General features: G+C 32.3%; 9 protein-coding genes across 11 annotated transcripts in view; 2 read left to right on the forward strand and 7 right to left on the reverse strand.

Annotated features, from left to right (window-relative positions):
* Positions 1-2,480, reverse strand: part of LOC125819983 (protein STRUBBELIG-RECEPTOR FAMILY 7-like) — a 7,827-nt gene extending 5,347 nt beyond the window's left edge. Inside the window, exons 1-6 of the mRNA XM_049499393.1 lie at positions 2,191-2,480; positions 940-1,072; positions 764-835; positions 614-679; positions 466-537; positions 292-363 (exon numbers count right to left, since the gene is read on the reverse strand). Coding sequence (XP_049355350.1) covers positions 292-363; positions 466-537; positions 614-679; positions 764-835; positions 940-1,072; positions 2,191-2,284 — 509 coding nt within the window. The 5' untranslated portion in view covers positions 2,285-2,480. The remainder of the gene's footprint in view (positions 1-291; positions 364-465; positions 538-613; positions 680-763; positions 836-939; positions 1,073-2,190) is intronic.
* A 39,097-nt stretch (positions 2,481-41,577) lies between these two features.
* Positions 41,578-56,724, forward strand: LOC125820310 (triacylglycerol lipase OBL1-like). Its single transcript, XM_049499750.1, has 5 exons — positions 41,578-41,665; positions 53,511-53,855; positions 54,732-54,973; positions 55,059-55,092; positions 55,627-56,724. Exons 1-5 carry the CDS (start codon positions 41,578-41,580, stop codon positions 56,538-56,540), a joined length of 1,623 nt encoding a protein of 540 aa, XP_049355707.1. The 3' UTR covers positions 56,541-56,724.
* Positions 56,725-57,624: 900 nt separating this feature from the next.
* On the reverse strand, positions 57,625-65,056 carry LOC125820147 (uncharacterized protein C630.12). The gene is made up of 13 exons (XM_049499572.1): positions 64,700-65,056; positions 63,586-63,645; positions 63,302-63,480; positions 62,894-63,029; positions 61,224-61,320; positions 60,599-60,658; positions 60,404-60,504; positions 60,026-60,060; positions 59,871-59,928; positions 59,599-59,673; positions 59,372-59,529; positions 59,016-59,282; positions 57,625-57,950 (listed from the first exon to the last, which is right to left on the reverse strand). Exons 1-13 carry the CDS (start codon positions 64,823-64,825, stop codon positions 57,710-57,712), a joined length of 1,593 nt encoding a protein of 530 aa, XP_049355529.1. The 5' UTR covers positions 64,826-65,056; the 3' UTR covers positions 57,625-57,709.
* A 2,900-nt stretch (positions 65,057-67,956) lies between these two features.
* Positions 67,957-76,343, reverse strand: LOC125820077 (vacuolar cation/proton exchanger 3-like). The gene is made up of 12 exons (XM_049499491.1): positions 76,278-76,343; positions 75,896-76,200; positions 75,721-75,788; positions 75,603-75,631; positions 74,687-74,883; positions 74,310-74,522; positions 73,911-74,045; positions 73,508-73,624; positions 73,382-73,435; positions 72,727-72,843; positions 72,473-72,566; positions 67,957-68,496 (listed from the first exon to the last, which is right to left on the reverse strand). Exons 2-12 carry the CDS (start codon positions 76,163-76,165, stop codon positions 68,486-68,488), a joined length of 1,305 nt encoding a protein of 434 aa, XP_049355448.1. The 5' UTR covers positions 76,166-76,200; positions 76,278-76,343; the 3' UTR covers positions 67,957-68,485.
* A 1,101-nt stretch (positions 76,344-77,444) lies between these two features.
* LOC125819959 (ATP synthase subunit epsilon, mitochondrial) lies at positions 77,445-80,573 on the reverse strand. The gene is made up of 2 exons (XM_049499366.1): positions 80,330-80,573; positions 77,445-77,747 (listed from the first exon to the last, which is right to left on the reverse strand). Exons 1-2 carry the CDS (start codon positions 80,511-80,513, stop codon positions 77,719-77,721), a joined length of 213 nt encoding a protein of 70 aa, XP_049355323.1. The 5' UTR covers positions 80,514-80,573; the 3' UTR covers positions 77,445-77,718.
* A 1,632-nt stretch (positions 80,574-82,205) lies between these two features.
* On the reverse strand, positions 82,206-84,280 carry LOC125820067 (exocyst complex component EXO70A1-like). Its single transcript, XM_049499482.1, has one exon. The coding sequence runs from the start codon at positions 84,267-84,269 to the stop codon at positions 82,299-82,301; it is 1,971 nt and encodes a 656-aa protein (XP_049355439.1). The 5' UTR covers positions 84,270-84,280; the 3' UTR covers positions 82,206-82,298.
* A 5,430-nt stretch (positions 84,281-89,710) lies between these two features.
* Positions 89,711-101,340, reverse strand: LOC125820495 (KH domain-containing protein HEN4). Of its 3 annotated transcripts, none has more exons than XM_049499937.1 (9): positions 100,572-101,340; positions 93,292-93,666; positions 92,779-93,030; positions 91,866-92,070; positions 91,691-91,779; positions 91,540-91,589; positions 90,400-90,439; positions 90,086-90,256; positions 89,711-90,002 (listed from the first exon to the last, which is right to left on the reverse strand). In XM_049499937.1, the coding sequence occupies exons 1-8, from the start codon at positions 101,283-101,285 to the stop codon at positions 90,113-90,115; spliced, it is 1,869 nt and encodes a 622-aa protein (XP_049355894.1). In that variant the 5' UTR covers positions 101,286-101,340; the 3' UTR covers positions 89,711-90,002; positions 90,086-90,112. The 3 variants fall into 3 exon arrangements, 2 of the variants coding, with proteins under 2 accessions (XP_049355894.1, XP_049355893.1); XM_049499936.1 differs by having other exon boundaries at positions 90,331-90,439; XR_007442514.1 differs by lacking the exon at positions 90,400-90,439.
* A 1,859-nt stretch (positions 101,341-103,199) lies between these two features.
* On the reverse strand, positions 103,200-112,785 carry LOC125820497 (V-type proton ATPase catalytic subunit A-like). The gene is made up of 20 exons (XM_049499938.1): positions 112,536-112,785; positions 111,693-111,819; positions 111,440-111,495; positions 111,286-111,342; positions 111,058-111,169; positions 110,920-110,957; positions 110,687-110,788; positions 109,952-110,008; positions 109,776-109,847; positions 109,586-109,687; positions 109,408-109,470; positions 109,197-109,329; positions 108,620-108,726; positions 107,754-107,948; positions 107,586-107,672; positions 107,356-107,460; positions 104,313-104,410; positions 104,149-104,227; positions 103,810-103,898; positions 103,200-103,621 (listed from the first exon to the last, which is right to left on the reverse strand). The coding sequence occupies exons 1-20, from the start codon at positions 112,611-112,613 to the stop codon at positions 103,507-103,509; spliced, it is 1,872 nt and encodes a 623-aa protein (XP_049355895.1). The 5' UTR covers positions 112,614-112,785; the 3' UTR covers positions 103,200-103,506.
* A 24,739-nt stretch (positions 112,786-137,524) lies between these two features.
* On the forward strand, positions 137,525-139,107 carry LOC125820018 (AAA-ATPase At5g57480-like). The gene has a single exon (XM_049499436.1). The coding sequence runs from the start codon at positions 137,548-137,550 to the stop codon at positions 139,105-139,107; it is 1,560 nt and encodes a 519-aa protein (XP_049355393.1). The 5' UTR covers positions 137,525-137,547.
* The last annotated feature ends 5,072 nt before the right edge of the window (positions 139,108-144,179 follow it).

A 144,179-nucleotide genomic window follows, 5' to 3' on the forward strand; every position in this document is an offset into this window, starting at 1 on the left:
CTTTGAGGTTTTTAATACTTGCTTAAGAATAAGTACAATCTAAGTAGCAACTAAGCTCAATTGGCATAATTCAATACTTTGGCAGCAGACCAAAGACATGACTCACTTCTGCACAGTAATGTGGGAAATGGAACAAGTGTGTTTAACCTCTTTCTCAAATCGAGACAACTTAAATAATAGAATAAGTGTACTTTCATCATAACATATGAAAACAGCAAACTATTCTCATTCAGATCATAATTAGGCAATATGAAAACTCTGATGTAATAACAGGAGATGAATAGGCCTTACAATGTGTTGAGTGCAGAGAGCGAGTCAAACGAGACAACCACTGATCCTTGAATTTGATTGTGACTGACATTTCTACAACCAGACATAAACATTGCAAAGAATCATAAATAGCCCCGAAGAGAATGAAGAGGACCAAGTACTTAAGCAAATATCAAATTTAAGCATTTCACTTACAAGTACTGGAGGGAGGTCATCTGTGAAATGGAATATGGCAGGCCACCACTAAAACCACTAGAAGCAAGGTTTCTGCAAGGCAAGTTCTAAGAAAGATAAGAGGAAGAAAATAGAACCTGCAAGGAGGAAGATTTGCAAATAAACATACAATCTTTGCACATTTGGAGGAAGCTGGTAAGGTAACTGGCTCCCCATATTGTTATTGCTTATGTCACTGCAACATTCACAAAGATGACCACATTCAGGAATTCAACATAAATCCAATTAATAAGGAACAAACGAAGGCCATTTATCTTACAAATTGGTCACAGATTTTAGACTATCTAGCTGAGACCCCAATGAACCTGAGAGCCCAAGACCTGACATCTTGCTGAAGGAAAATGAAAAGAAACGAATCATTAGTTTACTTAGTCAATAATTCCAAAAAGTTGAAACAACATGGAGATGAAGACTAAAAGGAAGACCAAATCCCACATTTCAGTAACTTTATTGCCCGAGCAGGTAATGCCTGTCCAGGACTCTCCACAAGGATCACCGCCATTGGCACTCCATTTTGTCAGCTGCCCTGGTGAGTTTAGGGTGGTATACAGGACTCTCAGAACAGATGCTGAAAACCAAAGCGAAGTCAACTAGATTATTTTGAAATCAAGACATATGTGATTGTGTAAGGAATTTTAATGATAAAGAAATAGTTATATATGGACAGAGAACGGCTCAAGAGACAGATTTTACATAGGACAATCTGTTAAAAGAATGTGCAGCTACGGCAACTTGCCCAGCATGGTACAAAGTAGCGAGCAACTTAACCAAACCATTACTGTGAAACACTTTGGATCATCAGGAGTCCAAAAGTAAATTATATAGCTTTATTAAGTTTTTGATCAACTTCAAACTAATTGATTTTTGTCACCCCTTACCACATAAAGTAGAAAACATTATCCAGTAATTGCTTATATAAGGCTGGCAATAGTAACTAAAACCAATCACATTCACAAACCACAAGTTACTGTAAGGATTTACCTTTTCCCCAAACTTGTTCAATTTTTAATGAAAGAAAATTATTGTGCAAAGGTTGACGTTTTCTATAAGCTATTAAGTGCATCTTCCCGAAAGAGTCTCCCCTCTACCTCCACGAGGTAGGGGTAAGGTCTGCATACACTCTACCCTCCCAAACCCCAGCTACAGGATTTCATTGGATATGTTGTTGTAACTATTAAGTGCATCGGCAACAGTAAATACAACAATTACAATAACTATGACTCAATCTAGTCGACAAGACTAAGGGGTTGTTCAGCCATAAGTAATGAGTATTTCCCATACTCGAAAGTGAAGACTACCATTGATGCAGCCCAAGCAAGACTTATTATATCCATCATTTTCAAAGATTTCTTTTTTATGATAACCACAGTGTCCGAGCCAGCTTGTGTGCAACTAACTAATTCCAAGGATACCTGCCACCTCCCACCAACAACATGTACCACATAACTCTAACTACCAAGCCTAGACCTAGTGTTTTCAAATGCTATTTTCTTTTCAATATCATGGGGCTTCAAAGAAACAAGTTTTTTCAGTTGGGTTTGTTCATTTCATGATTTGTCAAGACTCAAGCCCACTCTCAGCTAAATTTTTCCTTGAGAACAAGAAAACTGGAACTTGTACTTACTACTTCACATACTAAAAAACAAATAAATAAAGAGAATGATGAATAAATCAAAAGGGGCTAACCATCAGATGGATCTGTATCACCATTAACAAAGCTTGAAAAAATCGCCAAAATGGCCACCAACAGTACTACTGCCAGTAGCAACAACAACCTCATCTCTCCCACACCAACAACACAAAATTACACAGAAAGACTCTTTTTTGAGTGAGAAAAAGACACTAAAAGAAGAAAAGGGTCAGATGCTTTTGCCATTCTAAAGAAAAACCACTATTCAGCTACAAGAATCCAAAGCCACACACTTTTTTACCATTTTTTGTTTTGTCACACTGTAATACATCACTTTAATTTGAATTTTGTTGGTTTCTGGTTGAAAAAAGTATAAGAGGGAAGGATTAAAATAATTAATTTGGAGATTTTGTGTTGGCGTTTGATTAGTGGAAGGTGAAAGCAAAGCAGAGAATATTTGTCAAATTAATCAATGATTGCCCCCCACCCTGTAGTATTCTTGTCTCTATACATTTTGTTGTATTGGTGGCTACAAAATTACAATTATATGCTCAATAGTTACCGGTTCGGGTTCGGGTTCGGGTTCTGAGTAGGTAAAAATCTTTAATATCCTATGAGATCAAATGCGGCGCAAATTTGGGATAGTCGAGTTTCAACATGGGTACCAAATATTGGGTGGAAATCAAAAAAAAAAAAACCTAGTTAATATATTATCACACTGCCTCATTTGCAAACATTAACAAGTCGTTAAATGCAAGGTATAAGGTATAGTAATTTCAAGAATAAATGCAAAACTATTTTACTCCTTCATCCAACAATAGTTGTCTACTATACATTTTTAGGATGTCCAACAATATTTGTCCGCTTTATGAAATCAATGAATAATTTTACATTAAGTTCCTAATTTACCCTTATCATTAGTTATAGTCATTTTTCTATTACATTTTTCAAAATATTGTATTTACTATATTCAAAGGGTCCTCGGGGTATAAGATAATCAAACCATCAATAATAGTAACATAAGAATGAAACTTTTTGGTAGTAACCATAGCATTTCGTGATTCATTGGTAAATTGATTTTGATTCTCTATTAACCAATAGGTGATACAGTAAAATTATCATTCTATTTATAGTTTTTTGAAAAGTGTGTAAAATTAATAGTGGACAAGTATTGTTGGACAAAGGGAGTATCATGTGTTTGGTTGGAGGTGTTAGAATTATCTATCCCACCATTGATTGTGAAAGATGTTCTACTAGAAATATTCTTGTTATTGCTTCGATTCATATTCCCCAAAAAATGGATCCCGCTCTAATAGCTCTGAATAAATTAAATACATATGAAGGCTTCTTATTCCACAACAACGAAAACATTTTTTCAATCTTTCATATACTACGGGATTTCACTTGGAAAAGGAAATGTTCCATACTAACAGATTTGGGTCCATAACCATGGGTTCCAATGCACGAGATCTTGTAGCACTTACCAATGAGGTTCTATCGATTAGTATTACACAGAAGAAATCAATACACTTAGTAATGAGATAAGATATCTTATACACATAGTGAAATAACTTATCATGTGATAACTTATTCTAAGATAGTTACTCGTTCCCAATCAAGTTACCCCTAAGGAAATTAGCAAAATTATTATACCATCAAATAATTACTTCTTGGCCCCTTCACTAAGAGATCAATTATTTTATTCTGCTCTCTACGTGTATATATATGTTGCTCATTTATGTGTGGAAAAAATTACAATGAATATATATTATATATGACTTCATAATTTTAAAAATATAATGACTTCAATACAATTTTTTAAAAAGATTTCGAACTAAAATTCTACATTGACCTTTGTTAAAACCTTACACCTCTCATAATAGATTTTTTTTCTACCTGAATTAAGATAGTTAAGTTAATGAATTTTAGATATCAAATGCTTGTAAAGAAATAAAAAAGAATTTAACTCCAATAATGTATTTTCTTACTTTTTAGATACACTATATAATTCTATTAAACATCGATCCAATGAGAAAATTACAATTATTTCTTCATTTAGTAAAGAAAATCATATATAAAGTTATTTTAAAATATACAAATATTATATATCTATATATCAATTTGATTCTATTTTTTCTTACTCACCAAATCGAATCAAGCCTAATTAATTTTCTTTTATCAATTTGATGTGATTTTTTTATTTGATTTATACATCCTTACGTGTATCCCTTATTAATTATTGGTTTTATAGCCTCACTTGGCTAATATTCTGATTTAATAATTACCATTAAATAAACAATATATCTGTGAATGGTAGAATAGCTATGGTGCAATGGATAGAGTTTTTTTTTTTTTTAAAAAAAAGAAGAAATCTTAAGTTCGAGCTTTAAATATGATAAAATTCTTGATAGGGAGCGCTTCCCCCTACCCCTTCCCCTGAATGAAACTCTACACAAAATAAATTTAAATTAATGGAGCTCCAAAACAAATACCGAACATTGAATGAATTAAAAAAAAAAAGCCTTTGTCACTTTCCATACACTTCTTCACAATTAAGTTTCATATAGGGGCCTCTGCATTGGGTCCACTGGGTTTCGAATGGAAATCGAAAGCAAAAAAAAATAAAAATATTCGTTTTAATTTGTTTGTTCTATTTTAATTTTGTATGAAATTAAGAAAGCATTTTTAAAAAAATCTATTCATCTTAAATTAAAGATATATTATATTTATTAAAGTATTTTTCAATCTCATGATCTTTAAATTAATGATATATCAAAGTATTTTTAATCTCATGATATCAAGTGAAAAATTGAAATTAAAAAGTTACTAAAAAAAGAGGCATTCACTTTTAAACGAAGTAAAAAAAAAATAGGACAAACAAATTGAAACAGAAAAAATAATAGCAATCTCATTATCTATTTATATATTCATTGCGTCTCCAAAAGAGTGCGGGCAGTGGTCAACTGAAGTGAAGGTAAATTTTAGTGATTAAAGCTCAAATCTCAATAAATTAAGATAAAAAAATAAGAATTAATTACATTAAATATCTCTTATGACTATGTTTTGAATACACTTTTCTGTATTTTAAATCAAACATATATACCCCGTGCAAATAATGTGGCCTGTGGGTGTAAAATGATAATTAGTGATCACTCAGGTCTCTTACACAAATATAAAACATTAATAATACTCTTTTTCTTGTGAAAATATGCATTTATTATTTATAATTGCTGGTAAATTGGAGCAGAGTAAATTTCACTCATTGATTTTCATATTGAAGAAGAATTTATTTTCCGGTCAGTGCAAAATTATATCTCCTCAATTTTGGATGTGTACAAGTAAACACATGCGTCAAACATGGCATCCTATGTGTCAATTCACATCCCTATGTGGCGTCCTACGTGTATTCAGTGGCGGATTCAGAAATTTTGTATCATGGGTGCTCAACTATTTTTAGTTCGGAAATTACTACATATAATGAGTGCTCAGTTAATATATTTCATTTTTTTCACCCAGTTAATATATTTCATTGAATTACTAAATTTTGTACATAAATAATAATGTTATCACAAAAGGCAGTGGGTGCTTAAGCACCCATAAGTCACAACATAGGTCCGCCACTGCGTGTATTATGCCACATAAGATGTGTGTGTCTACTTGTTTAACTTTATACAAGTTTAAGTGTCTTGTGCACATCCAAAGTTGGAGAGCATAAGTGTGAGTTGAAGGTAACTTAAAGAGTATGTTTATGTATTATGCCTATTTTGAATTACAAAATTCGATTATCACTAGGAAAGAAATAACTTCACTAGAATGTTCTATTTATATAAAAGTTTTCTACTCCCTTCATTCAAAATTACGTTTTACTTATTTCTATTTTTTACTTTTATTTTTACTTGTCATTTTTGACATATCAAGAAAATACAACATAAAATTTCCTATTTTACCCTTAATTTATTTACTTGAACTTTTTGAATTTGCAAATGGTCAATTTCAACAAGTACCAATTAATAGGGGTAATATGGTAAAGTCACTACGCTAATTAATGTTTTCTTAATGAGTCTGTCAAGTTAAAAAGTGACAAGTAATTTTGAACGGAGGGAGTAACATTTTCACGTGTTATTCAATACTCCCTCTATCCCTAATTACTTGTCCACTTTTGAATTGACACACCTATTAAGAAAATAATTATTGACATAGTGAGTTTACCATTTTACCCCTATTAATTATGAATTGGTGAATTAAAAACTTAAGATTTTCAAGAAGTTATACATTTTCAAAGTAATTAATTCAGAGTATAATATGTAAAAAAAATTGTCATTTCTTAATTTGTCAAAATGGACAAGTAATTAGGGACAACTAAAAAAGGAAAAGTGGACAAGTAATTAGGGACAAAGAGAGTAGTTATTTATACCAGCTTTGTATGGTTAATTGTTTTCGTACTTCCTCATTTCAAAAAGAATGAACTACTTTCATTTTTAGTCTGTTTATAAAAGAATGACCCTTTGCTTTTTTGGCAACACTTTAATTTCAATTTTTCACGTGGCATGTTTAAAACTACAAGATTAAGGGGTAATTTGATACATTTGACATAATTTTGATTTAAGACCACACGATTCAAAAGTCTTTTTTATTTTCTTAAACATCATATCAAGTCAAAATAAATCTTTTTTTTTTAAAAGGGGAGAAGTCATAATTATTCCTTTCTCTACCGAACTTACCGTAATTACGAAGGTTTTGGCATATAAAAGAGGTGATCTTAGATGCAATTTGTTATACCCACATTTTTTGGAGAAAAAAAAACATAAGTAATAGTTTATTAAAATTTATTACATATGCATAACAATATTAATTAATTATAGTTATAGTATAACAATATATTTACTCTCGTAGCAGATTCTAACATTAAAATAGTGATACTTAGGTGTGTTTGATACAAAGAAAAATATTTACTACATTGTAAGTGATTTTTTATTGATGTTTTGTTATTTTTTTAATTAGAAATAAGAAAATATCATCTCAAGAGTATTTAAACATAATTTGAACAAATACTATGACACTAGATTCGACTACGACCCCGATCCCTGACTCCCGATCTGACACATGACCTGACTTTATATTAAGACTTGACTCCCGATCCCGACTCGAGACTTGGGAGTTTGAATCTCTAAATTTTAGCAACACAAGTTACATTTGTTTTTTTTTGTTTACACTTCACTTAAAATTAAACTACTTAAAAAGTCAAGATAATAAAGAGTACAATCTTATTTATATTCGATGTTTATACTAAATTAATAGGATATATAATATGCATTTGCATAGACTTTTAGCACTTAATAATGATTTTAAAATTTATATTGCTCATGAGCCAGGGACGGATCTGCAGTAGAGTTAAGGAGTTTCCGAGAACCCCCTAACTTTTCCCGAAACCTTGTACATTTATTTTGAAAAATTAGTTATACGTATAAGATTTTCCTGCTAATTTCGAAGCCGGTCTCAACCAACTGGCCCCGGACTCTCTCAACCCTGGTGAACCCGCAACCCCCCTATATATTGCGGAGCCTCCGATCATGGTGGGTGACTGCGGGAGATTAATTTCAAGTCACTGCTTCGAGAGCTGCCTACAAAAGAGTTTCAGCTATGCTTGACCATCATACCATTCATAAACGAGATTGATAGATGAATTGAGGAATCCAGCATGCACGAGCCCATAAACAAAGTCTGTGGTTGGTCCAGGGGCCTTGGAGGGCCCTGCCAAATCACTGAGAGATGTTGTTTGTGGGGTCGAATCCCCACAGAGGCATTTTTAGGTGACTATATACCCAAACATAAATAATGAACTACTTAATTAATAAACCATTGCTTTGTCCTATCTAGGCCATGGAAATCCATTTCCTTGAAATAATTGTGGATATCCTCATCAGATTACATGTTCCGTCTCTTCTTCGATTCAAATGTGTAACATTAATCTCAGATTAATACTTTAAGGTGAAGCATTACAATTTTTTCTTTCTCTTTTTAATTTTTTTCCTTTTTAAAAACATAACTTAAGTCACCTTAAATATATCGTTAACAAAATATTACATTACCCAAATTTCAATATTTTAAATTAACTTTGAAACCAAAAACTGAGTGTTTTAAATATAATTGCTTATTGGGAACCCACAAATTTAAAATCTTGAATCTGCCTCTTCATAATATTGTCTCTTTATTTCTTCATCTGGATTTGAATCCTATTTATGTGGTTATATTAACAAAAACACTCTGGAATATCTAATTTGATTTAATTCCGTTAATTAAAATAGGACGAAATAACATTGATATTGGCAAACACATTTTGAAACCACAACTGGCAAGTTAATAAACTTATAAAATAAAAGGTTGTAGCATTACATCCAAAAAAAAAAAAAAGTGTCATCTATCAAACATAAGCTAATACTACATAAGTAATTTTAGAGAGATCAAATTTTCTGTGTAAACGTATCCTTGTAGGAAGGCCAATTCATATGGTCCTTTGGATGTCCTAAACTCACAATTTACATCAGTGTGTCTTGATAGTAGTGTAGCACTTCACCATCCGCAACATATATTTCGGTATGACGAAAAATAGATGAGTCTCTCGTTAACTAAATAATTCAATCCAAGATCCCTTATCACCATAGTCTTTTATTATCCATAACTTAAAAGTGTCCGACTCCGTATCTCGGCTACTACAATAAGCACTTGAAATGGCACGTGTTATGTGAATCCCACCGGAAATATTGCATATGAAATGCACCACGAACAAATGTCAAGTACAATATTATGCACCGGAAATTAGAATAAGATATATTTGTCTAGTAAAATCAGTAATTAGCCAAGTGATTAGATTAATTAGGGACGTGTTTTGGGATATGACCTACTATTATGACTTTGAAAAAGTTTCTTATAGCCTAAAATGGGTCAAGACAAAAAAGAAATAGTTTTAATTACTAGGGGTGGCAATTGGACGGGTCAAAATGGGTCAAGACTCAATCCAACCCAAATTTGCTTGGATCAAAATGGATTGGGTCGAAACGGGTTAGGTAACGAGTTAGTAACATGTCATAACCTATAACCCCGCTCAAATTTTTACGAAGTTTTAACTGTTTTATTTGTCAAAGTTATATATATATATAAAGCGGGTTCTTAACTTTTTCATGTGTATTTATTTCTTTATATTTTAAATTCATTTATGAAAAATGCATTTTGGACCGCACACCTTGAAGGAAAAAAGAAAAGAAAAGAAAAGAAAAAGCTTACGTTAAAAACTTATTTATTTTCCCAAAGTAAAATGCTAACCAAACACTACTATAGACATATTGTACGGAGTTGTATTATATATACGGAAAAGGGTAAAAAATACCCTTAAACTATCCAAAATAGATCATATTTACCCTTAAACTATATTTCGGCTCAAAACTACCATTCCCGTCCAACTATTGGGTCAAAAGTGCCCTTCTTATTAGCGGAAGTTGTTAAATGCCATGTGGATGCCACATTGCATGTCAATAGGGTTCCACTGCCACATAGACTAAACGAAAAAGGGTAAAAAATACCCTTAAACTATCCGAAATAGATCATATTTACCCTTAAACTATATTTCGACTCAAAACTACCCTTCCCGTCAAACTATTGGGTCAAAAGTACCATTCTTATTAACTGAAGATGTTAAATGCCATGTGGATGCCACATTGCATGCCAATAGGGTTCCACTGCCACATAGACTTATAAATCCCTAAATCCTAATTACTCTTTTTTTCCCTCATTCATTATTTTCCATGAACGATTTCACCCCTTCTCCCTGATTTCGCGGCTAGGGTTTCACGGTTTTCTTCGTGGCTGGGTTTCAAAGTGGATATTCGTGGCTGTTGGTTAGTAAATCATTTTTTCTTATTTTATTATGTTTTCGATTTCAAAGCATAATAGTTAGGATTTCACAACTTTCCCCTCATTTCGCGGCTAGGGTTTCATAGCTTTTTTCGGGGCTGGGTTTCAAAGTGGATATTAGTGGTTGTAGGTTAGTAAATATTTTTTCTTATTTTATTATGTTTACGATTTCAAAGCATGATAGTTAGAATTTCACAACTTTTCCCTCATTTCGCGGCTAGGGTTTCATAGCTTTCTTCGGGGTTGGGTTTCAAAGTGGATATTCGTCGTTGTAAACATAATAAAATAAGAAAAAAGATTTACTAACCTACAACCACGAATATCCACTTTGAAACCCAGCGACGAAGAAAACTGTGAAACCCTAGCCGCGAAATGAGGGAGAAGGGGTGAAATCGTTCCTGGAAAATAATGAAATGAGGGGAAAAAAGAGTAATTAGGATTTAGGGATTTAGTCTATGTGGTAGTGGAATCCTATTGGCGTGCAATGTGGCATCCACATGGCATTTAACAACTTCCGTTAATAAGAAGGGCACTTTTGACCCAATAGTTTGACAGAAAGGGTAGTTTTGAGCCGAAATATAGTTTAAGGGTAAATATGAACTATTTTGGATAGCTTAAGGGTATTTTTTACCATTTTCCTTTTAGTCTATGTGGCAGTGGAATCCTATTAGCGTGCAATGTGGCATCTACATGGCATTTAACAACTTCCGTTAATAAGAAGGACACTTTTGACCCAATAGTTTGACGGGAAGGGTAGTTTTGAGCCGAAATATAGTTTAAGGGTAAATATGAGCTATTTCGGATAGTTTAAGGATATTTGTGACCATTTTCCGTTATATATATAACTCTCCATAAAACACTCATGTAACCCTAATAATCAGAGCAAAGGGGAAGCTCGAAAGATGGGGAAAATGGCTAAATCTTTCAAATCACTGCTCAACTTTGACTGTTTTTTTGTATCAAAAAAGAAGAAGAAGAAGAAGATAGTAGGGGTGAAGCGTATAAATGTTGATCCGGTGAGTTTTAAGTTTTATTTTAGGCAATCTATGACTCCTATATACACAAACATAAATAATGAACTACTTGCTTTGTCCTATCTAGGTCATGGAAATCCACTTCCCCGAGGAAATAATTATGGATATCCTCATCAGATTACATGTTCCGTTTCTTTTTCGATTCAAATGTGCTTCAAAATTTTGGAAAACATTAATCTCAAATCAATACTTTAAGGCGAAGCGTAACAATTATGCCAAGAATAATAAAAAAATTCTTATTACCGGATTGATCCCTGGGACTGGGACTCATATTTCATATTATTGTTCTTCTTTATCATCGTCTCAACCATTACAAAATCTTTGTTGCCCTTCAAACCATGCATAAACCATGCGATTACATGATATTATGTTGTTGCGATGGCTTGGCTCTTCTTTGGTGTCCACGTGGTGACCATTTACTGTGGAACCCATCCACCAATGAATCAGTACAACTTCCTAATCATGAAATACATCCCTATTCGGTAGCACTTATGGATTGGGATATGAGTGATGACTATAAGATTCTTAGTGTTGAGCACATGAGTAATGGTCCCGAACGACCCACCAAAATCCTTGCACTAAAGAGTGGTTCTTGGAGAAAAATTGGTAACCATTCTTGTGGCTTTCGCAATAAAATTTGTTCGCGGTGCATTTCATTGGCTTAGTAAGGATAGTTTACTTAAGTATATTATGATTTCATTTAATATATCAAAGGTGTATGGAGAGATATCGTTGTCGGAGGAAATTTGCAATATTTTCAATGTAAATTATGTAAGATGTGTTGTATTAGAAGGAATGCTTTGTGCTTATTGTAATGGCCGAGAAGGGGGATTGAACACTTTTAAGTTATGGGTAATGAAAGACTTTGGTGTCAAGGAATCTTGGACTAAATTATTTACTATACGAAAGACCCATATATTTTTGGTCATACCAGTATATATGTTTGAGGATGGTGAAGTGTTACTCTACTACCAAGAGGATGGTTTTTATGGTGACTTTAGGGACATCCAAAGGACCGTATGAATGGTTGCCTTCAAATAGTACCTTACTATAAGGATTTGTGTATACGGAAAGTTTGATCTCTCCAAAATTACTTATATTAAGTATTAGCTTATGTTTGATCAAGTTAACTTTTTTTTTTCTTTTTTGCATGTCATGCTACAAGCCTACAACCTTTATTCTTATTAAGTTTATTAATAATCCAGTTGTGGTTTCAAAACGTGTTTGCCAATGTTGTTGGTTTTGCTTATTTCAAAATGTGTTTGCAATCCTATTTTAATTAACTTAATTAAATCAAACTAGATATTCCAATGGTTTCATGCATTAATATCTCTATTACTTTAAAATTAAAGGAAAATGACGATTAACATGAATGAAAATTGGATTAACTTATGCCAGAATATTGCCATACATGCACATGTCTGTCTAATTAAGGCCTCATTATAAAATGTACAATGTCACACCCAATATATACCGATGCTATGCTTTCAGTACTATTACTGCTGCTCATCACAATTTTCACGTCAAGGAATTTCTGTGCACAAATCCAACTGTCTGACAGTGGGCCCCACCTAGAATATATTCTTTTGTTTGTTTGTTTGTTTATTGTTTTAGATTAATTTTGCTTCCCAATTTTTGTCTTTTTCTATTTACCAAATAAGTTTTGAAATTGCATTGCATAATGAATAGTAGAGTATTTAAAATACCAAAGGTAAAATAGGCACAAAGAAGTAAATTATTTATTTATACCTAAAATTAGAATATGGCAAAGCTCTTTAGCAAACAATACTATCCAGGTAAAAGAATGTTGACGGTAAAAGACTACGCCAAAAGGGTATGCGATATGATTATTTCAACGGGTTCTTTTACCTATTAACACATTAGTTTTCAAATCATTCTTACTCTAAATATATATTCACTACCAGAGCAAACATAGGATACTGACAAAGAAATCACATCACCCCTTTGTTTTCTTAGGGGCTATCATAACAACGATATACAGAGCAATGAAAATAAAATTCCAGCTCAGTTTGTTCATGCTTCAATTTCAATTGTAAACATACGTAAGATACAAACAAATTGGGACAATACTAACAAAGACTTTTCAAGTATGTACTTCCTATTATGTATATTGTTTAGGCATATAGTCGAACAATGACAACAACATATATCTAGTGTAATCACATAAGTGAGCGATGTAATTATGTTTGGTTAGGATTTTAATTTGGGAAAATACATATGTACGTGCTTCTCGTAATAAAACTTTTTTCCTCCTTCAAGACGTTATTAAGGAGGTTCAATATCCGCTATATATACTATGATTTAATTGCATATCTTATGTCGATTGATACATGAAAGTCTGGTAAAATCTTTTACACACTTTCGAGGCACTAAAAATGACATTTATATTGACAAGTATTCAAATTTTGATTTTGTTTCTCAACCTTATAAACGTAATTAAAACACATTTTGAGCTATAAGAATCTTTTTCCACTAATAATATTAGGTCATATCCCATAACAACAAGGCAATTTGATCAAAATTCAAGTAATTAACTTCACCTCCCTAATTAAACTGATTTTACGGGTAGTTTATGTTGAATGGTTAACAAAAACATTGGAATATCTAGTCTAGTTTACAAGTTGAATTATCATATCATATCATAGAACAAAAAAAAAGTTTACAAGTTGAATTACGATTTTGCCCCTACTATAAATTAGAAGAATGTTAGACAAAAGTTAGATTACCATTTTACCCCTACATTAAATTAAAATGTTATAAGCTATTAATAAATTAAATATTAAATAATAATTTTATTATATTATTATACTAATGTTAGTCGGCATATACCTGCTTGTTTGTTTTATCCATTTTTGACTTTTGATTTTCTTCCTAATCTAAATTACTCTCCCATTACCTTTATTGGTATATATAATAATTATATTAAAGAAGGTGAATGAAGAGTTGCACGGTATTAATTATGAGAGAAATGTTCACTTATAGCTCCTACCTAGCTAATTAGTTATGTAATTTTAGGCTTTCGGCATTTCAAGCCTAAACAAAAGCTTGATGTTGGTGTGTTACGTTTGATCGTAAAATCTTCGATCGCTTGATATATATATAATGATTCTATTAGTACATACACTATTATTTTAACGAAGAAATTTTCAACTCTCCCCTTCAAAGTCGAAGATATTCACGTTTGAGACGAAACCACAATTAAAAAGGTGGAGAAGAAGATGTGGAATATCGTGATGGAAAATAAATTAATTTATACATTGATAAATTTTAACTTTTAATCTATTTAATTTTGGCACTGTAAAATTATTTTTGCCACGTGATTTTATTTTTCTTTTGGGAAAAGAGCGTGTACGTAATACAAACAATGGCCATATAATATTATCCACGGGTTATCTCAATTAATATCAATACTAGCTAGGGACCGGGAGTGAAAAATACTATTGTGGTAAAATAAAGGGACCAAGGTTTACCCTATAAAAGGAATGAAAACCCCCCTAGCTTATATTAAGTAAGTATTAGCTTATGTTTGATCAAGTCAACTTTTTTTTTTTTTTTTTTTTTTTTGCATCTCATGCTACAACCTTTATTCTTATTATTAAGTTTATTAACAATCAATTGTGGTTTCAAAACGTGTTTGCCAATGTCGTTGGTTTTGCTTATTTCAAAATGTGTTTGCCAATATTAATCTTATTTCGTCCTATTTTACTTAACGTAATTAATTCAAACTGGATATTCCAATGTTTTTGTTAACCATTCAATATAAACTACCCGTAAAATTAGTTTAATTAGGAAGGTGAAATTACTTGAATTTAGACCTTTATATAGATATCGATCGAACATCAAGTGAAAATCAAATAAAAAGATTAAAAGAAGAAGGAAGGAATCGACAGAAGTTTGATTATCTCACGTAGTTTTTGTTGCTATACTAATGTCTGTTTTAGAATTTAAGATGTATATGTTTAATTAGGAGTATTTGTTTTCATTATTTTCTGTTTTATATAATTATGTAAAAATAACTCGTACTTATACTCCCAACATCTAAATTTATGTGGTATTTTGAGATTTAAACAAATCTATCTTTAATTATGATTTTATGCTCTCTCTGCTCCTATTTATATGTTACTTTTTTAGATTTCATGTGCATTAAAAAATTAAATAAGTTTACTATTCTATTGTTATTTAATGTTTTTTTGAAGTCAAGTTTTCAATCAATGAACATTGATTAATTTATTTAGTTTTCAAGGCTATAATAACTCACAAGGGTAAAATAGGAAGAATGGTGTCATATATGCATTGATTTTGTGTAATGACAAATATTAAAAACCATATATCAAAAACTTTTTTTTTGGTAGAATTATCAAATCAAATATTATTCATTTGATTATTTCATCACATCATCAATATTCATAGATTAGCTAATATCTTAAACCAAATATAAAGAACAAAATCATTTTTCCAACTTATGATTAAAAACATCCTTTAAAAGGATAATAATAATAATAATAATAATAATTTTTAACAAGCTAAACAATATTATTTTTTTCAAAAAATAAAAGGCACACCAAATACGCACATATATAATTTAGTCCACTAAGAAAAAACATTAGAAATGGATCATTAAATTAAACAAAAAAAAGATTGACATTCAAAAAAGAATTTAAAATTCAATAAAACCCCAACAATTTTTTTTGCTTTTGAGCTAAATAATTTAAAACCTAAAAAAAAAGCCTCAAATATATGGAAAATCCATCAATTTCTCATAAAGAGAATTAAGTTTTGCTTATGTATGAAGTGGCCACACCAAAAGATACAAAGTCACTAGTCTTGTGAAAAAAAAAAGTTTAGTTAATGTATGTTTTCACTCTAATTAACTTTACTTACCAAGTTACATTAATGTGATAATATTTACTTACCAGCCTACTTATTAACAGATAAGGATGACTAAACAAGGAATATGAATACTAGCTAGGGACCGGGAGTGAAAAAAACTATTGTGGTAAAATAAAGGTGCACCCCTATAAAAACCCCCCTCATATATACTCCTTGTTTCCAAAAACCTTCAAAGATATTCCTCATCCAAAATGGTCAAGTGTGACATTTGCCTTGTTTATAATCCAAATTCAGAATGTCTGGGCGAGAATTGCCTCTTTGTCAACTATGGGATTGCTCTTAAGGTGAAAAACGATGCTGTTTTCAGGGCAAAGTTTGAAAAACTTAATGACATCCTTTCCATTCAATCAATCGAGCTTTTAATGGAAATCATGTATGTGAGTTTTCCTCTCTTTTTTTTTTTTTTTTTTTTTTTTTTTTTACTGTTAGCTCAAATGCTAGTTTTATCTAGTTAAAAAAATCATCTTTTCTATTTACAGGCAGACAGTTGCTCTGGCTACTGTTTCCGCCGCCGCTGCTTCTGGCTCGAGTTCGGGTTCGAGGACCAACATTGCCTCTGGTTCGAGGCCCAACAGTTCGACTGGTCTCAAAAAGGTGTGGAAAAACACCAAAAAAATTTTCAAAAAAAAGAGCGACTAGCGTAGTAGTAACAGAACTGGTGGATGTTTCTTGTTTTTGTTGGATTAACACGGCTAGCTGTAATGGTTTAATTCCTGATGGTGTGAGTCTAATCTTTCAGTTATGTAGTAATTAGAGAAAGAGATCAATTGGTGGATGTTTCTTGTTTTTGTTGGATTAACACGGCTAGCTGTAATGGTTTTTGTTGGATTAACACGGCTGTAATGGTTTAAGTATTTCATTAATATCTCTTAACTTTTTTAATTATTTCATTCCAGAGTGATGGATTATTAATTATTGCCATACATGCACATGTCTGTCTATCTAGAGAATTAAGGCATAATATCTTTTTGCTCATCACAATTTTCAGGTCAGTGTACTATTAGTGGGAAAATGATGAGAAAATGCCCTCAAAGTTATGTACCTTTTTATACTCCTACCTAATTAGTTATGTAATTTTAGTCTTTCAACAAAAGCTCAACCTTGTTTGGCCATAAAATCTTCGGTCACTTGGCATATATAATGTCGACACATTATTATTTAACAAAGAATTTTTCAAAAAAACACTTAACTCTCCCCTTCAAAGCCAGAGATATTCACGTTTGAGACGAAACCACAACTAAAAGGTATTTAATTTATACATTTGAAATTTTAACTTTTAATCTATTTAATTTAATTTAATTTAATTTGCCACTGTAAAATTATTATTTTCACGTGATTTTTATTTTTTTATTTTTAAAAAAGAGCGTACAGTGTACGTAATACAAACACTGGCCATATGATATGGTATTAGTCATAGCTGGAGGATCCAACTGTCTGCCAGTGGGCCCCACGTAAGAATATATTCTTTTGTTTGTTTGTTTATAGTTTTAGATTAAATTTGCTTAATTGATTCCCAATTTTTGTCTTTTTGTAGTTTAACATTTGCCGATTTCTAATATGATTTAAATTAAATTCATGATATGTGTTCATTTATTAATTAATAAGCTACTCAAAATGAAATGTTTGGCCAATAGACCACACTTTAAATTGAATTGACAAGTCTTCAAATTTTGATTTTGTTTCTCAACTTTAAAAACGTAATTAAACACATTTTGAGCTATAAGAATCTTTTTCCACACATAATATTTGGTCATATCCCATAACAACAAGGCAATTTGATCAAAATTCAACTAACTTCACCTCCCTAATTAAACTGATTTTACGGGTAGTCTATATGTTGAATGGTTTACAAAAACATTGGAATATCTACTTTGATTTAATTCCGTTAATTAAAATAGGACGAAATAAGATTAATATTGGCGAATACATTTTGAAATAAGCAAAACCAACAACATTGGCAAACACGTTTTGAAACCACAAGTGGATTGTTAATAAAAATAATAAGAATAAAGATTGTAGCATGACATGCAAAAAAAAAAAAAGGTGACTTGATCAAACATAAGCTGCTACTACTTACTTAATATAAGTAATTTTGGAGAGATCAAACTTTCCGTATAAACAAATCCTTGTAGTAAAGTACTATTAGAAGGCAACGGTTCATATGGTCCTTTGGATGTCCTAAAGTCACGATAAAAACTATCCTCTTCGTAGTAGAATAGCACTTCACCATCCGCAAACATATATATTGGTATGACCAAAAATATATGGGTCTTTCGTATAGTATATAATTTAGTCCAAGATTCCTTGACACCATAGTCTTTCATTACCCATAACTTAAAAGTGTCCATTCCCCCCTCTCGGCCATTACAATAAGCACAAAGCATTCCTTCAAATACAAAACATCTTACATAATTCACATTGAAAGTATTGTAAATTTCCTCCGGCAACGATATCTCTCCATACACCTCATTTGATATATTAAATGAAATCATAATATACTTAAGTAAACTATCCTTACTGAGCCAATGAAATGCACCACGAACAAATGGCAAAGAGTTTTTACATGGTATAATTTTATTGCGAAAGCCACGAGGATGGTTACCAATTTTTCTCCAAGAACCACTCTTTAGTGCAAGGATTTTGCTGGGTCGTCCGCGACCATTAACCATGTGCTCAACCCTAAGAATCTTATAGTCATCACTAATCGAGTCATATCCCAATCCGTAAGTGCTACCGAATAGGGATGTAATTTCATGATTAGGAAGTTGTACTGATTCATTGGTGGATGGGTTCCACAGTAAATGGTCACCACGTCGACAGCAAAGAAGAGCCAAGCCATCGCAACAACATAGTATTATGTAATTGCACGGTTTATGGTTTGAAGGGCAACAAAGATTTTGTAATGGTTGAGACGATGATAAAGAAGAACAATAATATGAAATATGAGTCCCAGCCTCAGGGATCTGGGACAATCCGGTAATAAGAATTTTTTTGTTATTCTTGGCATAATTGTAATGCTTCACCTTAAAGTATTGATCTGAGATTATTGTTTTCCAAAATTTTGAAGCACATTTGAATCGAAGAAGAGAGGGAACAGGTAATCTGATGAGGATATCCACAATTATTTCTTCGGGGAAGTGGATTTCCATGGCCTAGATAGGACAAAGCAAGTAGTTCATTATTTATGTTTGTGTATATAGGAGTCATATATAGATGGCCTAAAAATTAACTTAAAACTCACCGGATCAACATTTATACTCTTCACCCCTACTATTATATTCTTTGACAGCTTCCCTGCGATTAAAAATTTGAGTTTTAGCCACATATAGTCAACAACGTGTAATCTCAGAAGTGGATGTGTAATTTGAACAAAAAAAAAGAAGAAAAATACAACAACCTGGAAAAATCTTCTTCTTCTTCTTCTTTTTTGATACAAAAAAACAGTCAAAGCTGAATAGTGATTTGAAAGATTTAGCCATTTTCTCCTATTCTGTATTATTAGGGTTACATGAAAGGTTTTTATGGAGAGTTATATATATAAATAATACAACTCCGTACAATTTCACATGCGAAAGACTTGTGGTTTTGTTGGTGTTTAGTTGATGGTTGAAAAAAATTAGAGTAATTATATAATAGTGGTTTTAAATACAAATTATATTTTCTTTTGTATTTTATAATTGTTGTTGTCTTTCGGTTTTGCTATTATATTTATATCCAACTTTGCTACTTAACCAGAAATAAAACGAGAGAAAGCGAAAAAATAGAGGAAAGAATTATTTATTTAATTTGTTATGAAATATTTTAGGTTAAATATGAAAAAGTCAATATGATACCTATATATAATTAATTAATGCAAGAATTAATTAGGTTACTAGCAAAGCCAGAAACTTTGCTAAGGGATCGGAGGTAAAAAATTAATACTTTATAATTTATATACTTCATATAATTTTTTATATGTACAATATAAGTTTTCGATCAAAGATGTTCAACTTAAGTTTTCTTAGGGAGAAGTTTTTCTTGTGGGAAAGTTGTTACAATTCCCACGTTTTTAAGTTATGCTTCTTTGACAACCAAACGTACCTAAGCAATTAATTTTGTAAGGCTTATTTTAGAGGGAATTAGTATAATTTTTCCTGTGGAAAAGCCGATTGTTACAATTCTTATATTTTTAAGTCTCGAGAAATAAAGCGTGACAAGTAAATTTATGTACCATCAAATCATGTAACGGTTGAAATCGAAACAATTACTATATCAAAAAATGAGGATTGTTTTCAAAATATTAATGGTACCACTAATATTTTGAGAACAAATCGAAACACACCCTATTAAGTTTCAAATTCTCACTAGTACTCATGACCAACTTTGCCTAATTTTGACTAATGGTGTTTTCTTTTTTTTCACGCTGATTGTATGTACACCCCTAATAAATATCCTAAATAGATTCAAACTTTGATTTTTTGGTTTACTAAAATATCGAGACCTTAAAATCGAGAACTAATTGAACACCAAAGTTTTTCTAAAAATAGAACCGAAATCAAATGTAAGTTAATATTCAGGTAATTTTGGAGAGAAAACTTTTCTAATTCTCACGTTTAAAGATAAATTAATCATAAAATGTACACTAGAAGAAAAATATAAAGGGAGAAACTTTATTTATATATATTAATTATTTTTAATCTTTATCAGAATTCAGAACCCAGGTGTTCATCATCACCATGCTACATATAAATGGTCTAGTTCAAACGGGCCAAAATCAATCTTTACTGGACCTCCTTTAAAGCCCATCTCAATTCTGCCTCCTGTATCTGCCTTTGAGCCCATGCATTACTTGACCTTTGCAATACCCTATAATTAATACATAGTAAATTATGATATTAACGATACAAGAATAAGTATGGTTAAAGACAGAACGTTCTTAATACACGAAACTAGAAGTAGTAGATCAGAAATAATTTCAGCATAACTAATATCAACATTAATAATACAATATATTCGGTACTGTTCTTATACACTCTACCAAACGACACTTCACTGCAAGTTGTTACTTATGCCCACCAGCACATGCAAATGGTGGCGAAACTTGAACCCGAGCCTACAATTGGCTACATGTTTGGGTCGCTTCTCTACCCAAATGGGCTCATAGCTTTTGGTTTTGAAATGCCAGCTAAAGCTACAAGCTCGACCCCAAAGAACATTGAACAAGAACTTAAGGGACATTGACCCCGAGCTAGAGCTTGAATTGCAAGCTAAAGGCCAGAGCTCGAACAAGGACTTGAGTGTCATTAAGCTCGAGCTAGAGCCCGACATCGAACATAAGTTTGGCTTGAATATCGAGTAATTTCCCACGGGAGATGAGATTATGCCTTTTGATGTTGAGCAGCTAGTTATAGCCATAACCCCGACCCAAAAAAACTCTGAATAAGATTTTGAGGGTTATTGCTAAGTTGACATGCGGTAACGGAACAAACAATGAAAATAAAGTCATATGTGAATAGAAGGTATTTTTAGATCTTTTGCGGTAGTCATCAAAAACATTTTTGACACTTTTCTTGGAATAAAACTACTCCATAATCCAAGGACCATTTTGACGATTTTCTCCAACAAAAACAACAAATTGAAAGAAAAAAAAAAACGCTTCATCCCGAAGCTACGAACGCGCTGAAGGACTAAGCAGAGAATGAAGAAGCTGTGTATATAGAAACCTTTATCAACTACGCGCCAATTATCTCACGCTCCGACGACCGTATTCACTACGCGCCGCCGTGCACACTCTTCATCTACGAATGTTACCAAATCAAACTTCGAATCAGCTCTCAAGGACCTACGAGGTCTTCTACGGGACGCCGATTTCGTCGCCATCGATTTGGAAATGACCGGAGTCACCAGTGCTCCTTGGAGAGAATCGCTAAGGACTCCGCCTAGAAGTTCGTCGTTGTTCAGTTCGGTGTTTGTCCTTTCCGGTGGGACTCACACAAGCAATCTTTTATCGCTCATTTGTAAGTCTTCACTCTTACTTTTGTACTTTTGTAACTAATTTGGATTTGATGCATACTTAATTGATTGATTTGATGTCTTTTGTCCATAGTTAAATGTTTATGAGAGTTCAAATTACGGCATAATAAATAAACAAAACTCTCAAACTTGATCTCAGCTGACAAGTATGTACTCCAACTTTGAGAGTGCACGTCTAGACATGTCAAACTCGTCTTAATTGTGTTAGTTGAACACTCCAACGATCACCTAGATACCTCCGAAATTTATGTGCCACGTCAGCGTAGGATGTCCATCCGAGACATAGTGAGGAGTTGGAGTGTTTAGTTGTCGGTTGAGATCGAGTTGAGGCTCTAAATGTGTATTCTCAAAGTTAGAGTGCTTACTTGTCAAGTTTGAATGTGTATTATGCCTAAAGTTAAGGAGTACCGTCGGCATTCTTTCTGTTGGAACCTGTGTGCCCACGTAGCGAACTCAAGTGAGCATTTCGTTGTCTTCAGAAGGCAAACTTTGTTTCTTTTGCTTTTGGTGGAATACAAATTATCGCCTATTGAGCAGCAACCGGTTTATTTGACTTAGAAATGTCGCTTATTTCAGTTTCTATTTCAATTTTCTTTTAGAATGGTAACATTTTTGCAATTTCAATATCAATTACGCTCTATTTGGGGCGTCCATTTCAATACGGTTAGAATAGATGTGTTTTTAGGGGCTCCAAGCAGTCTAGATTGTCTTCATTAGTTAATGATACATTTTGAATTCTCTAATATGATACTCTAATTTCTCTTTGGCAGACATAACTTCTATATATTTTCACAGCAAGAAATTCCTGTGAGTTTCTTTGCCAAACAACATCACTTGATTTCTTGGCCAAATACCAGTTTGATTTCAATTTGTGCGTATGTGAAGGTAAGTCTCTAACACCTTGGTTCATTCTCTAGGAAAACTTAATGAGATCGTAGCACGTTGCGATTTGGCAATTTTATTTTAGCTGCTAGTTTCAACCTATATGAGTCCACATCGGCTTGTCTGAGTCATATGAGGTAGGCTCAAACTCTGACTGAACTTGTCTATATTCCTGTGACTCAAGTTGTGATGGCAATCCTGAGATTTTGGTATACCAAATCAGATGAGATCTTTTGCTACCTTTTGGGTTTTAACTTTCTCTTCTTACCAGAATTAAAAAGAAAGGTTTAAACCATGAAATCACGAATACCAGCAAACCCATGTCAACTTTTTAAAATGCTACCATGAACTTGTATGTTTACCCAGAAGAACAAATATGGAATTCATTTATTTGAATAAAGTTCCTTTGATGCATCCAGAGTCAAAGTGCATTCTTTTACGAGTTTGTGATGCATGGACTGTGAGCCTGAGAGTTCTCAGTCGAGATATCGGTTCTGCCCCCTTTGTTATATAACTTCAGTTTGATTTACCTACAATGGGCAGTCTCTTTGAATTACATTGATTTTTCTCTCGAACTTTGGATACTTTATGTTGAATCCTGCACTTGATCAATCATCAGATAGAAAGTTTTTCATAAGTGGTATGCCACAAATATCATGAGTTTCATCTCCAAGTAGGTGTCTGGTGTGCTGTCAAACTTGATTGGATTTGGTTGGTGAGGTGTTATACTTTGTTGAGTATGGAGCGTTTTGGATTATAAATTTTCAGACTTTCACTATTTAGATTTTTATAAGAGTTATGTACACATTGAGTTTCAATTTTTGGTAGCTTAATTATATCTTCATTTCTTTCATTTTTGAGAGTTTACACTTCTATGTAATCTCAGGAATCTCTTATTTATCCAGAAGCCAAGAAGATGAGGCACTAGAACGTATAAGTTTAATATACATGGATGAATCATCAGATTCCCTGTTTGGCTTGAGAGAAGATGCAGACTTCCCATTGGTTAGGATGATAGATATTCTATTTGCTGAGAGAATGAAGAACACAATAAGGGAATAGCGTGATAGTTTGTTAAGGAAAGCAGTAGCTCTGAAATTAAACAAATATCAACTGATCCAAGTCAGAGGTTTCAAATGGTTTTCTTCAAGACCCATCCATGCCTTGTCCTTAGTGGTTATACTTCTCGCCAACTAAGGGTGATTAAAGGGGTAACGAGCTCCTCTTCCATTTTATTCTTTTCTTTTTGTACTATGATCAACTTATGATGTGAGACTGTGAGAGCATCTTCTGATGTTCTAGTACTAATTGATGTTCTAGTTCTAGACTGTGAGAGCATCTTCTGGGGCTCAGCATCTCTGATAAATCTGGTAAAGTTCTAGTACTAATTGATATTGTGGGCATATATTGCTTTGCTAAAAGTCACAGTAGAGTTAGCATTCATTATTTTCGTTTGATATTTTCAGGATTTGTCTCACCCCTTTCTGGCGTACTCTATTCAAGGTTTGCATGTTCCCATCATGTGATAACTTTACCTTAGTATTTGAGATCTTGTTGTTCTTACTTTAATTATCAAACTTTGTTTGGTAAACTATATAACTTCACCTTAAACATCAAATGAACCATCTATTTGCAACAGTGAGCAAATTAGACTTGACGCTTCTTCAGAATGCTCATTGATTTATTGTCTGTTCTGATTGCTAATTTGGTGGTGCAGCTTTCAACAATCTGAGATTACGACTTGGAAGTTCTTTGCAAAATCGGATAATATATGATGTGGGCAATTTGGAGTTGCCTTGCCATCTATTTACCAAGCAAGGGGATGAGTTGTTTGGATTTTCAAATGGATGCTTACGTATGGATAAATGGGATGAGCTATATAGGTTTTTCAATAAGACTGGGTGAGTTATTAACTTTTGGGCTGCATTGTTGTTCCAATTTTCTTCTCGGAGTATGTCATAACTTAAAATTCTATGGAATTTGTTAAAGGCATAGTATGACATAAATGTGAGTGTAATCTCTCTAACAGTACTCACTTCAATATGGTATTAGTGCCAAACAAAGGTCCTGATTTCAAGTCTTACCATCACTTATTAACATAAACTAGTTCCACATGCTTGGCAAAGAAAAAAAGAGCATTGGGCCTGCATGTGAGGAGTGTGTTAAGCCATAATGAGAAAATAAAAGTGTCCCCTATCTATTAATCGCTCAGCTTTTACATGAGGTGGTCACTCACTTCAACAAAGTTCATTCCACTTTCACTGCTTATGCTGCAGAGCACTTGTGACCTTTAGCCTGAATGCATTGCGAGGGAGGCAGCGGACCAGTAAGCGTGTCTGGGAAGGGAATTGGGATTCCAGCAACGCCCATGATTTCATAGATTACACTGTTTCCAAGGGCTACCAAATACACTCATGGGAATTTGGTATGATTGCTGACAATTTCCTTTTCTCTTTTTTGGTAAATCACCCTTGTTTAATAGAAGTTGGATTTCCTTAAACAATGGTTCCGCTTGGTTTGCAGGAAATGAGTTGAGTGGTAAGGGGATTGGTGCAAAGGTTGATGCTGAACAATACGGAGAATATGTTATACATCTTAACAATCTCATAGACCAATGGTATAAGCATTTCCAACCCCGACCACTTCTCTTAGCATTAGGAGGATTCTATGATAAAGAGTTGTTCGAGATGTTCCTTGAGATGTCAGGGCCAGGCACTGTCGATGCCTTGACTCATCATATATATAATCTTGGTCCAGGTAAGCTAGCATTAAATTTTATGGGCAGCTTGGTGCTCTATGAAAGCCTCTATTAGCTTAGAAAATCTAGTGCTATGACGATCACATCAAATCTAAGGATTGGCAACGTTTTCTTGGATCGATTTGTTTCAGTTTATAAAGCGTTTTTTGCGTCTTCTACAAAAATCATTTGTTACTTGTAATGTGGCACTAGTTATTGACTTCATTAGGAGGTTGGGAACCATCTAGTAAAAGAGAACTAGTTGGTGGAACGAAATTAGATAAATTCAAATTTATCAATCGACATTATCATTGACAGCACATTTCGTTAACATAAATGTTAGTATTTGTTTCTTTTAAATTTGAATTATGAACAGCTGCTCTGATAGTTGTATTTTTAATTTATCTATCTTTCTCTTGCAAGTGTTAGTGAGCTGGTCTATTTGAGTAAAAATTTACATTACTACTTGTGTTCTCTAGATTCAGGGCCGTCTTAATTACTAGGCCACTAAAGCCGTCGCTTGGGGCCCCATATTTTTGGGGGCCCCCATTTTTAAAAAAAAAAATCTTATATATACTCAATTTTTTTTATATATATATACTTGTAAATTTGTTTTTTAAAAAAAAGGTGCAAGAAGTGAAAAAAAAAACGTGCAAGAATAAAAATAAAAAAGGAAAAGGTAAAAGTACGTTAGTTTTTACTTTTTAATTAAGGAATGAAACAATTTTTGGGAATACTAAACGTGTGCAAGAATAAAAAATAAAAAGAAAAGGTAAAGTGACGTTAGTTTTAATTAGGGTCTAGGGAATTGAACAATTTTTGGGAATAATTTCCTAGCTTCCTTATTTATCTCCCAAGACTTTAACCATATATTATTATATACCTTAATACTCATCTTTTTTATTCTCTATTTTATTATTTTAATTCTCAATATTGAACTCTCTCCTACAAAATCTTTTGATTTACTGTTGCTTAATGCTTACAAGTTACAAGTTATAAAAGAAGAAAATTTGCTTTTGGGTGTAGAAAAGTTACAAGTTATAAAAGAACAAAATTTGCTTTTGGGTGACTTCTTCAGATTTCAAGAAGTGCAACAAGCAATCATTATATTGAAGGTGTCAAGAAACACACCACTATTTCGATATTGTTATATCAACTTATCAAATCCGCGAGTCAGGTTTTATTATTCTAACTTTAATTTATAGTTTTTCTTAAAAATTGTTATTGTTGATATTCTTAGTTCATAAGCATATATATTCTTGTTTTAGTTATTATTACAATTTATTCAATTTAAATATGTCAACTAGAAATTATGATTCCGGTTTTACAAAAAGAGAGAAAACGAGAAAACTTGAAGAATTAAATAAATCCCAAAAAGGAGCCCTTGATAGATTTATAACAAATAATAAAAATTCTGAACCAAAAAATATTGGAGGATGTTCTTCAAATGAACAAAGTCACTAATCGAATTGAGTTAGATGATAATAACATCCAAGAAGAAAATCTAGAAGAAGTTGGTTGTGAAAAATGTGACATAGTTCCCAATAATCAAGAACTCCTAAGTCATTTAAATAGTTGCATCCCTAAAAATATATATGACCCAAGTCAATGGAATAATATAGATACAAAATTGAGAGATCTATTAGTAGAAAAGGGACCAATTAGAATGTCTGATATAAATTTTCCAAAGGATAAACACTTAAGACATTTTTCTACAACACACTATATTCAAAAATTGGCAAACGGAGAAAAACATGAAAGAAAGTGGTTAATTTACTCTAAGGATTTGGATAAAGTTTTTTGTTTTTGTTGTAAATTATTTAGCATAACTTCTATTGTTTGTAACAATAAACTAGCTAGTGAAGGTAGTAATGATTGGAGAAATCTTAGTGCTAAGCTCAAAGCTCATGAAGTAACGAACGAACATATTATTAATATGAGCTCGTGGATTGATTTAGAAATGAGATTGCATAAAAATAAAACAATTGATAAAGATGTGCAGGAACAAATTAATAGAGATAGAGTACACTGGAAAAATGTGTTGTCAAGAATTATTGTTGTGATCAAAACTCTTGGGCAAAATAATTTGGCATTTAGGGGAACAAATGAAAAGATCTATCAAGAAAGTAATGGTAATTTTTTAAGCTTAATTGAAATGATTGCTGAATTTGATCCAGTTATGCAAGAACATATTCGACGAATTAAGCACGACGAAATTCATAATCATTACCTTGGACATAATATACAAAATGAATTGATAAACTTATTGTAAATGGACCATTTTGACCCATTTTCTCCTAATGTTTTGTGAACAAGCAAATGACGCGCGTGAATGTAATAATTTACTTCCCAAAACCAATTAAAAAATGTCACGTTTCAGTTAATTTCTCTATTAATTAATTAAATTATAAAATACACCTTCTCCAATTTTTTGAGTTTATTTTCATGTCTGCTATCAAATTCATCTACAAATGGCAACTTCATCCGGAAACGTCGAAGACAAAAGGATATAGTGACCCTGACCTATCTTTATTTTTCTAATGGTGGATGGGTCTATCGGCTTCAACCGTCGCCGGAGCTCAATATCGTATAAAATTCATATCATGAAGAAAACAGGCGATGTTGTCGATGTATTCAATGTCGGAGAGTTTGATTATTCTTCTCATATTCAAGATGAGTGTTTAGCTTCCATTTTCTTAGCTCAGGTGACCGGAAAAGTTCTTCCTTCGTTTGTCGTTGTTGGCATCGTTTCGAAGGGCAGAGCCGTCATCGTCTCTCGCGTAATGCTCAGTCAGAACTTGTGGCTGTTGTTCCTTTGATTTTTTCTAGGTTTGATTCGGTAGCGAAACTCGCTTTGAAATGTCATCGTCGATCTAGTATTTGTGATTTCTTCAACAAGATCACTTTTAATAATATTTAAATTTAATTAAAATGGTCAAAGGGGGTGAACATCATGCACACCTTCAGAGATGCTAAAATGGGTCAAAATGGCCTATTTACAAATATATTTAATACTTTTGTGGGGTAATTGGACGCCCGCAAAGTTAAGGTGTCTTTTGGAAAATTCGAAACAATTTCAACGGTGACTTGATGTTTTTTCTCTTAATTAAAGGTTAAAACAGATACTCACATGGCAAAGGTTCAGAAATTTGTAAGGCAATGGCTATTTTTTCAATCTGCAGATTGTATACATAACAAGAGGCTGAAATTAAAGGATCAATTATATCTTACCAATCCAATAAAAGGGAGCATAAGTCAGTCTAATAGAAGACACACCTACCCCACCAACTTATGGGAAGAAAACATACAAATATAGCCAAACTAATTAATGTATATAGTAGGCTCATGAATGTACTTCAATACTAAAAAGTAAGAAATAGAAGCAGAACATGCAACAAAAGTAGATTTTATATGAATTGACTCTACCAAAGATAGTTTTTTTTAATTAAAGATGTAATAGCAAAAACAGAATTTGGGCCAAAGGCTTGTGCCATACAAGCTCTTATCTCACTCGCTTTTAGTTTAGATGGCAATCCCCATAAAAGAATGATGCTAGGAAATGAAATCTCCTGGTACCGACTTTTGAGGTTACTAGAAGCTGACTTTGTTGTACATTTCCCAGTACTTAGATCATTGACGTCTCCACTAAGGTAAAGGCGATTGATATAATTTTGAAGCTTTGTCTCCTTGGTTAAATCTCCAGCAAGCACATGGAGGGTGAAACCAATTCCATGTCAAGAGTAAATTGAGGTCAAATCCTGAAACAGAAATTTTCTGGTTTTATGCAATGGAGTAAATTGACTTAAAAATCTAGACACACAAGTAGTAATGTAAATTTATACTCAAATAGACCAGCTCACTAACACTAGCAAGAAAAAGATAGATAAAGTAAAAAATACAACTATCAGAGCAGCTGTTCATAATTCAAATTTAAAAGAAGCAAATACTAACATTTATGTTAATGAAATGTGCTGTCAATGATAATGTCGATTGATAAGCTTTCCTTAACAAACTATCACGCCATTCCCTTATTGTGTTCTTCATTCTCTCAGCAAATAGAATATCTATCATCCTAACCAATGGGAAGTCTGCATCTTCTCTCAAGCCAAACAGGGAATCTGATGATTCATCCATGTATTTACGTTCTAGTGCCTCATCTTCTTGGCTTCTGGATAAATAAGAGATTCCTGAGATTACATAGAAGTGTAAACTCTCAAAAATGAAAGAAATGAAGATATAATTAAGCTACCAAAAATTGAAACTCAATGTGTACATAACTCTTACAAAAATCTAAATAGTGAAAGTCTGAAAATTTATAATCCAAAACGCTCCATACTCAACAAAGTATAACACCTCACCAACCAAATCCAATCAAGTTTGACAGCACACCAGACACCCACTTGGAGATGAAACTCATGATATTTGTGGCATACCACTTATGAAAAACTTTCTATCTGATGATTGATCAAGTGCAGGATTCAACATAAAGTATCCAAAGTTCGAGAGAAAAATCAATGTAATTCAAAGAGACTGCCCATTGTAGGTAAATCAAACTGAAGTTATATAACAAAGGGGGCAGAACCGATATCTCGACTGAGAACTCTCAGGCTCACAGTCCATGCATCACAAACTCGTAAAAGAATGCACTTTGACTCTGGATGCATCAAAGGAACTTTATTCAAATAAATGAATTCCATATTTGTTCTTCTGGGTAAACATACAAGTTCATGGTAGCATTTTAAAAAGTTGACATGGGTTTGCTGGTATTCGTGATTTCATGGTTTAAACCTTTCTTTTTAATTCTGGTAAGAAGAGAAAGTTAAAACCCAAAAGGTAGCAAAAGATCTCATCTGATTTGGTATACCAAAATCTCAGGATTGCCATCACAACTTGAGTCACAGGAATATAGACAAGTTCAGTCAGAGTTTGAGCCTACCTCATATGACTCAGACAAGCCGATGTGGACTCATATAGGTTGAAACTAGCAGCTAAAATAAAATTGCCAAATCGCAACGTGCTACGATCTCATTAAGTTTTCCTAGAGAATGAACCAAGGTGTTAGAGACTTACCTTCACATACGCACAAATTGAAATCAAACTGGTATTTGGCCAAGAAATCAAGTGATGTTGTTTGGCAAAGAAACTCACAGGAATTTCTTGCTGTGAAAATATATAGAAGTTATGTCTGCCAAAGAGAAATTAGAGTATCATATTAGAGAATTCAAAATGTATCATTAACTAATGAAGACAATCTAGACTGCTTGGAGCCCCTAAAAACACATCTATTCTAACCGTATTGAAATGGACGCCCCAAATAGAGCGTAATTGATATTGAAATTGCAAAAATGTTACCATTCTAAAAGAAAATTGAAATAGAAACTGCAAAATGCGACATCTCTAAGTCAAATAAACAGGTTGCTGCTCAATAGGTGATAATTTGTATTCCACCAAAAGCAAAAGAAACAAACTTTGCCTTCTGAAGACAACGAAATGCTCACTTGAGCTCGCTACGTGGGAACACAGGTAAATGCAGACGATACTCATTAACCTTAGGCATAATACACATTCAAACTTGACAAGTAAACACTCTAACTTTGAGAATAGACATCTAGACGTCTCAACTCGATCTCAACCGACAACTAAACACTCTGACTCCACACTATGTCTTGGATTGATATCCTATGCTGACGTGGCACATAAATTATGGAGGTATCTAGGTGATCGTTGGAGTGTTCAACTAAATGAAGACAAATTTGACCTGTCTAGATGTGCAATCTCAAAGTTGGAGTACATACTTGCAAACTGAGATCAAGTTTGAGAGTTTGTTTATTTATTATGCCGTAATTTGAACTCTCATAAACAATTAACTATGGACAAAAGACATCAAATCAATTAAGTATGCATCAAATCCAAATTAGTTGCAAAAACACAAAAGTAAGAGTGAAGACTTACGAATGAGCGATAAAAGATTGCTTGTGAGAGTCCCACCGGAAAGGACAAACACCGAACTGAACAACGACGAACTTCTAGGCGGAGTCCTTTACTTTGAGGTAATGAATATCATACCGGTCGAAATCGAACGATTCTCTCCAAGGAGCACTGGTGACTCCGGTCATTTCTAAATCGACGACGACGAAATCGGCATCCGTAGAAGACCTCGTAGGTTCTTGAGAGATGATTCAAAGTTTAATTTGGTAACATTCAAAGAGACTGCATGGAGGCGCGTAGTGAATACGGTGGTCGGAGCGTGATATAATTGGCGCGTAATTGATAAAGGTTTCATTCAGAGCCGTCTTAACCCCTAGGTCACTAAAGCCATCGCTTGGGGCCCCATATATTTTTGGGCCCCCATTTTTAAAAAATAATTACTTATATATGTTTTTTTTAAAAAGAAAAAATTATATGTACTATGAGTGCTATGATTTCTACCAAGGAAATTACATATGAGATGAAAATAAACATGCATTTCTTAAGAAACAATTTGATGAAAATATGGATAGCGAAATCACAAAGTCTTTGAAGAATCTTTTAGAATTGATTGTTTTATATATGTAGAGTAGATAAACCTATTTTTTCACTTCAAAATAGATTTGAATCAATTGAAGCATATGAAAATATTTTTGATTCTTATTTAGTGGTAAAATATTGAAATCACTAGATGATGATAATTTTAAAAAATATATTGTCTTAACCTTGAACATTCTTTAACACGTAATAGTTATTTTGATATTGATGGTTTAGATTTATTTTATGAATTAAAAGTGTTAAGAGAAATAATACAAGTAGAAGATAATGATCTAATGAAAATATTCAATCAAATAAAAAAACTTGATTTTTTTCCAAATACATATATTGCTTATAGAATAATGTTAGCAGTTCTTGTAACCATTGCCTAAGTGGAAAGATGTTTTTTTTAAAATTAAAATTGATTAAATATTCTTTAAGATCAACAATGTCTCAAGAGAGATTAAATGAATTAGCTATATAATCATTTGTAAAGGAATTATTAAAACAAATTGATTATAAAACATTACATAATGACTTCGCATCCAAAATAGCTAGAAAAGTAGATTTTAAAAAAAGTATATATGATGAAAAAAATATATTAGGGCCCCTCTCTTAAGTATTGCTTTAGGCCCCCAATGTTGTTGAGTTGACCCTGGTTTCAATATACACAACTTCTTCATTCTCTGCTTAGTCCTTCATCACATTCGTAGCTTCGGGATGAAGGGTTTTTTTTTTTCAATTTGTTGTTTTTGTTGGAGAAAATTGTCAAAATGGTCCTTAGATTATGGAGTAGTTTTATTTCAAGAAAACTGTCAAAAATGTCCTTGATAACTATGTATCATCTAAAAATACTTGTATTCACCTGTTCTTTTATTTCATTGTTTGTTCGTTACCGCATGTCACCTTAGCAATAACCCTCAGAATCTTATTCAGAGTTTTTTGGGGTCAAGCTCGTGACTTTAGCTGGCAATTCAAAACCAAAAGCTATGATCCCATTTGGGTAGAGAAGCAAACTTGTCTCCAATTGTAGGCTCGGGTTCAAGTTTCGCCGCCATTTGCATGTGCTGGTGGGCATAAGTAACAACGTGCATTGTAGGGTCGTTTGGTAGAGTGTATAAGAACAATACCGAATATATTATATTAGCAATGAAAAGACCATTGGAATATTTTGTCAAAGAGGCTAAAGATAAGCCTTTATTTTGGCTAATAACGAAAAAGAAAAAAAAATACCATTCGTCAAAATTAGGCAAATTCAACTATGCTCGAGTTCACAATCAAAAGTTGGTCATAAGTACTAGTGAGATTTTGAAACTTAATAGGGTGTGTTTCGGTTTATTCTCAAAATATAAATGGTACCATTAATATTTTGAAGACAATCCTCATTTTTTGAATTAATAATTGTTTCGATTTCAACCGTTACATGATTTAATGATACATAAATTTACTTGTCACGTTTCATTTCGCGAGACTTAAAAAAATAAGAATTGTAATGATCGGCTTTTCGACAGGAAAAATTATACTAATTCCCTCTAAAATAGGCCCTACAAAATTAATTCCTTAGGTACGTTTGGTTGCCAAAGAAGCAAAACTTAAAAACGTGAAAATGGTAACAACTTTCCCACAAGAAAAACTTAAGAAACCTTAAGTTGAACATCTTTGATTGAAAATTTATATTGTACATATAAAAAATTATATGATATGTTAGTGAACCAAAAAAATAAAATTTGAATCTATTTAGGATATCTATGATAACTACGTACCATGAGTATTCTAAGTGAAATACAACACCTAAGTCTTTATCCTAACACTGCCAAACCCCCCAACACTAGAGTGATTGGTTTTCTTGGTTAAAAAGAACAAAAAAAAACTTTAGTTCAATAGTAGAAGTATGTCAAAGATGTCTTCAGCAAATAACAATATTTTTGGTTTTTCTGTATTAATTTAAAATCAAACAAGCCTACATCAGTTGTCTTTTCGTTGGGACACATAGTTGGACATTCTTTTTCTAATTCATTTTTGCGAAGTTTATTTATTGTTTCTTACTGTTGATACTTTTCATAAATATCAAGAATTGAACCGAAGTAATTTGGTTCGGTATTCGGTGCACACTATTGAAAATTTTAAATTTGAAAGAATCAAATGTCCACACATACTATATTCAGAAATTATAGTCTCTCAATTATTGATTTTTCACTTACAAAGATCGACAATTACTATTTTAGGTGATACTTCTATTTAATTCTATTGGTATGAAATTTTTTATTTTAAGCCATTTTTTCAAAAATAAGAAACTATTCATTATATTGACTCGCCCTACTTGACCTAACACGCTAAAAATATATGGTCTCGACAAAATTATGGAATATTTGTTAGATTAGAAGGAAAAAAAAAAGTTACGAGGAGAAAACATTAATTGACACTCATACATACGTGTTGTTTCTAAATGATCTAGACCTAAGATTAATTAATTAAGAATGCGCTGAATTTAATAATTTATCAAAGTAATAATTAATTGTTAAGCAGTTCTACACTGAATGACTGAAATATGATTCTAAATGAAAATTGGATCGTAGTTATAATAAGAAATAAATTAAAAAATAGACCATGAGGAGATACCCATGCATGGATCTTCAATCGGAAAATTATATTCAAGCTCGGCACCAACTTTTAGTAGGATAATAATAAGGATAAAGTGTGGTCTATTGGCTAATCATTTCATTTTGAGTAGCTTATTAATTAATAAATGAACACATATCATGAATTTAAATCTTATTAGTTTCATAAAGTTGAATTTTGGATTTTGCGATTGAAAGGTGAACCAAAATATTAAGCTAGCTAGGTGATCCGGTGGACTAATCAATGCGTCTAGGCTAGTCCGACTATTGCCATAAAAAAAACAATACTATTTATTTTCTATAAAAATTATACAAAATGCATGCATGTCTATGTGACAATTAAAATAATCACTTATGTACATGTTTTTTAAATTAAAACTCATAATGCATTATAGAGTATTAATATGCATGGGGTGAAGCATATTGCTCAAAATCTGAATCCGGAGCCCAAAGGGTTAAAAAAAATGTCAAAAATTCCAAAAGGGCACATCACTTTTTATTCTAACCAAAGGGGCAAAATCGCTGCGTCAGCAGCGATTTTCCTCTGACAAAATGACGAAATCGATGCACTGGCAGCGATTTCGTCTAAAAAATTTTTTTATTTATTTTTATTAAAAATCGCTGTTGTGGCAGCGATTTTGTAAAAAAACAAAAAATAAAGTAAATTTTTTTTATTATTATTTAAAAATCGCTGTTTTTCTTTAAAAAAACTAAAACGGCACATCAAAAAAAAATTAACCAAAAGGGCTTCTGACAAAACAAAAATAAAAATCGCTGCATATTTTCTCAAAAAAAAAATAACTTTTTTTCTTCAAAATCGCTGCTATAGTTTTTTTTTAATTTAATATTCTTTTATTATTATTTATGATATATACTTCAATTTTTCTCATGCTTCAACAATTTTATTGAGTATACTGTCGTCTTGTTTATCATTTTTATATTTTTAATAAGTAATAATAGGCATGAAAATAATAGCACTCGGCATGAAAAACGCTGCCCCTGCAACGATGTGTAAGAAAAAAAATTTGACTTAAAATCGCTGTCAGAGCAAAAAAAGAAAAAATTTTTTTTTTACCATGGCAGCGATTTTTAATAATAATAATAAAAAAAAAATTAACAAAATCGCTGCTGTGACAGCGAAAAAAAAAAGAATTAGACGAAATCGCTGCTAGATATTGTCAGAGGAAAATCGCTGCTGACGCAGCGATTTTGCCCTTTTGGTTAGAAAAAAAAGTGATGTGCCCTTTTGGAATTTTTGACAATTTTTTTTGCCCTTTAGGCTCCGGACTCCTCAAAACCTCCCCCCGCCATCCTCACTCTGAATCTTTAATTTGCGTCATTGTATATGTCCTTGATCAACCTAGTGTGCGCTACAAGTACACCCCTAACCTCCAAAGAACCTCTCTGAAAACTTTGTCGTAAGATTAGTTATAATTCTCTACATTAGTTTGTGCAATTAATTTCTGGCAATGCAGAGGATCGAGTAGGAGCATTATAGTTCCATTTTAATTCTTTGAAGCTATACTAAACATATGAGCAAGTTAATTACTTACTTATTATTCGACAAATTAAACACAATAAAAATATTTGAGAGACGAGAAACATATATAAAACACAACCAAATTATCCGATAAAACAACATAACATAAGGATTCAAATTAAAAAGCAATTGCAAAACATAATTATCCAACTACTTGATGCATGCAATCCTGCTAATTTCCTTTTCCTAATTAATTTTCTAAATTAAGTTGATAAGCAGCAACCTAGAAGGCAGGTGCAAAAACATTGAATAACGGGGCCAAAGAAAGCCTGGACGGCTTCCCAACACGTCCCATTGGCGGCAGCGTCAGCGGCAGCGGTGGCAACAGCATCAGCGGCAACGGCAGCGTCAGCGGCAGCAGCAGCATGAGCAGCGGCAGCGATCTCACCAACAGCAACCGCTCGCCTGAAAATAAAAATTGGTGTAAAACTACATAATTAACTGCTAGTATGAATAATTTGAATCAAACAGTAATTAAATTAAAGGCTCCACCGATCGAGTTATCGGAACATGATATACCGTACCAGAAAAAGAAGCAGAAAGGGACTGATCGAACCCAAACAATATAATATTACTACCAGCGATCAATAACAAATTAAATACTACTATGATATTTTGAGTAGATTCACAACAACATATATCCATAAAAATATGATTTTTAAATTAATACAACAAATTAAGCTACTATATAATAACAAAAATGTCATCTTTAACTAACAGGAAACAACAACACATCCATAAGATTATGATTTTTAACTTAAAACAACAAACTTAAACAATAAAAATTTCATCTTTAACTGTAAAACTAACGGGAAACAACAACATATCCATCAAAATATGATTTTTAACTTAAAACAACATGAAACTAAATAAGCTAGCTACTAATAACAAAAATGTCATCTTTAACACTAAAACTAACTGGAAACAACAACATATCTCCATAAAAATATGATTTTTAACTTAAAACAACATGAAACTAAATAAGCTAGCTACTAATAACAAAAATTTCATCTTTAACACTAAAACTAACTGGAAACAACAACATATCTCCATAAAAATATGATTTTTAACTTAAAACAACAAACTTAAACAATAAAAATGTCATCTTTAACTGTAAAAATAGTGAAACAACAACATATCCATGCATATTTTCAAATTTTTAACTTAAAACAATAAAAATTTCATCTTTCAACTCACATGAGCTCCATACGAACATGGACGGACTCAATCGACGACGACGCCGTAACAAGTTCCTCGAACTTCGCTTTGAAAGCAACATCATCGTTGATCTTTTGAACTATGCCATATTTGACAAAGAGGCAAGTGTCACGGACTTAGAGTCTTACTAAAGCTCCGTGCGGCACTTGACAACTTAAATCTTTCACGATCTTGTAAGCTCAAGTAAACCCTTTGAAACCAAGATCGCTAAGAGAATGAAAAGGAAGACTTAGAGAATTTTGGAAGAAGGCTTATATTGCTTGGAAGAATGCTTTACACTTTATTTCTTGGTTGCTTGCTTGGATGGTGTCTTGCAAATGAGGGGCACCTCTATTTATACTACCTCCTAGGGACTAAAATGTAATTAATATTTATTTTACAAGTCCCTAAACTATTTACACTTTGGTCCCTCCCTGGAATCTTCTACTAATTCTAGGAAATTCTAAAACTTTCCAAGAAAATATCTAGTCCCTCTTCTAGAATTCTCTAGAATCTCTACACATTCTAGAGAATTCTAAGGCTTTCTTGGAAACTATCTAGGACCTTCCATTGCCTTCTAAGTTATTCTAGAGAATTCTAGGGAATTCTCTAGCCTTTTTGAATAATCTAAAGGGTTCTAGAGTCTTCTGGAAACCTCTCCACAACTCTAGACCCTTCCGCCCCTATTCGGACACAAAATTTCACTGTGATGTGGTGGGACGTGACACAAGTCTCAGCAACACATGTTGAATCTGGATTAAAACCAACACAAAATTCACACACTACCATTTTTGAATTAAGGATATTTTGCTTGAGCGAGAATACTTGGAAACAATGAAATGATGAGGGTATATAAGGGTTTATAGGGACTATTTGGAAACAATGTTGATAAAATGTAAGGACAATTTTGATTAAAAAAAATAAAATCTCAACCGTCTCTCTCTCTCTCTTCTACGTACTAACAACGAGAATATTTTCATCTCAAATAGTACTATGTCCAACGGATAATGAAAACAGATTTTTTTTTATAGTGGATTTTCATCATAATACTTTTTTATTATTCTTGGGTTATAGCAGTGATCTAAATTCAAGTTCTGACCTCCTAATTAATTAAGTTGAATGGTTAACAAAAGCACTCTCCAATATCAAATTTTATTTAATTCCCTTAATTAAAATAGGACGAAATAACATTAACATTGGCAAACACGCGGTTTTGAAATAATAAGCAAAACCAATAATAATATTGGCAAACGCATTTTGAAACAACAAACTGACAGGTTAATAAACGTAATACGAATAAAAGGTTGTAGCATGACATAATTCACATTGCAAATTTCCTCCGGCATCAATATCTCTCTGTATAACTCATTTGATATATTAAATGAAATCATAATATATTTAGATAAATTATCCTTAACGAGCCAATGAAATGAACCACGAACAAATGTCAAGGATACTTTGTAAATAAACTTAATTAGATGAGAAAATGCATCTACCTGATAATTGAGGATATAATATGTAAAAATAATTGTCCTTTCTTGATTTGTCAAAATGGACAAATAATTAGGAACAACTAAAAAAGGAAAAATGGACAAATAATTAGGGACTATGGGAGTATATAAAAGTCATTCACCGACTAAAAAGACTCTCCTTTAGTTCTCTTAATAACATAATCTAATTCAATTATAATATTTATAAAATATTTCTTGTTTTTTTACCATATATTAGTTCATGGAATGTCATGATGGTGTGAGTCTAATCTTTCGTACCTTTTTATACTCCTACCTAATTAATTAGTTATGTTATTTTAGTCTTTCGGCATTTCAAGCCTAGACAAAAGCTTGACGTTGATGTGTTTGGCCATAAAATCTTCCGTTACTTGGCATATGTAATAATTTTATTAGTCGACACATTACTAGGTTAAATAAGGGAAATGATTTGATATATACTACTACTATATATTATTTTATTTGTAGGGAGTAAATCATGGGAATTGTAGTTCACATATTGATTATCCAAATAAAATTCAGTTAAAAATAGAGCCAAAATGAATAAATAAGTACATACTCCAATCAATTCAAAACTTATTTGCTAACTACAAAAAGACAAAAATTGGGAATCAATTAAGCAAATTTAATCTAAAACTATAAACAAACAAAAGAAATACTCTACGGGTTTTACAATTAGGTAGGGCCCACTGTCAGACAGTTGGATCCTCCAGCTATGACTATTTTGGATTCTCCTATTATTTATTTATATTGACCTTTGATTCATAATCGAAGACTACATGCACGACCAAAGACGACTATCAGAATCTAGAGTCAGTGAATATAGAAAAAATGTGATTTTTATTACATATGCATATTTTAATTTTAATATTTTTGCTCAAAAATGTATAATTCGAGTAAAAAAGTGTTGAGTTTATTTCAAATTCCGCTCGCAACTTTTCATTTTGATAGGAATAAGTATTTGCAGCTCTATCACAATTGACTTTAAAATAGTCATTCAAGACAAAAATAGGAAACTATACTTATACTCATTTGTCCAGACAGTGAACTCCTTAGCGAAATGTTACATACACTATCTTACAGATATGATGATTTAGACCACTAAAAGAAATTCGTACAATCAAAAGATAATATCATTGAAGAGCATGAGAGAGACATGATTTGAACCTACATAGAAAACCTATCTTCAACAAGTTTGTAGTTTGTCGCTTTTCACCATTCGACCACTCTCCCCCCCCCCCCTTCTCTGATGAAGACCCCCTAATGGGTTAATTATAATTCTAAGACTTGAATCCATAACCTAATCTTAGATTCATATCTAACAACACAGTCATTCATATTTACATATGCCTAAAGATGGTCAGTCATCTAACATACTTTATATAAAATTATACTATATATATAGATTAAACATAAACTATGAAGGGACACTTTGGTGTATGTAATGTACTATACTTCCATTACTGCGTCACGTCATGTCTAGACCAAGTGTAACATGGTTGGTGCTAGCTAGCTATAGCTACATATAGTACAACATTATCGGAGAAGGATCTAAAATGTTCTTCAAGTATTTGAATTAGTATAAAATTACACCTCATCCACCTATCGGCCCTAAAATGCCTCTGACGTCCACCTTTCTGCTCAAAAATATCCTCGATGTTAATCCTTTGACTCATATTTGCCATTATTTTTAATAGCTCCCATAAAGTAAAATTATTAAATATTTATTTATTATATTGCTTAATGTGATTGGTCCAAATTTAACCCCTTCTCAAATAAATAATAGAAATGATATTTTAAAAAATAATATTTTTCTATAATTAATTTCATGATATCTTCCTATTGGCATATTTTAAATCACCCCCAATTTATTATAACGTAACCCAACTCATAAATGGGGATCCAACTAAAATCCATACTTACCCCGGCTGATTGCCCATCTAAAAAAATTATTATTTTCATTAATATAAAATTTTCTCTCGATTATACAAATGTCTTGTTCATTTTCTCTTTTATTCCTTTTTTAATCTCTTATTCTTAATTAGGATATCCGGGACTCAACTTGAAATGAACTCATATATATATTTATATTCTTTTAATTAGTATTATTGTCATAATGGGAAGAGGGTGGGGATAAGATAACTTATTATTTTTATTCTTTTATTTTTAATTTTGGCTACACACAAAAGAATACTATAATTTTTGTTCATATTTGCTTAATTAAGTCATCTTTTATTGAACTAATTATTTCTATATGAATGCATCGTTATTTTCCTCTCTCTTTTCTCTCTTGTTTGTGACAAATTAAAAATAAATAAAATAAGGGAATATTACATAGTAAATCATTTCCTAGCGAATGATGAGAATGATGTTAGGCCAATTAAGGCTAAAATGTCTATTATGATTTTATAAATTAAGTGTATATCAAAGAAGGTCATGATATGACTACTATAATGGCATCGATTTTTACTTGATTAGAGTTAGAAAGTGTGTTACTTGTGAAATCGACCTGATCTACGAAGGAATGCATATCGCTATAGATAAAAGACCGAACAAATTTGATAGTGTATTTTAGTTACTTAACTGGCAGAAATGTGTGAGCTATTTGAGTACAATCTTCTCAGGGGTATGATGTGTTCTAGTGGTGGATCTAACGGGCTTTCACGATATGGTACTAGTGGTATATAAAAACGGATATGTCGATTGTGTAAAGTGTAAATACTAACTACTTAAGGAGTTATAATTAAGTTGTACCACATGCTAGTATAATAAGACTCGATGTTGCATTTATATTTGAGAAACCAACTGGTTATTACTACGGATGTGTTGGTTAAAACATTGTCTATAAGGAAGATTATAGTGGTGGATTTTTGGAATCATATTAATGTGTTTAGGTTGTGAAGTGTACCTCAAGGATTTTGAATGAGTGGTGATTTCATCGTAAGCTCCATGAAAGTGGATTGATATTAGGATGACAAGTTTATGAGTAAAGGAAGTACTTAATACATTGATAAATTTTAACTTTTAATCTATTTAATTTTGCCACCGTAAAATTATTTTTTTCACTTGATTTTTTTTTTTGAAAAAGAGTGTGTACGTAATACATACACTGTCCATATGATATTAGTCGAATCATTAAATAGTAATTTATTAATCACTCAAAATAATACTAACAGAACATCATGTGAATGAAAACTATTTAGAGTAACTTATTAATCACTCAAAATAATGAATGATAAATAAATAAATAAATCCAAAATAGTCATAGCAGGAGGATCCAACTGTCTGATAGTGGGCCCCACCTAATTGTAAAACCCGTAGAGTATTTCTTTTGTTTGTTTATAGTTTTAGATTAAATTTGCTTAATTAATTCTCAAGTTTTGTATTTTATAGTTAGCAAATAAGTTTTGAATTGATTGGAGTATTTATTTATTTATTCATTTTAGCTCTATTTTCAACTGAATTTTATTTGGAGAAAATCAATATGTGAACTACAATTCCCATGATTTATTCCCTATAAATAAAATAATATATAGTAGAAGTATATATCAAATCATTTCCCTTTGATTTATGCCAAGCAAAACAATACAACCTTTTATTTTGAGATGGTTGCTTGTAAGAGTCACAACTTTATAATGCAACACCTGAATACAATATAATATTTTGATGTACTATTTCTTTCCTACACAAAATCACTTAATCATATAATAATTTGATGTTAAGGAAACGATCATAAGTGATGTAGATCCAATTTAGAGATAATGAAAACATACCTAACAAAACAATTAAACCATTACAAGTTAATTAGTTGTATTACTATTTAACGATAACCCAACAAAAACTAAGCTAGCTACTTAACATAATCATAAACTAATTAAGCAAAAATCACACTTGGACATTTTGGATGAGGAATATCTTTCAGGGTTTTTGGAAACAAGGTATGAAGGGGGTTTTAAGGGTTTTCACTCCTTTTTAGCGGTACACCACGGTCCCTTTATTTTAAGACAATATTTTTTTTCACCCCCGGTCTCATATTAATTGAGATAAGTATTGAAAACACCTCTAAAAATTGATAACCATCCTCGTGGCTTTCGCAATAATACTGTACCGTCTAAAAGCTCTTTGCCATTTGTTCATGGCTCATTTCATTAGCTCGGTAAGGATAATTAATCTAAGTATATTATGATTTCATTTAATATATCAAATGAGTTGTACGGATAGATATCTCTTAGAAAAGTTATTTATATTACTTTTTTTTAATCTTTATCAGAACCCATGCTACAGATAAATGATCTTAGTTCAAATGGGCCAAAATCAATCTTACTGGGCCTTCATTGAAGTCCATCTCAACTCTGCCTCCTGTATCTGTCTTTGAGCTCATGCTAACACCTTATTCGATATTACATAGTAAATCATGATATTAATAATACTTGTGGTTTAAGAATAAAAAATTGATCTTTCAACTCACATGAGCTCGATACGAAGATGGAGGACTCAATCGACATGTCCGTAACAAGCTCGTCGAACTTCGCTTTGAAAGCAACATCCCGTTGGTCTTTTGAATTATGTCGTATTTGACAAAGAGGCAAGTCTCACCAATGCATGTTGAATCTCGATTAAAATCAAGACAAAATTCACACTCTGCCATTTTTGAATTAAGGATATTTTGAATTGATAAATTTTAACTTTTAATCTATTTAATTTTGCCACTGTAAAATTATTTTTTCCTCGTGATTTTTTTTTTCTTTTAAAAAGAGTGTGTACGTACTACAAACACTGACTATATGATATTAGTTGAATCATTAAATAGTAATTTATTAATCACTCAAAATAATACTCACAGAACATCATGTTAATTAAAACTATTTAGTGTAACTTATTAATCACTCAAAATAATGAATGAAAAATAAATAAATAAATAGGAGAATCAATATGTGAACTACAATTCCCATAATTTATTCCCTATAAATAAAATAATATATAGTAGTAGTATATATCAAATCATTTCCCTTTGATTTATGCCAAAAGGAAATCAATACAACCTTTTATTTTGAGATGTTTGCTTGTAAGAGTCACAACTTTATAATGGATTTTGTCCACAATTTTATTTATTTTTAATTTGTCATAAACAAAGAGAGAGAAAAAATGAGGAAAATAACGACGCATTCATATATAAATAATTTGTTCAATAAAAGATGACTTAATTAAGTAAATATGTACAAATATTATAGTATTCTTTTGTGTGTATACAAAATTAGAAATAAAGAATAAAAATAATAATTTATCTTATCCCCGCCCTCTTTCCATTATGACAATAATACTAACTAAATGAATATAACTATGTGAGTTTATTTCAAGTTGAGTCCCGAATATCCTAATTAAGAATAAGAGATTAAAAAAGGAATAAAAGAGAAAATGAACAAGACATTTGGATAATCGAGAGAAAATTTTATATTAATGAAAATTATAATTTTTTTTAGATGGACAATCAGCCGGGGTAAGTATGAATTTTAGTTGGATCCCCATTTATGAGTTGGGTTAGGTTATAATAAATTGGGGTTGTTTTAATATATGCCAATAGAAAGATATCATGAAATTAATTATAGAAAAATATCATTTTTATTATTTATTTGAGAAGGGTTTATATTTGGACCAATCACATTAAGCAATATAATAAATAAATATTTAATAATTTTACTTTGTGGGAGCTATAAAAAATAATGGCAAATATGAGTCAAAGGATTAACATCGAGGGTATTTTTTAGCAGAAAGGTGGACGTCAGGGACATTTTAGGGCCGATAGGTGGATGAAGTGTAATTTTGTACCAATTCAAATACTTGAAGGACATTTTAGACCCTGCTCCAATAATATCAAATAAATTATAAAAATACCTACATATATACAGTAGTATAATTAAATAATATACAAACCTTACACAATTATATATACATTTAGTTTACACCAAAAATTACCAAATACAGAAAGAACAACTTTGTGTCATATATACACTTGACATAGTAATTTATACAGTTACGAACACATATACATGGTATAAATATTTTACACGATTACTTACATATACAATGTTTTCAATTAAACAATATACAAATCGTATAACTTATATATACGGTAAAATTATAAAAACATTACTCGCACTAAAGAACACAATTGTATTCAAATCATAGACAATACATATATACAAATCTTATCATTCATTTAACTTTTTTTGAACAAAAAAATAGAATAGAATTCTTAATATACGATTTCTCTAATCTTGTATAAACGAATAGAAACTTTTGCGAAACATCTTAATCAACAAAATAAAAATTATTCGGTTTTCAAAATTTCAATTATATACTGTACAAATCAATTGTATACTTTCTTGCCGTTTCAAAACATGAAGTTTCCTGGAAAGAAACGATTAACTTGCGTTGAATATACAAAAATATTGATTAACGGGTGCTTCAGTCGTCTGACGAAACAAAATGTTATAGAACTCATTTTTGGAAAAAATATTTGATTTTGAACATTTAGCTTGAATCGTGGGATTATGTAATTTTTCTGTTACTGTATTTAGCGCTCATGTTTTAATTATTTCTTAAAAAATATTGTATAAATTTTTAACCAAAAAAAAAAAGGTTATATACAAAATAAACGCTTAATAGCAAACTAAACTATACCCATAGAATATAATTATATAAACTATACCTATAGAGCGTTATTTCATTAAATCAGTTTGTCATATATGAAATTTTCCTTTAACTAAATATGTTATAGTAGTATTATTAAAATAAAATAAATTATAAAGATATTTTTTAAAATTATTTATTATTGTGAAATTTTAAGAGGAAGATAAATAATTTTGTTGAATTCTTTTATTCACATCCTTGATTAAAAACAGAGAATAATCAGTTTTTAAAACATGTATGATGTATCTTCCAAAACTCGTAATAGGAAATGGACACAAATTACTTAGTAAGATATAATTATAATATTTTAAGCACGTAGATTATTTGTATTTTTATTTAGGGATAAGGGTCTGAAAAATATCCCAATTAGATTTGTTGTTGCGATACTAAATTATCATGAGGACTTATTACCTCCCTAGACTATTTAATACCGTATTTTAAACATATATATATATATATATATATATATATATATATTTGCCCACGTGGACATAAAAAATAATGCAAAATTATAAATAGTAATGTGTCCACGTGGGCACATTTATACCTTTAAAATACACTATTAAATAGTTCAGGGGGTAAAAAAATATGGTATTAAATAGTCTAGGGAGGTAATAGGTCCTTTTGAAAGTTTAGTATTGCAACATCAAATCTGACCAAAGTTAAGGTATTTTTCCGACCCTTATCCCTTTTATTTAATCATAATATTTTATTATATCAGAATTTTCTTATTTTTATTTACTTGGTTCATTTATTTTTCATTGCAGAATCATCTAAAATTTACATGATTTGATGAAATTTATTTGGGTAGAATTTTCGTTGAGCGAAGACAAGGGGTATCAAGCTAGAATCTACTCAAAAAAATACACAAATATGAGTGAAATGTAGCTAAAAAAAATGTAAATTCATTATTCATCTACGACTCTCGACTTTATTTGCTAAAAAATAAAAATGAAATATTTGCATTTTTGTGGTTTCCATATAACATGATCAAGATCCGATTTCATTGAATTGTAGTCGTGAATTTTACATCTTTAATTAGTGTAGTTTTTCACGTAAAATTCATGTGTGTCTTGTCATGCTCTTTCAACATCAAAGTTAGATTATAGTCAATTTGCAAATACACTCACTAAACATGTTCATCGTAAGAGTTTCAATATACAAATATAGTGTCATTAAAATTTGATTTTGAGCACAAAAATATACAATAATTTATTTAATTATTTCCTCTCTTTCGTGTAAGTGCTTAAATAATCAATAGATAGGCTCAATATATATATATATATATATTCTCTTATTATATAAGAGGGAGTTTATGATGGGACATTGTGATGTCCAATCATAAACTCCCTATTTAATATATAATATATAATATAATAAATCATTTTTTCTACTATATAATATATATTTATTTTCTACTATAAGGGAGTTTATATAATATATAATAATATAATATAATAAATCATTTACAAATGACTTAAAATATTTCATATTTAAAGGATATATAAAAAAATTGGTTCACTCTCAAAATTCTATCCGGGTCACATATATTGGGACAGAAAAAATAACATATATCATTTTAAAATTACCAAAAAAGTATTATAAATAATAATAATTAACAACTTAAAATATCTTAAAGACATTTTAAAAGGGTTAATTTTGTAATTGTAATTCTACTATTATATAAGAGGGAGTTTATCATGGGACATTCTATGTGTCCCATCATAAACTCCCTATTTAATATATAATATAATAAATCATTTTTTCTACTATATAATATATAAAATATATATTTATTTTTCTACTATATAATAAAAGGGAGTTTATATATATAATATATAATATCATAATAAAACCCCTTTTATTATATAGTAGAAATAAATATAATATATATATATATATAATATAATATAATATAATATAATATAATATATAATAATATAATATAATAAATCATTTACAATTGACTTAAAATATTTAATATTTAAAAGATATATAATAAAATAGGTTGACTCTCAAAATTCTATCCGGGTCACATATATTGGGACAGAAAAAATAACATATATCATTTCAAAATTACCAAAAAAGTATTATAAATAATAATAATTAACAACTTAAAATATCTGAAAGACATTTTAAAAGGGTTAATTTTGTAAGTTTATCCATATCACATAAATTAGGACAAAGTGACCAGCAATGTAAGTTATTTGAAAGTTACATGAAAATATTATAAATCACAATAATTAATAACTTAGAACATTTTTTTTAAAAAATGCAAATTTGGATGACTCTTCAAATTTCATTTGTGTCACATAAATTGAAACAACAAAAATAACATATATTGCGTCCATTTTAATTTATTTGTCTTAATTTTTTTTATATTTAAAAATTGCGTAAAAATACTATAAATCATGATAATTGACAACATAAAATATTTCAAAAATAAATACATATAAAAAAATTCGATTAATTCTTGAAATTAATATATCGTTAAAAATTATATATAAAATACAATAAATCGTGATTTTGACCACTTAAAATATTTATTAAAAAAATAGAAAAAATAAATTGACTGATTGTTAAAATTAATCTATCAATGTCACATAAAATGAGACAAAAGTAGTAATATGTATTGTTTAATGTGAAATTATTGCAAACTACGTAAAATGTATTATAAATGTTAACAATTAACAACATTTGATTGAATCTTGAAATTTTATCAATGCTACATATATTCAGACAAGTGGAGTAATATATATTAAGTATTTGAAAATTACGTACAACCATATTGCTTTCTGTAGGCTTCGAATTATCGTGGTCATTTTTTAGGCTGATACAAGTTTTGTACTTTTTTTTTTAATATTATAAATCGCAATAATTAATAATTTAAAATATTTTAAAAAATATATTAAAAATTTAGTTGGTTTCGGGAATTTTATTTATACTATATAAAATGGGACAAAGGAAGCAACATATATCATTTACAAATGACTTAAAAAGCATTAAAAATTACAATAATTACCAATTTAAAATATTTAAAAGCTATATAATAAAATAGGTTCACTCTCAGAATTCTTTCAGGCTCACATATATTAGGACAGAAAAAATAACACATATCATTTTAAAATTACCAAAAAAGTATTATAAATAATAATAATTAACAACTTAAAATATCTGAAAGACATTTTAAAAGGGTTAATTTTGTAATTTTATCCATATCACATAAATTAGGACAAAGTGACCAGTAATGTTGGTTATTTGAAAGTTACATCAAAATATTATAAATCACAATAATTAATAACTTAAAACATTTTTTAAAAAAAAATTAAAATTTGGATGACTCTCCAAATTTTATTTGTGTGACATAAATTGAGACAACAAAAATAACATATATTGGGTCCATTTTAATTTATTTGTCTTATTTTTTTTTTGGGTTTTTTATATTTAAAAAATGCGTAAAAATATTATAAATCATGATAATTGACAACATAAAATATGTTTTGAAAAAAAATACAAAAATTTCCACTCATTCTTTAAGTAAATCTATCGTAAAAATACTATAAATCATGATAATTGACAACATAAAATATTTCAAAAATGTTGTATGTGGATAGTCTTATTGTGCCTTGAATAGCATCAAATAAAGTACAAGTTTGTGATAAAAAAACTTATTCCTTTATCCACGCAAACAATCGCTTCAAAATCTCCGTTATTAGCCCCAAAACATACCATTTATATTATTGGGCCCGTGCCCGTGCATAGCACGGGCAACATTACCTAGTATATATATAAAGTTAAGATACTCTAATTTGTCAAAAAGTTCTTTATTCGCCTCTACATAATTGCTAAATTATCAAAATACAATATTTAATAAAATTTGTCTCAATCATAAAATTCAGAGGTGTTGACTATTAAAATCACTTCCTCTTTTCTCCAACCTAAAGAAAGAAGAAAAAGGAATTTAATAAATAGCAGAAAAGATGGCTTAACAGAATTTTATGGGCTTAGGACTAAATATCCAAAAATTTCAACAGAATTAATTATTTTCTTTTAGTGCATATTCTATCTATAATCTACTCATCTAATTTCACTTCCCAATGTATGACTAAAAGATTCAAACAAAACAAATAGAGAAATTATTTCACGTTATTTCCTGTTTGTAGCGTAACGCAATGGTCTATATCTACCCAACATTCCTTCTTGGGTTAGTGTCATAAAGTGTGCCGTCTTGAATTTTAGTTTCCGCCTAAGTTTAAATTCAAGATTGTCATTAAGAAGTGTCAATAGTTATAGTAAAAAATATAATAATGAAGCTATTAAGATTAGAAACACACGACCTCAATGAATTTGCATAACTCCTTAACCACTAGACTAAACTTTCAATTTGTGTTAAGAGGCGTCAGTATTTATATATTTATTAAACAAAAATTTGACCTATATATACGATGTAATTTTCTAACAAAGGGATGTCGCTTGACACCCCTTGGCTAAGAGTGGGTCCGCCCCTGTGTCTACTTTATGGGTAAAAGTTAGAATTTATATATTGATAGGGAACATAACTAAGCTGGTGAAGCACTACACAAGAAATTATTTTTAGCGGCAATAACTTAATTGGTATATTTTTTTAGAGGCAAATAACACTCTTTGTAAATGTTCCTAAAATCTATAGTGATATTGAATTTAATAACATTTAACTAATGTCGGTAATATTTTTAGCACTTTTAATGTACATATTTGTTGTAATATTTGTTATAGTGAATTGAATAGATTCACTATTTTAAAATGTCTTGAACGTCTGCCTTATGGGCAAAAAATAACATACTTAAGTTTTAATTTATCTATAACTCAAAGCTTTTGGTCAGTTGAGAAGGTTCTATCTTGAAATGACATAGGCGCATGTCTTATGGGTAAAACTTAGAATTTATAAACGATGAGCAATATACATAATTTTAACTTTTGTCTATAAGGCAAAACTTCTGACCAATGAGCAGATTCACCGTCTAAAATATTCTAAATGTCTAGCTTATTGAGAAAGATTTTTCTGAAGCAGGGGCTACTTTTTTTTTTAAAAAAAACATTGTTAAGCGGGGCCAAAAATCAAACTCACCCCCTTATGAAGGATTTTTTGTAAGACTTTTTCTTTTGAGGAACAAAATATCAAGACCAATCCATCTTAAGATCATTTATGAACTTATCTGATACTAGGGGTGATAAAATTAGGTCATAAAACTATAACACACCCAATTCATTTGGATTTGAACGAGTTAACAATTCACTTATTTTATTAATTGAGCTTATTTTGATATGCTTTTTAAATCGAGTTGATGATATGTAATCCAAATTGACTCATGAAAAAAATTCTCTAAATATTTTTTAAAAAACATTTCTATGGATATGCTTTACATGTGCATAATATAAGAAAATTCTTTTTATTTGGTCAAATAAATTGTAAGCCAGATAAATTTTGAATCTAAACTTCCTAAGAATGGAAAGGATTAGGTTATGACCAAGTTTTAAGCTCATTTTATCTCAATCGGTTAATTAGTTGATTCATTTTGACATTCTCAAATTTAACTCAATCCGTTAATTTGACATTCTAATTGTTACTCTTTCCATTTTAAATTATTTATCATTTTAAAAGTTTATGATAAAAATTAATTATTATTTCTCATTTTATCCTTAATAATGTTATTCTCAAATACTACTTTCTTCGTATCAAAATAAGATGTTATTTTAGTAAAAATAATTCGTTTCAAAATAAATGGCACCTTAAAAATTTAAAACAAAAACCCGTCTCTATATTTTTTTCGACTATATATACCTTTATATTTCATCTTTTTAATATTATCTCATTTTTCAAGAGATATTTATTAAATATAAGTAATTCAGTAAATTACACATTATATTATTGATTTCTTAATAGACATTTTTATTAAGATGACACTTATTTTAGAACAAAAATAGTATACATATCTCAATAGAATAATATTTAAATATGAGATATATATATATATATATGCATATAAACAAAATAATCAATAATTTATTCTAATTCATAACAATTTTTTTTTTTTTAAAAAAAAAACACATGATAAATAATTTGAGACAGAAAAATTAATAAAACTGTTAGCCCAAATCCCAAAATATTCCTTTCCGATAAACATATGGTCCACACCTGTTAGCGCCGTTATCTCACTTGTCTCTCCTACCTAGGATATCTCAATATTAATTCTTTGTGAATTATGAGGACCATAGCCAAATGACGCAAACAAGTCAAATTTAGAAATCGATTCAAAATTTAAATTTTACGATTGTAAATTATAAAATATGTTAGTAGATTTTTCTGAAATTGATGTAATTTTTAGGTAGATTAATAATTATCTTAATAATATATTCAGTGTAATATTGTTTATAAATAATGTTAAAAAAAAAGTAAAATATACACAAATATTAAGATATTTTTGTGGATTAAAAGGTGGAAAAAAGGAAACAAAATATCTTCTCTTCTATTCCACAAAGATGGAAGTAAAATTTTATGTATATATATATATATATATATATTATTTTGACGAGCAACTATACGATACAATTGAAAATCACTATGAATTTTCTTGTCAAAGAGAAGAAGAGGAAATGACCACGTAATGCTCAAATTAAGAAGTGATTTATTTTCAAGAAACAACCTAAAGGTAACTTTCTCACCCATTTTTTAGGAAAGAGGCGCTAAAAATAGTTTTACTAAAATTAAGTATTCATTTTTTAAGATTTTTTTTGTACTTATAAGGTATGTTTGGTGCGTAAATATTTTTAAGAAAATGAGTGATTATTTTTATATATTAGCAAAAGATATTATTCCAAATATAGTTGTATATAATCTTTTTCGAAACCTAGATGACTGTAAAAAAAAGAAGCCATATAAACTGAAATAATAGACAAAAAATATTGTATCTAAATTATCGCACAATAACTTTAAGAGCTATATGTGATTTGGCTAATAATAATTGTTTCAGACTCTATTGAAAGGGAGGAGATAATTAATATAAAATGTTATTTGTGAAAATCGTTTTCCCTAGTTTTATTAGGAAAATCTTATTCATCATTTAAGGAATTTATTTTTCTATGTTAAGACAAATCATTATCAATCATGTAAAAAATTATAACGGATAGTAGAAGTCTACCAAGCAAATGCCTTGCCATAAGGTAGATAATCCATATTGACATTACTCAACAATTCTTCTCTCAACATTTGTCTCATGCAACATGTTGCTCTTGGGAATTGAATTCATAATCTTGACTTTAATAGCACTTGTTAGAATTAAACGTTTATTATCATTATCAAAAGCTATAGCCAGTAGCAAGATCATATTTTATTTCTTCACCAAATCAACCAAGGAAGCTCCATGTTCGATCGATCTGACTCACCCTTTCCTAGATGGACCTTACCATAGACAAGATATTAATGTTACTCAATATCCTAACTAAAAAAAAACAATTTTTTAACTAACCAGACATAAAAAAAATTACGAATATTTTGTATGTGGGCATACCACCCATACCTCAAATTTCAATGGAGGACCTAATCAATTTTAAAATCAGAAAAAGTTCGATCATATTCCGATATTGTACTGGTGTTTTGATAATCCCTACCTTATAGACGTCAACTTCTGTATTTATTATTGCCTTCACTTCACTGGTGAATACAATACTTTTACTACACGTTACTGCTGACTTATCAATTTTCCCCATTTATTAGTGCTATAAATTCACATTTTATCATCCTAACAACAAATGCAATTTATTAAATCATCAACTATATTCTACGTACATACACTTAGCTCAGGAGAACATCAACATGGTTACAAGTAATGAATCTTTCTTGATAGTGAAACCGGAAAATGGAGGAACACGGGACCTCGTAGGCCTCCTCCTCGGAGGCTTACGAGGAGAGATCAAAGCTAAGTTTCTCGAATATTCTTGTGTTGACGATGGTGGTGGTGATTGTGATGGCGGAGAAGAAGTGGATGATCATAGATGGGTAATATTTGTGTCCATCTTAGTGAGGAAAATATTAAAGGTGTTGAAGAAACCAATGGAATGGAGTGGCTACTTCCTAGAGTTTTTCATCAACCTCTTCTCTCTTAATGGCAACTTTCTTGGTTTATTCCACAATATCTTGCATGGTAATACTAATACTCCCCTACTCTTTCGTTTCATTTTACGTGAAGATATTTGACTAGAAAAATAAAATTTTGAAATTTATGGTTTTAAATCAGGGGCAGAGCTAGTCGCCTGTATATGAGTTTGGTCGAATAACTCAATAGATTTTGTTTAAATAGCGTATTTTTGTTACTAAATTCATTAAACATATGTATAAATATCAAATAAAAAACGTATTTATTCTTACTTAAAATCGTTATTGTAAAATTCAGAACCTATAAAGTTGATATCCTACCTTCGACTATGCTTTAAATATGTATTTCTTCTTCTTCATATTTTTTCAAAATATTTATCGTTCTTACTAAAAATATGTCTCAGAAAACATAACGTTTTTGAAGTTCAAAACAAAAATATTACTATTATTTTTTTCTTCCATTTTATCCTTAGTAGTTAGTAGCAATTTTTTTTTTAAAAAAAACTACAAACACTTTAATTATGACACACAAATATATTAGAAGTCTGTTTAGATTGACTTATTTTAAGTGTTTTTAAGCTAAAATAACTTCTAGGCACTTTTGGAGTGTTTTTATAAGTTAAAAAAAATACTTATAAGCACTTAATTTTACTTTTAAAATGCTAAAAGTAAGCCAAAAATGAAAAATCAATCCAAACAGACTCTAAATATTTAAATAAGAAAGATCATATCGTAAGACATAAATAAGGAAAAAACAGTCAAACACCCTCCCAATTACTATTTTCTTAAAAGACGTGTAAATGAAAAACACGACTAGCTTGAAAAACTGGAAACATGTCTCATGACTTCTATGAGTTAACTAGCTAGCTAGGAGTATAATAAATTTAGTTATCTGATTATAAACAAAAATGTTGCATATAAACAGGAAAGCTGGTGATACCACAAAGAGGAACTGCAAATTTCATAAGTATTATTGGCCATATAGATGGAAGAATTAACTTACTATACAACACTGAAATATTAACGAAGGAAATTGCTCAATCGGATAGTTTCATCAAAAAAAATGAGCAACGAGATAGAGCTCTCATGGATTTATGTATGATGTCTTCAAAGTTGGCTTATCAGAACGAAAACGTCGTTAAGGACGTTGTAAATCATCACTGGAAGGTATATATATTATACTTCAGCTTCTTTATAAGTAATATTTTCTTGATCATTTGCTAGAAGTAACATTTTATCTTTTGTAAAACAGATGCATTTTGTGGATTTTTACAACTGCTGGAATGGTAAGAACTCATATACTTACTCATGTTAGATAGTTTGTAATATATTGTGAAAGAGCATGACTATTAATCTTAATTAAAAGTCATTTCCTAAGTTGTAGAGTTAAAGGGTCAAAAACAAAATTAAACTATCCTACTTTATTGAGTTTCGTATTTGGACTATTGAGAAAGTGAGTTTCGTACTTGAACTATCACCGAATGGTTAACAAAACATACCTAGATGTTGACTAGAACAAATGTTTGTCTGGAAAGGCTTTTAGCCGCGTTTGTCCATAAAATATTCATCCACATGTATATATATAGCATAGTACTATTGGGGTGATAGTTCACGTAAGAAACTCACACTCTCAATAGTTCAGATATGAAATTGAAAAAACTGGCATAATTTAGCGTTAGAAAAATATGCACTTGTTGTATCATGAATGGAATTGCCTCAAGGCCATTTCTTCTTTGATTATGTTTCCTATTTTTCTAACTCCTTGCCTTCTCTGATTGAATGAACATTCTTTCTTGAAAATCTGTGTTTGTTGAGAACAGATTACCAGAAACAGAATTCAACTCAAGTTTTCATACTATGCGATAAATCAAAAGATGCAAACTTGATTTTGATCAGCTTCAGAGGTACTGAGCCATTTGATGCTGATGATTGGATCACTGATTTCGACTACTCGTGGTATGAAGTTCCTAAAATAGGAAAACTACATATGGGATTCTTAGAAGCGTTAGGATTAGGAAGCAGAGTAAACGTTTCCACGTTTCATGAACATCTTTTTGATAAAAATGTTGATGTAACTATTGCTCATCCAGAGAGGAAGACTGCTTATTATACTGTTAGAAGCAAACTCAAAAGTTTACTAAAGGAACACGAGAATGCAAGGTTTGTCGTTACAGGACATAGCTTAGGAGGAGCGTTGGCTATACTATTTCCAACGATGCTTGTTATACATGAGGAAATGGATGTCATGAAGAGATTATCGCGTGTATACACATATGGTCAACCTAGAGTTGGAAATAGACAGTTAGGGAGGTTTATGGAAGAACATTTGGAACATCCGGTGCCTAAGTACTTCAGAGTTGTTTATAGCAATGATCTTGTTCCGAGGTTACCTTATGATGATAAAACATTTCTGTATAAGCATTTTGGTGTTTGTATGTACTATAACAGCTTATACGTTGAGCAGGAAGTACGCGAAGAGCCAAACATGAACTTTTTTGGGCTACGATTCGTGTTACCAATGTATCTGAATGTTGTTTGGGAGTTTATCAGAGGCTTCTTTATGTGTTACATATATGGACCAGAGTACAAAGAGAGCTGGGAATCAATATTTTTTCGGATGGTGGGGATGTTTCTTCCAGGGATTTCTGCTCATAGCCCGGTTAATTATGTCAACTCTGTAAGACTTGGAAGGAAGAAGTGTTCAGATGTCATCGTTTTGGTAAGTCTAGATTGAAATGAAATGCCTTGATCAAGTGATTTATGTCTCAAAAAATAAACTCGTTAGAGCTTTTTCGTGTCTTGAATAAAGTTTATGGATCATATTTTGGTGTTGTGATTGTAAGAAGTGTTGGAACTATTATGAGTTGTTGATGTGAATGTATCAATGAGAGTACATGTAGAAGTTTTTGTTGTTGTTGAATGTATTGAATAAATGTTGTTTCAGTGATTGCTTGTTATTAGATTTGTTTGATAATGAAAATGAATTGTATCAGTTGTTCTTTGTCTACACGATGTAAAGATATGACACGTGGACCTCACTCATCCTCAAAAGTTAACTCATAAATGTGGGACTTTAACCCACTCTAGTACCCCACTTCATGTAGACCCAACTAGAGTGCCGAGAGCCCGAATAGGGATAAACCCGACTCTAATAGCATGTAAAAATATGATACAGACCTAACTCAACACCAAAAGCTAGTCACGAGAGGAGGATTGTCCAAGTCAATATAAGTAGACCATCAATCTAAAAGCTAGTCATGATAGAGGCAAGTGTTTTACATTCATTGGTTTGACGTGAACATCTGGTTCTGCCAGTCATCCCCCAACCAATGCCACTAAATGATATGAACCCAAAATGTACGTAAAATGTTATCAAGGTAGTAACCATAAATATATCACGTTGAAAATTGAAATTAAAAAGTTACTTTAAAAAAAAGGCATTCTTATTGAAACAGAAAGAATACACCTTATTAGTAAACGTAAAAAACACTGAAACTAATTCTATATAATTTGGTGATTCATCATTAGTTAAATTTGATGAGCAAACTAGAGACAACTTTAGACTAATAAAAATAACACACAAAAATATATACAAATACTAAGTGCACAAGAATAAAGATAGTTAATATAAATACATAAAAGCATCCAATTCTTACAGAACAAAAAAAAAAGTGGCACCTCGTTATGTTTATGTAAAAGAAACTACAGATCTTCTGTTCACAGGATATGTCAAAACAACAACAATTTCAATACATTTTACAACGACAGAGCAACTGAATATCGCGAACATGTGAAAGAAGGGAGAGATGCTAACGCCTGCTCATTTTTACGTCTCGTCTCTATGTATCCTAATTGTGAAGTACCTAATCGAAGCCAGCATCACTGGCATATTTGTATAGTAAATCATTTATCAATCCAATCTTTGAAAAGAAGCATCATATATAGAGGGATGTTAAAAGCTGCAATGATAGTAATTATACTCAATGTCCTCACCAATCTCCTAATTACCATCTTTGTCTTTGATTTGTTTGTCCGAGGCAGTGCTTTTACCGCGGTATCTGATCCTATATGTAAAGTCACATCACTGGGATTTGAGGTATCCGTCTCTTGTTTTCTGGCAACTGATCGCATGACAGCATTACCCCTGCATTCGAGAAAAATGCATCGATGTAACTTGAGCATCAAATAGTCAAGGAGGCACCCAATAGATTACAGAAGAATGACAAACATTGAACTGAAGTGACGACAGCATGAATAGCTTGCTTATCATGAACAAATCAACATGGAATCAAATTTTTGAAGAAAAAGAAAAATATTGAAGGACAACTACCTAAGTAGCTCAGACTCGAGTGTGAGTGTCTGATAAGGGTGCATATCTCGGATCCTTCATGATCTAAATTTTAAGATTCAGGGGTACAAATCCAGTATAGATGCTAGTGCGAGGATTCAACTAAAAATAATTCAGCTAGCTAATAACAGAGTTACAAAAATATGCCTAAATTATGGTGGACTATTTGGAGGAAAAGGAATGCACAATTATTTTAGAGCAAGTTGGATCTGTGATTATTATTAAGTATAGATGCATCTTCTTACTGTTTTTTAGGGTGTAACACGGTTGTTGGAAATAATGATATATAGGTCATGATAGACTACTTGAGTTCATTGCACATTCAACAGTGATGTTGTATGGTTTAAATCTTTAAAGCACCTTCTGGTTGCAGACTACATACAAATATCTTTTAACTGATATTAAAAAAAAAAAAAGCATATGCCTAAATTATGATTTCTTCCTAGCTTTAGTTTCAGAAATCATTGTATGTGTCTCGAATTTCTCTATTGATTTTGGTCAAAAGTATCCAAAAACAATTGACCAAATCTGGTAGGGATCCCATAACCATCTCGTGTCGACACAGGTGTGGCACTGGAAGTGAAGAATCCGAGCAACTTAGACTACTCCAAGCCAAGTTGTAGTGTGAGATACTTCCTCACTGACAGTAGACTTAGACATACAGATTTTTAGAGGTACATGGGGACTTGCTGTAATGCACGATCAGATCCTGTAATTCTTAAAGTGCATTGCTATCTAACAAGGTTATGGTGCTTGTAATCTAGGAGGCAACTTCGAGAAACACACAAGCATGCTCAAGTAAAAATAAATAGTTACTCGCTGCAGTTCATGCAATGACTGGTTCTCTTTGATGGGACTTACCGTTCCACTGAAGCGCTGTCGCTTGAGCATGTAGAAGACACTTTAAAGGTTTTCTTTATGAGGTGCATCGATCCTTCTGCATCCCATATCTCCTCATATTCATATATCTCATCTTCACTTTTCAGTTTTTTCCCACCTCCCGAAAAGCTTGAACTAATTAGACCTCTTACATTCATCAGAAATCCATCAAGATAGTGCGGAAAGAGCACCCCATTCGTGGGCCAAAGGACGGCAATAAGAAGGGTCATGACAAACAGCAAAATATACCTGAAACATCCACAAACAAACTTTAAGATTACACGAAACACGGTTTATTAAGACAAATGTTTTGTTTTCATCTCAATCTACTGAATTACCATATATAAATGTATAACTGCACAGGGAGAAAGCACACTTTGGTGGAAATTGCCTCCTCTGGCATTGATCCGTTCGGTAAGATAAGATTACTTGCAGATAATAGCATGTAAGATGGAAACAAATTTCCCTGCTGCCAGCTTATAGTCCCTAGAGTATGCTGCACAACACTATCAATCAAACACCATCCAATCAATACAAACTTTTTCAGTTAAACAAGGTATGATACCTCTTTTACGGAGCCATATTTGGATTTGTGGTTTACTGTACACTGATCATGGTCATGCCCGGAAAGAATCAGTGCCTACAGAAACTCAAAATAATGCAACCCAAAAATCATTCATTTCAGTTAATATTGTGTAGAAATTTCTTCCCTTTATATTGCTACTATGTTTTGGATAAGCCTACATTACATGCAATGGTATCTAGAATTACTACTGAAAATATATATAAAAGATCATTGGGCCATGCGGACATCATAAAATGGAAGGAAATACTTACAGGTTTGATAGAGTCAAGCAGGTCATTTGTTCCTTTCTCAGTAATATAGTTTTGATATCTGTGAATGGAATTGTGACCAAGTCTGACATAAACATCCATGCGTACAGACACGGTAAATCCGTAATAAGCCACTAAAAGTGAGAGTAAGAGCTTACAATATTTCATTATCCTGAGCAGCACGGTTGATTCTCTGAAATAAATGACGAAATATGTAACTTTTCATTATAAACTCTTTCTCTCGGGACTCTACATGATACCAAAGATATGTTTATCAAAACAGAATATATGATAGACCTATTAATTAACCATATTACAAGAAAAGTCACATTTTTCTCCTCACAATAGCAACAAGCAAAATGAAGAAGAACTTTTAAAGATCATAATCCCTATTGTTTAGGTTCTTGAACTCAAGTGCTCTTTTACTGGAGAGGAATAGTACATGAATGGCGACTTTCAGGGGAAGGAATCTTTCCTCTATAAAATAGAAAAAACTAAAACAACTTTGACAAGTTTAAGAAAAAGTTAAATTTTACCTGATTAATAATTGATGATGAGCGATATGAACCGCACGCAGTTTGATCTGGTCGATACAATGGAATATGAGTCAATAGAACCCTTGGATTCGAAGACAGATCTGCATAAGACAGTAAAATGATCTGAGCATCTTACACACAAGTCAAATCACAACATACTCACAACATACATGGATAGTGGTTGGCTGAACATACGCTTAGAGACATTTTTGACAAATTCCCATGTGGCAGGGGTTACATTGTTTTGGGGATGCCCTGTAGATAAGAGATTTTGCTGTGAGTCTTTACAAAATAACAACATCATGAATCGAACCGTAATCGATAGAGTCTCTTTTTCATGTTAATTGATAGGAAGAAGAGCAAAATCATTAAAGTGGTGTTTACAAAATAACAATACCATGAATTGAACCAGCTCATTAGCAATGAATTACTACTTACATTATCTGTTCTGATCGTCAAAGAGTAGTCACATGGTCATGTGTCATACAGAAAACTACTACATTATAGTTAGAACCCTCTATCTCAAAGAGTAGTCACATGTTCTAAAACAGCAAGTACTAAATAAATTAGCATTTTTAGACACTACATGTACATAAAAAGGTATAAAGGAATTGGGGAGATTGAAACAAGTGAAAGAAAAAGACTAGGCAAATATATTCTTGAATAGTTATTCAAAAAATGGATATTAACTCTTCGACGCTGAAACGAGAAAAGTTTTAGTTTTATCTCTAAGCAATAACTGTTGAAGTTCCCAAACTTTTATATATATTAATAGAAACAACAAAAAGAGCTCCAAATAAAGAGTAGATTGTGATATTACCATCTAAGGTTTGCGCATCGATGGTGATGAAATCTACTTTCCCAGCTGTAAACTGATAGTTCCTTGCACCAAATGCTTTCTCATAGCGTTTGATAACCTGCATTATTGTGTGCACAGATAAGATCGGAAATAGAATAGGAGTAAACCAGAATGTCCTGCTTCACAGACCAGGCAGGAGCAATGAATGCACTAAATCTGTATGTTAAAGTTTCCGGTATAGAGATTCCATAAGGCTAGTAACATGACAAAATAGCTAGCTAAATGGAAGCATGATTTTCTCTAATAACTGAAAACATTGAACTTTTGTAGCAAACAGTAACTTGGTTGGCGCAGAATCATAAATTGTCGTTTTATAGAGACATTTGGTGCTCCTTGAAACAAAGCACTGATGCCAGATAAATTGAAGCTTGTATGGGTTTCTTTAAGCAACTACAAACACATCCACTTTACCATCAACTACAAACACTAGTTGACCTAATCTGAAAACTCTTCATGTTATGAATAATAAATTAGTTAACTTACTTAATAGGCATTTGGCCACTGGATATGGAACCCCATTTTCAAGTTTTGATTTGAAATTGTTTAAGAAATTTGCACAAAATTTCAACTTCAATTTCAAATCTCAAATTCTCCAAAAAGTAGATTTCAAATTCCAAAAATGTGATTTCAAATTTTTAAATGTCTTGAATTGTGGGAAAGTTGTGATAGTTTTCACAAATTGTGGAGTTTTCATGTTTATGAGGAAAAATACAACTTAAGAAATCTAAATTGCATGTCCAAACAAAATTTTGATTTTAAACCACTAAAATCATGTCCAAACGAGGCCTTAGTTGAATTATCCTAGTTATTCAACTTTTTCTGAAATTAGATGCGGTTGTTTCTGCCTTTCTGGATCCTCTCAATGTGAAACCTGGTACTCATGGACACTATTCCAGCAGTTTTCCGGTATCTGGGACACCAGAAAGAGTGAAGACAAAGCTCATGACTAAATTTTCAACCAAAAGCTTCCTAATGTGATAACTGATCTCGAGCAGGCCGCAACACACCAACAAATATTTCTTTAGTACTTATTGTGCAATGTTGGGGGCTCGAAGACCATCAGATACTTTCCTAGTCTCAACCATAAGCGATGCCGGTCAGGGATCTGTTGCTTTTAGGACTCCGCCGGCACCTTATAAGAAATCAAAGTTTTTGGGTTTGGGGGGACTATGGTCGCAAGGCTGAAACTTAAAAGAATTGACGGAAGGGCACCACCAGAAATTGCGGCTTAATTTGACTCAACACGGGAAAACTTACCAGGTCCAGAAATAGTAAGTATTTCTTGATTCTATGGGTGGTGGTGCATGGTTGTTCTTAGTTTGTGGAGCGATTTGTTTGGTTAAGTTTGTTAGCAAACAAGACCTCAGCCTGCTAACTAGCTATGCGGTGGTATCCCTTCGCGACCGCTTCTTTGAGGGACTATGGCCTTTTAGGCCGCGGAAATTTGAAACCATCCACTAAATAATAGGTTTGTTTGATGCAATGTTTTAGAAGAAGATTTAATCTCCATCTTTTCATAGGCTTATGAGTAATTTGATACATGAAAAGAAGATGAGATATGAACAAGTCAAAGAGCATATTAAATATCAGTTAAATAACATGTTCCAACTCTATCTGAATAATTAACACACCTCAGGCATACGCGAGTGAAAAGCTGCATACCCTATATCATGGTTTCCAGCAAGGTAGTACAGCTTTATGTTTGTAGTTTGCTCAAGCATGTCAATGTCAAATATATGCTTAAACCGACTCCGGGATTCCTGCCATCTATCAAATTAAATAAATCGAAGTCCAAAGCAGAAGAATAACTAGAGAACATTCAGATATTTCATTTATGAAAAAGATTCAATTCTGAACTTTATATAAGGAAGCAACTGATAGGAATGTGTCTTAAATTAGTCCAAAAAGTAGAGTTTTTGACTGAGATACAGAGAATTACAATCAGAGCTAGGTTTCAATTTTCATCCACAAAGTAGTTTAATTTTTTATTAGGAGAGTAAAATTTTAAGATAGAACATTAAGCATACACAAGTACTTACTCTTCATCAGAAAGAAAAGGCCCACCGTCGAAATAATCACCTAGGAACAGAATTATATCTGGTTTGGAAGGTAAAATAGATGATAGGAATGCCCTGCGCATATACAGATCTGTATAGAACTGAGCAGCTTCAAGTGCAAAGGATTTCGGGGCAAGATGAAGAGAGGTTCTATCCATGAGCTATCAAAATACAAAATATGTCGTGAATATGAAATCAAAATGTCAAAGCACAGAATAATATAAAGATAAGCACAGTAAATCCACCATTATTTTCAGAAGCAATACCTGCGGATCAGTCAGAACAGCAATTTTCACGTAATCACGTTGATGATCTACTCCATCTGTCTGAAACCAAGGACAACAAAGGTTAATACACCTGAGTTCTTGCACCAGCTCAAAGAAGCTGAATCTTTATGGAGGGGACAAGCCATTAAAATGTATACATCTTAGTATCAAGATAATTAAGAAGTATACTTCATGAAGGGGAAAGTTAACGAAAAAGCATTGCCTTATCTAGAGCTACCAAATTATTGCTCTATAATTAACCGAAGAAGTTCCCTCAAATAAAGTATCTAGCATACGAAAGTCCACCACTTATACATATAATTATAAGTTAACTTACCAAAAAGAGTTCTTTTATTTTCTTTTTAATTTCTAAACAAGCTAGCCTTTTGTTAAATCTGAATGAGCTTTTGACAGAAAATTGTTAGGATCAAGCGCTTAGCCGCTTACCATCATACCAAAAGTTATAGTTGATAGCAAGGGATCAACTTTATTTCTTAACCAAGCTCACCAATCAAGCGCCACATTCGACCATGACTCCGACCCAGGCCACCCCAGCCCCTTGTAGACCTTCCCATAGGTACGATGGTGGCATTATCCAACACTTATGATTCTCAATGAGTAAACAAGAACTAACACACAAATTGACAGCTCCAACTAGCATAAAAAGTGGTTGGACAAGTACAAAATGAAAGGCCCCCATCATTTTACAAACTAAAGCTCCATGATATCTTCAACTCAGTACAATCTAAAGATGATAACAATTGCATACACTATATACTAATTCACAGATTCAGTTGGAAGGATAAATTTCATCTTCCATTGGTCAACGGTGAGCTGAATATTCCCTGATCTGGAGTTAAGCTGCTTAACATGAGGAATCCCAAATCCCACAAGAGACTTACAAAAATGGGAAATGGGAACCATTTTTAACCAAAAGATTATTTCTTTAACATCACACAACCCCTCAAAACCCAAGCTCACTTGCAGCTGAACACTGTCCATTACATCCCAAAACAGAACAATAAATAGAGAAAAAAAATGATTCTTGAATCTAGCTCAAGTCAAAGATAAAGTTAAAAGTAAATTACTACTTCATCAAAGTTTGGAACTTTACCATGGAAGAAGAAGAAGGAGGATGAGACCAAGAACATGAGAGAAAAGGGACCCAAAATGAGAACATCTCTCCATAGAGAAGAGTCAATGCCCAAATAAGGCTTAAGGAAACAGCTAACTTCAACATCTCTGTTAACTCAGCAATTACTGCTCCTTCTCTACTTCCATTTTTTTCTTGTAGATCCCAAAACAAAGCTCACAAAGCTGAATAAGTTAGTTTAATTAGCACTTGGTGTATGAGTTTTTTAGACTTTTAGTTATAGGTAGCTGGCACCACTTTAACATCAATGGTGATTTCTTCTATTTTTCTTAATTATTTTTTATTTTTTATTTTTTATTTTTTATTTCATGGTTTTTCGTTTGTACAATGATTAGTAAGCAGTTGTTCAACATGTCTACTTCTAAGGGATAATTATGAAATTCAGAAATTATGTAAAGCAGGTATACTTAACTAGCTTTATATATTAGTAGTAATAACTTTTAGTAAGTTTTTATCTTGAAATGAATAGATTTTTAGAAAACTAAAAGATGTTTTCTTGTTTTTGCTGAACGACTAAAAGATGTTATGAATTAGTTACTTCAAAAGGTGGGGTGGGGGGAACAAGTAGCTTTAAAATATCACATTTAATTGCCTTAAAAATATTATTTGATTATAATGTAGGAAGATATTAGTATAAGGATTGTTTGGTCATGCGATATGAAATCATGATATGAATCATGAAATGAAATCATGAGATGAAATCGTTTGGTCATGTGATATGAAATCATGAAATGATGTTGAAGTTTTGTTTGAACATGCGATTTGAACCTTTTGTGTGGTATGTTTTCTCGTAAACATAAAAATCTCATAAGTTGCAAACTATTAAATTGTCCCAATTCTTTATACAATCCTTACCAAATAAACAAAAGTTTATAAAATCCCATAATACATTATCACAAAGATATTCTTAAAAAATACAAGAATTATTGATCAAACTTTAATTCAATAAAAAAAATTAAACATATATAAATTGTGGTGTACTAGTCTTTAATATAGTCCCCCACATAGTTCAGACAACTTTTTCAAGTTGAACTTATATTTCTCGTTCATATGAATAAGAAGACGAATCAACATTGTTACTTTGAGCTAGGGGTGTACAAAACTGAACTGAAAACTGAGAAAAAAAAAATCCAACTAGTGGTTGGTTTGACTTGATTTGGTATTGAAAAAAAATCTGACTATATTTGGGTTGGTTTGGTTTTAACTAAAAAAAACCAACCTGACATTATATATATAATTTTAAAATTTTATTTTATACATAAAAATATTTACTTTGATATACTTTTTAAATATTTCTTATGCTTTTCCATAGTTTTTATCTTTTAATATATTATTTCAAATTTGACACTTAGAATTTTGAATGGTTCAATAAAAATTATAGTCCACAGATGTTGGTAATTATAATAAAGTTTAAATCAAAATCAAATTAATATTAATGCAAAAAGAAAATCAATTCAACACTAAGAATGACAATAATATTGGATATTTGTTCTTTGGTTTTACATTGGTTTAGACAATTCAAATACATAATCTAATTTTAATTTCCTTTAATATTTAGTCATGTAACTAATACTTATTAAATTTATTTTAGCATGATTTAGTACTTTTAAATTATGATCATTTTCATTACGACTTGTTAATTTGCAATATTTATTTTACGCGATTTCATTATTATTATTTTTTTATTGGATATTTTAGTATCATTACTCATATCATATTTTTTGTTAGTTTCTTAAGAAACACCTTAGATAGTTGTATTTTGGTAGGACTAAAGAAATATTTGAAGTACAAGTAAATTATATGTTTGTATGAATACTTTACCGGAAAAACCCAAAAAAATCCGAAATTCCGAAAAACCCGAGGTTGAAAAACCCGAGTTTTATTGGTTTGGTTTGGTTTATAGATTTAAAAATCCGACACAGATGGTTTGGTTTGATATTTGAAAAACCCGAACCAACCCGGTCATGTACACCCCTACTTTGAGTCATTTGTTGGTCAATTTGGTTGGTAAATAAATTTGATAAAAAATAATAAATTTGGTGAATATAAATGGTAAAGTAGCAATTGATTTGAAGTAATAATAAAAATTCTATGTTAGTGAGGATAATCGATATATGAGATGTAAATGATTTAAAAAGTAATGATATGAATTATAAATTTTTATTTGCATATGAAATAAATTGTTAGTAGATATAAATGTGGGGTTATTTTTACAAAATAGTATAAACTTGTGGATCAATTTTTGTACTTGAAAAATCTCAAATCATGATTTTTTAAGAATATGAGTTCATCTCATGATATGAAATCATCGTAAGCTACTCTATCTACTCTATTGTTCCTTTTTACTAGTCCCTTGTATTAACAAAATAGATTTTTCATTTTATTTATGTATTTAAATAAATCAAGAGAAATTTATTATTTTTTAAATATATTCTAATTATTAAAAAATTACATAAAATTTTATTTCCTTCGTCAGCTTTTTACTTATTCACTATACTAAAGATAGATATCCACAATTACTTGTCTAGTTTGGAAAATAAAAAAGTAATTTATCACTTAGTTTTCAATTTACCTTATTATTAACTATAATCATTTTTCAATATAATGCATTTTACAAAATATTGAATTTATTGTATCCAAAACGTAATATAGTTGTCATTCTACTTATTGTTCCCTAAGAAATGATTTAAGTCAATACCGAACAATTAAAAATATAAACTAAGAAAGTAATAGTTAGATTTTCAAAGTATAATTAATACTTTGCATAGATTTTGTTCGAAGACATAAATGTAAGAAGGTATTATTTTTTTCTTAAATGGTCTGAACAAATATCTAATGAATAATTTTCAAATATACTTCTTTACAATTTCCTATTTATACTTCTCTCAGTGGATATACCAAAACCTTAAAAAATTTACTTATTGTTGACCAGATGGAAGTATATACAAACTGTTTTGTCTTTGATATACATCAATAAACACCATCCTCATGTCCCTTTCCTTCACCAAAATGTCGAAAAATGATTCCAAAAATTATTTTCAAAAGAGGTAAAATGATTTCGTACCAAAAGAACTAAGTAAACGTTTTAGCAATATACAATGTCACACACAATAACCAACAAGTAAACATTATAACCAACGCCTCGTCTTTCCCCAGGAGCACACGCAGGAAAAACAGTACTATGCACAAAATTGAATAATCCAGTACATCAACATTGTGTAAGAATATCTTCTTTTTAAGGATACATTATAACAATTACACCTCGATCCCAATTTGAGGATCGATCACCACTATGGAAATATAGGAATAAGCTACAGCAATTTAACAACTATAACTACGCCTCAGCCCCAAAAGCAAGTTGGGGTCAATAGTTACATTTTGAATGGTATTCCGAAAGCAAAAGAAAAGGAAGCTAGTATTATGGCCTCCATCCTTTTACAAATTATCTCCAAGTGGAAGACTATAAAATCAGCTTCAATATACTGCAGGGAAGAATTTAAATTTGTTTGTTTGCTAAAGAAAATTATACAACATGGATAAACGTTGAAGAAGAAGTCAATGGTTCACCAACCGTCTTGAGTGTTCCATCTATAAGAACCCATCTACCACTTTACCACCACATCATTCACTCTAGATTTAGCCAACACTTGGGCTGAGTGCAGCTTGTTAGACTCGTCACTTTTGATTCATCGCCAGTAGTCGAGGAGTTCATTTTCCGAGGCATGAGTATCACCACCCTGAGCATACTTATTCCCCTTCTGCACCGTGCCATGGCAAGAAAGGTTAATAGCCAATTGTGATTTGGAAACTTGATTTTTTACTTTTGATTTGGGGAGGAGGTAGTGAGGGAACAATCAGGATATTTAATTTATCATGACATTCAATGTAGCAGTGTATCCAAATAAGCAGTTAGTAATTGAAAGCTCTAATGAAAGCCTATATATGCAGCTAGTAGAAGAGGGCTTGATGGAATTTATTGTCGAGACCTGGTAGTTTTGCTACTCTAACAAAAAGGGTACAATTAGTAGCCTAAAAGCCAAAATTTAATGAGAGGTCTTGAACTAAAAGGGAAAAAAAACTCTTAACAAGATGACAACATCAACATGCATAACAACTTTTGTATATTCGTAGAGAATGATTATGTTATCATTTTGTATATGCATACTAGGCATGAGTATCAAAATGAATAGATATACATATTTAACAAGTTTACGAGGAGTTCATTCACTCGCCAACAAAATTATGATTTTGTATATTTTGTTCAAGATTGATCATCAGTTTCATCATGTGTAATTCGCCAAACATGTTCATGCATGACTGGATAGAATTCTGCAGTCATTCAATAATACTAAAAACCAAATTAATTTTGTTTTCCAGGAGTTATTATGAAGGAAATAATTCTTGACAATACATTTTTTGAATTATTTTCCTTGGTGATTGATGAATTGACACGACATATCCAAAGGGAAGTGTCATGGTGTATGAAATTTGCAGATGACATAGTATTGAGTAACAAGACACGCGACAGATTAATGATAATCTAAAAGTTTGAAGACAGACCCTAGAGTCTAAAGGGTTCAAGTTGAGTAGACTAACACGGAGTACTTGAGTGCAAGTTCAGTGGCATGACTTAAGAGGCAGATGATGAAGTTAAGATCGATACACAAGTCATCTCCAACAAAGGAAGTTTGAAGTTTCTTTTTTTTTTTTTTTTTGATGACAAGGGAAACCCGCAGCCGCTACCCTTTGGGTGTGCACAGGGTAAAACCCCGCTCCTATGCAATAGCTCGCAAACCACATAGGAGAGATAGCCCACACTAGGCAAGCCCGGTGCGACGAGCTCGACCCAGAAGGCAAACCCCTTGCTTTCGCTGGCAAGGGGTTTCAAACTTGAGACTTCCAACATGGAAATCCCAAGCCCAAACCACTGGGCCACCCCGAAGGGTGGAAATTTGAAGTATCTTAGATCAATAATCCAAGAAAATAGGAGATTGATGATGATGTTACACAACGTATTGGAACAGGTGGATGAGATGGAGGCTTGCATCATGTATCTCATGTGATGAGAATGTGTCACCAAGGCTTAAAGGTAAGTTTTATAAAGTAGTTGTTATACCATTTATGTTGCAAGGGTCGGAGAGTGTTGCTGATCAAGAACTCACGTGTTCAAAAGATAAAAGTAGCGAAAATGAGAATGAGACAGATGAGTTGACATACTAAGAGTGGGAGGATTAGGAATGAAGAAATTCGAGACAAGGTGGTTGTGGCCTCCATGGTGGACAAGATGAGAGAAGCGAGACTAAGATGGTTCACATGTGAAGAGGATATGCACAAATGTCACAGTGAGGAAGTGTGAGAGGTTGGTCATTGTGGGTCTAAGGAGAGGTAGAAGTAGATCGAAGAAGTATCGGGAGAAGTGATTAGACAAGACATGGCACAACGCAACTTGAGCATTGTTTAGTTCTCCTTGTCAATATTATTATTATTGCTCTCATATGAGCTTATTCTTCAAATTTTAGTATTACATGTTTCCCTTTGTTTCGATTATCGTATTATTTGTTGTTGCTATTGTTCTTTTCTCCAGTATTTTTATCATGCCCTCTCCACTACTTTTCCTTTTACATAGTTTAGAAATGCTTTACTTAAGTCAGGGGTCTATCGAAAACTGTCTATCTACCTTCACAAGGTAGGGTTAAGGTTTGTATACACACTACCCTCCCCATACACCACTTGTGAGATTACACAGGATATATTGGTGTAATTACATTTTCTGAATGCTCTCTATCTCTATTAATTTGTTCTTGAGCATCTTCTGTTTTTTTAATTGTGCAATCTCATTTCTAAATCAATTCATGCACTCATACAAGAAGTCAACAATATAGTCATTGTTGTTTAATGAATTTTAAACAACAAAAACTATACCCTCCCCAGACTCCACTTGTGGGATTTCATTGGGTATGTTGTTATGATTGTTTAATGAGTTTTAAGCTTAATGTTAAGATTTCTCCCATCTTTATCACACTCACTGGCCGGTTTATTGTTCCTAGAAATAGGAACTGTGTAAAACAATTTGTAGCATAAACAAAACACAATCCAAATCTTTGGAATAAACTAACCATCTTTAATGTATTCTTCGAAAACCCATGTCGGTAATTCTAATTGGTCCTTGGGCCAGCACTAAGGGGAATCAAATAAGGCAGTTGTTTTAGGCCCCCAAATTTGGGAGGGGATGAGTATTTTCTTTAGCAATAATAGGCATATAGGTTTTCTTGGGGGGGGGGTGGGTGGGTGGGAGGATATTGAGTACTATTTGTAAGTAAACTTTTTTATATAAAAGGAAAATTTGTTCGGGTTGGGATAAAGTTAACGTTTGACTTGCTTAAAATGGGAAGTGTGAATAGCTCCCGTAATGTATGAATTGGAATTCGATTGGACAACTGATATCATTATTCCACTTTTTCTCATTGGAACGTGTAACTTTCTTCCTTTGTACAAGTCACAATCTTTATTTTCTCCTTTCTCATCAGATTACATGCTTTCTTTTTTATGTATTTTTCTTACTCTATTTCCAAGAGTTCATTATTTTAACTTATTCAAGGCATTAAGATTCTGATATTTCATCATTCTTTAAGAAAATATAGTTAAAGAATACAGAGTTCCTGTTTCAAGCATTGATAGAAGTATTTTGAAAAAGTGGAATAATGATTTCACTCGTCAAGTCAATTCCAATTCGGAGATACTTCCCATTTTTAAGCAAGTCAAATATTACTTGATTTCCGATCTAGAAAAAATCTTTCCTTTAATGAAAAGGTTTACTTTTTTTACAAATAGCACTCAAACATATTTTTTAAAGGAAAATTATAAGCCTATTATTGCTAAGAAGGTCCCCCCAAATTTGGGGCCCTAAAGCACCTGCTTCATTTGCTTCCCCTTAGAGTCGGGCTGTCTCCTTTGTATCAAAATGATGATGATAATGAAGTATAAAGCTTCTCAAAGCATTCAAAAAATGTAGTAGCAAATTAAAGACATGAAGATTAATGATAGGCTAAGGCATAGAACAAACAGTGATGAACAGGTCTGTATGTGTTCATCACAGGCTTACAAATCTGTTAAATATTTTAGGTATTTCAGTGCTGGTCACTAAACTGAAATATCATTTCTATTAACCAGAACAGAAAAATATTGGAAGGAGAGGAGAGATAGATAACAGAATAAAACTATTGATATTGATCAAGAAATTAGAAAATGGAATAAATTGGAATTGCTGAAACTGACATCTGCCATAAACTATAAAGGAGAAATAAGGAATAGTCACAGTAGGAAGAATGGAGCAAAATTTGTGAACTAATCTTTGAAGTTGATACTAACCAAGTTCAAGAAAGATAAAAACATAGAGACCAGTTGGAGGTGGTTACGTACATATTACAGTTAATGGGTGAAACTTTTGTTGGATAGGGTTGTGTTCAACGGTGGCAAGAGAGCACTTGGGGAGCAGATTCAGACGAGAAAAGACACAGACCATGAAGAGATCAAAATTATGGAGATTGAATGTAGTGCAGAACATCATATTGCATTATGTAGTTAGCAGAATTTAATTTTTTTGGACATTGGTTTATGTCAGTGTACTTCAGTTTCTGCAAATTATCACCAACTTAGTGTACTTAAACAAAATTACTGTCGTATTTAAAATTGAAAACAAATACTCAGACTATAGAGGGAAAGAATCCTACTAACCTTTGGATGGATCAACATGTACAAAGAAACTTGCTGCAACAATAAGATAGCATAGGATAAGCATCAACCCCTTAAAATAGTTTGATGTTCCTTCCTGCATCGTGTAAAGCAACAATTATAGTTAGTAGCAAGCCTTTCGTGGCTGAGTAGTTTAGGGTAGGGAGTAGACTGAACAACATCATCTATTTTATTCAATTGTCTGATTTGCAGGGGAGGAGGAGATGTGCCAGAAGGATGTAAGTTAGAAGACGAACCTGCAGCATAAATGCCACAACTAGCACTGTGATAAAGAGTGTAGCAGTCTCAAACAATTGGAAGTTCAAGTCCATTGGTTTACCCATGAACCAACCAACAACAACACAAAATGGAATCTGCATCATCAAAAGCATGAGATCTACGAATAAGCAACTTGATTTATAAGCTCTATCATAAACTTTTAATAAATACTTAAATAGCACCCAGAAGGTGCAAACAAATGTATTTACAGATTAATATCACAAGTATGTCCCTTCTCTCCTTAGAGGGAACCTATCAGATCTATCAATTCCATGGCTCACTATAACAATTCTGCTTACACCAAAAATAAAATAAAATTCTTGATCTTCTGAATAGAGCTTTCTTTTTCTTCAAACACCTCCCATTTCTTTCCTTCCACATGGAACACCAAGCTCTATTTTTTATTTTTTGTTAAATGGACCACCAAGCTCCATTATAAATTTTAGATAATTACAAATTAACTACACCAATACAAACCAACCAAAAAGGACAAATTAAACAAACAAAAATCCAGTATGTTCTTAGGACGGCTTGCATGAATTTAAATAAAAAATAAGAACTAATTTTCTTTGTTATCGGCTAATTTTTATAAGCTAGTTCAGATGATTAATGCATCAAATTATAAGACCTTACCACAAACATTGATATCTGAGTAGAGGACCCAATCGCAACTCCAAGTGTAATGTCCTGCAAACAGTACTCCTTGAGTAACCTATTCTGGGAAAATGAGATAGTGAATATGGTTTTTCAAGAACTCACAAGCTTATCTTTCATTGCGAACATGATTGCACTTGCATGTTCTGCAGCGTTTCCTACAAGTGGAAGCAAGATGACACTAATAAAGGACACAGGCATGTTCATTGAGTCGGATGCTCCCTGAAATCGTATTAGCAACAGGAACAAATTAGGATGAAGAACATACAAAAAAACAAAAAAACTTAAACGAAATTTATATAGCTTTTGATAATTAATTACCAAAAGAGGAGAAAAGATAAGGTGAAGGAAAACTATGACACGTAATAATTAATATCTCAAGGTAAACCTTCTGTAGGTTAGCACATGAATATTAGCATTCAACTTCAAGAAAATCCTAGCCTCTCCAATTGGTTAAAAAGGGCATGGGCCAAAAAATTTAATAAATCAAAAGGAAAGGAAAGGTTACCTCTATGGCATCAACAAGATACCCAGATAGCACAGATATCCATACTGTCAAAATAGCAAGCCACCCTATAGCTTCCCATTGTGTTATCTCGGGAGCCTCTTCTTCATCAGAATTTTCAGCATTATTCTCTCTATCCTGTTCAGATATCAGAGAATAATTAGAAACAAACTAATACATCCTGCAGTAACATAAGCTGGAATGAAAATCACATATCATGGTACAAGTTTATCTGAAAAAACTGAAATCTGCTGCAAACCTATATCCTTCATAACAGGCATCCGATTACTAGATAGGACATACAATGTCAATGCCGATTGCTGCAGACGACCTCGGAGAAATACAAGCTGAATAATAGAGGAAATAAACTATCAACCTATTCCAAGATTTTCAGCAATTTACCTCATCGTTTGAGCTATATAGATTTGGTTGACTCTTGAGCTGAAAAAATAGGTAACTTGCATATGCCACCAGCATTATGCAACTGCTAAATCTTGAAAGAGCCAGCTCTGACTTCCCAAAATGCACTTCTGTGTGGGTGAAATGAAGTACAGCGGGAAATAATAAGCCCATGACTGCCATCAATAACAATCCTGAGTTCACGAGGGCAGTTGCCTGCAATTTAAAGATTTTCATTAGCATTAGCATATAACATTAGAGAGAGCACATTGGTGCTGAGATAATACAAAATTCCACTGAAGTATCAACATTCACAAAAGACAAAAGTGCTAACTTCATTGCACATTTGGTGAGGACATGATTGATCAGAAGATAATGACCTTACTGAAAACCTGGACTTTCTGGTGATGAGCAATCCCACCACAGAAGAAGGCACATCCAAGCACCAAGAGCATATTTGATAAAATGGAACCCAGTAAGGATTGTTTAACAACCCTCATCATCCCATTATTCAATGCATATAATGAGATTATCATTTCAGTCGCATTGCCAAATGTAGCATTTAGAAGGCCCCCAACTATACATCAAAAATAAGGAAAAGTCATTCTGATAATCAAAAGAAGTGTAGTGGGGGGGAGGGGGAATTATGTCTCACACAAGATCAACAAGAAAAGTAGCTCTTTGAGTAAATGCAAATGTTAAAATACTTCCAGCAAAGGGCAATGAGAACAACAGAAGTACAGAAAAACCATAAAACCATTTAAATAGAGAACAAGAAAATCCTATCTAGTGACTCAAGTCAAGGAGGATAATATCCAAAAAATTACTTCAAGGGGTTTCAATTTCCTGATGACTCAATTTCACTGTGAGAACAAAATTTAACTCACATTTTCACATTATTCTATGACTGAATTCGCATTCAACTTAAACACTAAGATTAAGCAAGCAAAACTTAATTCTTCTTCTTCTTTTAGAATCATGGTGTCCGGACAACTTGCTTACACATCAACTAATTTCATGGGTACCTACTACCTCCCACCCGCACTGGTATGTTGTAACTCTGTTGACTGTTCACTAAAGTTTGTAAGATGGAAAGAAATCATCTAGTGTTTTGTCTCTACCAGGATTTGAAACTCAAAGACCTCATGGTTCTCAACCCAATTTATTGACCACAATGTCATACTCTTGGGTGCCTCAACTTAATACTCTCCATAAGTAATCCCAACGGTGAAAAGTTCCTCAATAATAGAAACAAAGATCAAGAAAATGGCAAAAGTACCAAAAGATAATAGCTACCTGTAGGCCCTGTATAGAATGCAAGCTGCCTGTGTCATGACAATCAAAGAAGTCAATGAGCATGTAAAATAACATAGTAGCAGAGGAGAACTGAATAACTTGAAGAGCATAAGCATACTCAGTCACATAACCCAAACGCTCAGCTAAGGGTGTAATGCCCACCAAACTGAAGAAAAACACCCACTCCTGAAATATCAAGATGAATCCAAAGAAAAGTCCAATAAATAAAGTTCAAAAAATAAGAGAGAGATAAATTCAATTGAGGTAAATAGCAAAAGCTTGAGACTTTTTACATGTTTTTTCGTAAGATAGTGTAGCAGTATCGCCAATGGTCCAAAAGGAAGCAAAACATTGATCTTTGCTTTAAGTATCACAATGTATATACTCCTAAAATAGCTGATCTGATGCATCTTCCTCAAGACTCTCGACGAGTAAAAACTTCTAGGCGAAGCCATATGAGCTGACTCAAAATGCAAACTCTCTGTCTTATTTGTAGCATGAGATGAACTAAAGGGGATCTCCTCATCAGATTCAATGTCTAACTTATCCCCTACAGATCCCATCTCAACACTTCAAAAAAAGAGCCAACTGTATACAGCTGAAAAAAATCACAACTTGGGTTAAATTTCAGTAAACCCATAACTAAAAATTAGTTGATAATTTCACTAACATTACCTCAATGAATCAAATGTAAGATGCTCAGACACATAAGGGGGGCCCTAATTGAGCAAAACAAAAAAACAAAAAATATAAGAAACCCAGATCAAATTTCTCACAAAATGTGAGAAAAACACCAAGAAAAACACATACATAAGGAAAATTGCAGTTAATTGTATTTACCAGATAAAACAATCTATCGGCGAATCGAATCGTGTACTGATTTGAACAGCAAAGCTGAGTAGATTACATAAATTAGGAGAAAAATATGTATAGAGATAGTGTGTGTAGTGTATAATAGTAGAGAGATAAATACATAGAAAAATCCGTCCGTGAAGCGTTAACAGGCCGGCGACAGGGAGGAAGAAGAAGGTTCTACGAAGAAGCGCCTAATTTCATTCTAATTTTTTTTTTAAAGATTTGTAGTTATAAATTTATATTTTTCCAATTTAAGTAAAAGACGATAAGATAGGTACTGATATTGTATTCCTGCGTTTCAACTTATATGAGTTAGTTTAAATTTTGCACGAAATTTGTAAAAGAAATGAAAAAATTTGAAACGTGTGATCTAAAATAAATTATACAGGTTTGTGTGACCCCTAATTTATTTTATTAGGGATAAAATGAGTATTTTAAAATGTGTCATTCTTAAAATGGACGGAGTAGTATACTTTATAATATATATATATATATTAACCTTGAAATGGAGGGAGTAGTATACTCTATAATAAATATATTAACCTCCGTCCCAATTTATTAATTACTTTATCGTTCAATTTATTTAAATTAATTTTTTTACGACATTTTAATACATTAAACATAGATAATAACACAAGATTCAAAAAGTATTAGTATTACTTTCTTAATCGTCAAAGTCAATAGGGGAATTTCTTTCTTTTATAGCCACAAAAATTTGACTAAAATCAGTAATTTCTTCTTCCCTTTTTTTGTTTGGGGTGGGTTGGTAAACGCATAATACTTTTATTTTACTCGCTTCAAGTTGCCAACTTGATCATAGAGGTCTATTTCCTCTCATATCTTATTTTCCAAGGCAATCTCAGAATTTCACATTCCACGCAAAGGAAAAGAAAGAATAGTTCAACAAAAAAGCATGCAGTTAAGCAAAAACAGTTCAATTTGGCAATGTAAGTATAATATAGCTTTACTACACACACACTTGAGCGATAAAGGAAGAATCATCACTTGTTATGCTTGAGAACAAAAGCTTAAAATCTTTTGAATTACAGAGGAGTGTTGGCTTTTAAGACATTACAGCCAAGAGATTATTGCTAATAATCGAATCACGTTTGCTGTTTTCAATCCAGAAAGTCTAGTTACTATGTTGTTATTAGAAGATGAATAGCTAATGCAAGGTCCATGAGACAAGCACTGTACAGTGCCAGGACAGTACAAAAATTCATATAACATCAAAAACAAATCCCAAGATCCACCCTTGTTCTCAATCTTCAGGAGTATCAGAGCGGAGGGCTGTAAAAAAGAACAGCAGAAGCATTTGTTAGAAGACCGAAGATGCAGCTTTTGCCATGAAAACAAGATAAAAAGTATGCAATGAACACATAAACGGACCAGCCAACCCACCTTTTGACTCTTGCAAAAATGGAAAAAGAACACACTGTAATCATGTTGAAACAAGAACCTGATACTCGGGTATTCTTCACCAAGCAAAAAGTAAAGGGATATAATGACAATGGGATTTACATCTTGTATGCTGGATTCTCCTCATATTATAAATGAATAATTGTCTTCAACCAAAAAAAGAATGACAATAGGATACAAGCATATGGCCTTCACTTTTTTTTTTATTGGCCACATATCACATCCCCTTTCCCTTCATGCAATCTTTTCATCCACCATCATCCTCGCTAGTTCAATGAACAGGAGTAACAACCTTGGGAACTAAGGTCTCCTATGTGGATACACCCATCTACTTAAACCTAAACCTGAGCAGGCAAGGCGTACTTAATATCTATATGGGAAGTGTAATATGTACCATGTGAATTCACCAAAAGTACGTGCAAGCTAGACACGATACCATTGTTACCAAAATATTATCTAACAATCAATATAGTATCAGTGCTACATACAACTTGTAAACACAATTCTTTTGTTGGAAAATGGATAAACTACAATTCAACTATTCTTGACAGATTCAACTGATTTATCAGTTTTAACATGTATAAACTCCAATTAGAACTATATGAGTATTAAGCCTACATATTAACATCAACTAGTAGTGGAAGGTAGCATCATCATTTAATTTTCTTCTTACTTTATCTGCTGCTATTGTCTAAGCAGAAAGTTCGAAAAACCGACCTTGTACTATGGGGGAAGGAAAACGAATGCACCAAGTCGTCAAGGAAAATTGAATCTTAGTCATGCAGTGAATGCATGTTTATTGTGGTCAAGAAAGTAAAAGACTCACAATCTAATAAAGGTCAATCATTGAACATGTTTCCTTCATGTTTGAGTTTATTGCCGAACAAATGTATTAGATAATGACCTAGCTTTGTTCCCTATTACCCCTAAACATGGACACAATGACCTTTTGGGATATGGCTATCTATGAGTAGTTGTGATGACATCTAACCCCACACTTCACACCAAAGCTTGTCAGTGAGGATATTTACAAGAGGAAACAGGAAAATTAAGGTGGACAGTTCAACAACCTGAGAATACATTTTTCAACAGAAACAATTGCTACGCCTCAGTCTTAAACAACTAGATATCAGCTATATCAATCCCTGCTACCCACCAATTCCCAATGCAAATTCATCTCTTCGAATCGTAAGGATTCATCATGAATTGGTTAGTTTTATACTGGCTACCAAACAACCACAAACCTCCTACCTTATCCGGGCCTCATACAGGCAATGTGAGCAAAGTCAAAATAGCAAAGTTAGCAGAGCAAAACTAAAATTAAGTGAAAAACTGAAGACATCAAATCTCGTTAAATACGTTGTCTTAATTATTAGATCATATGAAACCAACAGAAATAACATTTTGAGACAGGTTAATGGTACTGCCCCCAGGGCTTTAAGAGGGCAATGTGTGATGTGTGGTTAGGCGCACATCACTGGTTCAAACTTTTCCGTTTAAAAAGGCCTGGTATTTAAGTGGAGAAGAGTGAGAGGCAGAAATATGGATTTGCTTGTAGACAATAGCTTACGGATTAAAGTATAAATATCACTGATGATCAAGAGCTATGATACATGACCTTGCAGATAGTTTGGAAAAATCATTGATCTATATCCGCATGAAGATAAAGGTATCCATTTGTAATCTTATTACGACAAAGGAGACTATCTGTATCCTTGTGGAAATAAAGGCAAGATGAAAGTGTGTCTCAATGACATCCTATCATCACCCTTCACAGAAACTAGAAGACTCTGAACGTTCAATTCAAAAGCTAAAAGTGAATATAAGAAATTCTTGTTAGTTGATCATTGTCTATTTTTCCTTCTCAGCATTATCATTATTCCTCCCATTCTACCTTATTCTTCAATTTTATTATTACTTCTTGTTTCTTTTGTTTCAGTTATCATTTAATCATTGTTGCTACTGTTGTTTTCTCCAATATTTTCTACATGGTTCATCAATACACATTTCCTTGTTGTACTATCTTTTCTATGCGTTATTTGAACAAAGGTCTATCAAAAACAACCTCTCCATCCTCTCACAAGGTAGGAACGAAGCTGCGTACACACCACCCTCTCTAGACCCCACTACACTGGGTATATTGTTATTGCTGCTTGTCATAGTCCAACTTCCACATAAAAGAGTAATAGTAAACATAAACACAACCTAAGAAATTATTGACCTAACTATCCGATCTGCAATTGCAGTATATAACTCATTCTAACGAGGGAGTATAGATACAAAACACTGTTTACGACCTCAACAGGACGATTAAATACAAATGAATATAAATGTAAGAAGAAATCTCAAAACTCTAACCTCACACACACAGAGATCCCAATAAAATCCCTTCGGCACAAAGATCTATACTATTTGGCAGCATTAATGAAGAAAAAAAAGGTGAGAATGCTTACTGGGTTTCTGAGGTTTGCCATCAGCCCATTTGGAGATGGAGTAATGGACCTTCTCACGGGAAAGGGCTTCAGCCTTGTAAGGTTCCTTAAGGCAATTCCTAACAAGATTAGCACAGAGATTTGAGTAGGTTATGTAAGTCATCCCTGCTGATCTCCAGAATGGTGCTGCTGCGTTCGATGCCATTTTTCTCCGCCGCTCTCGAGTCTCGATCGCTCTTCCTGCTCTTTTTGTATAATGGTCGCAATTTTGATTACCAAAACACCCTTAAGGAAAAAAAAATGGAAGGGATAATTGTAATTTTATTTTTTATTTTTTAATTTTTAATTTTATTTACCCCTAGTTCTTACTCATTAAATTTTTATTTCGGTCCTTGTGATTGATTTCATTTTTTCTTAAAAGAATCTTGAGTTTTTTTTTTTTGAACATTGTGTGATGAAAATAAAGATAAAATATCAAGACAACAAGAAATATAGTCAAAAATGTTGAGAGGAAAAAAATAGAATTATTTGATGTACAAATAAATTGAATTGACTTCTTATTTATAAAAGAATAGAAGATGGTGTATAAATTACTTGCAAGTTGTCTGTTTAATTGTAAATTTGACCAATTGCAAGCTTATCTAAAAAATTGTGTAATGAATATTCACAATATAATGTAGCTATAACACTCTCTCTTGAATGTTTATTAGTAAATATTGAGTTAAAATTTTACTAGAAAAAAGTTTGATGGACTAAATCTTAAATGAAGAAAAAATAATACATGTATCAAGTAATACACATTGTTAACTACTTCATTAAAAATTGTACTAGAAAAATATAATGGGATAGAATCTTGGTTCAAAATAGGTAGTACAATGTGATAAGATTTGTTAAATTATTAGTTGATGAATTATTTGATTAATTTGCGCCTCCAACTCTTTGATAGAATTATATCATCTTCATTTAATATTGTTGGAATTATGACAAGTATATTCCTGATTTGCTTCATAAATTGTTGTACGATTTAAACTCTATATAAAGCTATATGGTATGATAGTAACTCTTTCATAGATAATACATCTGAGTCGAACTTTTATGTCGATTAGATGAATGCTCTGAATATCCAGAAAACTTGATAGTAATTATTAGGATAAACAAATTTTCATTTGCAATATACAATTGATCTTATTTCAACTTCTTTCCGCATATAATCTACTATTTGTTTTGACAACTTTTCAAGATTCCAATTCAAATCATTTACGCACCTCAAATAAACCTTGCGTATTTTAAAAATCCCATAGTAGATGTTTGTTGTGTCATTTTGATACTTTTCACAACAATTTTTAAAAATCTCACGCGCGTGGTAACAAATGTTTTCTATGTGGATTAAATTCAATGAGTATATACTTAATGAATTTCTTAATACAAATACTTTGTTTAAGTAAAAATTACTAGGTTCGTCCAAAACTCATATCCAGACTTCTAGCTCCGCCCCTGAATACCACTTGTATTTTAGAAGGATTTAACACGAGTAAGGGAACATCTTTGGAGGACATGAACAACATAGGTTGTTAGTCTAAAACTTTACCTTTTAAATTAAAAAAGAAACTTGTTATGGTCAGGTTTCAAGGTGGTTGGAACTAACATACCAAATGTACAGAGGATACCAACTTAATTTCCTGTGTTAAAAAGACCAAATACCTTAGTAAGAACAGAACACAACATGCAATTGAGCCATTAAAACATAGTATTATAGGATTTATAATGTTATATACATTACATAACACAACATATAATTATCATCAGTTTAGAATTTTGCCTAGAGAAGTATAATACTCCTAAAAAGATAATAGGTGTATGCATAAACCATGTACAATTAACAACCTAGCTAGTTGTTCAGGATTAAAGGTTGGAAAACTAATCGACTTTATGTAAGAGGAGTTATCGATGAACTAATCACCTTTCGAGTAATTGTTGACAGCTTTCTAATTCATGCTGCTGCTGGTGTGGAGGAAAGTTGATTAGTAACAAAGCTATTGTTTACCTTGTCACTCAATTCTGTGCATTTGGTGCTACTGTCATATTTTCCCACTTTTGGTTCAAATAGACAAGTGATCATATTTCCCAAGGTCTTAGCTGTGTATTTTACGCGTTGACCTGCAGTACTAGTAACCTCAAATTCTATGGAGGACGCGTATTTTTCCAGGTAACTACTGTAAGAAGGAAGGACAACGTGCAATACAAGTTGGCGTATTCTCCATCTTAGCCCCTTGTCACACAATTCCCAATTGGATTGTTTCTTGTAAATTTCATCGAAGGCCTCAGTGAATTCCTTGAGTTTCTTTTTAACTACTTGTCGATCAATGGCTCTACCTCCTGGGAACAACACTAGGCCTTCCTCGTTTAAAAGGGCTGGGAGTTTCTCCCAGCTCTCTTTCAAATAGATTGTCTCGCAGTACTCCATGTATTCCTCGTGACCTGTAACCCATTCATTTCCCATTAGCTCACCTAGTTTCGTTCCCCTCGTGTAGTTGCACAAGTACCAATGGTTGTTCATCAAGAAGAAAGATGAAAGAGAGGCGTCCTCGTGTCTCTTTGCCCAAGTTTCTATATTGAGCCCAAGTGCTGTTACTATGTTCTGCATTTCATTTAGAAGAAGCCCCTTTTCGAAGCTCTCGTGGTTCCAACCTTGATGTATCTCCACAACTTGGATAAGTGTGGACCAATATTCATCCTCAAGCAGCTGATTACAATACTCAACGACAAAGTTAACCAGCCCCGGAACACTACCATCCACCGGAGGACTAGTTGTCCTCTGCAGTTCCACCTGAAGTGAAAGTTCCCAAAATATTTCACAAGTCCCATTCACAACATTCTTGATCAGATCCCTTGTCTGAGTTTGGATTTCACCACAGGCACTTCCACTGAAAAGCCTGTTGAAATCGGATCGTAGTTTGTTTAGAGAACCAAACATGTTCAAAAGCTTCAACAGTTTGATTGCTTCTTTCTTACCTTCCGTAATCATGTTGCCAAATTTGATGAAAGAATGAATCCCAGATTGGACTGCAACTCTTGCAAAGCACTCCATACATCTATCCTTAAATGCTGCTTTACGGAACACCTCAATGCAAAGCCTGTGTTCTGTGTCTAACAAATATTTCACAACAAATTCCAAGTGTTTGTCCCATTGATCAATATAATGCTCTACACTCAAAACACTGTCAAACTCTGTCAATGATATCTCCTCCAGGTAATCCAAATCGAACCCTTCTAAAGCTTTCCTCACGTTTAAACTCCGAACCTCAACATAGACAGACATACATTTCTCAACCCGACCATTCACACCCAATCTCTCAATAACACCTTGCACATTTCGAATAACATCAGGCAAAGCCACAGACAATGGTGTTATGCCCCTTAACATAGACGCGAATTCAATCTCCACCTTGTCTAACGCAATCATCAACGCTCCACCTTTGGCACGATAACGTTCCTCAGTACCCTGCAATCCTCTAACTATACTCAAACACTTGTTCACTTTCCTAACATACCAAGATGAATCACAACAACTACTGGTATCAAGCCAAGACACGACTAGTTTACAGTTATTGGTGAGTAAACCGAGTGCTTCTTCCATCCGTTTAACAGTTGTGAGATAAGATAACACATCATCAGAAACATCATCAGTTGAAAGAGATTTTTCAAATCCACATATAACATCAAATATCATAACAACAGAAGAAGCAGGACCAATGACTCTATCAACATCATGAGTACTCATCTTATATAATGTACATTTACATGATAAGTCTCTAAGAGCAAATGATAAAAAATCAAGCCTTTGTTCACAACTCTCTAATCTCCAACATCTTTCACTAATTTCAACTCCTAATTTTCTTGATTTCTCTATACTACACTTGAGAAGTTCTCTTGTAGCTTTGATCTTTTCAATGTCATCCATCTTTTTTTTTTTTCTTGAGAAATCTTGTGTTAAAGTGAGTAATTTATATTATGTTGTTTTGTTTACCAAACTCAACAAATGATAACCAAACTTCACTGCCAAAACAAGAAAACAAAAGGTAGATCACTTTAAGGAGAATGTGCTTAAATATCAATGTACACTTGTTTTTTTTATTGTTAATAGTTACTTGTAATTGCCTTTTGCTTGTGTTTTTGGTTTTTTACTTTGGAGAAATATTGATAACACCCCTAAATTTGACGTGAATTTTTAGTTTCATTCTGAACTATTTATAACCTTAAAAACACCAATTTACTTCGCTAACCGAACTTAAATGCACCTCCGATTGAAATACAATCCTAAATTCTGGTCAAGTTTAGGAATATTTTCAGCACTTCTCTCGATTTTTTATTATGAGTCACATGCTCCTACAAGAGTTTGAGACCACTTGCTATGTCATGTGGCAAATCGGGAGTATATTGGGGGCGTATCTAAATTTAGTTAATTAAGCAGAGGAGTATTTTTAAGACTGTCAATAGTTAAAGGACAAAACTAATAATTTACCTCAACTTTAGAATATTTTCGATACTTCTATTTTTTTTTTTCCTCCCAAACCGTTCATTATTTGTAAGCCAAGAAATTTCCTTGTTTGGCTCACTTTTAAAGGGCTATTCTTGGTAATGTTTTCTTCTTTTGCCGTTGTTCCTCCTTTTTATGAGCAAATCCTTTTTGCCATAATAAATCTGTTAAGGAAAATTTCAAAATACTCCTTCAATTTCAAAATAGTGTTACCTAATAAGAAAAAAAATTATTTCAAAATAACTGTCATTGTTGATTTTATGACAAATTTTAGATGAAAAGACATTTTTAAATATGATTTCAAGAAATTTTCTTTGTTGCTTATATAATTTATTTCATTACCATCATACATCGAATGTTTTTAAAGATTTGTAGTTATAAATTTATTTTTTCCAATTTAAGTAAAAGACGATAAGATATGTAGTGATATTGTGCACTCCCACTTTTCAATTTATATGAGTTAGTTTGAATTTTATACGAAATTTATAAAAGAAATTAAAAAATTTGAAAACTTGTGATCTAAAATAAATCATACATGTTTGTGTGACCCCTAATTTATTTTATTAGAAATAAAATGAGCATTTTAAAATTAAATTCTTACTAAAGGTAGAAATGTGTAATTCTTGAAATGAAGGGAGCAGTATACTCTATAATATATATTAACCTCCATCTCAATTTATTAATTACTTTACTATTTCAATTAATAGAAGGGTTCACAATACAAACTTAAGTAAGAGTCCACCAGATCATTTCGCCAACGTCAAGTCAATAGGGGAATTTCTTTCTTTTATAGCCACAAAAAAGTAGAATTGACTAAAATCAGTAATTTCTTCTCTTTTTTTTTTTTGGTTGGATTGGGTTTGGTAAACGCATACTTTTGTTTTACTCGCTGCAAGTTGCCTACTTGATCATAGAGGTCTATTTCCTCTTCATCTTATTTTCTAAAGGCAATCTAAGGGCCGTTTGGCCATGCAATATGGTATCATGATATGAAATTATGATATGGTATCAGATATAGAATCATGAGATGAAATTGAAGTTTTGTTTGGACATGCGATATGAAATTTTTGTGTTGTATATTTTTTCATAAACATAAAAATCTCATAAGTTGTCAAATTATTAAAATAGCTCCAATTGTTTATTTGATCTTATCAAATAAACAAAATATTATAAAATCGTATAATAAATTATTACAAAGTTATTTGTTCTCCAACTTAAGTAATTGTTTCATCTAACTTTAATTTAATAAAAAAAATTGAACATAAATTGTAGTGTACTAGTCTTTAATATAATTCTTCCACATAGTACGGACAATTTCCTCACGTTGAACTTGCATTTCTCAGTCATGTGACCGAGAAGACGAACCAACATTGTTACTTTGAGCCATTTGTTGGTCAATATCATCCGCAACTATATTTTCATGCTCATAGACCATAAATATTTCATCACTTTAACAATCGGTTGGTGTGAGTTAAAGTGATTATATGTTGGTGAGAATAATAAATTTTATGTCGGTGACAATAATAAATTTTAAAAAGTAATGATGTGATTATAAATTTTATTTACATATGAAATAAATGATTAGTAGATATAAATGTGGGATTGTTTTAACAAAATATAAACTCGTGGATCAATTTTTATATTAAAATATCTCAAATCATAATATGGAATTACCATATAATGGTTTTTGGAGAATATGGAATCACATCTCATGAGATGAAATCGGCATAAAATCGCATGTCCAAACGCTGATTCCATGCATCTCACGATACCATATCGTATCGCATGGCCAAACGCCTACTAAGAACCACATTCCACGCAAAGGAAAAGAAAGAAAAGTTTAACAAAAAAGCATGCAGTTAAGCAAAAGCAAAAGAGTAGAAACAGTTCAATTTGGCAATGTAAGTATAATATAGCTTTACTACACACACACTTGAGCGATAAAGGAAGAACCATCACTTGTTATGCTTGAGAACAAAAGCTTAAAATCTTTTGAATTACACACGAGTGTTGGCTTTTAACACATTACAGCCAAGAGATTATTGCTAATCATCGAATCACGTTTGCTGTTTTTAATCCAGAAAGTCTAGTTACTATGTTGTTATTAGAAGATGAAAAACAAATGTCATTGTTGATATATGACAAATTTTAAATGAAAAGACATTTTTGAATATGACTTCAATAAATTTACTTTGTTGCTTATATAATAATACATTGAATATTTTTAGTGAAAATATAATGAATACTAATATTTTATTATTAAGAGACAATGAAATTTATTTTATAAAGAATTATTTAACCAAAAATATATATTACAATAAATCATACACATATATTGTACATTATGTATAATGAATTATTTTTCTCATATAAATTCAATAAATACAATACATAATTTAGTAAGATGGTGTAAAATATTTTTTTATGTAAATTCAATAAATATGATACATAAATTAGTAAGATACAATGATTTTGATATAATCAAAATTAATCTTCATTGAATCTCAAAACACTCTTTAAGTCAATAAATATTAATTTATTGATTAAATAAATTTTATGATCTCACTTGTATTAATTTAGTGAGGTTTTATTATATACCTTTATACTTTATCTTTTTTATAGTATTCAATTTTCAAGAGATATTTACTAAATAAAAATAGTTAAGTAATCTAATTGATTTTTCAATAAACATATTTTTTTACTAAGATAACACTTAATTTGAGTCGGAGGGGAATATGTTTTAGTTGGGGGCGAAAGCAACGAGGAATGAAAACTGAAAATGGTCAATTTTATTTGGTGATATTCGAAATTGAATAACTTTAAGGAACGGAAAATTGCCAAATTATTAGGAAAAAAGTCTCATTTTTGCCACTTTTGACCTCTAATGGAGCTCTAACTAAGGGTAATTGTTTACTTTGTCAAAAATTGAGGAATAACTATAAACCTCTCTTGTTAAAAAAACAATTGTTATTACTAAAGATAAATGCGGGATTTACTAGATAGAGGAAAATAAATCACTTCACTTAGTAGGCGTTTGGCCATGCGATATCATATTACGATATGGTGTCGTGAGATGAAATCAGCGTTTGGACATGCGATTTTACGCTGATTTCATCTCATGATTCCATATCATGAGAGGTGATACCATATTCTCCAAAAACCATGATATGGAATCACCATGTGATTTCATATCATGATTTGAGATATTTTAATACAATAATTGATCCATGAGTTTATATTTTGTTAAAACAACCCCACATTTATATCTACTAACCATTTGTTTCATATGTAAATAAAATTTATAATCACATCATTACTTTTTAAAATTTATTATTCTCACCAATATAAAATTTATTATCACTTTAAATTTGGTGAATATAAATGATAAAGTAGAAATTCATTTGGTGAATATAAATGAGAACAAAGGGAGTAATACTTTTTTGATTTTTCATAATAAAAAAAAACGTCCTAATCTTATGACTAAGCATAATATTGATAAAAGACAAATTTCATTGGCGATGCCGCACTTTCTTAATCTTAGTATTTGCAAAATGTTCGTTCACATGACTGAAGGATATCAAGTCCAATTGATTGAGGACTTAGGAAAATTTGATCAATTAGTTATTAATATTTAGTTAAGTGGACTAGTTATAATTTTTTTGATTAAATTTTATTAGAAGTGTTTTTGACTCAAACTTGTGGTAACTTTTTAAAATTTCGTTATTCAATAATATTTAACTATTGATTTTTCTTGTAAATAGTTAGAAGTTAGTGATGTTTGTTAATTTTTATCTTAGTGCATTTAACTTCTAAGTTAATATTTACTCACTAATGTATGTTTTTTTTCTACTTTATAGGTTATTTGTAAGAGTAGTTGAGAGATATGAACATATCAAGTACAATTTATGTTCAATTTTTTTTAATTAAATTAAAGTTAGATGAAACAATTATTTAACTGAAGAACAAATAACTTTGTAATAATTTATTATGCGATTTTATAATTTTTGTTTATTTGATAAGATTGAATAAACAATTGGGGCTATTTTAATAGTTTTACAACTTATGGAATTTTTATGTTTATGAGAAAATATACAACACAAAAATTCCATATCGCATGTCCAAACAAACCTTCAATTTCATCTCATGATTCCATATCATGATACCATATCATGATTTCATGGCCAAACGGGCTCTTATAGTATTGCACTGAATATATTATTATTTTACTAAAAAAATTGATTTTTGACTTTTTTGTGAGTGTCACCGTCTCGAAATAAATAGTGAAAAGACTTGTTACTTAATGAACTCTTTGTACGTGTCTATTTCTATGATTAATGCTTTCATACGACGAATCATATGCTCCTACTCCATGTGGGGAAGAGAAGTTAAGGAAAATGAAAATACCAAAGGAAAAAATTCACTACTTGTAACAATTCATATGACGATTTTTTATTTTAAAATATTTAATTTCATTATAATTCTACATAACTTTTTACGTATTCAAAATAATAATAATAATCAAATTTTAAGATTTGATGTAATATTTTATCTACTAAATAAACACCTTAATCAATCTTCTAGTCTTTACTTCCTCTATTACACATATACCACTCCCAATTATTTTATTGTATGTACGACTCTTTTCTTTTTAGTCTATTCTAAAAGAGTGACATCTTTTAACATTAGAAACTAGGAGTATTTGATTTTAAAAAAAAACTAGGCTTCACTCTCCATAGTACTTATCGGCACTCGCCAAACAATATTAATGATCTTTTCATATTTTTTATACGGACATAAAACTAAAAATAATAATCTGAAAATACTATCAACACATTTTACTCCCTATATATATATATATATATATATATATCTAGTCAAAGGAAAATATCAGAATTTGAAACTAATAATAGAAAGATACACCTGCATTGTATAGCTTACAGAACCACATAATTGTGTTCCTATAAGAATCAAATGAACTGACAAATTCATGTGCACGTTGCTTTTAACATTTACATATACTACATTATTTTTGCCTGTAAAATACTCCTAACATAAAAAATATGATGAAAAAAACAGGCATAGCTGACTTTTTCCATTCCCAAATAGCTGCTGCATTCTCCGTCTTTCCACTTTGTTAATGTTTACACTATGTTCTTCCTACATGTTCCAACAATTATTTTACCATCACAAATACATGTCAACTGAATTGCAAGAGAAAAACAGACCACCGCATACGCTACCTCTAGGATCATGGTAAGAAACAAGCTCTATGTGTCCCCCTTCTCAGCATAGATGAAGGCATGAATAAGGGTCTGAGCATATTCCACTTGATCTTTCGTCCCTGACAAAATAGCAGAGCCGTATGCAGAACCAGCTACAGGATCATGAATTACTACCTTAGCACCTGAAATCTGAATACCAAATACAAATGTTAACTTACCTTACCTATAAGAAAAACAGAGTTTCCTAGAGCAAACTGACCTACCCTGCTTGTATGATGAAGGTTGCTAGAATCCTCTCCATAAACATATTTTATATACATTTCAGGAATTACAACTTCAACAGTAGTCCCTGGCAAATTAGGTGCTGCCTCACTGCAACAGATAGTTTTACATAGTGGATAAGGGAAACGATAAAGGACAAATTAAACAAGAATACGAATCAATTAAGAAAAAATAGGAGGAATGTAGGTCCAAGAACTTTCAAGTCAATTGTTCAGATTTACACCCCTTTCTCTTTAATCCCACTAGCAACGAATCGAGCACCTCAAGTATCTCCAACAGACTTCTTATACTATTGTCAAGTTTTAATTAAGGACCAAAATTATCTCCAACACAAACTTTACAACTCAACTCTTAAAACAGTTGACCCGTAAGCACTGCAAACATTTACTGACTTGCCTTTGAAGTATTAGGTGGATATTATTCTTACAAGAGACGCTCCCTCTAAATACAACATCCCCATCCTAAGTAGCATTGTTTTACTTTTCAGCAAAGGATATCTCATAATGTAATATATGTATCTATCTACAAACCCTGTTTATAAGAACTTTACAACTTAAATGCAAATTACAGGAAAGTGAAGAACTTAACAGACCTACCCTCATCCAGCTCAAACGGCAGAGCTACATACTAACGTTTACCCAATTTTTATAAAGGTCCAGCTGCCAAAACCTAGTTTAACAGAATTTGACGACTGCAATAGCATATCCTCTATGCCGACTCTTTTATGACCACCTCTTAACTTGCTTCCACATGGATACAAGTTCTTTTACATGGTTTGTCTAGGTTGTGCATACCAAGATATATAACTTTCCCAACAGAAATGGAAAATAGTGAATTGAGTTCATCCTTCTGGATAGCTTTTAAATTCATATTAGCATCTGAAAATCATTTATGCATCATTAGCGTCATGGCTGTAGACTGCGATGAACCTAATTAAGTTGCGACCAACTAATTCCCCACTACTCTCACTTAAAGCTGCACAAGGAAGATCACACTAGTTGCCCCAAAAAGAAATAAGTTTACCCAAGTAAATCAGAAACTGGTGAGTCCTGCACCAACAGGGAAACCAGTATCCCTTTAGTACACCCAACCCAGCACTCCCCTGGGAGATTCAATGGATGGCTTCAAGTTATTTGTAGTGATCCTAAGCAACCTAATACATTAGATCCAGGCAGAGGAAAACAAGTTACCTGGCACTGCTACAATCCGCCACTCCAGCTGTATTTCTAGAATTGACTGCCTGGATAAAACAGCAAAGTAGGAAAGTAAATAGTCAGAAATGCAACCCTGTCATAAAAACGTATCAATAATTTATGTTTACTGGAAAGAGCCCCAACAAACCTGAGGACCCCATCTTCCAGGTGAAGGAGGTCTATCAAAATACGGAGCATGCCCTTGTCTCTCATAGCCATAGAAATGGGGAGCACGATCTGAATAAAACATTACAGTCTAAATCATGTAAAATTGCAGGCAACAGTTCATACCGTTTGGGTGGATTACCAAGTATGTTTCATACCGTGAGGGTAGCCAATAGGTGAGTGGTAACTAGGAGAAGCAGGATCGTGCCTTGGCCTGTATGATGGGGATGGAATTTCAGAGTAAGGGGGGAAATGCGGAGGGGCAATAGTTGAAACATGTGGTTTCACAGGAAACATTGCATCACGAAGCCTACAAGTAATTTGGAACAAAGCATCCTGGACAGACTGCATGCTCCCAATGACCTGTAGAGAATTCAAACAACAGGAGCCAATTGGCAAAATTCCCTCAGTAAAAAACACACATGAAAGGAAGATAACAAGGTTGCACTCCTTCTCATTTATCTTTTTCACATAGCTCTTGTGAAGGTAAGTTCCACCAAGTGAGACAGAATGCAACTCAATTTATATGAGATACAAGTTCATGTAGTAAATACAAAACACAGACATGGAAAACACGTCTCTTTGATGATCATCAATGAAACACTTTGACCAGTCTATCTAAATACTAACTTGCATCATAAATGCTACTCCCTCCCCACCCCTTCCCCCAAGAATTGCAAGTTATATAGAGGTAGAAATGCAATCACTTTAGATAGATATTTATCTACTAGAAATCTAACAAATACAAAACAGCATATAAAGTGTAGTCAGGAAATCTAACAAATACAGAAACAGAAAATATGTATCTCCAATGATCATCAACAAAACACAATGATTTCTCTATCAGAACACTAACCTCAATGTAACAACTCCCCCCACCCCTACCCCACCCCCAAACAACCCAAAGAGAAAATTCCAGGCAATGAGTTATATAGCTGCGGTACCATATATATAACTAAGCTATATAACGCATATTGAAAAAATTCCAGACAACCACTCAAAGACAACCTAGCTGAGACGTGAAGTCTTACATATATTTTAGAATAAACTTCAAGGAAAATCTGTATCTACCTGTAAAACTTCTTCTGTGTGGGAGCCGTATTTTGGAGATTGTTCTCTGGGGAAAATACGAATGCTAGCACCAGTGACTCGTCGTAATTCAGCAATTAGGATACCTCCATTACCAAAGAGACAACTCATGTGACGTGCATGTACCAGAAGCCTTGATACAACTGCAGCTCCTGGTTCAAATCCAATCTCAGCAATTCTGCCCTGGACACGCATAAGAGCTTCCTGAGCAGGGGAATGTCTTTGCTCCAGGTTCTGCAGGAATAACAAAGAAGCTGATCTCAATAAAGATTTGCAAGGATAGAGTAGCGAGGTTAAAAGATCAACACCAGTTCCTTCTGACACCATTATCAACTGAATAAGTTAAAAAATCTACAAATTGACTCTATGCAGCAGATAATATGACAGCGAAGTGACACAAAAAAGAAGTGAGCAATTCACTTTAACGTAGGAAATGCAAGTGGGTCTGTGAGAATAGGCAGAAACAGTTGCTTAGTTAATGGTCAGCCTACGCACCTCTCTTGCAGATATCACAACCATTCTTTCATCTAAATCAGATGCTGAATCAGCAACCTTGACAGATGCACCAGTTTCAGTCTGCATCACCCTAATAATTGAGCCACCTTTTCCTATCAAATTTCCAACCTTGTCAACCGGACATAACACCTTAAACACGACCTCTTCCTCCAAGACCATCCTGTGGTTGATTCCAGCACTCTCAACACCAGAACTCCTCGAGAACTGCTCGGGTGTGTGATAACCAGTTCCATTTTGTGACATCCCTGAAAATTTGGGGGTAGAGGGATTTACTAAATCTACCCTAGAGTTATCCTGAAGGCAGCTTGAAACAGACAACAGAGCTTTTCTCACAGTTGAAAAGCTTCCAGTTATCTGCACACAAAGATATCCCCTCAACGGTCAAAACCATATACAGAGTAACGTAATCATACAAGCAAAACAGAGATAATCAATGAAATGAACAAAAATCAATCTCATATAAAGCTAAGAAATGAACCCGGCATGTGCCTCTGCTATAATAACATAATTCCATATAATCCTCACAGACATACACACATATACTTGTAGCAGAATTACTCAGTATTAGGTAGAGGTATTGGATTATCGGGAGCACACTTGGTCTCTGGTAGTTGTTTAAAAGGATCGACTACCGCATCTGTTTGTCATCTACTAAATCAGCCTGCTCTGGTGGTGCAATTAGAAAAAATAAAGATGTAGAAGGAATAGAGAAGCATGGACCTATCCCACTATTCTAAAGGTTGGTAATTTCCCCATGTTGTAAAACTTCCCATAAGCCCTTAGAAACTGCTGTCCATCACAACAACTGCTGAAAATCATCCTTGATAGAAGCACGGTTATATATATGACATTTGGGTCAAGGGTCCCTTCGCTAAGAAAGAGGCGTCTGAGTAAACAGAAGTGAGATCTTCCTATTGATACTAGCACTAGTGGGACTGGCTCCTGGGGAAAGGTCTAAACAAATTACCTCTTTGAACTCCATACCATCTAAGAGTGAGGTTCTGAGTGCTTAAAAGGTCTTTGGAGTAGAAAAGACTCACCGGAACACGGCTGAAAAACGCCGCTGACTCCGACTACTCCGTGACAATGGATGGAGGTATGTTGATCATTTATTTCTGATACACTATTGCTCTGCGATGTATAACATTTGGTATCAGAGCAATACTTTTAACCTCTGCTTGTTTGATTTTTGGAATTTCTAAAAACCACTAAAACTAGTCTTAATTTTAGATCTTGTTTTGAAACTTTTGAAGTATTCTAATGGTAGAGATCTTATGAAAATCGATTTTCTAGCAATCTTCAATTTTATATGTTGTTTTTGGTGTCTTTAACAGGTGAACACGAACTAAGTTTTCAAACGGGTCGAATGACCCGTCAAGAGGAAGAAAGCAACCTATATAGTGTGTTTTAAGTGTTGCACTGTGGTTGAAGTCTTGAAGTTTTGCCTTTATTCGTGTAATGCACCCACAGTCAGTTATAACTTTTTGTCTTTTATTTATGTAACGTAAACTAATAAAGTAATAATAAAAGGCAAAGAGACTGCCGTTTTGGTTTCAGTGTGTCAGTGGGTCACGCAACTAGTTAGGTCTCTAATTTTGTTTTATTATATTTATGCAGTTACTTAATTATGTTTGGGCTTAATAAAGATAAATGATTTATCTGTTGGAGTTGCCTTTCTTGAAATTGAGACAAGGAAACCCACAGCTGCTACACTTTGGTGCGCACAAGATAAAACCCCCGCTCCTATGCAATAGCTAGCAAACCACACAGGAGAGGCAACCCGCACTACGCAAGCCCGGTGCGACGAGCTTGACCTAGAAGGCAAACCCCTTGCTTCCGTTGGCAAGGGGTTTCGATCATATGCAATTCATCATGTTTTAAAACCAAGGAGCTAATTCGTTCGGAACTCAATTGACTGCTTCACCCTCACGGTACTACTTCGCTATAAGCCACCCAGGAGTATTTACCCTTGCAAGGTGGTCCTAGCTGATTCACTATTATGTACTTAATTAATTATTATGTCTACTGTATGTAATATTTGTGTCTCTTTCCATATTCATATTTAAGAACGTGAAATTTAAGTTCATTGCATAATGTTCAGCAATAAATCTTGTATAAGATTTTGATTTAATGTCCAGTGGTTCTTATAATTTTGTTTGATTGAGATTAGCCACAATTATCTTGGTTAAATAATATTGGATCAAATAAGGAAATTATACATATTAAATAAGGATTAATGTCCGAGTAACTATAATTTTATTTGATTGAAGATTCGCCACAACATCTTTAATTGAATAAAATTTTAAAGTTAAGGATCACATAAAGAAACTTTAGACATTAGAATTGTGATAAATTATGCACGATAGAATAACTCAAAAACCTTTATTATAGGGTGACATATATTTTTATGATAAGGGAAACTTGCAGTCACTACCCTTTGGGTACGCACGGGATATAACTCTTGCTCCTATGCAATAGCTCGCAAACCAGACTGGAGAGGTAACCCGCACTAGGCAAGCCCGGTGCGATGAGCTCGAGCCAAAAGGCAAACCCTTTGCTTCCGTTGGCAAGGGATTTCGAACTTGAGACCTCCAACATGAAAGTCCCAAGACCAAACCACTGGGCCACCCTGACGGGTTATTTGGGTCGCATATATAATTAGGATAAAATATTAAATGCTTCTCATAATTACACACATGAATCATGAATGAGAGTCTAATAGTTTTATCATAAAGATAAGAATATCATGTTAGTAAATTGATAACTTTATCATAAGGTTGAATTAAAATTTAGCCCACAAGCAATTTTATGTCCGTAGATTCAATTTTCTATTATTTGCCTCAAATTTATGTCAAGTATGTACGTATATTTTTGCAGTTATGCAACTTGCAAATTTATCACAAATATTCCTGAACTGAATGGTGAGAACTATGAGATCGAGAAGGAGAGAATTTTCCTTCACTTAGGGTGCATGGATATTGATTATGCTATAAGGAAAGAAGAACCATCTATTAATGAAATCAACACTCAAGATGAGATTGGTCTTCGTGAACAATGGGAGTACTCCAACCGTTTAAGTGTTATGTTCATTAAGACCAAAATCTTTGCTGGTATTCGTGATTCTGTTAGTATAACAATGTCAAGGCATTACTAAAGGCTATTGATGAACAATTTGAAACTTCAAATAAGGTATTTGCCAGCACCTTAATTATGAAATGCTCATCAATGAAGCTCATCAGTGTGAGAGGTATGCGTGAGCACATCATAAAGATGCGAGACTAAGAGGCTCAACTAAAGACTTTTGAGGTCGTAATGTCTGAAACTTTTCGTGTGCACTATACATTGAATACTCTGCCTGCACAGTAAGATCTCTTACACATAAGGATATATGGTCTATTAATGAACTTATTGCAAGTGTGCTCAAGAGGAAGGTCGAGGAAGCAGGAGAAAGTGCATTCATGACTACTCAAGAAAAGAAGACCTATCAAGCCAATAAGAAATGGAAAGGAAAGGCACCACTTGAAACTTGCATCAAGAAAGAATCCCAAGGTCGCTTATGTAGAAAGAAAGGGCACATAAAGCCGGATTTTGTCAAGTATCAACAATGGCTTGTGATGAAATGTACTTCAATCTCTCTTGTTTGCTATGAAGCTAATATGATTGATGTTAATCATAACACGTGGTGAATTTCTCAAAAAAAAAAAAAATACATGGTGAATTGATATTGCTTCTACAATTCATATTACGAACTCCTTGTAGGATTTAAGAAACCTGCGTAAGTCAGTGGGAGCTAAAGCGTCAATTCAGGAAACATGATGCAGTCGCATGTGGAAGCTATTGGGACATGTAATTTAGTTCTTAGTAGTGGTTTCATTTTAGAGTTAGAAAAAGCCTTTTATGTTCCTAACTTTCTAGGAGTTTAATTTTAGTATCAAGACTTGTACCTTTAGGATATTCCTTCTTTTGAAAAGACAATTCCAATCTATTTTATAAATCTAAACTTATTGGATATGTTACATTGTCTGATGGTCTTTTCTCTCTTAATTTACAAAATGATTCCACTCATAATGTTATGCATGTCCAAATTATATCTTGGAGGAGTGTTAAACAAACTTTGATTACTACTTCCACTATAGAGGTTGAGTTTGTTTCTTATTTTGAGGCTACCTCACATGATGTATCCATATCTAGGCATTGAATCTCATCACCAAGCCATCAAAGTTAAATTGTGACAATTCATCTGTTGTCTTCATGGCAAAGATAACAAAAGTGGAAGTCGAAGTAAGCATATCGACATCAAGTTTTTAGCCATCAGAAAACATGTTAAAGTTAAGAAAGAATCTCAAACTTGTTGCTAAAGGATTCACTCAAAAGGAAAGAATTGATTACACAGAGACCTTTTCTCCTATGTCTAAAATGGATTCCTTGCGTATTATATTGGTATTAGTAGCCCATTTTGATTCATAATTGCAACAAATGATGTAAAATTGCATTTCTCAATGGTAATCTAGAGGAAGAGGTTCATATGGAACAAATTGACAGATTCTCCTCTAGTAATGTTGAGCACTTGTTGTATTTAAATGGTGAGCAAAGAAATCCATCTATTGACTAAAACAAGCCTCACGTCAATGGTATTTAAAATTTCATAATGTTATCTCTTCATTCGACTTTGTTGAGAACATTATGGATCAATGTATATACCAGAAGGTTAGTGGGAGTAAAATATGTTTCTTAGTTCTATATGTGAATGATATTTTACTTGCATCTAATGATTAGGGAATGATACATAAAGTGAAACAATTTCCCTCTAAAAATTTTGATATGAAAGACATGGGTGATGCGTCTTATGTCATTGACATTAAGATCATCGAGATAGACATCAAGGCACCTTAGGTCTATCTCAATATGCCTATTTCAATAATATTTTAGAGAGATTTTGAATAAAAGATTGTTCACCAAGTGTAGCTCCTATTGTAAAGGGTGACAAGTTCAATTTGAATCAGTGCCCGACGAACAATCTTGAGAGGGAACAAATGAAGGACATTCCATATGCTTCTATTGTTGGAAACTTGTATGCTCAGGTTTGTACAAGACCTGACATAGCATTTGTTGTTGGAATGTTAGGAAGATATCAGAATAATACAAGTCTTGACCACCAAAGAGCTGCAAAGAAAGTCTTAAGATATCTTCAAGGGACAAAAGACTACATGCTTATGTACAAACGACCAGATGACTTGGAAGTCATTGGCTACTCTGATTCTGACGCTGCTGGCTGTGTTGATTCACAGAAATAAACTTCAAGATACATTTTTACATTAGCTGTTGAAGCTATATCTTAGAGAAGTGCCCAAGCAAACTTTGATTACTATTTCCACTATGGAGGTTGAGTTTGTTATTTTGAGGCTACCTCACATGATGTATGGTTGCAGAGTTTCATATTTGTGCTAAGAATTGTCGACTCTATCTCTATGCCATTAAAGTTAAAGTGTGACAATTCAGTTGTTGTCTTTATGGCTAAGAATAACTGAAGTGGAAGTCAAAAGCAAGCATATTGACATCAAGTTTTTAGCCATATCAGAACATGTTAAAGATTAGAAAGTGGTCATTCATCAGATCCTATAACTAAAAGCATGCCATTGAAGATATTTAAGGATCATGTAGTCACAATGGGACTTAGTTCCACTATGTCAAATTTCATTGTAACAACAAATATTGTTGAAACTCTATTTATATGATATTTCTAGTATTTGTAATTGTGTGGACATTCACTTTATTTTGAGAAATGTCGCTAAATTATGGACCTAGAATAAACATTGAGTTTATTCATCAAGTAATATGGGCTAAGGCTTAGATGCATAATGCATAGTGATACATGGACGATACTATTTATCTTTAGAGGAAATATCGCTATGATCGTGTATAATGTTTCATTCATGGGATTAGAGTATACACGAACCAAGTGGGAGAATGTTAGCGAATGTTAGCAATTTGCTGAAATGGCCTGTATGACATGGACCTATCCCACTATTCTAAAGGTTGGTAACTTCTCCATGTTGTAAAACTTCCCATAACCTCTTAGAAATTGTTGTCCATCACAACAACGGCTGAAAACCGTTCTTGATGGAAGCACAATTATATATATGACATTTGGTTCAAGGGTCCCTAAGCACATTACTTCTTCAAACTCCATACCATCTAAGAGTGAGGTTTTGAGTGCTTAGAAGGTCTTAAGAGTAGGAAAGACTCATCGAAACACGGCTGACAAACGTCGCCACTGCCGACTACACCATGACAATGGCTGGAGATATGTTGATCTTTTATTTCCATTGTGTTATTGCTTTGTAATGTCTAACCTTCGGTGTCAGAACAATACTTTTAACCTCTGCCTTGTAGAATGAATAGAAGGATTAGGAACTTGAGGAGTTGGTGATATTATTCTACTGTTCTTATCAACTTTTGAGGTGACGAGAGCCAAACTTAGAGGTGGAAGGATCAAATGATAGTAAAATCTCTGTTATTCTATCTATATGTACTTTGCAAGTAAGGTGGATTTTCTGTCTCGTGCATGCACCTCCTTGCGCTCCGAGTAAGCGTCCAAGGGTCCCCTTTGGATGTTGTCAAGTGCACTTTGGTTATGAAGGTTAATAAAATCAGTCAGTACATTCCCTCCAACTCAATCAAGTTCCGTACTTCCAAAAACATACTCCCTTCACTCAACTTTTCTTGATCTGCTTCCACTCTGGACAGTTCTAAATAACTTACTTCCTTAATAGACAGAAATTACAATCTTTTGTATAGTGAATTGGAGAGAAAACATACTGCTATGTGATATTTTCAATTAGATGTAACATTTTTACTGGCTCCTTTTTTTGTTTTCCAATTATTATTTCAACATATTTCTACAAACTCAAGTATATTAATCTATATTCCACCTCTTCCTCCAATCGCTATTTTGGATACTCTGTGAAACTATTTTGGACAGGTGAGCACACAAGACAGCAGAGAATCTATCAGAAAGGAACTTCATTTATTCCGCTTTTTTGAGTATTTAGTTAATTACACATTGGGAGAATTCTCTCTTTCTTCTGGTGTTCCTTTAGGTACATGGAAGTTATGAGCATGACTAAAATTACCAATCAAGCATAAAACTTGACTTCAGTACATAGAGAAGTGTTCAGAGACAGTAACATGAAATCTGCAAGTGACCAAATAAATAATTGAATTCAAGACAACTGGAAATTAGGAAGAAAGTGCATTGCCTGAATTAACTCGTCACCCGGTAATGCACAAGCAGGCATATGATCTTTAGGCAAAACCCTAACTTGAGCTCCAGTCTCCTGTCTTATCTTCTCAATAATCTTTCCCCCTTTTCCCAGCACGCTTCCAACCTGATTACTCGGTGCTAAAAGCCTACAAACCACCACTCCCTGTGGACTCCTCACATCGCTAAATTCATCCTTCCTCCCTTCTCCTTCCGATTGAACCGCATTCCCCTCCTCATCCACTTTCAAAATCCTCTCAAGTACTCTAATCAACGCCCGCTGAGCCTGGGATGATGACTCATCATTGACAGCCGAATGAGGTAATTCTTCACCATTGAAACCACCAGCATCCGAGCTAGTTTGATCTTTCTTCGTTGAGTCGGCTATAACAACGATAACTCGCTCATCGCAGCCGGCTAGTGAATCATCAATGCGAATCTTAGCACCAGTCTCCTCTCTGAGCTGTCGGATTATGGCTCCACCTTTTCCGATCACACCGCCGGTTTTATCCGCCGGACAGAGGATTCGGAAGAATGCTTCACCGGGAGAGAGTTTCAGAAATGGCGGCGGTGGTGGTGGTGTACGAAAGGAATTGGACGGCGGAGTTGCCGAGGACGGCAGCAGTTGGTGGCGGCGCTTGGTGGTCGGAGTGGAAGTATCAAATGCGGTGGTGGTGTCCAAGTGTCGTTTGTGGGCGAAGGATGAGTCCATGAAAGAAGAAAGCGTCGAGAAAAGAGAAGCATGTAAGTGGACTTGTGAGAGGGGTTTTTTTTTTAATCCCCTGTATTTTTGCATATATAATCATAAAAAAAAATATGGATAGATTTGGTATAAATATAGTGATTAATAGTAATTAATTATATAAAAAAAAGATGCTCTATCCGTTTCAATAAAATGACATAGTTCAACTTGACACGAAATTTAAAAGAAAAAATTCACTAAATTGATAAAAGAAAAAAAAATTATAAATTAAAATTGTGTCATATATATAAAATATTTTATTAATCTTGTGGCTTTAAACATATTAATTAGAGTGTTGAAATTAAAGTATTATAAAAAAAAGAATTATTTTTTAAAAACGTTCCTTTTTAAATCGAAGTACATGTTATATAAATTTTTCATAAGAATAAATAAGACAAAAGAGTTTTTATATTATTATTTTTTGTAGCTAATAAGAATTTGGTTCATTTTATTTTGCACATTCCTAATCAAATTCGATTACATTACGATTTCTCGTTCATGATTGATCAAAATTTGATAGATTCTCTTTCGAGAAGAATAATATTAAAATCATTTATGTATAGTTTTAATTTAAGGTGTAACATTGCATTTGTTCACTTTCCTTTCATTTAAGTAACTTTTGTACTTATTCTAAAGTTCATATAAGGAACAATATCATATGAATATTCTCTATGTTCTAATTTGTTAGTAACATATAACTGTAATTTTCTTTATTTGATAATATTTCAATTGCAGATATTCTTTTTTAGTAATGCACACTTGTAATTTTTATTATTTAGTAATAATCTATTTTTTTGTAACAAATAGATTTTCTAATCATAGCAAGTGACTTGCTCTCAATACGCTACTTGTATAAATAGGTGGATGGAAGATATTTATGACCATTCATATGTTATGATTATTTTTTACTCTCTTTGGCAGGTAAAATAGTATATATCTAAATTATTGAATCCCATAGACGTAGAGATCATTTTCTATGCCCGATGATGAAAATCCATGCTTGCCACTGGATTACACAAGATGATTTGAAGTCACTTTGCAGACATAAAAGTTCAATACACAGAGCATTTTGTATATGTTAGCAAGATCCGAGGAAGAGCCATATCCTAAAGATTGTGACATAAAAATCTACCCTAAAATAAATATTATTATTAATGATTGCTTTCGCAACTCAAACTTATGACCTAACTTGGCTGGCAATAGAGCTAAAATGCATAGCTAAACTAAGTGAGACTACTACATTATTCAATGTCGTTGCCTCCTAAGCTTTGATGAACAATAACGACAAATACAATGTAATTTCATTAATGAGGTCTAAAAAAGATAGTGTACATAAACATTATCCTACTTTTGGGAAGATAGAATGATTATTTTCGAAAGACTCAACTAAACAAACAATGAAAAAAAAAGAATCCTACATAACAAATAGTGATACAAGTCTATAAGAAGGGAAATAAAGAATAATGCTAAAGGGAACAAAATACACCTGACTACTAATTAAAATTCTACCCTCTGAAGACGCATCATGTTCTACCTAATCAACTCACTCCAATACTTCTTAAGCCTACCTCTACTCCTCCTCAAGCCAACTTCGGCCAAGCTCACACCTCCTAACCGGCACATCTACACCCAATAAAACTAAGCTTTGATGAACGTTGCTTGGAGATAAAACACCAAATATTACTTGATATTGTCATAAGCGTATGCTTTCAATTGTCTAAACTGAGATGTTGAAATAACTAACAGTAGACTGGAAAATGAAAATCAAATGGAGACCAGCATCATCAGAGGTGCACCCTCAAGACCTTATTATTAATTATTGCACATCCGTTCAATAAATTAAAGAACAAACAAACATTGTACCCAAGTAATATCACTTAGGTATAAATTCACAATCGCAGCTTTATTCTTCAAATCTCGTGATAAACTCAAAACTAAAGATAACATTACCTAAATGACCCGGTCATTCGCCATGCTATTGGATAAAAAGAGATACAGCAACCATACAAAAGACTACTGAGCAAACACACATTCTTTTTTTCCATTTTAATTTCATGGATCCAGACGTCCATTGTGGAAAACTGCACACAACTGACTTGATGTGTTCTTACATTGTAGAAGACCACAGAATTATTTGCTTCTCAAGAATTTGGTCGATCCCTACAAAACTGCACATTTCAGCAAATCAAAATTATCGAGTCTCGTCCTCAAGGTTGCGGAAACCAGCAACCAAATCATCATGAAGCTTCTGAAACTTGCCCACCAGAACATCCTCTCCTTCAGCTGGATCCTCAAACTTTTGGGACCTGTGAGAAATCGAGGTGTAAAAAAACAGGAAGAATGGTCAAAAGGGGCAAGGACAGGCAATGTATTAAACTGGAAGCATAGGGATATCTTTTTTATTTTTTTTACTGGTTGCAGCATTGGGGACATATTTGCTAGACAATGTAACATGATATCGTAGTACAAAGTCCATATCTAGGCAGTAACTTACACCAAACGATAGAACAAATCTCCTAGACGGTGCTTAATGAGAGTGTAAGTGATTTTCTGTCCATCCATACCAGCTCCTCGTTCAACGGCCTGTGCAAAAGATTATAACAGAAAATGTTACAAGGGAATCCCAAAATTCAATTTTCTCTACTTACTGGTCTCAAGTGACAATGTTTCAAAAGCTACCTAGAATCTAACTAAATGTGACAAAAGGAGATGTAAGAGCATAAAAATAACAATCATCATCAGTACATACCATTATCTATAGGAATGAGAAGAATGCAGTATGAAGGAAATACAGAAGGAAAATTTTAATGCAGTGAATGCTAAACTATCTTACCTGGTTGGCCAAGTTATAGAAGTGGATGATGTTGCGCAACATCCAAACAGATTTGTAGAAAGGGCAGAACTTATCATATCTGTCATAAGGCAAAAAAAAAAGTGAGTCCATGACAATCCAATTCCTTCCAGAATAAGGCATCACCATTGATTTATACAACTTACGGCGTAAAAGCATTTTGTGCAAGGTAGTCCTCCCTTAAAAGTTTTGCAGTTTCCAAGGTAATCTTATCTGTTTCAGCTAAAGCATCCTTTCCGACAAGCTGCAGAAGGCAAGATCCAATTTAGTGTATTCCCTCTCTGAGAAGAGAAGTAAGAAGATGCAAACCATCTTTTTATGCATTGCAAGATTACTACAGAATTGTGGGACATGTTTTTAAATATTTTGGGTCTAAAGTTGACTATGCCAAGAGAGACACGGGAGCTTCTACAAGGTTGGTAAAAAAAAGGGGTCTACGGGATGTTCACTCAACGGTCTAGAATGCAATTCCAGAGGCTATTTAAAGGTTTATATACACAACATACCCAGTATAATCACAAAAGTGGGGTTCGGGGAGGGTAGTGTGTACGCAACCTTACCCCTACCTTGTGAAGGTAAAGAGGTTGTTTCCAATAGACCCTCAGCTCAAGTAAAGCATAATAAAATCAAGTAGGGAAAGGAAATATAGTGAAGCTAGGGCAGGGCATATATCACCAAAAACGAATTACCAAACCGGACAAATAATTTTGGTAATATGGTTTTCAGTACGGTATTCGGAGTAAAATTTCTGGCATACAGTATTCGGTGAAATTTACTAATACCGTTCGGTATTCATTAGGATTCTTTTGCCCACCATTTCTTCCTAGAACACTGAACAGCCACACAAGAATAGCCAAACAACCACCATCTAATCTGAGTCTGACTATCTCAAATCGCTAATTTCAGGTTAGATACTCTCTTATGATTTGTTATCTACCCTTTTTATCCTCTTGTATATTAGGGCAGCCTAAAGGTTATTGCACGTTCTTCATCATGTTTTGATTCACGGATTCTGCCCTACATTTAGCTCGTATCTTAACTAGTACTTATAAATTATTTTGAATTTATGAGTGCGTAATTTGACTAGGACCTATATCGTAGGTTAATTGTAACTGACAAATTTTTTTGCTCAAGGATTTCCTCATTCTTGATTTCTAATTGCAAGTTGCCTCAGGTACTTTCTGGTTTCTTGCTAAATTTTAAAGTTTTTCTGGTTTCTCTTTTGTTGGCAACAGTACTTCTCTTGGAGTTTTAGATCTAAAAATTAAGTTCCAATGAGAAATCCAAAACTCATTGGTTCTGTGATGACTTTTTAGTTTATTCACGATGTGAAAATTCTAATCTATTTTCCTATATTGTAGCTTGTGGAGATGATAAAGATGTACTGTGTTTCAGTATCAATATATGGCTGACATTTTTTCTTCTTTTTTACAGGTTCTTTCACATCTATGACTAAATCTTGATGGATTTTGGTGAGTAATAAACCTTGATTTTGTGAAGGAATGAAGAACCCATACGGGGATGGGAAAGGAGCAAAGGGACTGTTTTTGACTTTTAATATTAGCCAGATTGTAAACATTAATTTAATTTCCTTTTTTAAGACTGAAACTTTGATTTTGTAAGACCACAACATATGGTATGCTTTGGAATTGAATGACTGGTTTTAGACTTTTAAGTTTGGACCAGCAGGGGCACGAAAGAAGACTTCACCGAAGTTGAAAATGGCTGGAAAATTGTGCTGCTGCAAAGACAAGCCAAACATGTTGATGTTACAAACTGATAGATCTCCCTTTTGCTATAACTATGCAGGCATTGTGTAGTGTTTACTTCCAGCAAATCATCAGTTTCATCTCTGTTGTAAATACACACATCATAGAACTAATTTAGTTGTCGAAGAATCAAGCCTTCTACCCTAATCCTTGACCCATATCCTATCTAGGGTCATATCATCAGTAAGCTACAAGTGTGTCATGTCCTGTCTAATCACTTCCCCAATACTTCTTCGCATGTGGTGGATTATATAGAAAGGAGAAACTCTAAAAAAAAAAAAAGGAAAATGTATCTAGTCTTAAGTTAAATTATATTTCTTCTAATCACTTCCCCAATACTTCTTCGCATTTGATGGATTATATAGAAAGGAAAAACTCTAAAAAAAAGGAAAATGTATCGAGTCATAAGTTAAATTATATTTCTTTACCTTCTTTTTGGGGAAAGATGCAAATGTACATGAGAGTGATGAAGTAGAAAATACAGTTGATTTTATAAGCTCTCTTCACAATCTGTGAAAGGTACTTTTGATGTACTCGGTTGTCTATATCAGCATGTTCTTGATGTTCACTCTTCTATATAAGACTTTACCTTATAAAAAACAACTTCCTTTCATCATGTTCTATTGTTTTGGTTTCTCTCTCAATACAGAAAGCCCATAGCGCCGCTCTGGGCTTCCTGTCTCTCAAATAAGCCCATCAAACCACAAATTTCTCTCTAGGCTCACTCCTTAGCATGTTGAACCTACTCTCCCCTTTCATATCCAGGCCTGTTCTTCAGCTTGTTGAGCCTGATCTTTTTCTCTACACTAAGTCTACCCTTTATCTTCTCAAAGAAAAAAAAACAAAATATTTTGTCCATGTGTAAACCTAAGAACCAGGTTACACATGTGGGAAGGTGTTTGAGAAGTACACTTGCTTGTCATCATTTGTGCAACAGTGCAAGGGTCTCCAAAGGGGTTTATAATGTATTGGCACTCTACCCATCCTTAATATTTTGAATTGAATGCTCGGATTTTCTTTCCCCAAGTTGCAAAGGTCAATAAACTAGGAAATTTAGAAGAACTTTGACATAAACTCCGGAACCAATGTTCACCCAGCTATAACCAATTTCTTTTCCGCACAACACAATTCCTCTAAGTATGAATTCCCTCCATTGCAACATGACTTCTAAGTCTGACCTTCAAGGAATATGAACAAGGAAGACAGAGAGCACAAAGGCTAGCAAATAGCCTTTGAGCAAGGAAACATATATGTCCATATCAACAATTGCTAGACCAAATACAAGTGAAAAAGGCTCCTTAAACAAAATACGCCTAAAGGTAGAGCTACATCAACCCCACCTCCATCCCCTTCTCCTAGGTGAATTAAATATGGCAACTTTATCAAATAAAACTCCAGAAAAAGGTAAAATACCACATACTTGAACAATTTCATTTAGGTCATCCTCCCTCTGCAGCACCTCACGGGCTTTTGTCCTTATGTTAATAAAATCAGGATCAAACTTCTCATAAAAGGACTCGAGTGCCTGAATACAAAAAAAATGTCAAGTCAATGAGAAACCGTTTTTGGCCAATGAGCAGAAACAGGAAAAGACGAAAAATAAGCTTCAAATTTGCAAAATAAGCATATAAGTGTGCATAAAAAGCATACCCCTGAGTATTTTGAATAGGAAATAAGCCAATTTACAGAGGGAAAGTGTTTCCTCTGAGCCAATTTCTTGTCCAAACCCCAGAAGACCTGCAAAAGAATGATCTTAGAGAAAGCTGGCAGTGGCAGGAACCACAAAAAGTCCACTAATGAAGATTGTGTTTTACTTACCTGAACAATACCAAGGGTTGCAGATGTAACAGGATCTGAAAAATCTCCTCCAGGAGGAGAAACAGCACCAACAATTGTCACACTACCAGTTCTCTCTGGTCCACCAAGACACTTAACTTTACCAGCACGCTCATAGAAAGATGCCAAACGTGCTGCCAAATAAGCAGGATATCCACTGTCTGCAGGCATTTCTGCCTGAAAGGTGCATAGAATATCAACATATATAAAGAAACTACGAAAACAGCATATATCTCCACAATTGCAAAGTAGTAACGTGAAACTATTCTACTCTATGAAGGTTTTACACAATCCAGGAGATTCCCACAAGTTGCCACATTGGTTGAAATAGACTCTTATCAGGGCAGCAGATCACATGTCAAAAGGCATATATGCTGAGAAACTAAAGATATTAGTAATTTATTTTTTCTTACTTTAGGAGCAAGCTCATCAGAATCTCACCCTAGATAGGACTAAAACATTAATTACTAAATGTCCAGAAATTAGTTTTAACCCTGTAATATCAGCTGCAAGTCAGCGAACACTTACCAGTACCTCTTTAGGACTGCATGAATGATACATTTTCACTAATAGTCAGTCAAATCCGTTTCATTTTTAATATAAAATAAAATCAGTTCTGCTTGCCAGCGTGATTTTACCGAGATTTGGATTTCACACAGATTTTCGTTTAAAATGTCCGTGTGTGCAAGGGATGGACAATATATCGAGTCAGGTACTGACAATACCAAGAAAATGATAAAGGAACCTTAAAGTATCAGTTGCCTAGAACAGGAAAATATTTTTGCTGTTGCAACTAAAAGAATGAAGAGGTTATTCAACTTCTTGCAATAGAAAGAATGACTACTCACCAATCGACCTGAGATTTCACGTAAAGCTTCGGCCCAGCGAGAGGTCGAATCTGCCATCATACTGACATTGTAGCCCATGTCTCTGAAGTATTCTGCTATAGTAATACCTGAAAACCATAATGACAAAAGCTGAAGAACTGTCTTTGTCTATCAAGAAGCACTTGCTATTTTTAGAGACAAAAAAGCATCATGGAATATAAGATGACATTTATTTCGGAAGCATAGGAAGAAGCGCTCAGCAGAAAGCATCCACGTGAACATGAACATACAAAGAACAAAAAGTAAAACACCCTTTTAGTGGGTATAAATAAACATGTGCTGGAGCAAAGAGGAAATAGACTTATGTTAGCTAGAATTTTAAAGCTAAGCAATTATACTTATTCTAGGGGCCATTTGTCATTCTTATTTTATCAAGAGCAAGAGAGGAAAGACATTTTACAGCAAGCATCTATTGTCAATCACCCTCAACAAGCATCTACCATACTACAGAAAAATTACATGATGAGATAAAGATCAAATGGCATAACTCCGAGGTGCTGACATAGTAAGAATATTAGAGAGTGAAGAAAGTACCAACCTGTATAGATCGAGGCCTCACGAGCAGCCACGGGCATGTTTGAAGTATTAGCGACAAGTGTGGTACGTTTCATGACAGACTCTTCACGCCCATCAGGCAATGTCATTGTCAATTGAGGGAAATCCATAAGTACCTATAAAGAAGTATCTTCTGCAATGAGTTCAAGATAATAATTAAAAGCGCTCGCAAATACAATGGAAAAACTACATACCTCTGCCATTTCATTCCCTCGTTCCCCACAACCAACATACACGACAGTATCCGAGTTAGAGTACTGCATTCATTATTAACACGACACAATAGCCTTAATAAGCTTCTTCAGGATCATTTCTAATTTTAGGAAACTGAAATTAATTAGGTAATCCAATGTTAATAAATATGAAACTTACCTTGGAAAGGGCTTGACTAATCACTGTCTTACCACAGCCAAATGCACCAGGTATGGCACAAGTACCACCAAGCACTGAGGGGAATAGGGCATCGAGAACACGCTGTCATGAAATAGAGCAATTAAGCACATATGTCTAAAATTCTCACATGAAACCCCAAAAGAGGCCTAATATCTAAGCATGATTTTACCTGTCCAGTAAGAAGAGGGGTATCAGCAGCTAACTTTGATGCTACGGGTCTAGGAGAACGTACAGGCCAAGTCTAAAGAGACGTGAGCAAGTTAATGTCAGTATCCACTGCTGAAACCGTGATAAGAACAAAGCAAAAGATATCTATGGAACTCCATGTAACTAGAAGTTATTGACCTGAAGCATAGTCACTTGCTTTTTGACGCCTTGAAACTCGAGCTCAAGAACAGTATCCTGCAAGCATAGTGGGAAGAGAAAAAAATTAAGTCTCCAGATATAATACTCATTGCATTGTTTGCTATGTCTTATATAAGCCTTATTTGATCTCCTCTGATTTAGAAAAACATGGCTCTATGGCAATCTTATCATTTTTTCTCTGATAAACAATGAAACTTCCTTTTTAACAAAGAAATAAACATCTTAACTACATGTTTTTTACAAGACACAAGTCTTAAACGCTAAAAGATGTAAAATGAATAGTACATTGAGCAAATCATACACTTGCAACCAAGTTTTAAAATGGGTACAGCTAAAATAAAAGGCATTACTACTGGAGCCACTAAAAGTGCAATATAGGACGTAAGTTTGCTGTTCAGGGAATGGAGTAGCTATCCTTCTTTTATTTTTGAGATTGACGAGTAGATATCCTTTTCCTTTCCAAACAATAAATACAGACCAATTGGTGGCATAGTCTCACACACCCAGGGAAGTGCTTAATTGCCATCTAAATTATTTCAAGTTGGACCAGCTCAAAGACAGTCAAAACATAGTTTATAAGAAAATTACTTCAGATCACTATGCACTACAAAAGGTAGAAATGATAGTGTGGATCTAAAGTACAAGCTTAATGAGACAACAAGAATAGTAATACCAAATGTGTACAGTTTTTTAAAGCTTAATTTGTTGACATACATTCAAAGAGTATTGACCAGCTGGAGCAATGTAAGTGATCTTTCCCATGGCATCAGGAGGAAGAGCAACACGATGTTCCATTAAACTGTTCTCAAAGACGGTCTGCCAAAAGAAAATCCACGAATATACTCAGATATACAGCGAAATTGAAAGCATGGATAAGGATACTGGAATATGATTCTGGAAAAACTTCACAAAATAACTTAAAACAAATAAAGTTCATCCAAACTTACAGCATACAAATCTCCACCTGTTAAGAGATCTCCCTCACCTGGCACCACAATATGATAATAAGAAAAGAATTTTTTTCTATTGAAAAGCAGAGTAATTATTTCAAAGTCCAAAATGTCATTCCAAAGGCTACAAAATACCTATTTTCTTAGGCTGAAATTCCCATAGTATATCCTTGTCCAGGGCCGGAACAGACACACCACGAGGGATGTAGACATCACCAGACCTTTTTGCAATTGTCTTCAGAGGCCTCTGCATTATTGAGGGAGAAAACATACAAATATCATGTTGATGCCATGGTTCTGATTTCACAATACTTGAATAAAGAATTGATTTTAAAAATGTAAAGGACATCGTCAGATCATTACCTGAATGCCATCGAAGATGTTTCCTAATATTCCAGGACCCAGCTCTACTGACAGAGGCTGTTATTTGAACAAAACATCAAATATTGCAACGTTGAAAATTTTAACTGACAGTTAAAAGAAAACAACCGAAGTTCAAAAGAAGAATTATTTTTACCTTGCGTGTACGTAGCACGGGATCATTCACCATTAGACCAGCTGTTTCTTCATAAACTGCAAGAAAGATAATTTAACAGAGAAATCTTGCTTTTAGTTTCAATCATATGAAATTATGGCACTTTAAAGCTGGTACTCCCTTCCGCAAAAACTTAAGAACAGGCAAAAGCATGGAACAAGAGGGTGAGGAAGATAAGATATTGCAGGGACAGTTGCAATTAGCAAAGGAATATAGAAATTCACAAACAATATACCTTGAATTGTAGCAGAATCTCCTTCCAGCCTAATAATTTCACCAATGAGTTTGTCATGTCCAACACGAACTAGTTCGTACATGGCAGCTCCCCCCATTCCATCAGCAACAACCACTGGTCCAGACACCTATTACAGAAGACACAATGACAACCACATAAGATATACTAATAGCCATTTTCACAGTAGAAAGGGAGACTTAATCATGGTGAGTGAGCAGATACTATACAATGAACAGAATAAAACCAGCAAAGACATTGGCAATCAATGATCTTAATCAGTATAAAAGAAAAAGTAAAAACACACTTAATAATGAAAACTATAATTTTCACACAAAGGGAGTAGCAAGCAGTGAAAAAACCAAGTATCTGTTACAAACAAAGGCAAAAGCAAAAGCAAATGTCCTAATAACTGATAAATGAGAACAGCACTAATCAAAGTTGAAAAATGAAGAACTCATAAGGAAATGATCAACTGCCAGATGTTTGACCCCTGATCTACTCCTAAAGCTTCAACATAAACAGCTCCATACGAATTTTATAGAAAAACAGATGAGAGTATGCAACCAAACTAAGAGTCTCATACCAGAACACAATTGGAAAATTACGGCTGAATGAATCATCAGGTAAGTAAAGTGACACTGATCCAAATATATCCAATTCGATCCAATCAACGAGGATAAAGTAGATCTCAAAGTCAATAGCATACTAATCCAAAGTGCACTAATAAACAAAAGGATCTAAGGATGCGACTTCATCGATCTGAAGGAGAACACTATACGAAGGATAAGAACAATAAACTGGAACAACAAAAGAGGTGCAGATCTAAAGGAGAATCAATGATACCTTTCTGACGTATCCATACTCGCTTTCCTTCTCGGAATCCTCAAATGTAGTCATCGGACCTCCGAAGATCGACGGCATTGTGGTAGAGTGATGTTAACAATCTGAATGCAAAGATCCGATCACTCCCGATCGAAAATCTCACACAGAAGTGAGAAATGGCAGCAGGAAGAAGAAAGAGAGAGAATGAGGAGAAATTAGCAATAATTGACAAGTGAGGGCACCTTCTCTTTTTGAGATAGAACGAGCAAGGTAGTAACTCACGTGTTTGACTTCAATTTCTATGGATCCAAATACATCTAGACACGTTCCGCCTCTGTGTAGATCTATCATGGTGAATGTGAATCTGGTCCTTACATGTGTAATGTGGTTTTTATTTTTATTTTTAAGGAACTAATCGATAGAAGATTATTACACGTGGCAACGATATTTTCATTTTACGATCGAAATATTTTTTTGAGTTAAATTAGAATAAATAAAATTGTGAGACTTCAAAGGTTTGGATTTGAGTGAACACTACTTATACTTGGGTTCCTCGTATCCCTTCTAGTATGATGATAGGGCAAATTTTAGTGGAGTTGAAGTGCACAAATAGGTTTTTTTAGGAGTCCTAGTTAAAGAATCTTTATAATCAAGTTTTAAAATTTCGAGTATGAAATTTAAATTAGTTATTAGATCCGAATTGCATACATGATTGAATGTAGTTCAAGAAGTTAAGTTATAAAAAGCCCAAGTTTAGAGTTAGGCTTATCAATGCCTAATTTCATAATTAAAGGTTTTAAGTTTTGATTTGATAGTTCAAACTTAAAGACTTCAGTAATTTAAATCTCCGGACCTTTTAAGGAAAAAAATGAGGAAGAAGAAGTTTGAAGTGTTACAAATTTGGCTAAACTTTAAATGATTTAAATAACTAAATTTAAAGTATAAATAGGATCGTAAAGGCTAGTTGGTGCTATTTCTACTCCTTAGCAATGATGTTGAGTCTATAAGGGATGGTGAATTAATTTAATAGTCACGACTTTTATGAATGAACTCAAAAAGAATTTTGCTTAAAACTTGACTTAGTCCAACACCATAGTGCAATGAATGGAAAGATTAAGGCCCTTATAAAAGGATTAGGACTCCAACTATTGAGGTGCTTATTATTTTAAAGTCCAAAGGGATAAAGTTGTGATGCCCCAAAGGTTAGGCAGAGCAGACTATACCTTGGTAATTGAGCACGAGTCATAATATATCGTATCAAAGTTGGTACCTCCCTTGCTATGATAGCGGGACAAGTCTTAGTGAAGATGTTGAGCTCCTAAGAAAAATATTGCAACTCATGGATCGTTAATAGCAAAACTTGAAAAGGGGTTCACTTTAAAATTTGCCTACGAAAATTTCACATCAAAATAAAGGAAAATATTTGATTCATATAAAGGTGAGTTCATTGATTAATTGTAGAAACACTTTTTTTTAAATTAGTGTTCAAGGGGACAAACCTACGAGGCACTGGATTTTGAGGCCCAAACAATAAATTGAATAGAACAATACCTCGACAATTAGGCATGGATAGTTACAAGTCCAATGCTTCTTCAATTTGCTTTTCAACACTTTTGAAAAAAATGGACGAAGATACATATGATACACAAAATAACAAACATCTTTTTTTATGGAACATAAGAGTATATTTTTGTATCATAATATTCCACAAGTCATGTCGGACCGCCAGTTTCTAAAGAACTTTTAAAACATGTGTTTTTGCTAGAATAACTTTCAAAACTCAAACACAAAAATGGTCAAAAAACACATCAAAATTCACAAAACACTAACACATTATTCAACTCAAAATAAAATAAAATATATATATGCCCCAAAAGTATTAAACTTCAGTATATCGCATAATTTAATTTCCAGAGAACTTATATCCAACGAAGTAAATCATGTTCAATCAAATAAGGTAAAAGACTCTATATATATTACACAATTTGTGTCGGAAGGACATACCATATTTATATATTAAAAAAATAAAAAATAAAAACTACAACATACAAACCCCATATATACTCTACCATACCACACTAGTTACCAAATATTTTTTTCTCTAAAAAGGATCAAAGAACATATGTTCTCAAAAGCACAACTCAATTACCAAACACAACAACAAATTCTAAAAATGCTACATAATTTATGTTGCATAACTTAATTCTACAAAACTTATACCGAGCTTAGCAAAAATTTAACATTTTTTTAATATAAATATTACAAAACTTTTATAGAGGGGGGCAAATTTGAATAGGTAAAAGTAATTTGCTCCATAAATTTTCATTAAAATAAACAAGGGCAAAAATTAAGCACCTGAAATATAAGGGGTAAAAAGTAAACGCCAATCAATTTTAAAGGTAACCGGTGCAAAAACCTCATGCTTTTATCTTACATTCTTTTTATTGGATCAATATGAATTTAACCTGATTATATACACTAGACACTCATAAACCTAGTAAATATAATTAGACACACATGTTGATGTTTGCTTGTTTAGTGTTAAAGTGTTGCATGAATGAGGCCTTTTTGTTACCTCTTATGCATGTGCTTGAGGGATGAAGCCATTTGAAATTTCATTGTTATTGAATATGAGTATGTTTAAGAAAAACTAGAAGTGATCTAGACTTCTTTCAAGTTAGAAACCATACCTAGAAGACGCATTTATGACATGGACGCTACTATGTATTGTATATATTACGATGTATATGACGTATAACACATAAGATTTTCATGGATACATATAAGTATACATGATACATATAACACTATGAAATATACTAGTAGGGGTGGCTCAATCCTAAAGAGTAAAGTCATTGAAGCAAAAGCTTTGGGCCCCAAAAAAAAAAGCCTCAAAATTATTCAATGACAACATATCAAAATATAAGTATAACTTACATAAATTTCATAGTGTAAGGAGTGAATTACATCTTATCCCTACTCTTTTTATAATTACAATAATCCCTTAATTTTTACACAATCCGAATACATAACTCCATATCCGAATACATTAATGCTAATAAATTATGTATCAAACTGTTACACTAAAAAGGGGGGGGATGAGAAATCCAATTAAAATCTCATAAATTATGCTTACAAATAACATATTTTTTTGTGTGTGTGATACATAACACAGTGGTGATCAATTGATACGCATATGATACATGTAATAAAGTTTGAAACCTAATGAATTTGATATATGTTATGTATCATGTACATATGAATTAATTTGTTACACAATGATTGACATTGATATGTATAATATACCTATTGTTGGATCTGATACACAGTGCTCCAGTTATAAAACATTATGATTTATGTATTAAGATTGAAGATACATTATATAACTTGATACATGTAAATGATATATTAGGTAGTGTTTATGTATCAAGTACATTTATATTGAACATGATAAACACTAATCGAAGATTCAACAACATTAGAATTTAGAGTTATGTATCAATACCTTAAATATGAACATGATATATTACATAAAATAGAGGCTATTGTAGCAGTGATGTATCAAATCAGTGATAACACTAACAAAGACTAATTTAAGAATCAAAATAAACGAGATACATTGCAAAGTTGTATCTTTGATAGTGATGGTCGTGTAATGACATGTCCAACTTTTTTCCTTTTTTCGGAGTTTTTCAACAATAGATCTAGAACTCGAGCATGCATACTTCTTCGACTTCTTCGCTCTCAAATTATTCATGATTAATGGATCATTTCGTTGTTTCGATCTATATTTCATAAAAAAATTCCATCCTTAGAATCAAATTGGCAAAGCCCAACACAAAATAAAGGATCATAATCCATATGTATTAAAAAATTGTAGATGAAAAAATAATTTTTTTAATATAAAAAAAAGGATAATTGAAGAATTGAAAAGAAAAAATGATGAAGAAAAAGCTCTACCTCTTTAGGAACTTGAAATCGATGAACTAGAGAGAGAAAAGATTTGAAATTCAAAAATGGAGTTATGGAGGTAACTGTTAATACATGAGAATGATTTTAGACGTGAAAATAGCAACAAAAAGCGTTGGGTTGGAGGATTGTGAGTGATGTATCTAGAAAAGGAGAGAAAAATATGAAAAGAAGGATTTTTGTAATATTTTGAAATGGTAGGAAATTTTAGAGAATATGGAAAAAAAAGGTTGTGTAGTTAGGTAATTTTTCAAAATATAAATATTTATGTATTTATTGTTTATTGGTTGAAATTATCTTAATAGTTTGTTGCCAATCTTTTACAAATCAATATGCACATATTTTTAAAACTTTACTCAAATGTAGTTGATATTGTTATAATCAAAAGTTGTGGGCAACTAAATTTGCAGTTACTTTCTATTTCTTAATATGTCTTATTCACTTTAATTTCAATCAATCATATTTTGAAATTAGCTTTGTAAGATTGTCTTCAATTCTTTGAGGTATCTCTTAGACATATCAAACTCAAGTTATTTAGATTATTAAATAATTAAATTTAAAAAGATATTGTCTTAACTTTGAATGTTTTCTAAAGTGTAATAATTATGACTTAGACCTATTTTTGTAATTAAATGTAATATGAAATATATACAAGTAAAAATGATATTCTAATTGGTATATTTAATCAGGTGAAGTCTAAGTTTTATTTTTAATATTTCTACTACTTCCAGGATATTTTGATAGTTTGTATAACAATTGATTCAAATGAAAAAATTTCAAAACTATAATCAATAAGAACTTATCTAAGATATAAACATTTGTGGTATTATGTAACGTATAATAATTTATATATGACTATTCGTATTACAAGAAATATTTTACTAACGATTGAAAATAATAATAATATTATGTAGTTAAAAAAATTATGAGAATAATATATATACTAAATATAGAAGTAGGAAAATTAAAGGGGAAGAAATAAATTTTAAGTAATTAAGTAGCATTTATGTTGCGCCACATTTTTTCGCAAAACGTGCTTTGTGCAACGACTTGACCACCTTTTTAGGTTTATTTTTTAAAAAAAGTCACCACCTAACAAAACAAATTAAAGGCGCGTTAGGGCACCAGTTTCAGACAATCAGAAAATCACAAAGAGTAGTTAACTTTTAAGCCGAAATAACTTCCATATACAATAAGCATGCAAAAACCGATTTCTATATTGGACACCTAGGTAAATGTATGAAATTGTTAGAAGATAGATAATAATAAAATAGGAACAAACCTAGACGGATCTAAATAGATCTGACTTCAGCAAATCGAGACTTCAATACTTTGATTCGACCCAATCTTTGATTGGAACCTTGTTCGGAGCAGCAACGTTGGTTTTTATTCGCTTCATCGTCGCTGCTTCACCGAAGTTGTTGCTATTAACGCATATAGAATATGTTGAATACTTTTAGTCTTACACTTAGATCTGTATAACATTATATATAATACAGAACGTTCTTACGTAGATCTCATCACATGGTATCACATAGCCATCAATACCACAACTATTTCCAATTTTGTTCTCTTTTCTCACAGAACAATTCATACCCAATCAATCTTCTCAAACAGATTCTACCATCCATAATGTGATGTACCTGTAACATCATGATCAGGTATTTCTGTCAGTCTCCCCTTCTATCTTATTCATTCTCCACACTGTCAACCTCTTTTCCTTATCAGACCTCTTCTCGTACTACTTCATCTGATACATCTGATACATCTGTTAGTAGTTTTGTTTAAAGAGAACGTGTCGCTGTAAAAAGCTATTAGTTTCCGGAAAAAAAAGAAATTATTAATTTCGATTTTTACTATAATTATATGAACGATATTGAATTTCATTATATCTTAAGTTTACTTGCTACTACAACTAACCCTCGATCCAAACAAGCTTTGTTGGCTATGCGAATTCTCCTTTTTTCATTTAAGCTCAACTTATGAAATATAAACTTACTTCTATTTTTAATATTTTTATTAATAACTTTACTCTCACTAATTATAGATTAGTTCTTTAGGACTCAATTTATATAAAAGGCAACAAGCCACTTGTCTTATTTCTACATTAATGAACAGGCAAATTTGTGTGTCAGAATATATGCTTTCTGAGATTACGAGTACTTAAAACAGCCAAATTATTTTCTCAACATTTTTTTGTTCGTCCGATATTCGAAGTTCACATTGAAGCCCCGACTCAATCCGAATTGCACACTACTTCCTCCTCAACACAAAAAAAAAATCTCACCTTACCGATACAAAAAAAAAATGATTTAGAATTATGAATGCTAGTTTCTGAAGATTTATTTTCTAAAACATATAATTAATAAGAAAAATATGAAAGAAATGATAAGAAGTTTATGGGTACTGATACGCTCAAATTACACCTCCTTTCAGAAGCATAAGCGATCGTTATCAAGTAAAGAACCCAACTTGTAGGTTGGGATCGAACCCACGAGGAAAATGGTTTAGACTTTACTTTTAACCGACAATTATATTCGATTAGTCAAATTATTTCCAGAAACAAATAATAAAAAGGGGGGTTGTGCTTGTGTAAAACAAATAGTAATACGAAATATTGTAATCAATAATTAAATTCAACTTTGGTTGTTATCAAGATAAGAGAAATAACTAGGGTATACGTGTTCCCCATAATCTCATAACGCAGTAATTCTAGTAATAGCAATCCTCTTCTAGTGTATTACATGCAAAGTGATAAGTTAGGTATCTCTAAATCCTTGGTCCGGCATCCAGAGAATTTCACCCCGCACCTTGGTCCGGCTACGTGTGTATAATTTACTAACCCTTACCTTTACCTCATATTAGACATCATAATCGATGTTTGGCTTAGTTATTACTTCGCACCAATCGACACTAGCCTATTAGATAGTATCACACTAAATCTATGTTGATAATTCTTTTCTTGTTAATTACCTCCTTGGTCCGACAAGTAGTAACAAGGCGAGTTCTAACGTTGGCCACCGTTAAAAAGACTTCTAAACGAAAGAATTATCAATGCATGCAAAATACTAGTCAAGAATTGCTTATTTACTATTTATACTTTGTTAATTGATCATGGTTCCCACAACCCTAGTTGTGAATTTAGTTACTCATATCAGCAAGAACACAATTCATAATTGTAGATAAAGAAATCATGAACTTACGTAAAAAGAATAATAAACCCAGAGAATTAACTTGAATTGCAAAGCCAAAATCTTCAAAACGAACTTCCCAAAATCAATAATTGCTAGGGTTGCAAATTAATCTCCAAAGTTCCAAAGTAAAAATAGAATAATAGTGTCTAACCCCCAAAAACGAGGTTTACATGTCCTATTTATAGAAAACAAATCCTAAATAAAAAAGGAAACAAATTAAGGAAAGTTTTGTTCAGGTACGCGTCTTCGATCCACGAGACTGACTTACGGACCGTCGATTGATCTACGGTCCGTAAGTCCCTTCCGTCACTCGGGACTTAGAAAATATTTCGGCATCCAAAAATCAGCTTCTCTGAAGCAAACGACGGACCGGCAGCACGGACCGTAGATCGATCTACGGTCCGTCAATCCCTTCCGTAGCTCCATACTTAGAATCTTCAAAAATCAGGTACTGGAACCCTCACAGTCTCATCCTACGGATCAACAGTACGGTCCGTAGATGGATCTACGGACCGTAAATGGGCACCGTGGTTCCACACTTGGTCAGATTTCCCTGATTTGTCCTCAACACATTCCTGCTGGTCTACGGTCATCACCTATGGACCGTGGATGGACCTACGGTCCGTAGATGACCTCCGTGGATGCCTTTTTCTGCATTTCCTTCAGTTGTCTCTAAACTTCCGCGCCTGTACACCTTTCCTGCAAAACATGATAGAATACATAAAAACCAATATAAAAAGGCCCTAGACACACACAACTTGTAAGTGAAATATATTAGAAATACCGTAAACTCACGGTATATCAGGTACAACTTGCAATAATTTCACAATAGCATCACCTTTTCAACATCAAACCGACATTATATGTATTTATATTCCGATATTAGTTTTCATGGAAGTAACAAATTATAGAAATTAAAGAGAAAAAAAAGAAAAAGAGAAAAGTGATAGTTTAAGTTATTAAGCCTTTAGTCTAAATTTATAATGAATAATAATTTACTTACCCCAATTTTAAGGAGTGTTTGAAGCCAAGTTTAAATAGTGATTGAAGCTGCAAATCTTTATGAAGGAAAACAAAAGACAAGTGAAAAAAGTTCCATAAACGCAAAAATAGAAAACAAATTAAACAAGTTGAAAGGGTCAGTCCAGCCCCATCCGGCCCAAGCCTCGTGGGCCAAGAAATTTGATGGGTTAGGGCAAGCTGGTCCTTCATTTGGAAGGGCCTGAAATACTCAGCCCAACCCAATCCTAGAAGGGTTGCGGGCTGGTACGGGCTAGCCTTTTTTTTTTCTTTTCAAACTTAAAATTCAATAACATCAAGAAAATGATAAGATTTTCAAATCAAATATGACAAGTAATGGTGTTGTTTCAATAACTGTAGCAAAAAAATCTAGTTGATTAGCATGTATCCAGGATACAAGATACACGAGATACATGTTCTGGTGTTGTATCCTAGATACGCGAGCGAGATAAGAGAGTGACGAGTGAAATTGGAGGAAGGCGAGCGTGTGAGATTTGTCTATGTATCCTAGATACAAGTGAATCCACTTGAATAGTATATCTAGAACAAATTAAACCAAATTTTGAGTCCATGTATTTGGACGCACCAAAATCTGATAAGATTAGTAATATTACAGCATAGTGTGCATCTAAGTAATTATCTCCATACACTAGTGAGTTTTCTGTAAATTACCCTTAAATAAATAGTTTTGACGCATGGGCCGGGCCCAATCAAGGACAATGACTTATATGAGTTAGGCTTATTTTTAAATGGGCTTGAGAAATCTATACCAATCCTTTCCCAATAACAGATTGAGTTGGGCTGACCCCATGGGATAAACCCATTTTAACGGCTCTAAGGTAGTATTTCTTTTTTTTAAAATTGACTTTAGATCTTCTATTTTATTGAGCCGCTCCTCTATATATACTGGTATACATGAGAATATAATGAGATACATACAACGGAATACATATACGAAGTCATCTTAAACCTCAAATTTTTAATTAGAAATTTAGCTCAAATCTAATTCAAGTCATCTCCAAACATCTCCAAAATCTACATTCAAGTTCCTTAAAGACGTTTCAAATAAAAATCAATATCATCCAATCGAGACAAATCACAAATTGAAAAAAAGTTCAAATAAGCTTCAATGTTTTTTTAGATCCTTATCTTCAAAATATCGATAGAAAACCCCCAAATATTAATTAATATTTAGATCTAATAACAAAATTGACATAGAACCCAAAAAATAAAGAATGCAACACGAAATCGATGTAGAACTAATGAAAATTATTTAGCCGGAAAAGGAGGTAGTATAAAATGATTTATAGAAGATTTACTGTTATGAAATATAAATTTTATAGCCTGGAATATGGGTATGTTGGATGCCAAATTCGTAAATTAAAACCTGTAAATGGTTCCCCAAATTTAATTATTATTTTTTGTTTTTTCACCCCGGTGACACTCTCTAACAAATACGATTCTATATTCAAGGGAATTCGAATCCTGGATATGGAACTTGAACCCTAAACCTCTTAGTTAAAAATGAATAAGTACTTACCACTCTATCACAATCCTTGTTGGTTCCAAATTCAATTTCACATCATAAGAAATAAACAGAAAAGAAATTATAAATAAAATGGCAAGGCAAGCATCTATCATTTTATAAGACAACAAAACAAAATTATACTGCTATTTTCAATATGCAATTTTTTTTTTAAAAAAAATAGATATTTGCACAAAATAATATTAAGGCAATCAAATACTTAAAAGATGATACCAAAATTAAGCTTCACTTTCAATAATTAAAATTGGACATTAATTCCCTCATAGTAGCTCAAATAATCTAAATAATATATTTTACTGGTGTTCTTAATAGTCAATAGATAGTCAAATGAATAGTAGCTAAATTAACACGTGAGACTAGTGGACAGTGAATTATAGTTAGCCAAACATTATATATTTTGGTTTGTTGTTTCAATTTTTCTGCTTAATTTGAAGTACCAGAGTTAAACTGACTAATATTTTAATTTGAAGTACGAGAGTCAAACTAACTAATGTTTGTTGTGAATTTAGACATAAATCTTCTACTATATTTTTGGAATAAAATTTACATATTTAAAAATAGCATTTAAAAACTATATTAGAAAGTATTTTTAGATTTATCTACCATTCAATTATTAATTAATACACATAAGCTACAAGGAAAATGAAAAAAAAAAACATTTGAGACAATGAATCACCAACTTACTAGTCCACATCAAACGTGCACATGTATGAATTATCCAGAAGTGATAAAATTACAAAATTAATTAATTATTTATTCTTTAGGCCTCTTTTATTTCTTTTGCGTTGCTAAGTAGGATATATAAAAATAATACTGAATAACGTATATTAAAATATAAGAATTAATAATATTAAGATTGATTATGCTGATATAATTTTTATCGACTGTTTGTTGTGTTGTTCTAAATGGATAGGGTGTATTAGAATTTAATAATACATTGTATTACTAATGCTATAATTTAGGATGTATAAGAATAATACTGAATAATATATTCCAATTTTCAGACAAAAAGGATTACAATATAGTGGTATATTTGCTACCACATATCACACATGAGTCTGTTTGCCACTTCATATTGTCTCTCAATTCTTGGTCATGATTTTGCTTATCCATCCTCATTGGTTCTACCTTTTTTCCAATAAAAACTAAATTATAGTATAAAAAAGAAACAAATAGAATGTAAAAGAAATAAATACACATGTTGGTGAATCCAAGAAGACCTTTCACTTTGGTATACGTCTCGTATACATGCACTGTTTATTTGGGAAAACATTAATAAATTTATTAATTTATTGAAAAAATTGACGTTTTTTTCCAAAAAAAAAAACTATGGATGACAAAAGAAATACTCTCTCCATTTAAAAAAGAATGGCCTAGCTTTCTTTTTAGTCTGTTTAAAAAAGAATGTCCCTTTCCTTTTTTTGCAACACTTTAACTTCAACTTTCCACGTGGCATGTTCAAGGCCACAATATTAAAGGACATTTTGATACATTTGACATAACTTAATTTAAAACCACAAAATTAAAAAGTTTTCTTTATTTCTTAAACTTCGTTTCAAGTCAAACTAGGTCATTCTTTTTGAAACGGATGGAGTAATATGAAAAATAAAGACATAATTCACCTTATATATAACATTGATTTTTTTAATACCTTAATCCAATATTAAAGACCATTTGTTTTCTTGTGTATGTTTTAACTACGGAAAAGGCTAAAAATATCCTTAAACTACCGAAAATAGCTCACATTTACCCTTAAACTATATTCCGGCTCAAAAGTACCCTTCCCGTCAAAGTATTGGGTCATACTTACCCTTCTAATTAACAGAAGTATGTTAAGTGCCATGTGGACGCCACATGGACGCCACATAAGAACCAAACAACTCCCACCTCCACATAGACTAATAAGATCCCTAATTACTAATTTCCCCTCATTTCTCTTAAGATACAATTTCACCCATTTCCCATTACTAGCTTTCCCCTCATTTCTCTTAAGATATGATTTCACCCATTTCTCCACATTTTCGCTCTAAGGTTTCACAGATTTCCTCTCATTTTGCGGTTGGGTTTCAAAGTTGATTTCGCGGTGGTTCTAGTTGATTTCACAGGGAAGTTTCTTAGATGAAGAAATGGGTGAAATAGTTAAGAAACTGATGGGAGTACGAGTGTGTTCTGTAACACCCCAGAAAATTTTTGAGCTTAGCTAGACCTGAACCATCCTTCGTAGTGAGTAAGTTTTTATCAAGGAATTAAAAATTTCTTTAAGTGTTAAGGTCACTGGATGTAGCACCTTCAGTTCTAAGAAGAATTAAAGAGAATTCATTCAAGTCATTCCTTAGTCCTTTAAGTTTTGGGTCAACTTCAAACGACCACAACCTTCGGTACAAGATGAGTTAGATAGCCCATAAGATATCAAATGAAAGCTATTTGAATTATCTTTCCAACGCCGCCAAATTTGCTAAGTTTTGAGTTTGAACAAGTGCGATATGCCCTTTTGAAGTCAGGTTGTCCACATAAGGAAAGTTACCCAAAAATAGTGAGGGGTATTTTGGTCTTTTCCTTACCCAATCAGATTTGATTCATTTTTAGTAAGGTTTTAGGGGTATAATCTGATCAGGTTCAGTTTTATAATCCTAATATACGCCTAGGATTTTAGTTGAGAGTTTAAAAAGAGAAAAAAAGAGAAAAGAGGAGAGGATCAAAGCGTTCGTCGAGATTCATGCATTTTGCTGCAGATTTTCGCCATGGGTTTAATCCCTAAGAGGTATGTAAGTTTCCATAGTGTTGGGTTCGTTCACCCACACACCAAACATGATTTTCATATTTGAAATTCGTCCATAAAGATTGAAAGATTTAAGTTCTTGTTAAGTGTTTTTGAAGTTCTTTCTAAATTTTGTTTTGTTGGGGTTTTGATGAATTCTTGAGATGAAAGCTAGTGATTTGAGTATTTTGTTTTGAGTAGATTAGTGTGTACTTAGGTTGGGTAATTGAATCTAAGGAAAACTTGAGAAAAGAAATCGATTAAAAGCGATTTAGGATCAGAAAACGAGAGACAAAATTCATCGGAATTGTCTCGAGGAATGGTGGCGCGATGCGCCACAGATGCACCATTAGGGCTGGCGTGGCATGTCAGCAGTGCGCCAATATCATGTCTCTGAACCCTAGGGGCAGGCACCCCACGCCAGAAATGCGCCAGGGTCGCCTGCCCCAACTTTTTTTTCGTCGGTTGTCCCGTTTGAGTCCCTTTTAAGTGTACCTTCACTCCCTTTGATTATAATTACTCTAAACTACTTCTAAACACCTAAAAATCATTCAAAACATGAATCATAACCTTGAATTCATAATTCAAATTCAAGGTAGAGTTAAAAGTTAAGTTTTGAGAGTTCTTCCGAACATTCTAAGAAAATGTCTTTTGAGTCTTTTTGAGGAGTCTTCTACAATTTCTAATAACTTGTTTCAAGACTGAAGTAAGTGAGCATGGGAGTGATGAGAATGTATTCATCAGTCTACTTTATCATCACGAGACCCTTCATATCATAAACCATAACTCTTGAATTCATAATTCACATTCAAGAGAGAGTTAAGAGTAGAGTTTAAGAAAGTCTTTGAGTTCAATTGTGAATCCTTTGAGATCAACTATCGATTTGAACTAAGTTTTGAGCAAGTAGGTATGAGAATGAGAAGAGTTGTATACATGAATTCCATATTGTTATTTAGACCCTTGAGTCGAGTCATTCATGCCCATAAATTCCGCATGAACTCCATAAGTGGAGTATCTTAGAGAGGAGTCTTTAAGTTCAAAGTCTTTAGCATTGAGTTCCTAACCCTTTTAGATTTTATTCCTAATCATGGGACTATTACATATTACCCATGAAGTCCTTGAGTTGAGTAGTTCATGCCCATAACTCCGCATGAACCCTATAAGTCGAGCAGTCTTGAGATGAAAAGTATCTTTGAGTCCTTGAGTTGAGTAGTTCATACCCATAATTCCGTATGAACCCTCTAAGTCGAGAAATTTTTAAACGAGTATTACCATTGAAGTTCTTGAGTTCTGAGTTATTGAGTCTCGAGTATTGAGTTCTATCTGTGGTTGTGGAAAACCTTGAATTGAGTCTTTCACGTCAATAATTCGGCATGGACCCTATTTTAAGAAGTCTTTTTACATATTGTTTTAAACCTTGTCTTAAAGACTTGAGCACTGAGTAGAGTAAGAGTAAAAATGAAGTTCATTTTCTTCAAAAGAGTATATGGGAACTAAGTATTCCAAAGAGTAAATGTTTTCACATTTAAGCAAGAGAGAAAATATCGATTTTCAAGAGAGCCTTTGAGCTAGTTTTGAGTAATTATCTTAAACCACAGAAAGAGTTATGTTTTTAAACATATGAGCAGGTTACTTTTTGGGAGTAGTATTGAGCACCGATATGGGGATGAGTTTGAGTTCAGATAATTCAAAGTCTCCATAAATCGTATAGCCAGCATGGGTAGAAAAGGGTCATACTTTTTAGATGATTCCTTAATGCTTTTTAGCATAGACTAGTGGATCCACTTAGTAGTAGATTTTATACCCCTGACAAGGTATAGGACGGCCCTGGTTGCGTGAGGCAAGACGTTGTATCATCACATAGCTCATAGTGATGGTTATCGGTTAGAGAAACTCCTACAGAGATATTTTGTATTTTTATATACACAGAGTTTACCTTGTATTTTCATATACAAGCAGAGTTTATACTGTATCATTGCATACAAACTAAGTTACTGTTGTATTTTTCAATACATTGAGTTGTTTTCTACTGTTTTAAAAAGCTTTCCATATATTGCATCTGTATTGTTGCTTTATATTGAGTTGAGTATCTAGAGTTGAGTATCCAGAGTTGAGTATCTAGAGTTAAGTATCCAGAGTTGAGTATCTAAAGTTGAGTACATTAAGTCGAGTATCTTATTGCTGAGTTGAGCCTTATTTCACTGAGTTAAATATTTTATCATTGAGTTGAGCCCTATTCTCTAAACTGAGTTGAACTATGTTTCTTTGAGTTGAGTTGAGTGAGTTGAGAAGAGTTAAGTATGCTTATATTCCACCAATTCAAGCTTATGTTATGCTTTAGAATTCTCCTTACATGCTCGTACATTCCATGTACTGAGCCATTTTACCTGGATCGTTTCATGATGCATATACAGGTATTCAAGATCATCAACAGGCACTTCGTTGATACCATATGCAGTTCGAGTTAGCTATGGTGAGCCTCCTTACTTTCAGAGGGTTCCACTTATACTTTTAGTTATATCAGTTGTTAGGATGCCATGGGTCTTGTCCCGACTTCCATCTTTGTCAGTTAGAAGCTTCATAAATAGACACTAGAGTTTCAGAAGTCTGAACATTTATTTTGTTAAATGTTTTAAAGACTTAAGTTGCCTATTTTATGGCGAGTTGAATATATTATTTTTATTCAGAGTTGATCTTTTGAGTTAAAGCTTTGTATTTGAGTTATTAATTTTATTCAGTTTTAAGCTTTGTATGCTTGAGTCAGTCTTCCGCTTGTAGTCAACCGGGATGAGGGTTCGCTTGGGGACCAACAATGGTTCTCAAGTGTCAGCCACGTCTAGGGTGTAGACTCGGGTAGTGACATGTTCGGTAGGAAGGAAAACATTTTCAATTTTTTTCTAATGTAATTAGGTAAACAAGTTCAACAAGTGATGACATTTTATATTAATTGTATCATTTTCACCCTTCGACACCCCCAACCCCTCACCTCTACCTACTTTCAGTCCTTCATCTAAAATAGTATTTGTCTAGATTATATACCGTTAGAATAATATTTTTTTCTTATATATAAAATATAAATAAATTAAAATAAATAAGAAACTCAATTATATTCTTGAAAAAACACTTTGGGTCGTGCCAAACACATGCATTTACGTATAACCAACCAACATGTGGAATAATATTTTTCACAACCAAATTCTCAAAAAGAAGGTGTAAAGTCTCACAAAATAGAATATATTGGATATTATCACAGTACGACGAACAGTATAGCATAAACTTAGACATTAACATATAGCAAAACATACAACAAGTTATTAAATTCATAGAGTTGTCTACCTTTTCACTAATTTTGTTTCGATTTAAATTCATTGAACCTTGATGTGTTTCCATTTCTCAATGATGAAACCATCAACGGTTGATGCATGTTAGTTAAAACATGTTATTCAATGTCAATTCTTATGATAATTTTATTAAATATAAAATTAATGAACCGACGTATAAATATGAATTAAATGACTCTATTAGAAAAAGTTTGCTTTGTGGAGTGGTGGTTTGAACTTTATTTGCACCGTTAGGTCGCAAGGTCGAAGATAAAAAAGAAAATATATATTTTAAGTTTCATAGATAAAAATGAAAAAAAAAAGAACAAGAGAAGTAGTAAATGAAATTCGAACTCAGTGCGACGATTAAACCAACACCCAAATAATTTTGGTGTCTTTGATGCCTAGTAAAATATATGTCTATCTCAAAGTGTGTGTATTAATACTGAATAAGGATTATTAAAATATAAGAATTAATTATGTTGAGATTGATTATGCTGACATAATTTTTTATTGACAGTTTGTTGTGTAATTCTAAATGGATAGGGTGTATTAGAATTTAATAATGCATTGTATTAATGCTATAATTTACGATGTATAAGAATAATTCTGAATAGTGTATTCCAATTTTCAGACAAAAAGGATTACAATATAGTGGTATATTTGCTACCACCTATCTATCACATATGAGTCTGTTTGCCACTTCATATTGTCTCTCAATTTTTGGTCAGGATTTTGCTTATCCATCCTCATTGGTTCTACCTTTCATTTTATCCAATAAAAACTAAGTTATAATATAAAAAAGAAACAAATAGAATGTACAAGAAATAACTTTATAATTCATATAAAAAAGATAGTACATGTTGGTGAATCCAATAAGACCTTTCACCTTTGGTATACGTCTCGTATACATGCATTGTTTATTTGGGAAAACATTAATAAATTTATTAAATTATTGAAAAAAATGACGTTTTTTATGGATGACATAAGAAATAATATGAAAAATTAAGACATAATTCGAGAAGAGGCGCAAGGAAAAATTAAAGACGAAATCAAGTGTAATATAAGAGTGTAAAGTATTGTATAATAGTGTATATAAGTATATAAACATCTATTATACACGATTATACATTTTTATATATCTATATACATATAATACCTCCCTTGTATAAAAATGCAATTCTTGTTCAAAACTAGTTCAATCTCCCTGAAGAGAGGGAGTTGCTCGGATGGTAAGAATTAAGCACCCCTCACTTCCAACCTGAAGGTTGTGAGTTCGAGTCACCAAGGGAGCAAAAAGGGTGGGAGTTCCTAGGGAGGGTAAAAAAAAGTTCAATCTCCCTTAGACGACTCCAAATTTTATACTCCTCCTGTCTCAATTTATGTGACACTTTTTATTTTCGAGAGTCAAACAGTTTAAGTTTGACCGAAAATTTGCGCATTGAATTTTCAATTTTTTTGAAATAAAATGTATATCTACGTAAAAAGTACTATAAGTCACAATAATTGATAATGTTTAAAAGATCTATGACAAAATTACGGTCAAAGATAGATTTGTTTAAATTTCGAAATTTGAAAAGTATAGCATAAAATGGGACGGAGGAGGGAGTAAACAACCTCATTAAACTATATTTCTAATAAGTCTAAACAACACCCTCTCTAAATATATAAATTTACTTATGCATAATTCCATAAAAATAAAAATGGAACAAACTAATCAATTTAAAAGCTGAAGGGAAAACATTGTCTACTGATGATAGAAATAAAAATATGTACGATTTGAAAGAAAATTTTAATGGAATATTTGGAAAAACTTTCATTTCTATCTATCACTAAATTTTATTTCAGTAAAATGTAAAATTCTACTTTGACTAATTTGTAGCTTATCCTACTTTAAACTAAACATATAATTAAAACTAAAACATTGTCCATTATAGACACATTATTTTGAGTCCGGAGCCAAAAGGGGGAAAAAATTGTCAAAAAATCCAAAAGGGCATCAAATTTTTTTAAACCAAAAGGGCAAAATCGCTCCTGACGAAGCGATTTCCCTCTGATACAATGACAAAATCGCTGCCATTTTTTTTCCATTAAATTGTAAAAAAAAATAAAAAACTTTTTTTCTTGATTTTGGTTAAGAATTTTTTTAAAAAAAATTAATATTCTTTTATTATTATTTATGATATATAATTAAATTTTCCTCATGCTTCAACAATTTTATTGAGTATACTGTCCGTCTTGTTTATCATTTTTATATTATTAATAATTAACAATAGGCATGAAAATAATAGCACTAGGCATGAAAAACGCTACCCCTATAGCGATGTGTAAGGAAAAAAAAATTATGATTTAACAGCAGCGATTTTTAATAATAATAAAAAAAAATCTTTTAAAAAATCGCTGCTAGAGCAGCGATTTTTAATTAAAAAAAAAACTTACAAATTCGCTGCCCTAGCAGCAATTTTTAATATAAAAATAAAATAGCAGCGTTTCTGTCATTGTGTCAGAGGGAAATCACTTCGTCAGGAGCGAATTTGCCCTTTTGGTTTTAAAAAAATTTGATATGCCCTTTTGGAATTTTTGACAATTTTTTTTGCCTTTTTGGCTCCGAACTCACATTATTTTCACGTTGTTTAATTTGTTTTCCGTACATGTATGAAAAATATTACAAAATATTTTCCTTTAAAAAGAAAAGATTTTTTTTTTGTTGATAGTGAGGTTCGAACCCAAAACACAAGTGTGAAAAACATTTTCACATGCCTTTTTAACCACTAAGGTGTCAATCAAATTTGTTAGAAGGTTTAAAAGTTAATATTCATGTATATTTATTTAATTTTAATACAAATATATAATCTACAGAAAACCTAGTGGGTTTCGTCCGAATCCATAAACCACCACCAAGCTCCGCCTCTATTTATGATTATGAATGTGTTCGGCAGGAAGGAAAACATTTTCAAAAAATTTCTAATGTAATTAGGTAACAAGTTCAACAAGTGACGACATTTTATATTAATTGTATCATTTTCACCCCTTGACATCCCCAACCCTCACTCTACCCTACTTTCAGCCTTTCATCTCAAATCGTATTTGTCTAGATTATATATAGTTAGAATAATATTTTTTTTCTTATATATCAAATATAAATAAATTAAAATAAATATGAAACTCAATTATATTCTTGAAAAAACACTTTCGGTCGTGCCAAACACTTGCATTTACGTATAACCAACCAACATGTGGAATAATATTTTTCACAACCAAATTCTCAAAAAAAAGGTGTAAAGTCTCACAAAATAGAATATATTGGATATTATCACAGTACAACGAACAGTATAGCATAAACTTAGACATTAACATATAACAAAACATACAACAAGTTATTAAATTCATAGAGTTGTCTACCTCTTCACTAATTTTGCTTCGATTTAAATTCATTCAACCTTGATGTGTTCCCATTTCTCAATGATGAACTGAGGCGAATTCATGATTTAAAGACCATCAACGATTGATGCATGTTAGTTAAAACATGTTATTCAATGTCAATTCTTAGGATAATTTTATTAAATATAAAATTAATGTACTGACGTATAAATATGAATTAAATGACTCTACTAGAAAAAAATTGCTTTGTGGAGTGGTGGTTTGAACTTTATTTGCACCATGAGGTCGCAAGGTTGAAGATAAAAACGAAAATATATATTTTAAGTTTCATAGATAAAAACGAAAAAAAGAACAAGAAAAGTAGTAAATGAGATTCGAACTCAGTCCCCTTACCTCAGGAGGGTGCGACGATTGAACCAACACCCAAATAATTTTGGTGTCTTTGATGCCTAGTAAAATATATGTCTATCTCAAAGTGTGTGTATTAATACTGAATAAGGTTTATTAAAATATAAGAATTAATTATGTTGAGATTGGTTATGCTGACATAATTTTTTATCGACGATTTGTTGTGTTATTCTAAATGGATAGGGTGTATTAGAATTTACTAATGCATTGTATTAATGCTATAATTTACGATGTATAAAAATAATACTGAATAGTATATTCCAATTTTCAGACAAAAAGGATTACAATATAGTGGTATATTTGCTACCACCTATCTATCACATATGAGTCTGTTTGCCACTTCATATTGTCTCTCAATTTTTGGTCAGGATTTTGCTTATCCATCCTCATTGGTTCTACCTTTCATTTTATCCAATAAAAACTAAGTTATAATATAAAAAAGAAACAAATAGAATGTACAAGAAATAACTTTATAATTCATATAAAAAAGATAGTACATGTTGGTGAATCCATTAAGACCTTTCACCTTTGGTATACGTCTCGTATACATGCATTGTTTATTTGGGAAAACATTAATAAATTTATTAAATTATTGAAAAAATTGACGTTTTTTATGGATGACATAAGAAATAATATGAAAAATTAAGACATAATTCGAGAAGAGGCGCAAGGAAAAATTAAAGACGAAATCAAGTGTAATATAAGAGTGTAAAGTATTGTATAATAGTGTATATAAGTATATAAACATCTATTATACACGATTATACATTTTTATATATCTATATACATATAATACCTCCCTTGTATAAAAATGCAATTCTTGTTCAAAACTAGTTCAATCTCCCTGAAGAGAGGGAGTTGCTCGGATGGTAAGAATTAAGCACCCCTCATTTTCAACCTGAAGGTTGTGAGTTCGAGTCACCAAGGGAGCAAAAAGGGTGGGAGTTCCTAGGGAGGGTAAAAAAAAGTTCAATCTCCCTTAGACGACTCCAAATTTTATACTCCTCCTGTCTCAATTTATGTGACACTTTTTAATTTCGAGAGTCAAACAGTTTAAGTTTGACCGAAAATTTGCGCATTGAATTTTCAATTTTTTTGAAATAAAATGTATATCTACGTAAAAAGTACTATAAGTCACAATAATTTATAATGTTTAAAAGATCTATGACAAAATTACGGTCAAAGATAGATTTGTTTAAATTTCGAAATTTGAAAAGTATAGCATAAAATGGGACGGAGGAGGGAGTAAACAACCTCATTAAACTATATTTCTAATAAGTCTAAACAACACCCTCTCTAAATATATAAATTTACTTATGTATAATTCCATAAAAATAAAAATGGAACAAACTAATCAATTTAGAAGCTGAAGGGAAAACATTGTCTACTGATGATAGAAATAAAAATATGTACGATTTGAAAGAAAATTTTAATGGAATATTTGGAAAAACTTTCATTTCTATCTATCACTAAATTTTATTTCAGTAAAATGTAAAATTCTACTTTGACGAATTTGTAGCTTATCCTACTTTAAACTAAACATATAATTAAAACTAAAACATTGTCCATTATAGACACATTATTTTGAGTGCGGAGCCAAAAGGGGAAAAAAATTGTCAAAAATTCCAAAAGGGCACATCAAATTTTTTTAAACCAAAAGGGCAAAATCGCTCCTGACGAAGCGATTTCCCTCTGATACAATGACAAAATCGCTGCCATTTTTTTTCCAAAAAACTTTTTTTCTTGATTTTGGTTAAGAAATTTTTTTAAAAAAAGTTTTTTCTTTTAAATTTAATATTCTTTTATTATTATTTATGATATATAATTCAATTTTCCTCATGCTTCAACAATTTTATTGAGTATACTGTCCGTCTTGTTTATCATTTTTATATTATTAATAATTAACAATAGGCATGAAAAACGATGCCCCTATAGCGATGTGTAAGGGAAAAAAATATTCTGATTTAACAGCAGCGATTCTTAATTAAAAAAATATTATTATTATTTACAAAATCGCTGCTCCTAGCAGCGATTTTTAATAATAATAATAAAAAAAATCTTTTACAAAATCGCTGCCTAATAATAATAAGCAGCGATTTTTAATAATAATTAAAAAAAAACTTACAAAATCGCTGCTCTAGCAGCGATTTTTAATATAAAAATAAAATAGCAGCCCCATAATTTAAAGACCATCAAAGGTTGATGCATGTTAGCTAAAACATGTAATTCAATGTCAATTCTTATGATAATTTTATTAAATATAAAATTAATGTACTGACATATAAATATGAATTAAATGACTCTACTAGAAAAAGTTTGCTTTGTGGAGTGGTAGTTTGAACTTTATTGCACCATGAGGTCGCAAGGTTAAAGATAAAAACGAAAATATATATTTTAAGTTTCATAGATAAAAACGAAAAAAAGAACAAGAAAAGTAGTAAATGAGATTCAAACTCAGTCCCCTTACCTCGGGAGGGTGCGACGGTTGAACCAACACCCAAATAATTTTGGTGTCTTTGATGCCTAGTAAAATATATATATGTCTATCTCAAAGTGTGTGTATATATATATATATATATATTATATATATGTAATTTTCCAAAGTTAACGGGTGCATGTGCCCCTCACAGGGGCACGTGGTCCAACTCTGATAATGAAGGATTGCACGATATTAATAACATACGGTAAAAGATATATAAATTTAAATTCATTTATTTTCTCCTTCAAGCATTTGTTTTCCTTCTTCGCGTTCATTGACTTTGCGGTAAGTTTTATGAGATGCATAAAATAAACTATATAAGATACCTAAAATAAATAAATTCAAATACACAAAATGAACAGATCATATACATCTAATGATTAAGTAGATATCAGATGCATAAAAAAAATACCATATCAAATTCATAGAAGAACTGTTCAGGTACACAAAATAAAAAGATCAGATCCATCTAATCATTAAGTGCATAAATACAAAAAAGAAACTACATCAAATACATATTTTTTAATTTGACATATATTTCATAACTAGTCAAGAAATGTTGAAGCTACATAGATTATTCGTATTAATATGTCTATTATCGTCAATCAAGGACAAAATATAGAATGGACATGAGATAATAATTCCATATTGATTCAAATTAATCTATTCACTCCCATTTTTAATAGGATTCCGGTTAGAAGTATACAAATATTGTAATGTGCTTCTTTATGAGTATCTAGTAACTATGCGTGTAGTGGATAATGAGCGATTTCACAACAAAAACAATAAGAAATCTAATATAATACTAATAAAATACATGATATGACACTATCAACATTTACTCATGTTGAATTTCACTTATGTAACGAAGATGTTATAAACTATTTTCATATTTCTTAAATTTTGTGTTTAGTCAGACTATATTAATTAAATTGAAACAAAAAAATAACATAAAACATTTTTTTTTAAAACCAAAAATAATTTTTTTTAAAATGGTAATGCACCTTACCATGAAGAGAAGAAATGATAGATGGAAAGTGAAGAAGCTGATTCTAGTTTTCCATTATGAGATAGAAGAAGATGAAAAAAAGGGTAAAATTTAGAAGAAAAAGTTAGTGTAGCTCACTAAAGTCCAAGTCTATAATATTAGGTCCCATCTTTGATCTATTCAGAACCAACTCACACTTGCCCATCCAAAACATCTTTTTGTTTTATTTTTTCAGACTCATCCCCCACCCTCTATTCCTCCTTTCTGTCTGTCAGTCACTGAGGGTCCCATTGTTTTGTATTATCCTTCTTTTCAATTTAACGTATCAGGCGTATACATCAAACTAATGTAATTTTTATTATTATGTTATTTAATAAAGTAAAATACACATTAATTAATTAAAGTTAAGTGAATTATAAATTTAAACACATGACATGCATATATTGAATTGGTGTTACACCCGATACTATCAAGAAAAATTGTACAATTAAATGGGTAAATATACTCCTCTATTCTATGATTTAGAGTGAATATTTCTCTCATTAAAAAAAATTGATGTAGGTTTATCCTTTTCATTAACATATTGAATTATTTAATTCTTCTTTTATTCAGATTCGATGCATATTTATTTTATGATTGAGTAAAAGAGTGATTAAGGCTTTTTTCCATTTGGGTTGGGTTTAGAGTGTAAAACAAATGAGTGAGGTAATTTTTAGAATCATGTGATATTTTTGGAATTAAAAATAAATTATTTTTTTATATTTTTAATTCAATAAAAATATATAGACTATAAAAAATAAATATACATCATATTCTTTACTCGTGAAATCAATTTTTTTAATTCAATAAATATATATAGACTATAAAAAATAAATATACATCATATTCTTCCCTCTAAATAGTACGTGAAATTTAAAGATATTTTCTTTTTAGTTTGTTATGTTGGTTTTTCGAAAATTATTTTTTTCCTAATTTTAAAAACTAAATTAGATTATATTAATTCAATATTTTAGAATAAAAAGTTACATATACAAAATCTATTTAAAAAATACTATAAATTATAATTTTTATGTCAACATAATGAAAAAATATATGTTTAAATGTTAATCAAAGTTCATATTATTTGACTCTAAAATAAATAAATTCTGACAACTAAAATTGAACGATAGGATTATTTAACTTTTTTCCATTTTTACTCTAAAAAGTAAAATTTAGAGACAGATTTACCTTTTTTCCATTTTTAAATTTTAGTTAAAGTTAGTCTAACTTCATATTGTTTGACTCTGAAATTTAAAATTTTGACAATTAAAATTGAACGGAGAAAGTATTTACCTTTTTTCCGTTTTTACTCTAAATAGTAAAATTGCGAGACATATTTACCTTTTTTTTATTTTTAAATTTAATTTAATCAAAATTCATATCGTTTGACTAGAAAATTATGACAATTAAAATTAAACCAGGACATATTTACTTTTTTCCGTTTTAATTCTAAATAGTAAAAGTTAGAGACATATTTACATTTTTTCCATTTTTAAATTTAGTATTCAATTAAAATAAAAATAAAAACTTAAATTTGGACTGAAAAGAGTATCTTATTACTTGTAGACAGTATCTCTTTTTCTGATAGTCTCTTATTAGTCATTGCCAGCCAACTCTCTTCCCAATTCCCATCTCAAAACAAAAAACCTCACACCTTTTCAGTACCTTTTTGCCTCTTTCTTTAATTCTCTTAACCAAAAAAACTTTTACAAAACACTCACCAACCTTCCTTCTATAAAAATTGTACAAAAAAAAACTTCAAATATCTTTTCTATAGCCCAGAAGTTGCACACTATTTTCTCTTCACTTTCTAAGATTCAAAACTAGTAAAGAAGTTGCACACTATTCTCTCTTCACTATTCACCTCTATAGTGAAGAAGTTGCACACTATTTTCTCTTCCAAAAACTCTATAGTGAAGAAGTTGCACACGATGAAGGAGGTATGGACAACGTTGGCATCGATGATGGGTGTATGGGCATTCAGTCAAAGCATTCTTCAAGTAGTTTTCCCACCTGAGATTCGTTTCGCCATTCTCAAAATCATTCATCGAATCTGTAACTGGTTCTCCGCTTATTGCTACTACGACATCACTGAGATCGACGGAGTAAACACCAACGAGCTTTACAACGCTGTTCAGCTCTACCTGAGCAGCTACGCTTGTGTTACTGGTAATCGTTTGAGTCTAACAAGAGGACTCAATTCGAGCAACATAACTTTCGGGCTATCGAATAACGATTCTCTAATAGATGCATTTAATGGCGTTAAAGTTCATTGGGAACATGTGGTCACTCCGAGAAACTCACAGACATTTTCATGGCGGCCATTACCGGAGGAAAAAAGGGGGTTTCTTCTCCGAGCTAAGAAAAAAGATAAATCTGTTGTATTAGGTGCTTATCTGGATTTCGTTATGGAAAAAGCTAATGAAATCAGAAGAAAAAATCAGGATCGATTGCTGTATACGAATTCACGTGGAGGTTCACTTGATTCGAGAGGTCATCCTTGGGAGTCGGTACCGTTTAAGCATCCCAGTACTTTTGAGACACTTGCTATGGATCCTCAGAAAAAGGCTGAGATTATGGCAGATCTTTTGGATTTTGCGAATGGGGAATCTTTTTATCAGAGAACAGGCAGGGCTTGGAAAAGAGGTTATCTTCTTTATGGACCACCAGGTACAGGCAAGTCTAGTATGATTGCTGCAATGGCTAATTTTCTTGGTTATGATATTTATGATCTTGAATTAACAGAAGTGCATACTAATTCCGAGTTGAGGAAATTGTTGATGAAAACGAGTTCGAAGTCTATTATTGTCATTGAAGACATTGATTGTTCTATCAATTTGACTAACAGGAAAAATAACAGCAGTAGTAGTAGCAGTTACAATGTTTCACCTCCTGGGAGTGGCGGTGTTGGTTCGAATAGTGAAGATGGTGGTGGGAATACTATAACTCTATCGGGTTTGTTGAATTTTACTGATGGTTTATGGTCGTGTTGTGGTAGTGAGAGGATATTTGTTTTCACAACGAATCACATTGAGAAGCTTGATCCGGCGTTGTTGAGGTCTGGAAGAATGGACATGCACATTCACATGAGCTATTCGTCTTTCGCTGCACTCAAGATTCTGTTAAAGAATTACTTGGGATACAGCGAAGATGATGTAGAGAAGGAATTATTAGATCAATTGGAGCAAGTGATGTGGCGAGCTGAAATGACACCCGCGGATATAAGTGAGGTGTTAATCAAGAACAGGAGGAATAAAGACAAGGCGGTCTGGGAATTACTGGAAGCATTGAAGACAAGAGCGGAGAGGAATGACAACAAGAGTAATAATAATGCAGGTAAATCAAAGGAAAACAACACAATTGAGGATGAGGAGCAAGTGAAAAGGGCATTGTTAGTTGAGAGTCCTAAAGAAGGTAGTGGTGATGAATTGCAAGAAAAATGTGACAAAGAAAAAGGTCATGAGGTCAATGATGATGAAAAGGTACTTTAGTATTATAAAACTATATGTTAAAAAAAGCATGAAAAATTTTGATTCTTTAAATCTTTGTGGAGAGGGAGGACAAGGAATTAAGTTTGGTGTTTGAAGAGTACATAATTTACTATTCATGACATGGAAATTTTAAGGTGTAGGGGGTGTTGGGGAAAAGGCAAAAATAGTAGTGGTTACTATTTTTCTATGTTTCTATTGCTTTTGATATTTTGGAACTTGCAAAAAATAATGGTAAGCCAAAACAAAGTATGATTTGTGGATTAACATGTGGGGTGTTTGGTTATGTTAGTTCAACTTTGTCCCTCTGGAAATGGTTAATATTAGCATTATGAGTTTTAATATTTTTGTCCACATGCAATTGTTTGCTTGAATAATACTTAGTAATAATGTGATAATGATCTTTGTATGTGGATGGCATAATTTTTTAAATTTTGTTAGCTGGCTAGGATGTGAACCTCTTGAGGCACATGGGGATCATGTACTTTCTGATTGGGGAATTTGGGAACTTAAGTTGCCAAACCTTTTACTATATTTTTCATGTCAATCATTTTGAAAATGACATGTTTCTTTTGGAGTTTGGCAATGAAAGTTACTATCTCCCTCCAAAACAGTGATTTTTTAGTAGGTGTAATGGAGTTTTATATATATATTTGGAAGTTGAACGTATAATTTATTTGAGAAAAAGTTTGAAGTTCTATAAGTGGGGAAAAAATTTCACTTGAGAAACGCTTCTTAAAAAATTAACCTAAAAATCATTCTAATATGTAACCAATCATGGTTTCGAGAAACACTTGAGAAATAAGGAAAAAAAGATTTATGTTCAAAATCGTTATTACTTTTTTTGTTGTGATATTTGCTAAGTAAGTTAAAAAATATTTTTTTAATTTTTTTATATTTAATCTAGGCAAACACCAAGAGGTGAAGATAAGAGGGTGGGTGTGTGTGTGATGATCAGAGTAAGTGGGTTGATAGGAGGATGTGGAGGAAATAGTGAGCGTGGAGCGCAAACATGGTTTCTTAATTTAATAGGAAAGTAATAGATTTATATTATCAATTAAACATGAAAAATATTGTGCAATTTGTTTTCCTACAAGCCAAACACACCCTTATAGGTTGTCAAATTAGTTTATATGGATTTTTTATTTTGTTTGTGTTTGGTAACACAAAAACTGCTTACACCATGTAGGGTGGGCATGGTATGGTACATTATTTTAAATTTCGCTATTGTAATTTTGATATTCGGTTTTTAAAATCATTATATCATGATCGTATCAATTTAATTTAGTATGATTTGATATTTTAAAGTTCGATTTCGATATTTGTGGTGTGGCAAATTGATATTCATAGTTTGTTCAACTTCAATTATTATATACTCATATAATAGAGTATTATGATTTCGACAATTCAATAAAATTCTCGATTGTATTCATATTAACACATTACACATATAGAAATATATATTCAAAAGAAAGTACAAACAACTCCTTTTGTTAATCAATTACATTTAAAATACATTTCAATCAAAATAGAGTAGTCACAACTTCAACTTCTAAGCATTTAGTTTATACTAATACTAGGTTATAAATATATATATATATATATATTATTATTATTATTATTATTATTATGTAACTATATACTTCAGTATGATATTCGTTATTTCGATATGTTATTTCTAAATATCAAATATCGTGCTGAATACCAAAAAAATTTAAAATATATACCATATACTATACCAAATTATGATATCAAAATTTTTAATATAGTATAATAATTCATTATATACCATATCATATCTATCCCTATTTACACGTTAACTTTTTTGAGCTAAAATCAGTCAAAAGTTACAAGTCAGTAACCTACAACTTATAATTTTACAACTTATAAGTACTCTTAATTTGATCAAATATTTTATAATTTTAAGTAGAAAACTCTCAACTTCAAAATGAAAAATGAATTGTGGTACATAAGTTGGGGATCAATATTTACTTTTTTGTTCCAAACAAGATATGAATCAAATTTACCAGAAAAAAAGTCGTGATTTTGTAAGCACTAGTTTATTTCTAAAAGTAAGTACCATTATTTTCACTTAAACAAAATCTTTAAGCAGCACTTTAATTAGTTCAACAAGACCTTAATTATTACTCTTATTTAGAAATGACAGTTAAAAGGACTAACACAGCATCAAATAGATATACCAAAGGTAATATAAGTTGTATTGTATTGGGGCCCACCTCATTAAACAAGTACTACTTCGCACTCATATCAAGACACATGTACTATGTAGGGAGTTAGGAAGGACCAACAAGGACAAATATGCAATTTTCTTAAGTTTACCTCACTAATATCACAAAGACACATGTACTATATATATATATCACATAGATGCTTTTTATATTATCTATGAATTGATCCATTTTCCCCTTACAATCTTATAATTCCAAAATCGTTAAATTTCTCTTAATTTTCGAGTAAATATCTCAAAAGATCATCCAACTTTGAGAAATTATATTGTAAAATTATTCAACTTTATTTTATACTTCTTATTTATATTACTCCTTATTAGAAGTGAGACTTTAGAGGACGAACACGGCACTACAAAGTTGTACACAAAGCATTTCAAATTGTACTATAAAATTCATTGTCGCTCATTAATTGTACACGTGTCTTTCTACATATACAACAACCCACATGAATAATTACTTTTCTGACTTTTTTTCCTCAGATTCTCTCTATATATATTCGTTTTTTCCCTTTTTTTCTACTTTCCATTCTCCCCTTTTACTCTCTTTAGTTTATCTTTGATATTAAATTTTTCATAGATCTTTAAAATATTTTGAATTATTAATTATTATGAATTATAATATTTTGATTTTTACGTAGTTTACAAATATATAAATTTCATTTTTAAAAAATTGAAGATACCATACGCAAATTTACGATCAAACTTAAACTATTTGATTCTCAACAAATAAAAAGTGTCACATAAAATGGGACAGACGAAGGATAACTCTCAATTAAATTTATTTCACTTTTTATTTTCCATTTTTAACATAATTTTTCAAGTTGGATGTCACGACCCAAAAATGGACGTGATGGAACTCGTCTTAACCCACCAAGACAAGTCAGCCTAAAACTCAACCATTACAATAAAATGCGGAAATTTTTATAATAAACTCAAATATACCCCCAAAATCTGGTTGTCACGTGTACAAGCCTCTAAAGTATTACAATTGAATCAAAAGAAAAATACAAGTCTCATATGACATTGTTTCTAGAGTAGAACAAGATCATAAACAGGAGTAAGAAGGATCGCTGAGAAGACAAACAACTACCTCACAAATCTCCCAGAAGCCTTGGAAAAGAAGAGAATGACAAGTACCACAAAAATTCAGGCTCGTAACCTACAAAAATTTGTAGAAGCAAGGGGTGAGTACCAAACCACACGGTACTCAGCAAGTAAACCTCTAAACACGAGCTAAGGGGATAGAATACAAGTACTCCTTACACCCCAACCGAACCTTCACAACTACAATCTGTATAAAACCAGCCCAACCTAACAATTCACAATTTACAAGCACATATCTCAACAACGACATTCTAACAATCATATATTCTCAACAACAAGTTCATCAATTACCACCTCCACAACTACAACCTGCTTAGTACCAGCCCAACATAACAGTTCAAAGTTTACAAAACACATAGCTCAACACAACACTCTAACAATTTCATATCCTCAACAACAACATTAGTTTCATATCCTCAACATAGAAAGGCACTCACAAGATCAACAACACACAAGATCAAGTTCACCAATAATAAAGAAGTGCAATGCAATGTCAAGTATAGTGATGCATGTCTGACCTAATGATACACACCCGCTGTCTCTCAGTCCGGGACCCATGGGGGACATATCTGTCCATGCATCCATCGCGGCGCGCGATACGACCCTCGATAATAGTAACCATCGCGGCGCGCGATACGTCCCTCGAAATATAGTATCCGTCGCGGCGCGCGACACGTCCCTCGAAATATAGTATCCATCGCGGCGCGCGATACGTCCCTCGAAATGGTACATCCTCTTTATTTTCTTATTCTTTCTCAATGCACATAACACTTGTCACAACCATGTCTCAGAACAATGCAAATGACATGTTCACACAAATAATGAGAAGATGACCATTTTCATAACATTGCACAATTCACAACAAGACAATCAGGATACAACATCAACAATGATTCAACAAGCATTTCAAACAATTCTCAACACATCACACAAACCATTGATCACATTGCCTTTTATTATCCCTTTTTCATCATTAGAATTAATCAATGTGGCTAAGTCAACCCATCACCAAGCCTCATTACCCTAAACACATATTACAAGGAAATACATGAATTCCATACACTTAACAAGGGTTTAGAAATCCACTTGCCTGAATCAAATAAGAATTTACTTCGGGACTTGAGCCTTCCCCTTTCGTTGAACTTCCAACTCAAAGCAATCTATTCACATTAATAATCACAATAAGGTCTTGAAACTAAAAACACCCACATTACTTTTTGTCTAGCCTAGACCCAAAAATTCACTCAAATCTATAATCAAATTCCTAATTTTGATGCCAATAACATGTCAACTCTTTCAATGTTCTCCATATATCATCAACTTAATGATATTCAAATAATTTTATACCAGTATATTTAATTATTTATCTCAATATAGCAAAGCTTGAATTATAATGTAATAACTATGAAAAGAAAAGAAGCAAAAGACCAACTCGTTCCATCGACAGCTTAGTAGATGACATGCAGATTGTGGAACCTTAGTCCCAAACCAATGATTCATTCTATGTTATCGCAACCCCTTATGATTAGCATATAATCATTACCTAATCATTACTCACAATGTTCTACCAATATGATATAATTTCCTACAGAATTAGCAGCACCTCAATTTCTTTTCCTCAACAAAAATATGGACTAACAACTAACAAACAAACAAAAAAATAAACTAAGGAATGAGAATTATTAACCAAAAGACACATAAACAGAGTGCTTTAATGATTAAA

This window comes from Solanum verrucosum, unplaced genomic scaffold (genome assembly GCF_900185275.1).
Source record: "Solanum verrucosum unplaced genomic scaffold, falcon-dt-bn FXZP01000229.1, whole genome shotgun sequence".
NCBI lineage: Eukaryota > Viridiplantae > Streptophyta > Magnoliopsida > Solanales > Solanaceae > Solanum > Solanum verrucosum.

Bases quoted from the DNA above. Each gene is read 5' to 3' on its own strand.
- LOC125820147 (XM_049499572.1), bottom strand. From the start codon at position 64,825: ATGTTGAAGTTAGCTGTTTCCTTAAGCCTTATTTGGGCATTGACTCTT. The intron at 63,481-63,585 runs GTATTGCTTCTG...GTATTTTGATAG, and splicing joins CTGTTCTGACTGATCCGCAG to CTCATGGATAGAACCTCTCT. The intron at 59,283-59,371 runs GTAATTCAGTAG...TGGATGTTTCAG, and splicing joins CAGTTATACATTTATATATG to GTATATTTTGCTGTTTGTCA.
- LOC125819959 (XM_049499366.1), bottom strand. From the start codon at position 80,513: ATGGCATCGAACGCAGCAGCACCATTCTGGAGATCAGCAGGGATGACT. The intron at 77,748-80,329 runs GTAAGCATTCTC...TCTTTTTTACAG, and splicing joins TGGCAAACCTCAGAAACCCA to CCCTCCGCTCTGATACTCCT.
- LOC125820067 (XM_049499482.1), bottom strand. From the start codon at position 84,269: ATGGATGACATTGAAAAGATCAAAGCTACAAGAGAACTTCTCAAGTGT.
- LOC125820310 (XM_049499750.1), top strand. From the start codon at position 41,578: ATGTGTGAGCTATTTGAGTACAATCTTCTCAGGGGTATGATGTGTTCT. The intron at 41,666-53,510 runs GTATATAAAAAC...ACATACACTTAG, and splicing joins TTCACGATATGGTACTAGTG to CTCAGGAGAACATCAACATG. The intron at 55,093-55,626 runs GTAAGAACTCAT...TGTTGAGAACAG, and splicing joins TTTTTACAACTGCTGGAATG to ATTACCAGAAACAGAATTCA.
- LOC125820497 (XM_049499938.1), bottom strand. From the start codon at position 112,613: ATGCCGTCGATCTTCGGAGGTCCGATGACTACATTTGAGGATTCCGAG. The intron at 111,343-111,439 runs GTAAAAATAATT...TTCAAATAACAG, and splicing joins CCGTGCTACGTACACGCAAG to CCTCTGTCAGTAGAGCTGGG. The intron at 103,899-104,148 runs GTAAGATAGTTT...TCTTTTGCACAG, and splicing joins TCTATAACTTGGCCAACCAG to GCCGTTGAACGAGGAGCTGG.
- LOC125820077 (XM_049499491.1), bottom strand. From the start codon at position 76,165: ATGGGATCTGTAGGGGATAAGTTAGACATTGAATCTGATGAGGAGATC. The intron at 74,046-74,309 runs GTAAATTGCTGA...ATATCTGAACAG, and splicing joins TATATAGCTCAAACGATGAG to GATAGAGAGAATAATGCTGA. The intron at 73,625-73,910 runs GTAACCTTTCCT...ATACGATTTCAG, and splicing joins ATCTTGTTGATGCCATAGAG to GGAGCATCCGACTCAATGAA.
- LOC125820495 (XM_049499936.1), bottom strand. From the start codon at position 101,285: ATGGACTCATCCTTCGCCCACAAACGACACTTGGACACCACCACCGCA. The intron at 93,031-93,291 runs GTGCGTAGGCTG...TTATTCCTGCAG, and splicing joins TTGTGATATCTGCAAGAGAG to AACCTGGAGCAAAGACATTC. The intron at 90,440-91,539 runs GTAACTTGTTTT...TATCTGTTGCAG, and splicing joins GCGGATTGTAGCAGTGCCAG to TGAGGCAGCACCTAATTTGC.
- LOC125820018 (XM_049499436.1), top strand. From the start codon at position 137,548: ATGAAGGAGGTATGGACAACGTTGGCATCGATGATGGGTGTATGGGCA.